Source organism: Homarus americanus, unplaced genomic scaffold, assembly GCF_018991925.1.
Source record: "Homarus americanus isolate GMGI-L3 unplaced genomic scaffold, GMGI_Hamer_2.0 scaffold56241, whole genome shotgun sequence".
NCBI lineage: Eukaryota > Metazoa > Arthropoda > Malacostraca > Decapoda > Nephropidae > Homarus > Homarus americanus.
In genome coordinates, this window is record NW_024740202.1 from 1,971,629 (window position 1) to 2,093,524 (window position 121,896).

A 121,896-nucleotide genomic window follows, 5' to 3' on the forward strand; every position below is an offset into this window, starting at 1 on the left:
CATACACACACATACACAAACCTAACATCAATTGGAAAGAAATAAAAACAGAAAATTTCCTCAAAACATCCAACAGAAAGAAAAAAACCCAATGGTAAAACCCACGAGAAAGACACCACAGTCAAATTCCAAACTGACTTACAACTGAACAAAAACACAATTAAAACAAACTCAGAACAAACACTCAGCTGAGAGGTCATCACAAGGACAAGAAAACACACACACACACACAAGAACAAAAAAAAATCAGACCAAACCAAATAATCACATTAAGAGACATTTCTACACGACAAAACAAAATAAAATAAAAAATAAAATAAAACAAATCCCACCTCAAAAAAAATCAGTCACTCAGTCAGCCATCAGAGTGACTTAACACACACCAATTGACTCATAAGACGGAAGCCTCAGACAACCCAACGCGGTATTAGAGCAGAGCAGCCAGGCCACACAACCACTCCTCGGGAACAGAAGGAGGGTGGAAGGCGTATGAGTACTTGGGGTAACTTCCGGCCACTGTTCTCTTCCACCTTCCCCCTCCTTCCCCTCCCCTCCTAACTCAAGTCATTAAATCCAGATCTAACGCACGCAAAAAATAAAGCCACCAGAAAGAGACTAGGACTTTGGCTTAATTAAATGTCACTCTAATCCCCCTAACGAAAAAAATATTACCTTATATATGTTTGACAAGCTGGATAATGACCATAGTTTAAAAATGTTTCCTACTCTCCCGCCAAGTCCTCGTCTCGACCCTGTATTTCCATAGGTTCGTAAGATAATTTCCCCCTAATTGGTAATAAGAGAATGAAGCAAATTGGTTCACTTAAGCAATAACATGACCTTGAGTTTTAATCCACTAATATACGAGTAATTTGGTGGGGGTTTTATTCCTAGTCATGCAGAAAGTCACTTATGTTGGAATCGCCATGAATCGAGACAGTGGTCGACCCAGCAACACCTAACTCAATCACTGTTCCGGAAAATTACTCGTAGTCTCTGAGCCGACCAGCCCCGACCACCACTAACCGTATCTATTTTCATGACCAACACAAGTTTTGTTTTGTTTGCGTAATTTCAGCACTTAAAGACGCCGCGCCAGCCCAAATGAGCCACGATATTACCTCTGCAAATCTTCCGCTCTTGCCATGTTTAAGTGGTATTTCTGTGTAACCTAACCTAACCTAACACTGAAACAATTACCATAAACTCGACCTGCCGACTCACACGTCACGTCATTCAAACCAGTCATTTACATTGTTACAGCTCTGGTTGTCATCTTATTTTTCACGAAGATAAAAATAATTTACTGCACGCACACACACACACACACACGGACAAACCCAGGTAGGAACGACAGAAACCAAATAGATAATTTTTTATAGCAAAGAACACACAAGCACTGTACATGACTTTGGTAGTTACTGGGGAGGAGAATGAGTTGGCTCACCGTCCGATACGATTGGTGAAGGTTAAGATAACAAGAGAGAAAAATCCCCAGGAAGAGATACAGGGATATGATGTAGATAAACTGAAGGCTGATAAAAAAAATAATCAGAGAGAAAAAAACTCTGAAGAATTGCGAACTATAAAGAGGAGAAAAAGTTTGAGGTAACTGATAAATTAAAGGAGAATAAGCAGAGTGAGAGAAGCTGAGAGTGACCTCACTGTACCTGGTGACCTGACAACTGTAACCTCGCAACATTTGACGGTTTAGGATGAGCTCATCACAAGATCTGAGGTTGACAACTCCCACAACAATTTAAATAATGAGTTGCTTAATGCAAACAAATGCAGAACATACTATACACAAAACTCAGATCAAATAACAATAACCCCAAATGGATAAATAATTATTTAAATATTATTGGACACAGGAAGGCTATAGGTAGACCGTAGAAGAATAAATAGTGGTGACGTTTACCTCCGAGATTATTATAAACGGGTGTAGTACCAGAATCCTGGAGGATAGCGAATATAATACCGGTTTTCAAGAAGGGAGATAGATCACTATCCTCTAACTACCATCCAATCAGTCTAACATCAATTGGAGGCCAGTTGCTGGACGCAATAATTTCAAACTCGATTCGAAATCACCTGGAGAAGCACAAGTTGATGAATGATTCCCAACATGGCTTCACAAGTGAGCGTTCAACTGTTCATGTCTTACAATTCTTATAACATTCTTTTCAACTGTTTTCGAATCAGTGGACGACGGGCACAAATACAATACGGTATATCTCGACTTTAGCAAAGCCTTCGACAGAATCCCTCACAAAAGACTAATAAGAAAAGTGGAGGCTCATGGAATTGGAGGAGATAATCTAGAATGGGTTAGGGCGTGGTTACAGGACAGGAAACAGCGGTTTCAATACTGACTCGTTGGGAAGGAGATGCAGACTTTTGGAGGTGATGTACTTACATGAAGTAACGACAATTACTGCCACCTAATAAGAAAGCAGCCGCACACACACACACACACACACACACACACACAACAGGAGCCTCAACCATCAGCACAAGGATAACAACAACACCGCTGTTGGCTGAGGTACCACGTCACAAGAACCCAACAAAATCGTAGTTCAGTTTCCCGCGCACGAGGACAACTTGTCTCGTTTTCTGTAAGATTCAGCAGTGCACATTCTTCCTATAATGACTTACTGGCCTGACTAAAACTTATGGTGAAAGACGTCTTATAATATAAATATTTTACCCCCACCAGAAAAGAAAATCCGCCTTTGAAAACTTTCTGTTCACTTTACAATACTGACACCCTGTAATGCTTTTAGAACTGCATACTGAAGGGGAGATTAAGATTTACACACACACACACACACACACACACACACACACACATCTTCCGTGCACAAACACAGGCGTGTACTTTTCAATCACGTGGTAACAAATTGAATTGAATTGAAACAGTTTATTTAGCCATAAAAACACAGATACAGAGTGGATAATAATAACAACATTAACATGGCTGAGCCAGTTGAGAACCTGAGCTCCTCCCAAACACATGCCAAGTGTTTCCCAGCCAGGTCCCCAAAATATGCCTAAGACTTTCAGTTGATTGAAAATATCCAAAGGTGGACCACTAGACTGGTGCCTGCAGTACGGCGTCTGTTACCCAGCTTGGAACGCCTACAGTTGTCCAGCTTATACATTATTATAGGCGACCAAGGGGTGACTTAATATAAATCTATAAATACCTCATAGGACATTACTCAATCGAGTGTTAGGGCAAATTTTTTGGGGGGAGTGAAAATTGAGAACTCTTGATACAAACTGAGTGTTGTGACGTCACCGAGTGTGAGTTCATTCAATAACAAGACCAGGGATCCTACACAGGCCAGTGGCATCCTTCCCTCACCATAGTTACCTCCAGTGGGTAGCTATTAGGTAAATAAGGTAGATAAAGAAACACTGGCACAGGTACAGATACATTCAGGAGCCAGTACATGCCCAGTACTCGCCAACAGTGAGTAACAGTGACGAGGAGGAGTAACAGTGACGAGGAGGATAAAGTTAAGAAAAAACTCCCGGACACAAACACACACAAGCAGATCCACACTTTACCTCCTCTCCCCCAGGCCATTAACTCCCCCCCCCACCTATAACTCAATTCCCTCCTCCCCTGTAACCCACCTCCCTCCCCTCCCCTACTAACATCGCTCCACACCTCTCATCATCACCACCAACACCTCTCATCATCACCACCAATCTTTCCTCATCACCACCAACACCTCTCCTCATCACCACCAACCTCTCCTCATCACCACCAACACCTCTCCTCATCACCACCAACCTCTCCTCATCACCACCAACACCTCTCCTCATCACCACCAACCTCTCCTCTCCTCATCATCACCACCAACACCTCTCATCATCCACCAACACCTCTCCTCATCACCACCAACCTCTCATCATCACCACCAACCTCTCATCACCACCAACCTCTCCTATCACCACCAACCTCTCCTCATCACCACCAGCCTCTACTCATCACCACCAACCTCTCATCATCCACCACCTTTTACCCCCACCACCGGATATCACCATGCCCCCCCACCAGGAGCCCAAATACAGGGTAAAGAAGCTGATCTGCAGCCCTGAAGCGTCTCACCTCCAAGTGTCGTGTTACCTGGCCAACTCACCTCACACCTGGCCAACTCACCTCATACCTGGCCAACTCACCTCACACCTACCTCACACCTGGCCAACCCACCTCACCTGGCCAACTGACCTTCACCTCATACCTGGCCAACTCACCTCATACCTGGCCTACTCACCTCACACCTGGCCTACTCACCTACCCTCCTACGCACACCTACCCCTATCTCTCTCTTACACCCCCCCCACACACACCATGTTTACAGTGGATTGCCTGGTGAATCATAGTCATTACCGTAAATACAAACTACAAGATAAGAAAATAACCAGAAGCTTTGTAGCACCTTTTATCGTGACGGTGAATACAGGTATAACTGATAACTAGTAAAGGTAAGTTGAAGTGTAATTATGATGTCATTTGGGATTCAATTTTGTGATTTAGCTTAAGTTAGTCATTTAGGTGCGCTCTTCTACGGCCTAGAAAACAGTGCGTTAATGTTCGAAATAAGGCAAACAGAGTATTGGGTTTTATATCTAGAAGTGTAAGTAACAAGAGTGCAGAGGTCTTATCGCAACTATATCTTGGGCTAGTCAGGCCGCACCTCGATTATGCGGTTCAGTTCTGGTGCCCTTATTATAGAATGGATATCAATTCACTGGAGTCGGTGCAGTGAAGAATGACGAAAATGATTCCGGGACTTAGAAACCTTCCATATCAGGATAGGTTAAAGAAACTTAACTTGCATTCCCTAGAAAGACGAAGAGTGGGGGGAGATATGATAGAAGTATTTAAGTGGGTGAAAGGAATCAATAAAGGGGATATAGATAAAGTTCTTATAATATCCGAGCAGGATAGGACTCGGAGCAACGGATTTAAGTTGGATAAGTTTAGGTTTAGGAGGGAGATAGGAAGGAACTGGTTCACAAATAGGGTGGTGGACGAGTGGAACAAGCTTAGCAACTTTGTAGTAAGTGCGGGAACTCTCGAAAGTTTCAAAAGGAGGCTTGATAGATTCATGGATGATAGAGAGTGGTAGTAACTCTCGACAGGAGCTGCCATGCACAGGCCAACCGGCCTATTGCAGACTCCTTATTTTCTTATGTTCTTGCGTCCCCAACTACGACGGATATTAACGTATAATCTCCAACTACGACGGATATTAACGTGTAGAGAACCGTAATGTCATTCTCCCTAAAGTAATTGAATATTTTACTATATGATCTTTCTCCATAAACCACCTACACAGTATTACACAATAAACATTCACACAAAATTAACCGCAGAATTAAGCCATAATCACCTTGTATAAATTATTTATTATTATTTGAATTGATCTTACCTAATTATACACGATTACACTCAGATCCAAAAACCTGCCGGAGTTAAATGACACCCATTCAAATGAACCCTCGTCTTAATGTTTTCCTCACCTGACCCAACCTAACCCAACTAGGGGGGGGGGGCTTAATTAGAACTGGGGCCCAAATGACAAGCCTCCAATCATGACGAGAAACTTCCATAATCACAGTGGCGCGGTCCTCAGCGTATACCTGAACTGCCTTAACTAACACGTGGGGGCCTCAGATGCACTCCACGTCACTAAGAGCGAGCCGACACAAAGTAACATTGTACCCCAGCCCCAGGGTTACTGCTTACTGGTGTTGGGGGGGGGGGGATACTCACTGAAGGTCATGTTACTGGACCACACCCTATAGCTGGGTCAACATACTGGTATAAATCTTGCAATACACAAAGACGAGAAAATTGACGATAAAACAGTGTATATTTCTGACCTTACACGAACAGACTGACCAGAGATAAGAATATAAGAATAGAGGAAATTGTTATAAATCTCACAGTGGATGGAAATGGTTAACAAGGTGATTATAACCAGACCTAAGAGAATTGGGAGTATTTGGGTGAAGCTTTAATTTTATTGGTTACGACACACAACGAGGCTAATTCAAAGACTATAGGCATGGCTGATTTAATATTGCGGGACTGTTAGTATATTACACCCTGCTGTCTATACACGATGAAGGAATAAAGCAAAAACAAATCCGGCAGTCAGCTAGTTAAAGGTAAACACAAACAAAAAGTAATTAAAATAGGACACTACAACTTTATGTGAAAATAGTAAGACTTTTATTCTATTTTTGACGGTCAGTGAGGAGAGAAAAACAACAACAACAGCGGGAGGGTAACACAAGGCAGCAAGACCCAAGTTGGACTTCAATGACACGAGGGAAAAGAGTCATGTTGCAGGCGGTGGCTACAGGGTAAGACCATCACCAACAGGACATGACTCTCCGCCGGCGTCTCTACTTGCCACGTCTGCAACACCATTCTTCCTCCATCACCCCCTCTACCACCATCACCACTCTGTCTCCACCACCTCCTCTACCACCATCACCACCACCACTCTGTCTCCATCACCTCCTCTACCACCACCACCACTCTGTCTCCACCACCTCCTATACCACCACCACCATTCTGTCTCCACCACCTCCTATACCACCAACACCACTCTGTCTCCATCACCTCCTATACCACCACCACCACCACTCTGTCTCCATCACCTCCTATACCACCAACACCATTCTTCCTCCATCACCTCCTATACCACCACCACCACCACTCTGTCTCCATCACCTCCCTATACCACCAACACCACTCTGTCTCCCACCTATCTGTCTCCATCACCTCCTATACCACCACCACCACTCTGTCTCCATCACCTCCTATACCACCACCACCACTCTGTCTCCATCACCTCCCATACCACCACCACCACTCTGTCTCCATCACCTCTATCCCACCACCATCACTCTGTCTCCACCACCTCCTATACCACCACCACCATTCTTCCTCCATCACCTCCTCTACCACCACCACCACTCTGTCTCCATCACCTCCTATACCACCACCACCATTCTTCCTCCATCACCTCCTATACCACCACCACCATTCTGTCTCCATCACCTCCTCTACCACCGCCACCACCACTAGATTAACATAATATGAGGCCGTCACAAACTTTAAATAATTCTCGTAAGGCATCCATTTATTTTTCTTAGAGGGAAATAAGGTGTTTTTTGATGTCCTGCATAGTATCTAATAAATCTACAATTACTGCAACATATGGACACCGTTTACAGTAACTAGATACCAAAATAATTCCTGCTAATTCTTGGTTTAGTCTCCAAAAATCAAAACTAAGATATAATACGTTATCTCACCTTACTTAATCATTTGGCAGACAACGAAACATGCAGTTCCAAAGTCTTTCTAAGAACGTTTACACAGATTACTCTCGCAAATTCAGTTCTCACTCACTACCCAAACATTATACTCACACAACATTAATGGCTATTCTAATCGTAATAATCACAACAAGTTCCCCAAGGATGCCATAACTCGAGCCACACTGCCGTAGATATTCTGTATTCAACAAAGATACTAAACATTACCCACACAACACAGTAGGTAATGCTTAACACCTCCCAAAACAATGCATAAACAAAACAAGGTTATCACAAAGTTTTCTTCAGGAATCGGATGCTTAGCTGATCAAAGTGCCTGCCAAGCTTACAAGTTTCTTTACCAGTATTTTTTTTTTCAACAACAAGATTCTAACTTATCTGAGTGATATACAATTAATCTTTATCTCGACTATATACTTAAACTCTCAACATGTCACCATTTATTTCATCACACCCCCACTGCAGTTTGTCCTATTTTTTTTTTTACATATTCTTTTTTATGTTTTACAGTACACCAAAGACCAGTTAATCCCCAGCATCTTCAAATAGAGTCTCTGGGCTCTTACCTACACATTAGTGCCCGCCACCTTCAATACACAAAATATACCACAAATTACAGCACATTAAAAACACTCTTGTATACTTCACCGCCTTTAACACCATTAAAATAAACCAAACTTATCATAAATAAACATCGTGACGACATAGCTTCTGTACGCCCGAGCTTGATATAAACACAAGCGTAATCATCCATAAAACATTTTTTTTAGTGTTCTTATGTGATACAAATTTAACTATACTCCCGCGAACACAGTCACTTTATTTAGAGGATTATATGCCATCGTACTCGTGGGATAAGTTAATGTTTACGTACTCATGGGGTTTAAGTCCCTGTACTCATGGGGTTTAAGTCCCTGTACTCATGGGGTTTAAGTCCCTGTACTCATGGGGTTAAAAATATATTCCCAAACGGATTAAATCACCGTAAACTGGGTGTCGACACAGTTGAAAAAGGCCAAGTTAAAATGTCCCGTCTGCCACACAAAAGTAATAACACGTTATCGCCACAAAACAATAAAATGATAAAGATTAAATCATTACGAGGCATTAAATGACTCGAGCAGTAAACAGTGAAGGCTCGGGTATAGATTCTCAAACATTAGTAATACAACTTATGCATCTTCTTCAAAACCACAGATTAATACACACAATTCATACATTACCCCCAGATAATAATATATACTTTAGTCTCATCCTCAGGGAGTTGTATATTTTAACACGGGAGGATATACAAAAAAACACGGTAATACACCTCCACCTCATCCCCCGGGGTTAGAAAAAAAAACACTGCGAGAGGGAGGGGAGAGGGAGGGGAGAGGGAGGGGAGAGGGTGTGCACATCCAGAAACGTTCACACTGTAAATAGCTCTCGTAATAAAAAAAAATATATATCTATATACTGTATATACGGTAATAAATGACCTCTCTTCTGGACACAACACTAAAAATAACATCATCTGATATACAAGTGATTCATCCCAGGTGGGGTATTATAATCAAATCTATATATATCAAGGCTGTTCCATATATAAAGGTTTGTGCCACGCATACATGTACTTGGCCTTACCTGCAAGCAAAGTCCATGCACACACAAGCCGGAGTTTCCTGACGCAGTGATAGTAGGGAGGAAAGACCTGGTAATAATCACAAGACTATACTGCACTAGACGCGAACCTCCAAACTTTCCTTAAAAGATCGTTGTTACCGATCCGAATTCAGCTCGGAATTTATGCCTCTATCAGAACGGGTTATTATGACCTAATTATGACCACACACGAATCATCCACGTCTAACTTAATCAACCTCACCTAACATACTCTAAATTAGTGTAATCTATAAGCAAGAGTAACGTAACCTGACCAAAAGCAAACATAACCTAACCTAACCTAACCCTGCTCCCCATAAAAACAATATATTGAAAGCCGGATCCGACCCTGATGCTACTATAAGCGCGTTTTTTCTCAGCTGTGTTTCTAAATGAGTTTATTCATAATCGGTGGGATGACCGTTTCTGACGAGAAAGATATTTAGCTAAATTATATAAAGGGACATACATTCATTATTTCAAACATAAGCACGTAGGAAGTTTATCAGAAGTATTATACATGAACTGTGAAACAAGGGCACGTTTTTGGATGATACATTTAATATATACTTATTTTTACTCACAATAAGGCTTACTAAGACAAATTAAGAATCAGTAATACTACATTATGCAAAAACAACATTTTAAAAGATCAGAATCACATTGAAATATTACACGACCGCCAGCAGAGGCGGGAAATATGACTGCGAACAACTTTATATTTTTCCCGCCTCTGATAAACTTCCTACGTGCTTATGTTTGAAATAATGAATGTATGGATCTTGATATAATTTAGCTAAATATCTTTCTCGTCAGAAACGGTCATCCCACCGATTATGAATAAACTCATTTAGAAACACATCATTACTTCAGGACAAAATCGGACAGGTTTGCAACAGCCAATCAGCTGTATCTTTTGAGGGGGGGGGGCGGGCATCTTTTCTCAGCTGAGGAAAAACGCGCTATACCTTCTTTAACCCCTTCAGTGAGATGCCAACCCCAAGTACATGAATTAACCCCTTAAGCAGTGACTGTACTCATGGGGTTAAGTTACGGTAATCAAAAAGTTAAGAATGTGCTTAAGGGATTAAGATATTGTATTCAAAGTACACTAGGGGTTAAGTCACTGTACTTACGGTGTTAAATCACAGTACTCAAGGGGTTAAGTCCCAGTGTTTAAGAGGTTAAATAATTTGCTTAGACGGGTAAATAATAATAATCAAGGGATTAAGTCATCACAACCTACCTACAGTATAGTTTAGGTTAGGATGGTGTCACTACCATACTGTATATTTCTTTCTACGTACTAAAAAATATATCTGATTGGGAAAAATATCGTTTCTCGGAAGGTTTTGTTTTGGGTAGTAGGTTCCATGATAGAATAGGTGATAAGGAAAATCAATTAGTCAGCTGATTAGATAAAAGGTGATTAAGCGAGATTAGAATTGCAAACCGTTCCTTCCCTGGGGAAAACTCTTGGAAACAAATGAAATTAAGTTTAGTTTCCGCGTATCCCAAAAGAATTTAAGGTCAAATTTCCAGAGAAAAGTTTCCTCTTCAAACATTATTTTCCCTGCTGCTATCTCAGTTTGGTTATTTTCCTGATTTCCGTAATACCTGATGTACTGTAAACAATTTCAACCACTTTCTCAGATGGAGAGCAAACACCTATTTCAACCCGGCTAGTGTCAGGGCAGACCATGAAAACTAGAGATCGTTCAGCCCAAAACCATAAGTGTCTTTCATAATATGACAGACGCAATTCTAATCCCGAGATCACAAACAGCAATTGGATTCTTAAGCTTCAACCAAAACCAAATTGAGATAAATTGGTAGAGGCTTCATCACGCCGGTGTGGACTGATGAACGAGTCTGATCAAGGACCGCCAAATTATACTTTATAGTAGTAGTTCTCAACCTCTCTTCATCTTATTATCCAATTGTTACCTAATATTAGCCGCGCCAGTTCAGCCGCTATCAAGTGGGTTTGGCAGCACACCATTAGGTTAGTCCAGTAGACCTTGTACAGTGTAACCATTGACATGATTTCCACGATCACCTGTAAGTCAGTGTGTTTACATTTATCTGAAACACCCTTATATACGCCATGCTAGACGATTATGCTTTAAAAAACAACTGACGGTTTTGCCAAATAAGTATAACTTTTGTTTTTTATTGCCACAATTTAATAACAGTTAATTCTTATAAACAATAGTAAAATTTGCTATGTCATTTAAGACGTCGTTTACCATCATTAGATTACCAAATTATATGTAAAGTAGGGTAGGTTAGGGTAAAGTAGGGTAGGTTAGGGTAGGTTAGGTTAGGTTAGGTTATATAAAGTACGAAGCTACTCATTCACAGTATATTTATTATAATTACCTACACGATAGTTTATAGCTAATCAACAACTTGCTTTCACTTTAATAGAACTGTGACTTACTACACCCTGGACTACAACTTCAACTCATGCCATTTAATTTACTCTGAACAATTTCACTTACCAAATACTTCATTCAGTCATCTAATAAACCCTCACATTTACTGTATATCTATAGTTTATTACAGCTACCAGATAGTTGACAAAATTAAAACTTATAAGCCCTTGGTATGTTGTGTAAAATACATTAAGCTTCCCAAGATAGTTTACTCGACTTCAAATTGCTAAACCTTCACACTGATTTAAAATTAAACCCAGAATACCTAACCTACATTTACAAATTATAAACCCACATTCAATTGATTTTAAATTTTTAAATAAACCACACAGATAAATTCCAAAATATAAAGTTCAGAATTCCTCAACTTAATGACAATGTGAAAAGTTTACCCGGTCCTCAGTTAACTACTGTAGTAAGATTTAAATTATTTATAACACACGAGGTAAACATATAACATCCTTCATTTTATTATTGATTTCAAAGTTTATAAAATACCTTAGTTTACTTCTCGATTTATATACCTATGGAATTTATATAAAAACCTGTTCAGTTCTAAAATCGAAATTCATAAAAATCAGTTAATGTATAAATTTAAATAATGATCCCCTCAGTTAATGTCTAAATTTAAATAATGATCCCCTCAGTTAATGTATAAAATAAAATAATGATCCCCTCAGTTAGGGAATGGGACAACTGGCCGCCGCCATCTGGCCGCCGCGGACTGGGGGTAAACTGCAAACGCCTAATTTTGCGCTCTCAAGGCAGGTTAGGTTAGGTTAGGTTAGGTTAGGTACTTCATGGGCTGCGGCCAGATGGCGGTGGCCAGTTGTCCTAGACCCCCTCAGTTAATATCTAAAATTAAATAATGATCATTCAGTTAATGTATAAATTTAAATAATGATCCCCTCAGTTAATGTCTATATTTAAATAATGATCCTCTCAGTTAATGTCTAAAATTCAATGTTAAACCTCAAAGTTAATTACTACTTTCAATTCAATTAAATCCCTCAATTAAGTACAGTACTGTACTTGTTAATTGGTCTTCTACCTTCCTTGCTTTATTCCAAGTCTTTGTTGCGTGTAATAAGACTTGTCATATTGCTTAAAATCTGTAACATATGTATAGAGAGGCTACGTGTGATTGCCCAATACAGTGTAACAATCCCGGTATACATGAGTGAGCAGTATTCAGATAATTCACATGAGCTATTATATACCGGTGTGTGTGTGTATCACTAATCACCAGCGACTGCCTCAAGTTCTCTACTGTACAACTCCAAAGAAAGTAACTTCTTTATTGAGGTCTCGCATTAAAACGAATCCGTTATACGGCTCTCAACAAATTATATAATCAATATTCCCAGAAGCTTGGCGAAATATTTCCTGTGACGTCAACTTTTTTTTTCACTTTACCAGTTCTGTATGAAACACCTGCTGTCTCCGTGCGATGAAAATCCATAATCATTAACCAAGATTTGGTAAAACGCAATCCTCTTTCTATTTCAATTACCCCACACCCTTAACTTTACTCTCCTTAATTCAATTTATTTGTTGCCATCGTAAATTATTATATAATTTTAATATATAATTGGAGGAACTAAATATAGATATTAAAAAACTCCGTATCGTTGTTTCATCCGACCATTAACAGATTAATAAAAAAGAGGAGTTCTTGGGTTCCTCTCTTATGTTTGACAGCCTTTACAAAAAAAGAGGCTGCCTGCTAACTAAATAAATTTATCTAGTACAGTAGTTATTAGTTATGACTGGCTGCATGTCGTCGGACCAGTTTACCATCCTTTAGGCGTAATAATTTTATACACAAAAAATGACAAGCGTAATGTCACATGAAGAACGTGTCCGCATTAAGGCCTCTTATTTAAAACTAATATACTTGTAATTTAGTAGCGAGCCACGAGCACGGCTGTAACACACATATGCTACCTAGTCCAGGAGCATATTCTACAGCTCGTCGCACAGGTCATTATTTTTTAACGAGTCGATAACTTGCATGAACATACAATAAAACACGGCACCTACATAAATATTTCTGTATTCAATGTCACGACGATCAAACACAATGAAGAAAGTTGTATTATAATTTAATAGTAAAATATAATTATTTTTCTTTCCCTTCGCTTCGTATTTTTCCATACCCAAGAGAAGCTCACAATGAATAAAAACCAAATGTGACTTGGAGCGTTAAATCAGGTGGTAACAAACTTGGCCTGGCTAGTGTCAAGGAGGGTGTCATCCTAGCTTAAGTTTCAAGAGGGCCAAGCATACCACGGCGTTTCTTCCCATTTTACTATGAACGATATTGGAGGACTTTTCGGTACGTCTGGCACCCGTCTCCATAACACCGAAAGCAGTAGCAACAAAAATCATTTACATCAAACGTATAAAAATATAAAATGATATTGTAATTATCTTGGAACACATCTCCCGACTTCCCGCTTTAAATACACTCATTTTCAACCTGTAGAAGCAGACAGTCTCTGAAAAATCAATCATATCCGTGAGGCAGAGACGTGTGCACCTCTCTGCTGTGGAAGTCACTCTCGAATTGTTCACTTACCGTAAATACAACGTCTATTTTTAGAACAGAGGAGCCGAGTCCCACCAACCATTACCACAACAACAAGAACAGCTGGCTCATGACGTCATGTATTAATGCGCCAAGGTCTTTTCAAGTGGAGAGGAAACATGAATTACTCAGTTTTTAGGCTTGATATGTTACCAGAGTGAAGGTTCAAATACATTATATCCCATAACAAATAAAATACACTAATAATGGAGCTCTTTATTAGATTAATTGACATTTAACAGAGGACTTGATCTCGGCAAGGATTATTGTGGGCGGAGCTTTTGTTATGACGTCATAGTGTTGGAAGCTCAGAGCCAACAGGTGGTCGGCGGTGTGTGAAGTAAGGGCGGGACACGTCTCTCCCGCTGAATTTTAAGACATTGACGGGCAGGTGGATTGAGTAAATAAATCCCCAAATGACATTATGCATTCTTAATATCCATGTTAAATTTTCGCTATATCAGGAGATTGGATGCTGCTGAACTGTATTTTAATTGAATTGTACCATTATGATCGTCTTCTAAAAGTTGAGATATTCTCATTTTGTAATGAACTTTATTGAAGGCAAGTGTTAAGTATTTTGATTACCAACCGAGTATTCATAAATCAATATAAAATAATCGGAACAAAATATTTCATAACTTATGAGCCGATTTGTATTATATGGAAGTTGAACGGTTATGGAGCGAGCTGAAAGTTTTACTAAATCTTAAACTTGACTTGGGCACAATGGATGGGTCGTTTATCTAAATTCTAAAGGCCCGCAGGTTGAATTTTCCTCACAAATGAAGATGTTGCAACGTATCTAATATACTGAAGATGAAGCTCAAAAATAACATCTAATATGGAGGATGCAGGCCTAACTAATGCAACGTCTAGGAAGTTACTAACTGCCGTAAAGCTTGATGGCTGTTGCTGGTATTGCCCTGGCTGCATAGTCAAGGTGAATGAAGCGATTGCAATCCATAAGGGAACGAGTTCTCTAGGGACGAAAATAGATGAAGCAGGAGCCCTGCTGGTTGACAAACTGGAGCAAGTTGAGAAAGAGATCCTTGCTAAGACTGAGGAAGTAGCTAATAGAATGGAGGTGGTTGCTAAGAGGAGCTATGCGGACGTATTAGGAGGGCCACGGGTGGGGGGGGCGGAGAGTAATGCAGAATCAGTACAGGTTCTACAGCAGATTGGGACTCTGAAAAAGTGTGTCGAAGAAATGAAAATTAACGGACCTACTGTTAGGGGAGAGGAGGAACACCAGGAACGGCTCCAGCGCAGGAACAATGTAATAGTTTTTGGAGTCCCAGAGAGCCAGGCAGAGGGAACTGTGAGTAAGGAAACACACGACAAGGTGCTGTTTCAAAATATTTGCACAGAGGTTCTGAAGATTCCAGCAACCCCTCAGGATGTGAGGAGACTGGGACAAAAGCAGGGGGCTAAGCCTCGCCCCCTCAGGATCACACTAGGGAGTGAGGAGGAAAAATGGCAAGTTATCCGGCAGGCAAAAAACTTAGCAAGGAGCGAGGCATTTCGAGATGTATTTATTCACCCAGACCGCACGGTAATGCAGAGGGAACAGCACAAGAAGCTCCTGCTGGACTTGAAGCAGAGGAGGGAGGAGTCGAGAAGGAACGGGGACAGGTGCACATGGGTTATACTCAGGGGGAGGGTAGTGGAAACAAGTGTGCCGACACAGGGCCAGGGGGCAGCAGTGCACCCTCCACCCACTCAACCCCCCACCCGGGAGGCGGCACCAGCTCAGCCTACCGGACAGGAGGGAACGAGCGCCGTGTAAACAATGAAATTTTTAACCACACCCTGCAAAATACAGTGTACTTAGCAAATGCTGCAGCTTCTGAGAATGTGGGTGGAGCGGGTTTATTACTAAGAGCAGAGACGTTACCGAGAACAAATTCTGGCTTGAATGTCATGTACACTAATACCGACACGTTCCTGGATAAGAGGGAGGAGTTTGAAACACTACTAAGAGTACACCAACCAGATATTGTAGGAGTTGTAGAACTGTTGTACAAGAACAGGAGAATCGACCCAGAGGAATGTGAGTTCAGTATTGCTGGATATGACTCATTTACGAACCTAACTCAAGAATCCTGCAGGAGGGGTGTGGTTATCTACGCTAGGCAAGACCTTAGAGCCAGCCAGGCGAGGGTACAGGGAGAGGATGTCTTTGAAGAGTCCAAGTGGTGTAAAATTAAATTAAAGGGAGGGGACTTACTTATCGTCGGGTGTATCTACAGATCCCCGAACTGTGGCCCACTAAATCAAAGGAACTTAAGAACCTTAATAAACAATGCGGCGATGCTCAACCCCAGCCACCTCCTTATCATGGGGGACTTTAACTATGGCGACATCGACTGGAGAAACGAGTCAACCCCGAATGACTTGAATAATCCTGCTACTCTTTTTGTAGAAACTCTGAGAGATAATTTTCTGTTCCAACATGTGAGAGACCCGACACATTACAGAGGGGAACAAACACCCAAGCCACTTGACCTCATCATAACAAACGAGGAGGGTATGGTGGCCAAACTGGAACACCTTGCCCCAGTTGGCACCAGTCACCATACAGTGTTGTCATTCAGATTTAACTGTTACCTAGTTCAAGATAAGGCCAGGCCAAGGTGCAAATATTACAAGGGAAATTACAATGGGATGAGGGAAGAGATGAGGGGTATCAACTGGCCTGACTTATTAAGGTACAAGAACGCAGACACTACGCTGAATATCATAACTAGTAAAATGACCCATTTGATCGATAAATATATACCCAAGACCAAACCCAGTGCTTCTAGGAATACGAGGGGATCCCTACACATGAACCATGCGGCGGTCGACAAAATTAAGAAGAAAACCCAGAAATTCAAGACGTGGGTTGGGTCAAACGATGAGCAAGACAGGAGGATGTATGCAAGAGCCAGAAACCAAGCAAAGATAGAGTGTAGGAGGGCTGAAAAGGAGTTCCAAAGGCTGGTTGCACGCGAGGTCAAGTCAAACCCAAAGGCGTTTTACCGCTATGCAAAGTCGAAATTGAAAACGCGAGTAGGAGTATCAGACCTGAGGCTTGAAGATGGTAGTTACGCAGATTCTGACCAGGATAAAGCTGAGGCATTGAACAGCTTCTTTTCCTCAGTGTTCACAAGAGAGGATGCAACTAACCTTCCTGCGTTTGAGGACAGACGGTTCGACACAGCACTGACCCACATTGTGTTCACAGAAGAGGGTATTAGAAATAAACTGTCCAGGCTAAAGGTCCATAAGAGTCCTGGACCTGACATGGTGCATCCTAGAGTGCTAAGGGAGCTGTGCAACGAGCTTGCAGAGCCCCTGAAGATTCTGTTTTGTAAATGCCTGGATGAACAAATGGTCCCCAGTGAATGGAAAGTGGCTTATGTGAGTCCTATCTTCAAGAAGGGCGATAGGCACTCCACGAACAACTATAGACCGGTGAGCCTGACCAGCATAATATGTAAAGTACTTGAGAGTATTATCAGAGATGCAGCGATGGAACATCTACTACGAAACAACCTTGTAAAAGATTGCCAACACGGTTTTATGCCGGGGCGCTCTTGCTTGACACAATTGCTCAAGGTATTGGATATTTGGACCCATATTCTAGAACGGGGTGGTAATATCGACAATATTTACCTAGATTTTGCCAAGGCTTTCGACAGTGTACCCCACGAAAGGCTGAAAATCAAACTGGAAGGGTACGGAATTCGGGGAAATGTCCTAGCGTGGATAGAAGACTTTCTACATGACCGCAAGCAATGTGTGGTGATTAATGGCACGAAATCGTCATCTGTACCTGTAACAAGTGGGGTACCGCAGGGTAGTGTATTGGGCCCGCTGTTGTTTGTTTGTTTCATAAATGATATGCCTGACGTTGTACACTCCTCCATACAAATGTTTGCCGATGACGCCAAGTTATTTCGGGAAATTAAGAACCAAGCGGACTGTGAAGAGCTGCAGAAGGACCTCTGTGGGCTCCAGGAATGGTCGAAGGAATGGCTGCTGAGATTCAATGTCACGAAGTGTAAGAGGATGCACCTGGGGCGTACCAACGGTAAGGAGGCGTACCATATGTCCCAACGGGATGAAGAAAATGTACTAGTTGAGACTGTGTGTGAGAAGGACCTAGGTGTGTATGTTGACAATGAGCTGAAGTTCTCGGGCCATTGTGAGAAGAAGGTAAATCAGGCAAATAAATTATTGGGTCTTATAAGAAGGTCGTTCAGATATCTAGACGGTCCGTCCCTCGTGACGATCTTCAGGAGTGAAGTGCTTCCCCATCTGGAGTACTGTCACCCCATCTGGTCCCCGAGATATGCTAGGGACTGTCAGTTGGTTGAAAATGTTCAAAGGAGGGCCACCAAGCTGGTGCCTGCACTTCGGCATCTCAGCTACCCTGCGAGATTGGAGCGCCTGAACTTGCCTAGCTTATACTACAGACGGGCAAGGGGGGACCTAGTTGAGGTTTATAAGCATCTCAGGGGGCACTACTCAGTTGAGTGTCCTTACTTGGAGCTGGCGGACGCTCGCCCCACAAGGGGTCACAGCTCAAGATTGAAGAAGCCGCAAGTCCGGAAAACCGTGAGGGCAAACTTTTTCGGAGTGAGGGTTGTAAACTCTTGGAACAATCTACCAGAAAGTGTTGTGACGGCACCGAGTGTGAGCTCTTTCAAGAGAAGACTTGACCAACACTGGAGCGGGTTCAGGTACATTCAGGAGCCGGTGCATGCCCAGTATTTGCCAACAGTGCGTGACAGAGACGTGACCGATCGCCCGGGCGGCTAGCGAGCCGACCTTTTGGTGAAGAATATAAAGGAAAAGAGTCGTGACCGATCGCCCAAGCGGCTAACAAGCCGATCAGTGGCGAAGAGGATAAAAGTAAAAGGTAAAAGGTATTATAATCATTGAACGGAATCTTGCGAATCCGAACTATTTTTTGGTGTAAATTTTACAATACATCTTTTAATGAAGCTGTATATTTAAAATAGTAATCTCTCCAAACAGCTTGAAATATTCTGTACCGTCTTTTTTTTTTTTTTGTAAGAGAACAAGTGTACTATAGTGGACAAAAGTTCGCTCCCTGTAGTGAAACTGTGACCCGGGAATGAGTCTCCCAACTGACTTACCTTGGTGGTTATCTGGTGCGGGTCGATACTGCTTCAGTTTGGGAAGGAGCAAACTTTAGTCCACGATAGTACCTCTAACTGGCGCAAGAGTAGATTAAATCATGTAGAAGTACAAGGTTAAACTTTTATTGTCAAAGTATGTGAAGCACCGTATTAAAAGGTAATAAGCAGGATTAGGGACGTCACTAATTGTAATGTTTATCTGCGCTTTTCCAATGTATCAATTTCAAACACATTCATATTTGTTTTTATCTTTTCCTTGTTAAATGGTTATTTCCCGAGAATCACTTCTTGTTTGTAGCTAAAATCATTTCAGCCTCCTCGCGTTTTGTGATATTTGTATTATCTACGTCTGTTACAGCTGTCAGGGTGAATGAATGACCATGAGTATATTGTCACTTGATTCTGGTCACCCAGCGACATGCAGGAAAGACCTTCAGGATCAACTATTTTTATTCTTCATTCTGCTGTAATTCGCCCTTAGCTCCTTGTCGTGGCACACAACTTGACTAAAATGACAATGGTAGTCCAGTATACAGTCCAAATCTCAGAACTTATGAGGCATATTTAAGAGAATAGCCTCAAGCTAGCCGGTGAACGGTAATAAAGTCACAGGAAAAAAGTCACAGTTTTGGCTAGGAAAAAAAGTCATATTTAAGGTAATAAAACTAAAAATATTTTAAAACAGTTATTAACTGACAATACATGACTTTTACATATTGACAACACAATTTATATATGATGCACGTAGGTTAGGTTAAGTTAGGTTAGGTGACTTTTTTCTGTGACTTTTACCTGTGACTTTTTTACCTGGATTCAAGCTAGCCTACTCCTGCATGAGACGCAGCTGGGACTCCTGAAGCGAAATACGAAGCTAGTGTGTAATTAGGTTGTGAGGGTTAGCTAAGGGCGTACTGTTAGGCTGCGTTTCCTGGGATAAGAGGCAGCTAGGATCCCTCTGGTAAGTTAATGCTTGTTCATACCACGATTTTTTATTATTAGCCTGAGGCATGCCTGTTATATCGTCAACCTTGGTCCTGGTCCTGGTACGGGCTGGACTATTTGAGTGCGTTGTTGAAATGTCTGCCTCTGTGTCATAACTTATTGCTCTGTGGTCATTTACAGAAAATTGGTGATATTTCTAAAAAGTAACTCAAACATCATGAGTGGAGTACTAACGTCATGTGTCTATACCTTATTTAAAATACTCTTCCTTAATGCATGTTCATGAGTGTTAACTGTTGTACTGTATGCTGATACCTGCTCTTTTAGTGTTAGGCAAAGATCCAAATGACATAACGAACAAGTTATCATCTGAACTGGAATCATGCAAACAATTACTTAAGACAAATTATCCTTACATCTCGAAAATATTGAAGCAATAGTATATAAGGATCAAAAAGAAAACTCAAATGATTAATCTAATCCGAGGTACTATGTGGAAATGAAGTCATCTCACCTGTAACCTCAGTGAAATATTTACTGTAGGCTAACTCTTGACTCTTTCTATCTGGTGAATTAATCGTAGATAATAGAGTAAATAAAAGTAATGCCAGGATAAAATTCCTCTATGAAAATGCATTGGACAAGCCAAGGTCACGGTCAACATTTTCTTTATTACATGCCTCTTTGGCCAGTCTATCAGCACGGTCATGATACCTAATTCCAACATGGAACGGAATCCACATAAATTCGATATGAGAGTTGTTCTCATTGGCAGTTATCACATTTCTTATAATATCACATACAATTTTAGACATAGAACCTGACGGGCTGCTTATTAATTGTTCAGCCTTTGCTTGACTCTATCATCTCTGAGATGGTTGGGCCAATATATTTTCGTGGTACCCTATTTTATTTGGTTTTATCGACTCTGAAGATTCCTTAAATAATTAATTAAAATATTTGAATAATTAAAATGATGACTTCAGCTTTGAATATGATAATTATAACATAAATAAAAAAAAATAAATGACCCGCATCCTCTACTTCATCACGCGGCTGGAGCTGGACTCAACCGGGGTCAGACTCAAGGGTTTTACCTTTTTACTTTTATCCTTTTCACCACCGATCGGCTCGTTAGCTGCTTGGGCGATCTGTCACGTCTCTGTTACTTTTCTTTTTAATTTATTTTACAGACAGTTTCATCATGTGTCCCCTGAAGCCGGTGACACATGTTATATTTGATATGGATGGCCTCTTATTAGGTAAGGTAGTAGTTTTAGGTATACATTTCTATCCCAGGTAATATAAGGTTTAATTAACGTGGTCACTGATGTTTCATTTTCAGGTTGACCTACATAGTTAAATGTAAAACTTCTTTAATACTTTACATTTCCTCTCTTTAAAAGGCATTGGTTTGCATCACTGATATAAAAGTACATAGATAATACGGTAAATTTGCATAAGCGCACCCAACTCTGTTAGAAAGTCAAAAATATATTTTTCAAATGTATTTATGTGTTTAGACCGATTAGGAAATTAGCAGGTTTTTTTATCGATTTTTTTCGTGGGACGTTTTCCGAAAAAAAATAATGGCTAAGCGAATAAAAAATACACCAAAAAACACTAGAAAAAGAAAAACCTAACCTAACCTAACGTAACCTAACTTAACCTAACCTAATTGACTCTCACCATATGATGAAATCACCTATTTCTTACCTTATTGCCGTCTCTTCTTTGTCTTTGGGATAAGGGACGAGTTAGGACAACGCCACATATGTTGGTCTTTGCGATATTTACATTCAGTCTTGCACTTATGACACATTACTGAGGTCGGGAGAACACCAAGCAATCAAAAAAATGCTACAGTTTCTTTGTTTTTTTTCCCCAAAACTCGCAATCCAGTTCCATATACTGTAATTTAAGTGACACCCATCACAGACGTCCATGGTCATAAATGAATATAAATTTGGAAATATGAGAGACCCAAAATAAAAATCGATTTTGATTGGGCCAAAAATACAGCGAATTAAACCAAAAATCATTTTAATTGGTTGCAAAAAAAAAAACGCTTTTGATTGGCCGTGACATGTACGGGAACGCATGCGCGTGATAATTTATGAAGGAGACACTCAGTGTGGGAGGTGAGGTAGGCGATAATGGTGGAAGATTAATGGAAGAAAATAGAGAAAATATGATACGCTATCTCCGTTATTATACATTTGCGACGTTAATGTAATAGAAGAAAATTATCTTATAATTAGACGTCTTATTTTAATATGATAATAGATTAGGGGTAGGAATGTGTGGTGCAAAAATGCAATAATACCAATAATACAGTTAATAAATCATATTGCTGCAAAACAAATGAATAATAAAGTTGGTAGGGTAAATCATGGGTACTGTATTTGTCATCACCAGCCGAATCTCATGAATTTTATCTTTGCAATCAGTAGTTTAGACAATTCTAAGTCACTTTTCATCTATGAAGTTTTCCTTGCCAACGGTCTTACATAACCTCCTAACCGGCTGGATCGTCTCGCATATTATAAGTCATTTGTGAGGGAAACGTCACAAAAGAAAAGTATCATAAAATTTTGCGATTCGTTTTGTCTTTTTCACCTTTACAACTAACATGTACGTTGTCACGGTCTATCTCATCCCACAGTCCAAAACATCCACGCCGCTCTTATGTGCATGTGCGGAAAACAGGGGACGATCTATAGACTGAAGTATGTCACATTTTGAGTACTCCCCTCCCAAAATAATACTGTTTTGATGAAATCTACGACATAATTTTTTTATCTATAGATACAAGGTGAAAATCAACTGTGATTTGATCTAGAGGAGAGCATATATCAGGAGGAGAAACTAAACTGGTTTACATGATCCTACTGAGAGCCACATGCCAAGTTAATATTTCTTTATCAGAAATAACTTTTATTCAAATAAGTTGTATACAATATGAGTTGCTTGGAGTCATTCTTGATGAAAGTGCACAAATGGGGAGCATATAGACAGGGCGGATGTTTATATTGAATCTGTTGGAAATGTAGTGGTCAAGAGAATGTTTTGGAATGGGGGAGCAGATAGACATGCTAGTTGTAAAGGTGAAAAAGACAGATTGGTAAATATTCCGTCGTGACCATTCACCAAAGATACTGTACTTTGGTTAATATACCATAGTTGCCATGCATAGATATCTATATTGATTTTTATACTGTACTGTATATATATATATATATATATATATATATATATATATATATATATATATATATATATATATATATATATATATATATATATATATATATATATATATATATATATATACATACATACATACATACATACATATATATATATATATATACTGTATATATAACTGGAAAACTTTTGGATCAAAGTACCACAAGATTTTGATCAGAGATCTCAGCCAGTGTAGATGTCCCATCTGTCTGACCTTGGTTGTTGGTGTTGTAAGTAATACACAGTACAGTACAGTATATCCACTGCTACCTCCTCATGCGGATGGCTTGGTTGGCAACAATCACCAGGAATTAATTCAGTTTTCTGTTGTATCTGTCAGACCATACAACAGGTGTGTGCCAGTGTGCCTCTCTTTCTCTTCTCCGTGGATATACAGGTGGATTAAGCAGACTTTGGTGATCATTAGTTGTCATTAGTTTTTAAGAAAGCATTATTCCCTCTTAGACACAGAAACACTCTACACTGCTGCCACAGAAAGTGTAATTGAGCCATTTGGGAAAATTTTCACTTGGGAGCTTAAAGTGGCCCAAATGGGACAGACAGCTGAAAACTGTGCTAGAATAATCATCAATACCTTGCAAATTTCCCTCTCTGTGGAGGACTACATCAAGCAGGTGACGCAGATTCACCACAAGATCATGCCATCTGCACAGCTCATGCCAGGTATCTCACGATGGTTGAGTTATTATTGTTGGCAAATCGTTTATTTTTTGGAGGTTATATGTAGAATTATTGCTGTGTACCTCACATAACTTTACATTTTTTTTCTCTAAGTTGTTTCTTATAATATTGTCAGAACCAAATGATGTCAGTTCGTAAAAGTGTTTAAAGTTGGAAAAAAAATGCTGTACAGGATAGGTGAATTTGATGTCATTATGACTCTATGACTCAGTGGTAGAGCAATTGACTTACAAGTGAATATCTTCAAGTTTGATTCCCAGAAGTGTGAAATACAGGGTTTCCATCTTGCACACCATACAGTAAAATGAGTGTTTGATTGGGTGGGGATGACAGTGTTGGAGTACTCCTGTAGTTGCTGAAAGCTAAGAATCATTGGGTTACCTGTAGTACTTTCTTGGCCATCATGCAAGAGTAAAAATTTTTATTTTTTATTATTTCAGTATTAAATATTTGTTTTGTTATTATTTCTTCCATTTTAATTTTAATTTGGATGCTTTGATAAATATGTGGAGAGAGAATTGTGTCAAATTAAGCAAAGATCAGGATATACTGTACAGGGAACCATTGAACCATCATTACTGTATAGATGAGAAGTATGAACTCTAGATGCAAGAGTAATGAGCATAACACAAGCAAAGAAAAGATATGCTGGAAAGTAATATAAGGGTGATTTGGATAACAAGAAATAAAGGAATACGGAAACAGAGGTGTGGAAGCAAATGAATTGTTAGACAGATAACTGACCAGGGTTGATAGGATGGCCTGGATATAATGACAGAATAGTAAGTGAAAGATTGGTAAAGAGAGGAGAATGATAGAAGAGAGCGAAGAGGATGGGCGGCTGGCATGAGGAACATTTTAAAAGTGAGGGAGATGGATATTCAGGACGCATAGGTGTGTGTGTGTGAATGAGTGGAGAGCAAGACATGGGGGTGGTGATGGTGGGTGGTGCTGTTGTGCATGAAGTGATAATGACAAAACCAGATGGATATAGGAGATTATATAGTGTAACTATATTATAGCATTAAGAATGAATCAATGAAAGCATATAAAAGAGATTGTGTGTTTAGTTCTTAATTCCAGTCACTCAGCTTTGTAGTTGGAAAGGGTGAATCTAAAATACAGTACGTATATTAACTTTTATTTTATTATTGTTAGTTTAAATATATTTATTTTGTTGATTTTTTTTACATTATACAAGTTTATTGATGCTATTACAAGTTTGATCATATAACATGAGTTAGATTTAAATTTATTTTCTTGATTACTGTATCTCATACAGTTGGATCATACAGTGGATTACTCAATACTGTACTGTATTATAGCTGTATAGGAACTACAGTACATAAAGAATTTGCCATCTGTACTAGTACAATATTTAAAGTTTGTTAGAACTGTTAATAACTGTAATGGTTGGGATGGAAAATACTATGCAATATAAATTTTGTTTAATATACCTTTATGCAGTACTTGTACTGTATTATATATACAGTAGTGTACTGTATGTATATTTTTTGTTGTAATTTTTAAGAGGAATTGCTGCAAGAATTGGTTTTTGTTATTGTAACAAATTAAATTACTAAACTACCCAGTACTTGTTTTATAATTGAGGTAAAGTGATCTTATGTTAGCAACATTTACTGGTTTCATGCACACTTCTCTCATGCCTTATAGATCCCAGTCTAGTATTTTCACTACAGACACAGAGTGCCTGTACACACGGGCCGCAGAAATAGTGGCCTCTGAATATGGAAAGACGTTCACTTGGGAGATGCAGGTGGCATGTATGGGTCTGAAGGCTCGGGCTGATGCCAAGTACAATATAGACACACTTGACCTGCCCCTCACTGTTGACCAGTACTTGGATAAAGTCAGTAGAGTGTATAAGACAGTGTTTCCAAGTGCCCAGTTTATGCCAGGTATAGCTGTAGTTATTTATTGATGATAATGTAGTGTATAGTTATTCTGTACTGTGCTTGGTGTTTAATGCATGAGGTAATATTAAAGACTCATCAATGCTTCTTTCTTTGGTTACTTGCTGCCATGATCCATCATTTGCCCCTCACAGTATAACACACAGACATTTATCATAGTCTACCAACTCTCAGTATTTTATGAGTCATCACCAAAAACAAGGGAAAACCATAGGGGTGTACATAAGAGAAGTATAGTATTGTATCAGTAAAGTTATGAGCAAGAACCCTTTTTTACTCTCTATCTCTTTCTCAGTTTGGGACACCTGAAAAGATGATTGTTGTTGGTCTTTTGTTAAACATAACTATATACAGGTAATTGTTTATATTGTTTGCCAGGAAAAAATAGGGTAATGTAAGTTAGAGGTTGAACTTTCCTCATTGAACACTAGTTTTATTATTCCCCCTGAATGGAAATTTTGTCAAAGCTACTTTAATTGAATAAAACAAATATTTAATGACTTAAAATTATGATAGCTATAATTTTAAGCATTACCAATTTGATCATTATAGTTTGTTTCTATCTCTAACTTTCTTTGATTCTCATTTACATTTTATTATTTTTGTGAATGTAATACTATACTGTACAGTACTGTACTAATGAATTCAGGTCAAGGTAGAGTTTTAAATTAAAAACATTAATTATGCTCCATGAAGTTACCTGGAATTAAAAGTGTTATAATTTTCTTTTTGCTTTCCTTCAGTTACATGTTAATTTGTTCACGACTATTAAGGTTTTTTTATATTAATTTACAATAAAAACTCAAAGGCAAAGTTGGAGATAATACTGTACTGTATAGTGGAGTAGTTGAGCTGTCAATGCTGTACTGGATCAAGGTTCAAGAGGAAAAAGGAGGTTACAGGTAATGGAAATGATGTGTGTTAGAGCATTATGTGAGCTGAATAGGATGCAAAGAATAAAAGACACCGACACCATCTGACTTGGAAGTGGAAGGATTGTCAGAGACACGGAGGGAGAAATGACTAGGGTTTGGTAAGGTGGTATGGATGTTTTGAGAAAGTAGAAGTTAAAGGATGGTTAAAAGACTGAAGTTGAAAAAGGTGGATGATAAGAGGGACACTGCAAGGCCAGGATGGAGATTTAAGGGTGAGATGAGATGAAAGATGCACGACAAGTGAGAGGGATGGAAATATTGCTCACAGTAGTACAGTATATGGATTACCATGTCCCTGTACAGTACTGGGGGGACCATAGAACACTGAGAGGTGTATGTGAATGATAAGAGAACATGGTTTTGAGTGTTGCTACAGCAGATGATGAGAGCGTCCATCTTTGTTTTTACCGGTAATTCTCGTCACCAATCAACTCTACTCGATCAATTGTTTATTAATCTCAGAATCATAGCAAGCTTTGATGGTACCCCGGGCAGAATCGGAATTTAAAAGAACGCGAACAATATGCCCATATCCTCAAAGAATAAACAAAATCTGCAGAACTTACGACGGAGCTCACCTCAGCGATCACAAGGATGGATGGGAGTCAGGTGACTACCAGGGACTGACACCAAACTACGAAGACTCATACTTCACAGATTCAGTATAGAGTCGAACAAGAATCGAACCACTGTTTCTAGGAGACGAGACTCTGATACCACTTAAACAAATTAACCAGCAATCATTCACAGAGATACATGCATATTATTGCTATGCCTCCAATACCCCATTTTTATATATTTTTTTAAAGCTGTGATTTATAACCTTAATTTGGCGTCACATATCTTATACAATGTGCAGTCTTAATGAATCATAAAGTTGTGTAGCTGCTGGAGTCACAATATGGTACTGTACTAATATTAATTATTCCAATAGCTTTGACAGTGTGTACAAGATAGAATCTCCTAGGCAAAACATGTTCAACCTTTTATGGTATTGACATCTTTTGAAACTATAAATGATTTTTTATAAATACTGTACAGTGGTAGTTTTTAATTTCTTATAAATTGCTAATAATGTACAGTAAACATATGTTCTTTATCATAATTCTTTTTTTTTTTACTTTTATTTCTTTAGATTTAGCAAGACCATACTGGATTGTATTTGTCCATTTGTTCATTAATTCATTTATTATACTTTTGTAGCCAAATTACAGCTGTTGAACCACTTAAAGTGAGTTTATACAACTTCACATGTGATCTGCCATGACCAAGAGTGAGTTCTGTGTATCCTGAGTCAGTTTCATTAATAAATGGAGGGGTCATCTGTGCCCTGTGGATACTTTTGTATTTTGAAAGAATATGTGTAAATAAATTACTTCAATTTAATTTTAAATGTCATGTAATACACTGATTAAGGGAGGCGAATGCAAAGATTTTGGACCATTAACTTGCATTCCAAGGCTACACTTTCTACAGCCAGCATCAGGAGGTATTCTGATAATATATAATAATTTTTCTTGTTACAGCCTCATATTTTGCTGCCACAACTTTTTTATATGATTCTTGATATGGTGCGTCATTATTGCTATGTTGAGTCATATAAGAAATTGGTAGCCGTGGATTCCAGAAATGATAAGAAATATATACAATACTGCACCTATACAGTATAAGTAATGTTTTGTATCCATGACAGACACAGAGAGGCTGTACACAGAAGCCACTCAGATAATTGCCTCGGAGTACAACAAGGTGTACACTTGGGAGATTAAGGTACAATGTATGGGTATGAAGGGAGCCATGGCTGCTCAACTCATCATTGACTCCCTTGAACTGCCACTTACCGTTGACCAGTACCTTAAGAAAATCATCAGCCAGTATGATTCTCTTTTCCCTAATGCCAATATCTTACCAGGTATATTAAGAAGAGTGTAAATTATGGTGTTAGTGTCAGTATTTTTTGGATTTTCCAAATTGCATGTGTTTTATCTGAGTCAGAGAGAATGCCTCACAGTGTTTGTATACTTTTAGATTAATGGCTCAATAAATTTATGTTTGTGTTTGACAGATGTTGCTTCTGGGTATCTGTCTACCTACTGTGCTTTTTTCAAAACATTACAAGTAACAACATATAGAATGACCTCCACACAGTACATTCATAACAGTTATCACTTTCATATTTACTTCCTGACCTGAATACTGTTAAGCCTTTTCTCTGTACTGTACTGTATTATTCCTACTAGGAATTTGGGTTAAATTTGATAAGTGGATGTAACCCCCAAAAAATCAGACAAATTCAATATTCAGTACAGTATTTTCCAACCATATTTAGGGGATTTATAGCCTGGTCTGTCTTCTTGGGCCACTAGTCATAGTGGCAGAGACCTGAACTTGCGAGATCTTATATAATGTGTTGTCTTATATCTATTCTTAAGTAGTTTTAACCAGGCTTTGAAGTGATAATGGAGGCAAAGGATTTCCTGAGAATAGACTACAGGTATTTGGTTGAGAAAATATTTCTTTGTTCAGTACAGCTTCTACTCCAGAGGAAAAAATTATGCTTTATAATTTTTTCTTGTCCTTCATATACACTCTTTGAGTATTCTGAATATAGTATACAGATTTTTTCTATCTACCTGTATTTTGACAACATATTTTGAACTGAATCACACAACTATGAGTCATATCATAGTTTTTGCCAGAAATAAATAATTTGAAGGTTTTGCTTTGTTGGAGCTGGAATGGTCGGTAGACTGTGCAGTACAGATATTGCTTAGTCTTCAGTTGAGACTCTTTCAGAGACAGAAAGATTGTACTCGGCAGCAACACAGATTGTGATTGGTCCCTACGGGAAGGAGTACACTTGGGAGATAAAGTGGCCATTGATGGGTCGGGTGGGCATTGAACTGGCTAAGGGCATAGTGGGAGCTCTCCAAGTATCCCTGTCACCTGAGGAATATCTCACCCAGGTGGAGGAACAATATAAGCACCTCTTTCCTTTGGCTCAGCTTATGCCAGGTAGGCTGCCTGGGTGCTGAGATGTGGCTCATTGTTTTGAAGAAATTAACTTTGTTTAACAGGTTCATGGTAGTGATTATAATGTGTGGTGTAATGGCAATAAGTTCAGTGACAGACTAGAGAAGATAGGGCAGTGCATTTTGGGTTTTATTATTTGACACAGTTTTTAAAAGATTAAGATAATTTGTAAATACACAACATTGAAATATTCCAACACCATTACCGCTGAAGAGTCCACCTTACAGTCTTTTTCCCAGTTCAACAGGACAAGTTTTGTTAAATTCTTAATATAAATCAGAATTATTTCATATCTGAATTTTTTTGGAAATCTTCAGACATGACCAAAATCTCTTCAGTGTTTCCTTCTGTTAAATGTGTGGCCTCATAATATTCTTGCTATCATTATTTCACTTACTCTTGTTTTGTTATTTGTAGTGTCCATCATCACCAGACATGCTCACTGTATGAAAATACTGTACAGTCATGAGCAGTAGTCGCTGCATTTTATAGTTCCATTGCCGGTGTGAGGGGGAACCTCTCCTCCACCATATTCACCAACCATTTTTAGGGGTAACTAAAGCAGTGTAAACACCTCCCTGCATATTGTAGATTCCACGGTTTTAGTCAGAGTGAATACTCGGGGAGATAGTGTCATGACTATTGTTCGTGACTGTACATACCATAACAAACATTCCTCTTTGGCTTTCTTTTGGTACGTATTTCATTTTTTAATCCTCCAGCCTCCTTTAGTCTTACATTGTTAACCTTTGGTGACTATATGAGCATTGTGTATTGCCCATTAAATCACAATACTTTTCTTTTGTCCGACTAAAATTAATCTTCAGATAATGTAATTACAGTCACATTGTATTATTCATTTACATAATAGACCTTGTCTGTTTGAATAATTAGTGACTGAGTTAACGTGGCAGAGTTCTCCGTTGTATAGAGTATGGCAGGGGTTAGCTCGATAGCCATGCACATATTGTGCCTACGGGAGCTTTCAGTTTTGAGCAAGGGGAACTATTGTTGACTTCCCAACGGTCCATTTATAAATATAGAATTGAAGACCGAGTTTCTTTATTTTCACGGGAATCGACTTTCGTTGGCTAAGTACAATAGCGTGAATGCCTTACACCTTTGCACACACACACACACACACACACACACACACACATACACATACACACACACACACACACATACACACACACACACATATATATATATATATATATATATATATATATATATATATATATATATATATATATATATATATATATATATATATATATATATATATATATATATATATATATATATATATATGTACAGTATATAAAGCAAGATAAAAGACTGTATACAGTATGAGGATAACAGTTGTATGGCAGTCCATTAGAAAATAAGTTCAAAAACTTTCTGGGCAACACATCCTCCACTCATGTCCCCATGTATAGGAGATCCACTTTTTTACACATGTTGAAACTGATGTTTATCAAAACTCTACAATCCTTGCTATGTTACTGCTGGTGTCTGCTCTTGATTCCTCTGCATTTCACTTCTTTTGAACAATCAAGGCTGATTTTATCAGACTCGGTGTGGGTGTTCTGTTTGACAGGTTTTAATAAGTAATATTTTGATGACTGTAGCAACCAGCTAAAAAATTTTATTCAATTTTTTTGTCTAGAACCACAGAATTCACACTAGTGAAAGTTGGATTTCATGAGCATTGGTGTGTGGCAGTTCAGATCTGTTCATGTGATGATGTTGGGTTAAAAAGGAAGAAGCCATTGGCAATCATTGGGCTTATATTGGAATTAAGTTTAGAAACATTTCATGTTATTCTTCAGAACCCCAGAAATTGTACATGTCCAGTAGAATGTTGCAGGCAGCAAGGGATCTTTTTCATCACAAACAATGTGGTAGCCTCGACCTGTACCATTCAGAAAGAAGCATTTTTAACCATCTATTAATTACTGAAATTCAGCAGGACATCTATGGTGATGATTTCAATTGTTGCACTTATGAATGTAGAGTATTCCAAAGTCTGCCCATGGAACAGTTTCTGCACCACACATGTTGTTTAGTGTTGTGTGCTTTATTATCAAGGGGATCAATATTGATTCCCACAATTAGGTATACCATCAGTAGTCTTTGTATACAGACCAGAGTGTCTTTTGGTGAAGTTTTTGCCTTTATCTTTGGTTCAGAGACATTGTGGGTGTATTTCACACCATTTACTGACACAGTTCTGTTCAGTACTCCATTATTGTGGTCATATAAGAGCTTTTGTGCCTGATTTCATGCTACTTTAACTCTAGAAAACCTTTTGTTTTCTTTCTTAGGTTGTACAGTATGTTGTTTATTACAGACAATGTGGACTTGTACAGAATTATCCACAATCAAGTCCTTGCACCTTATGGACACTCAGTTACTTGGGAACACATAATGGCAGAAATGGGACACACAGGATTGGAAGTTGCACAAAAATTTTGTGGAATGTTTAATTTGAATATTTCACCTGAAGAATATATACAAAAAGTGAAATCCCATTATCCAGAAGTGTTTCCAGGTGTGAAGTTAATGAGAGGTATTTTTTAACTGCAAATATCCTGTACTAATTAGTTAATAATGCTAGAATTTAGTGAGTACAGTATCAGAAAAAGGAAAAAATCTTAGTAGAGCACTGTATTGTAGCTACATTAGCCCACTCAGTTTGGCATTGTCATCTATTTCTCTAATGCTGTAATAGCTTAAATTCTGCTGCTAAAGTCAATGAAGAATGACCTAGACATACACTGAGGTGGTGGGGGAATATTTCTTACTACTGAATCTGAAATATTGCCCATTTTTCTCAGCACTGGTTATTTTTCACCAATTTAACACAATTAAACATAAAAATTGGTGTTACCCGGTATACGGTCCACTTGAATGAAGATCTGGACATGGGCGTAGAACTTTTGTTGTGAGTACAGCCTGTACTTCCAAGCATCCTAAATAGGTTTGTTCCTGCCATGACTCAAGAATAGGTCAGCCACATGAAAGATCGCTGCTTAAATCTTAGCCACTGATGTTCTTTATGAAATTAAGTGTTTAGGTCACAGAAACAACACCTGAAGCATTTGTTGAATCATACGAGTTGAATTGGCATCATGTAAGTGAATCATATACTGCTCAATTAGTATACAGTAATTCGAAACAAGAATGTGTGGACAGAATAAGGGTAACTACAGTTAACATCCACTTTTTATACCCAGTGACTGCCACATGTGGTGTTGGATTATTCATGGGGAGGGAGCCTGTGGCTTGTCAAGGATGTCTTCAGTTTTCCTGATTATATTTTATCAGCTTATTTTAAAAGATAGCTGTTTTTGCTGTCACCTCTTTAGTAGGTAGCCTTCCATAGGTACTGTATTTTATTCTCTGGGTGAAAAAGGGCATTTTTGTATCTGTATCAGGTATGATGAGGGGATGGAGGAGAATAATTGAGTGAAGAGATGCATGAGTTTGAATGTGGAGGGAAGAGAACTAAGCATAGGGTAAACTGTGCAGCTTGGAGAGCTGCTATCAGATAATCACAGCTAACACACAAATGTGGAAAATGGCTGTAAAATGGTGATGATGATGAACCAGTGTGGCATAATGCCCAGAGGTGGATTTTATTGCATCAGACACTTGGCTGCTATTTAGGAGATCTTTCAAGTACTGAAGTCCCTTTTTACCACTTCCTGACATCATTTGGTTCATTGAAGAATTGTCTTTGCCTATTTGTCTATTTTTTTCTAGTACATTGCAATATTGAGTGTAAGAATGGCACTACACTTGTATTCTTCTTTACATAATCAGCTTCATTTCCACCATTCATATAATCTTTTATACAATTGTGGATCACATTTTCTTGACACTTGTGGCAGTACAGTACTGTATCCACACCTACTTGAGGCCATATAGGTAATGGCATTAGAACACCTGTACAGTACTATTGATATTGTATCTATTTGCTGTACAATATTCAGATTTTTATTTGTTTAATAGTGTTTACATATAATGATGTAGTTAACATTCACCAGTTATAAACCAATCGCATACAGGATCCACAAGTACTGTAGCTGCCACTTATAACAATGTACTGTACTTAATTTACTTGCCATGTGTGTGTGAAGGAATTTGATATGCATCTGTACCTAACCTAAAATACTGTTGGCTTGTTTCATCAGCTCCTCTTCATGGCTCTCTGCAAGAAATTACATTGTTGGTGTGTTGTAACCCATGATCCTGTCTTCTCCACCACCACCTGTCATCATTGTTGGTGTTGTTACCCATGATCCTGTCTTCTCCACCACCACCTGTCATCATTGTTGGTGTGTTGTAACCCATGATCCTGTCTTCTCCACCACCACCTGTCATCATTGTTGGTGTGTTGTAACCCATGATCCTGTCTTCTCCACCACCACCTGTCATCATTGTTGGTGTGTTGTCACCCATGATCCTGTCTTCTCCACCACCACCACCTGTCATCATTGTTGGTGTGTTGTAACCCATGATCTGTCTTCCACCACCACCTGTCATCATTGTTGGTGTGTTGTTACCCATGATCCTGTCTTCTCCACCACCACCACCTGTCATCATTGTTGGTGTGTTGTAACCCATGATCCTGTCTTCTCCACCACATCATTGTGTTGTTACCCATGATCCTGTCTTCTCCACCACCACCTGTCATCATTGTTGGTGTTGTTACCCATGATCCTGTCTTCTCCACCACCACCTGTCATCATTGTTGGTGTGTTGTACCCATGATCCTGTCTTCTCCACCACCACCTGTCATCATTGTTGGTGTGTTGTTACCCATTGTTCATCCCATGATCCTGTCTTCTCCACCACCACCTGTCATCATTGTTGGTGTGTTGTTACCCATGATCCTGTCTTCTCCACCACCACCTGTCATCATTGTTGGTGTGTTGTTACCCATGATCCTGTCTTCTCCACCACCACCTGTCATCATTGTTGGTGTGTTGTTACCCATGATCCTGTCTTCTCCACCACCACCTGTCATCTCATTCTGCTGCTGTCCTTTAAAATTATTCTTTATTTAATTTTCTTTTCTTCTCCATTTCATTTTTTCACTGTTATTTATTTATTTATTTTTTTTAGATATACTTAAAACTTAAACTCTCTATATATTCTTACTTGATCTTTTAACATTATCACATAGCATTGATTACAAGCTTCACGGTGGCCAGTATAAAAGATTACTCCTCATACTTGGTCCTGAATTTTCATATTAAAACTGTAGTGTTGGTTATATTAAATAGGTTTTGCTTGGGGAAGGTCAGTTGGAGGTTTGATTTGATTAAGTTAGGGTTAGGTTAGTATAGGTCAGGTAAGGCTACTTTAGATTAGGTTAGGGATGGATTAGATCAGGTTTGCTGGAATTAAGTTAGTTTGGTTTAGATTAGATCAGGTAAATGTTAACACCCTCACTATCAAACAAGACAGTACTGTATTTGTGTACCGTCTCCCCACCGTTCTAGGTATATACTGTACTGCCAGTAATGTTCATCCTCATTCTTTTCTCTCTTGTTCTTTCACAAATAAATACAGGTAATAGGTATACTACAATCTAATCTCTCTCTCTCTCTCTCTCTCTTTGTTCTTCTCGTGATATTCCTTTGTGTTTTTTTTTTATCTCTTATTCTCTCCCACATGTTAGTGATCAGTGCTATGGTATGAATCAACCACCAGCCAAACACTCGGGACCCAATGAAACTGATGCTAGAACAGTAATTTCATGTGTATTTGATAGAAATTTAATTTAACCTTATAAAGATTAACCTTATTTTATCTCTCAGTATGAAGTGTGTGCTGTACCTGTATCTCTTAATAATTAACGGTTGATGACGTTTATTATAATAACAACTAAATTATCTTTGTTCACTTCAGAGTTATTGTTCACTTCAGAGTACAGTTGGTGTTTGTTTAATTATTTTAATAGCCTTGATCCCTAACATATAGTCAAAACCTCTTTGATACTTCTATTTACACAGTTAACAAAAACCTTACTTGTGCTGTTTTATTACGACACTGATTTTGAACCAGGCATGATCTTACTGTTGCTTGTACTGGACTGTATAAAGGTAATGTTTGCTTGGCTTGTATTAATGCTGCCCATGCTGACTGTAATCATGACTAAATGCTGTTATTGTATTATGAGGCTTTACATGTTTTTGATTGCTTAGATGTTTGGAATTTGTATTTTATTTGAATTTTTGGGAATATGAAAATATGTAAATGATTCAAGTTTTAATTATTGATCAGTATATAGTACGGCATAACATTATCCCTAGATAAGTCTCGTTAAGATTATATGACTACTGTACTGTATATTCATGACCATATTCTGACGTTTGTTTACCAATTGATTTATAAAACAGTAGATCATATTGGTTAATGTTAAAAGTCATTCCAGTTTAGCATCAATATTTGAACCAACTGTATTTTGAGAATTGGTGGAATTAACATAAAGCTTTAATCTCCCCAGGTGCTGAGAAGCTAGTTCGCCATCTTCACAAGCACAACATTCCCATAGCCATTGCTTCAGGTGGGGCTCAAGATAGTTTTGAACTGAAAACAACAAATCACAAGGAATTTGTGTCACTGTTCAGTCATGTGGTATTAGCTTCCACAGACCCAGAAGTTGAAAATGGGAAGCCAGCTCCTGATGTGTTTCTCATATGTGCCAAGAGGTTCCCTGACAGCCCAAACCCAGATCAGGTAGGTACAGTACAGTGCCTGAATTAAAATTTTAAAGATTAGTTTTGTTATGCTGTAAGGTAGTCCCTCTCCTTCATGTATGTTAGAAATATTGCTTTGGTAGAAAATAAATCAATAAATTACCTACACTCTTCTTACCCATGTACTCTTTACTCATCTCCTCTCACTCATGTTGTTTATTGCTACTCCAAAATTAAGGAGAACAATCAAAACCGAATAGGTACCCAAGGTAAACACCATGCAGACACTGAGAATACTCAAAGTGTGTGTTTAAAATACTATACTGCTGCCATATATTTATTTTTCATACTTACTCCCTCTGGTCTTACAGTTCTGGCATGATATTGGGGAAAAACATGTATTTCTGTGACCTAAAGGAGTTAAGGTTAACTGCAGGATTACATGTACTAGTGCCAAATTGTGAATGAATAATCAGGGAAAGGATGCTACAATGGGACCATATTGTTCTGTATACTGTACATATACAGTTTAATCATCAAGAGAGATATGCTTACATTTTACAGTGAATGGTAACAACAGAAGTGATCTTTCTCCTCCAGTGTCTGGTGTTTGAGGATGCTCCAAATGGTGTGGAAGCAGGAGTTAAAGCTGGTATGCAGGTGGTGATGGTTCCTGATCCTCGCTTGGCTCAAGAAAAGACAAAAGGTTCTTCACAAGTCTTGAAATCTCTTGAAGACTTCAAGCCAGAATTATTTGGTCTACCCACTTATGATGACTAACTTTCAGTTGTTGGTATGACATGTCTCAAGTTTCTGTGTTCAGATAGGTTCTGTGTGTGTTTCGTTTACTTCCATTGTATAATAAAGTGGTCCATTCGAAAGTTGAGAATTAACAAATTACAGGTAAGTGGGTAATATTTGATTACCTCAATGAATAGCAACCCTGCTAAGAGGGCAGTGGTGTATAAAGGGGGGAGGCATTGACTCCCCTCTCCAGAGACTCATATACAGTACACCACTGTAAGAGGGCATTTGGAAGTCCTACACATATTGTCCAGTTCCCACTCTGAAAAAGTGGCTTTGCAATAGGAATGCCATCCAGTTGTATTAATCAATCAGAGTACTGTACCTTCCTCAGGCTGTTTTTACCATCCTCTGAGGTTTTGTATCTCTCGTGGGACCCAGTTTATAATTTAATTTATCCATTTGTACAAGTTCCCCTAAATTTATGTTTGTAGTTGTACTGTACATATTTGTTTATGGGAAATTAATATTTGCATCCTCTCATTACAGAGATGAACTGAGGAAACTCCTTAAGCAAGAAAGTACTAAGTTTTTACAGAAGTCATCTTCATATACAGACAGGAAATCCTTCATCAAAACTACAAAGAAATTTTTGCAGTGTGTAGCTGTATTACCTCCTTCCTCCATGTGTCGTATTACCTCCTTCCTCCCTGTGTCTCCTTTAAAGATACAGTACATCCATCCTGTTTACCTTTTAGATTTATGCCTGGAAAAGTAGGTGAGATTTGACCACCATTTGTTTGCTGGTAGAAGTATGTTAACAGTGCCATTAATTATTAAAGAACAGTACCCTATATACTAAAAATTATGCAGCAACTATGGACAAGTAAAATTATGTTGCTAATGAAAGACAAATCCTTTTACCAAGTTGAAGAGAGGAGGACTGAACTGCCTTTAGGTTGTTATTTTTGTTACAGGTAATATATTTTGAGAGGTTGTCTTAATTATATAAAATAGAATTGTAAATGGTTACTGTATTGTGAAATTAACTTAAAAAATTTGTAGAAAATATCAGTACAGTAAATGCAATTCTCAGATATAGAGAGGGATGGTGTCACATTGTAAATGAGAAACAGAAGAGATAACAGTCTTGACCACATAAGTTTATTATAAAAAATTTCAAGTTGTGTTCATTTTCTTCATATCAGAGGACAAGCATTTTCAGGATAGTGTTTGTACAATAATCTTAAATAATAACAATCAGTTTTATAACTCATCAAGTTATGGCAGCTAATGTGCTATGCATTCTCTAAAAGGAAATTACAGGGTATTTCTTTGTTCTAAATAATTTGTGTTTATTCTGTTACCCAGTGCTATATGTGCAATTGTCTGAATTCAATGAGCTAATTATTTTCCTCTTGAAAAGTAGGGTGGCATTTGCAAACTCTTATCTGGAAACTTTCGATATGGTACCTCTGCTTGCTAGTACAGTACAGGTTGACAATCCCTTATCCAAAATCCTTGGGACTAGAGGCATTTCGGATTTCGGAATTTTTCGGTTTTCAGAATGGTTATTTTTTTTTTAGCCCACCTGGGCACAAGTCACTGACCACATTGGGGCCTGGGGGGGGGGAGAATATAATAAAAATTAAAATAATAATAATAATAATTCATAGGTTTAGGTCGTGTTTCTCACTTTTTATCTTTTTTCATTCTTGTATATTTCTTTATTATTATTATTATTATTTTATTGTTACAGTATTATTGTTATTATTATTATTATTATTATAAATTTTAATATTATTATTATTGTTACCATTATTATTTTATTTTGGTGTATTTTTTAATTAAAAATTCTATTTACTATGAATAATTAGTATTATTATAATTATTATAATTAGTATTACTATTACATTTTCGCCCCCCAGGCCCTGATGTGGGTCAGTGATCTATGCCTGGGTGGGCTAATCCCTGTTTAAAAAAAAAAAAAAATTGCTCCACAAAAAACTTTCGGTTTTCGGAATTTCGGATAAAGGGTTGTCAACCTATAGTAGAGATCCAGCAGTATTTCTGCTTACTGTAGGGTGGAGACCCAGTGTAATTTTGCTCCCTGTACAGTAGAGGCTCAGTAGTACTTTTACTTATTTTAAAGTTGAGGCCATGTAGTTCCTATTTTTATTGTACAGTAGAGGCCCTGCATTATCTCTGCTTATCCCTGGTGTTCAATAGGGTGTGTATGGAAGTTACACCTATGCCCAACCCTCCTTCCTCTCTGTGAGAGGAGATATCCATGGATATGTGCCATTGTCCATTGCTCTCACTCTCATATTTGGTAATAGAGTGGCTTCTCCAGTACCTTCTCCTCTATGATGGGAACATGGATAGAGAAGGTGCCCACTAGTAATTAAAATTGTGAATGTTGAAATGCTGTATTTATGGGTCTCCTGTTTATATGTATACAGTACATTGTACTGATAGAAATTGAGGAAAATAAAAATGTTTTATTGCACATCTAACCAAGAATAGTTCAGAGACAGCTGTTGATAACTGTATTATAAAAAAAATTCAGGTTGTTTAAATGCACTTTATTTTGTGTTTAGTGAAGTATTGGAGGTTGACAAGTTTTATTAATAATCACCCCCCCCTATTTTTTAACCCTAGAAATTCTGGAAGACTTTATTAATATGAATTTTTCTTTCATAACTCCAAACTTGTTCCATACTTCTGTTTTCAGAATTTATTAATGGGAATTTCCATAACTTAAGGGATACCTGTACCCAAGCATTCTCAAGGACAGATAACAAAGCTTTGGATCACCATGTTGAAGGAATGGCTTCACAACATAACTGAACTTCACCTAAAAACCCAACAAAGAATTATTCTTTTAGAAGATTACCATATCATGTGACTTTAGCACCGATTGATTCTTGGCTCTGTGTGGAGGACAGCTGGTGGGATAGACTTTTTCGGAGTGAGAGTTGTGAACTTTTGGAACAACCTGCCAGAGTGTTGTGACGGCACCGAGTGTGAGCTCTTTCAAGACCAGACTGGATATGCACTGGATCAGGTTCAGATACATTCAGGAGCCAGTGCATGCCCAGTACTTGCCAACAGTGCGTAACAGATACGTAACCGTTCGCCCAAGCGGCTAATGAGTCGATCAGTGGTGAAGAGGATAAAGGTAAAAGTAAAAGTAAGACAGGTTCACTCAGGCTATTAGGTGATGGTTACACCTCTTCTACAACCTGTCAGCTCCCTTCCTTCATGCTTCGTAGCTGGATGGGTACCTGCCCCTCTTCCCTATCCATGTCCCTCCCCTTCCCCCTCTCCCTCTGGTTCACCTGTGTTTCCCTCTTCTCTGATTACAATCCCTGGTTCTGTTGTTTGAAGTATCTTGATTAAATTTTGATTATTTTTCGTGGGTGAAAATCTCTTGTGGTGTTTGTGCCAATTGAAGGTCAAATAAATTCCAACCTGACCTGACCTACTCTAACCTAACTTGAACTAACCTGACCTGACCTATTCTAACCTGACCTGACCTATTCTAACCTGACCTGACCTGACCTACTCTAACCTGGGAATGACATTACAGTCATTGGTGATGATGTCACAGCAGTTGGTGATGACATTGTGACAGTGCCATGATTTTAGAGTAAAAGTCCAGCCAAAAAGCCGCATGTTCCCACTCAAACTGACCAATGGCTGTGTGAAGGCCTAAAGCCTAAACCAATAGAGACAGCCTGTGAGACGTGACATCATGAACAGGTGGCATCCTGTAGGCCGCCTTTGTTTTAAGACAGAGTCTGTGTTTTGGAGGTGTTGAGTGTGGACGTGTGTGTGGGGGTCGGCAGGTTGTCAGCATAGCGATGTCTCAGGAAGTGCACTTAAGGTTTTATTTATTTAATGAAATGTATTGCAAATTCATGTGAACCCTGTTTAACTAGCTAGGAAAATAGGTTTATTGTATTGAAGTGTAATGGTCAATCTTTATAGAAAGTGTTCAGTAAATACAGTGACCGTAAAGAAGTGTCATAATTCATCCCTTCCCTTATTGAGAAAAGTAGATTTATTGGAAGTGTCTTGGTGGTCAACAGTAATACAGGGAGTCCTGAGTTATAACACGCCTATATTACAAATAGTGACAAGCAGTGTATATATTTATTAAAAATATCTGTTCCAACATGCCTAACCACTCACCACGCCTACCAAATGTAGCTTTAACGAATATTGATTTTGTGTTTGATAAATAATAAGTGTTAGAAAGTGATAAAAAATTCTTCTTTTGAGTTTACTGAGAGAACCTTGAGGTTGAATTTGATGTTAATGTGTTTTGTTGCTTATCATACTGGTTGAGGAATATACTTTGAGATGAAATAATTTAAGTGACCAACGATGTGGGGGACAGGGTATAACATAGGTTGTGTTCTTGCTTTATTCAGCTGTATGCAGGCACTGGAGTTAATTAAATGTGGTTCACTTGATTCTTTACTTCCTTGTACCCATCCATCTGTCACTGGAGGGACCCCTTTAAGGTTAATGTATTAGTTAAGGAGGGAATGGAAAGAGATATTTTCCAAGTTAAATTTATTCAACAAAGACGTGATGTGAACTTATGTGTGTTCATCCTATTTCTAACTAGAGATACTGTGGGGGAAGGGAAATCACTATAAACCTGTACGACTACAGTTAGAAACATTAAATCCACATTACCGTGCCCAGTATGATCGTCGTCGGCCCACAAAGAAACCTTCCACACTATATCACACCCAATGTTAAACTGAGTCCGTACATCTAACATTGTTCATTAGCTGCCGGGAGCACATTATTAGTGTCCAATCAGTGCCCGTTTTTCAAAGATTTTTTGGCCCCCTTTTTTTTCACCGATTGGCTAATTAATTATTAATATGGGCGTAGTTACGTCAGTTACTGGGCAGAGCTATCTTCATGGCACTTGATATAGGGCGGCCTCTGGTTTCCCTTTATAGGGTGATGAATTTGGATCATTTGGTCTGACAGGCACTACCTGTATAAACTTCCCGGTCAGTTCTCACGTTCCCCTTACAACAGTCGGCTGGCCGGCTTTCGTGGGCGTCCCCTTTATTACGGTGGCAGGCAACCCTCTTCTCAACCTTGCCACCCAGTATCTCCCCCCTCCCCCCACCAAAAAAAAGGGGGGGGGGTGGAAGTGTTTTGGTTGTGTTATCTATCCATTAAGTGTTTCGGAATATTTGGTTGAGAGAAGGAAGAGAAAGTTAGAGGCGAGATTTTTTTGTCTTCGTTTGGATTCAGTTAAATGGTAATTTTTTTAAGCTTACACTTGTTCAGCATGTAAACAGGCAGAGCCAGGTATACAAACATAGGTAAATATTAAGCTGATTCAGCAAAGGATAGACCAAGAAAGCAGTTGAGAAGCTTATTTCCCAAGGGTCGTCAACAGGTATTGTCGTAAAGGCTAATTTATAAACTTTATTCATATGTATTTGTATTAGTAAAGAAATAACATTTACTCAAGGCACCGTATCCACACACACACACACACACACACACAGTAAAGCAACAATAGGATGGCATCACATTACGAGTTGTCGCAACTTTATACTGAGCTCAGTGGCAGCGCTCACACTCTTGCCTAGAAATCACAAATTTTGCCAAATGACTAACACACACACACACACACACATGACTGGAGCATAGTACCTCAGTTCTTTAGCCTCAAGAATTACATGAAAGTTTGGTGGTCTTTATGGTTTTGTTTATTTTGAGCAAAATTGAGGAGTCTCTTTGGATGAATTAATTTATGAAGGATTGAAGGTGCAGGTAAGTTGCAGTGATGGTGTGCGACTGGAAGGAATGTTAATAAATCTTTGAAGGAACTAAACAGTATTGTTCTTGGAGGAGAAACTCGGCTCACGAGACAGGTTCATTTTGTCTTTGAGTTAGTGACATTATTTACACAGGAAGAGCAAGAGGAAACATTCACTTTTTTCATCTACACTGCAACACAGAAGTAATCCTTACGAAGATAATATAAAAACTGGATTAGTGGTGAAAATCGCATTAGTGGTCATATTACGAGAATAGCTTATTTGTATGGAATTATCAAGTCCAGCCTAGTACAAAAATGGACTGAGAAAATATCAAACATTAATTGCCATATTTCAATGTTATAATAAAAAGAATATACAAAACACAACTTTCATAACTCAATACAGGTTGACAATCCCTTATCCGAAATCCTTGGGGCCAGAGGCACTTCGGATTTTGGAATTTTTCGGTTTTTAGAATGGTTAGTTTTTTTTTTTTTTAGCCCACCCGGGCACAAGTCACTGATCCACATGGGGCCTTGGGGGCGAAAATATAATAATAATAATAATAATTCATAGGTCTAGGTCATGTTTCTCACTTTTTATCTTTTTTCATTCTTGTATTTCTTTATTATTTTATTAATGCAGTATTATTGTTATTATTATTATAAATTTTATTATTATTATTATTATCATTATTATTTTATTTTGGTGTATTTTTTAATTAAAAATTGTATTTACTATAATTATTATTATTATAATTAGTATTACTATTACATTTTCGCCCCCCAGGCCCCGACGTGGGTCAGTGATCTATGCCTGGGTGGGCTAATCCCTGTTAAAAAAAAAAAAAAAAAAAAAAAAAAATTGCTCCACAAAAAAACTTTACGTTTTCAGAGCTTTTCGGTTTTCGGAATTTCGGATAAAGGGTTGTCAACCTGTAATAATTTTAAGCTGCACCACCGAAAGCTGTGGCCTGTCGCACCCACCATCACCCAACACTTCCTCAACAGCCTCCCTCCCCCACTTCTTGGCTTCAGGGTGTTTATGAAGTCCCTTGCTGTGTGTGTTTACAAAGTTCTTTGAGGAAGTGACACACATCCAAAAGACCACTATGTATTTATCATCTATGAACAAAACTGTATTCCTACATGATAATGATGCGTTTTTTTTTACAATTGTCACCTGTAAGCCACAGCGCCTATAGGTGCATACAATTATAAAATTAATGGTATACTGATATGTGAGGGTGTAAATTCCTTAAGGAATTCTAAACACAATCATCAAGGGACTTTGTAAACGCCTTGTACCGTGGCTCGCTCTGGAATATTGTATATTTCTGTTGAGGGAGTGTGTAGATTATAATCCAGATTGCGAATTATCTCCACGTGTGTGTGTGCGTTCTTTGCAATATATATACGCCAGTGACTACGAGTATAATCTAAGTACTGTGTAGTGGATTTCTCCCCTACAAACGCTGTTTGTCGCTGATTAGCCGACCCCACCAATTCCCCAGTGTATGCCTCGTGGTCGAGGTCAACCAGCGCCGCCATACATCACAGAGCGGGGGTCAGCTACTAAGCCACGCCTACCCCCGCTATTTAAGACCTGACCTCGTGGTGACCTGTCCTCTTTCTACCTACAGCCGCAGCCAGCAACACCTCCTCCTCCGCCGCTGCCTGGCGGTCCTCTCTCCAGCCGGCGAGCATGGCGACCCACAGGCTGGTCCTCCTCTGGGCACCCTCACCAACCAGCTCTCTCTACATCACGCTTGTAACCATGCTGCCTTCCCAGCACCAAGCTGCATTGTACATCCAATACAACATGTATATAGAGAGCACATTGTGAGTTTCCTTGCTCCATTCCTTCCTGAGTGTGAACCAAACATCTCATACCCCACAACTGTATTAATGTACCATAATGGCTCATTAAAACTCCGGTATAAAAATGGTATCTAAATTACACTGTGACTGCCGTAACTAGACGATATCTATTAATACCAGTAACGAAGAAATTTTAGCGGATGCATTCCTGAGTATCACGGCACAGGTCGTTGATTAACACGGACGACTGAGCCTCCACTTGCTGGAGCGTGAAGGTGGAACACGAGTATGATCCGCCGGAACCCCCACCACTACCATCACCTATACCTCCACCAACTTCCATGCAGTATAAACTTTAAAGTATGAGACCAGTGAATATTTTGTATTTTATTTTGGAATACCTCTTCTATGTAATTCCTCACTGAATCGTTTTTTATTACTGTGTTCCATCATTTTCCTGACTTGCTGCTACAGTAGTATATATATATATATATATATATATATATATATATATATATATATATATATATATATATATATATATATATATATCAGCGGTGATAGTCGGTGACGCAACAGAGAGAGTGAGAAGGCCGCAATACAGCTCACCACACCAAGCTACACGTGTCAGTTCTCACATATAGAAAGAAATTCCGAAATTCTAAAGTTAGTGACAAATAAACTGGGCATTTTCGCAAGGTTTTCGTGTATATTTAGATAACCCCCACTTCATATTATATTAATATTTATTAAACGTGTGTACTTGTGTACATGTTTTCATTAGTATTATGTCCATCTTTGCTGAGCATGCAAAAAACAGGAAAATGTACAGCTTGAATCAGTTTAGCAAGCAAATAAGAAAAGGTGTTATAAATATATACCCTTAAAATATTAAAGTTTGTAAATGTTTCTCTTGATAGTCCGTATTATATTAAATTTGGCGCTGAGACACGAGAGCTAAATCATATAGTTGTTTCAAATTAGAACATAATATTAAAACAATAGACATTTATTTCATAATAATAATAAGTATTTTTCGAAATTAATAATTGATAAGAGTAATATTTTAATAAATTTATATTTTAATGTTACCATTAAGATTTTACAATAGTGCTAGTTTGAAAACTTAGTCGCCACGTACTTCCGAGTGATATTGGATGCTGGTTTTACTTTGGTAAACTTTTACCACGTATATCATCAAATTTCAAATACTGTAATGAAATGTTAAAAAATTATATAAGACTATATATAAAATATAGATATTAATTTGTTATATAGTAATATAAGGAATAGTTGTGCTATATGAAAAGAATGTTTTAAGATAAGAAATAATCCCGAGTAAAAGTTAGTGTCTCGTGTAGCAGCAGACCTCAGTGAAAGGTGACAGTCGCGGCACAACAACCAGGCGGCGAGCAGTCATGGCGCTCAAAGGTGTGCGCAAGTCTACCAAGAACCCTCCCATCCTGAGCCATGAATTTGTTATCCAGAATCATGCGGACATCGTATCATGTGTGGCCATGATATTTGTTCTGGGGTTAATGTTCCAGGTAAAGTGTAATGCGTCTCTATTCTCGCCTGGGAGGCTACGAGGACCACTAGTCCTATGTACAAAATTTTGTTAGTCTTCTGAGTAATTGTGGATCTTGAGTATGTTAATATAGGTAAAGCACCCTGGTGAATAAATTAGGTGTGTGTTAGGTCATGAGCATTAGTTGTAGTGAATGTGTGCATATTGACTTGACAGCTCCTAGTGACAGGTCTTCACCCTGGTAGAAGCTGTCAACATATGTGAGGCACTGCCTGTTAGAGTATATCTTGAGGTGGCACTAAAACATGCCAGAATTATCCACATGACCGCTGGAATTCTTGTAGGTGGCCAGAACTGTAAAGATTAACTTGTCGGGCTGTCAGTGAATGAATAGACTTAACAGCTAGGCAGTGGATATTTTGCCGTGACCTGCCAAGTTCCTACTAATGCTATTTTACCGTGAGTGCTCACTAGTTGGTTAATTGTCCATTACCGGTAAACAACGCGAGAAATATAATTAACCTTTTCTGGTGGTTTTGGCATTTTTGCCGTGTGTAGGTATAAGCATACCTAACCTTATTTCTGTTGTGCATAGAAATTTATTATAAAAGAGACGACATTTACTAGAACCTAATTGAACTTGACCTAACCAACCAAAGAAACCTACCTAACCTTGCCTAACTTCCAAGCCGGGGGGCGAACCCCCCCCTGTCATATTTAACAAAGTACTGTTCTTGGACAATCAGAGCGCACTCACGGTAAAATAGCGGTAATAGAAACTTAGCCAATCACGGCAAAATATCCACTGCGTAATAGCAAATGTTTTTTCTTTGGCACTCTGACGGGAACATATTAATGCATAGAATGCAAGCTAACAGTTTATGATACCGACTCATAAGAAGCAACTTTAGGAAAATTTTCTATAAAGTAAACTTCTGTATTACCTTTTGAATATCAATAAAATCCTTGAGGAATTGACTCTTTCCTATTTTCTTTTACCGTTTTTTTTAATAGTGCGTACTGTCTGTGAGTGTCATATACCTCTTCCTGTTGTTGACATCGTAACTTAACCTAGAGTAATTCACTTCCCTCCAAGAATAGGCAAGTTACAATAAATCATCTCCATCACTGCGGAGAGAAGCAGCGCCGCTGATAAGGCAAAATTGGCAAACTAATAATATAAAAATTTCTGGAATCATTGTTATTTGTTGGTACAGTATAACACTATTATAAAAATTGTTGGTCAATTCGTAGTTTTGACCAACCGTTGCTGTTGAGTTGGGCAATGTCTTCAAAGATTGAGACAATTTTTAAGACCCTTTCCTTCTCAGATGTTTCCCCTTTAATTGACCAAAAGTTACCTAACTTAACCTCCTAACCGGAGGCTTGGATCCCCTGGTATATTTAAGTCATTTGCAAGGGAAATGTCATAGAAGAAAAGTGTCAAAATTATCTTGAAGACATTGCTCAACTCAACCCATGATTGGTTGAAGCTACAGATTAACCAAAGTGTTAAAATTTTACATAAGTTTGCGGTTAGTTTTTTGCATTTAACCAAAGCGTTTAGTGTCCATGAAGTGTCTCGTATTATTAGCATAAACAAGTGTTGGGGGGGGGGGGTCCAGGTAGCTCCTCGCATTGACTTTGATTCATATTCAGGATGAAAACATTGGATAAATTAATGTAGGAAAGTTTCAATACCTTTTGTTATATTACTGATATTCAAGAAGTTGTTCGGGAAATGGTACTTAAAGGAATGAAAACGGCAGAACTTCACTTGATGTCTGTATCTGGGAAAACCAGAGTCCATGAACTGCAGATCAGCAAATAAATATTTAAAAATATTCCTAACCTAACCTGTGAAAATCCTAAAACCATAAAGCACTTACCTTATTCTTATTTTTGGTATGGTAAGAACTTTAAAGGTTTTTTTGCTGATTTGCAGTCCATGGCCTCTGCTTTTCCCTGCTGCATCTATCAAGTCAAGTATTGCCATGAAAACAAACCACCACTGAACTATGATTTTAGGAGGAAGGAGCCACTGGGTGATGAATAAATCTTAAGTTTGGCTTTACACATTGGTTCTTTCCTGTAGAAATAACAGTTCTGTGATGACTTTTGTCAAGTTGCCAAGGGCATATACAGTAGGTACAGTAATCATTAGCTAATAAATTCAAATAAATCTTTTCATTGTCATTCCACTGTACTTGTTTTAGCTTATGTTTCAGGTTTTGTGGCAGTGTATATACTAGTTTAGAAACACAAACCTTTATCCTAAGAAGCGATTTCTTTCAGGCTACAGCACCTATGGCATCAGTGTTCATTGCAGTACAGCACAATGCTTCAGATATGGAAACTGCAGAGGCCCCCATGACCTACACATATGGTAGTAGGGATACAGCAGCAGTCTTCTTTTACTGCCTCATATCAATAGTGATGCATGCCATCATCCAGGAGTATGTCCTTGATGTAAGTACACTTTTATGTACACAATGGTTTTAAAGTAAATTTATATCCTTGCGTCGTTACTTTCATGAATTATCTCGGCACAAATAGTGCCTGTTCATATCCAGCAGACCTCTGTTAACCTTAAGTTATGTGGATGTAATTTTTTCCCCATAATTTGGTGAGTAGTCACATTTAATGACTTGATGTGATACAAACTGATGAAGTTTCCTTATCACTGACATTGTCGTAATAAGCTATAAGAAATGACCTCTAGGCAAGTAATTAACCACCACGAGTATATATAAAAAAAGGTAAACAAACCATTTTTATTGATTATGATCCATTAACAAATGTAGTTGATCCACTGGAAGATCTGCCCCTAATGCCATTTCATAATTTGAAGTTGAAGAGCTGTAAGTTGACTGACTGACTGACTAGCTTCAAAATAAGCTAGTTTCCTCACTTCAGGTAACAAAGTGAAAAGTTGATTCAGATATCATCAATAATTTTGAATTTATGGACTGGTAAGTTAAGAGAACCAAATATTTGTTTGTATCATTAGTTTCTAGTTGATTTTTTTTTTATTTAGCTCAGGAGTCTTTTAAAATATTTGAGGGCACAATCAGGGTACAAATTGTTTTAATCATACTGTTGGGAAGTAGGGTCAATGTTGTGTTCTATGTTAACACTATTACAGTACAGGTTATCATTGTCATCACCATTTTACAACCATTTCCACATTTGCTTGGGGTAGCTGTGATTACTTAATGGCATGGTGTTCCAGGTTTTATGGCAGGAGGCTCTTCATATCCCCAACCTACTTCTCCAGAGTGATAATTGGGCATTATATGTAGGACTTACAAGTACAGTAGCCTCTTAGCTGGTTTGGTAGGGATCCAAGAAAACAAATAGAAAATGTGCTTGTGTTTACAGTGAGTATGGTTACTTGAGAGCTAAAGTGTATTTTAGGATTAGTAAATTTAGTCATCTGTAACTAATTTTTTACTCGGGTTGTTAGCCAGATGTCACTTTTTAAGGCGGCGAACCGTCAACAAAAATTTAGGGTTTTTAACCCCTTGTGTATGGACTCTGCTCTTGAACTGAATAAATCATCTGGCATTAGCCAAATAAAATATTAAGAGGTATCCCCATAGCGAAGGAGTTGAGCAAAGTAGACACACTGGCATCAGTATTCTGAAGAGTTGAGAGATCAGCAGGATGTGTAGTGGAGCAAGTTTTTTTGTATCTACCTGTAGTTGTGCTTCTTGGTGTCATTAAACTCTTTTTGCCAGTTTAGCAAAGTTTTAATACTTGTCATTCATTTTTTCAGCAAATATCAAATTGTCATGGTTTATTTAGCCAGTTAAATGTAGTGTAAAATGATGGAAGATTACTAATGAAAATAGGAATCTGATGCATTATCTTGTGGGGTAGTGAGCTGCAGTTGTCTGTAATTTTCCAAAGCGTTTGTTAAATATTGAACTCGTGCTTACCCTATGTAATATTTTTTTCTTACCATAATTTTTCTTCATCATATATTTATACTAATGAAATTTATCAAATTTTTTTGCAGAAAGTTAATCGTAAACTACACTTGAGCAAAACCAAACACAGCAAGTTTAATGAATCTGGACAACTCTTGATATTTACTGCTGTTTCTGCTGCTTGGGGCATGAACATACTAGTGAAGTAAGTGTCCACATGCTCTAGGAAGTTTGATTGTTTTTTGTAACTAAAGAAAAATTTGGATTATACTCCAGTCTTGTATTAATACAGTTGCATATTTTGGTATACAAGAAACTTATTTTTTTATATATTACGAAGAGAGAGATTCAATATTGCTGTAATTCTCTGATGGGAAATAGCGTGACTGTCCAAAACATAGTTTCAACATTCTTAAATGATGTTGACAATATTTTATAAAAAATAAGTTGTTGTAAATATCTGATATGTGTATTAGACTTTTCAGTGTTGAATTCTGGGCATCTTAGTGTGCTATTATATGGGTGGAGTTAATGAAATAGAAATGAATACAAGTCAGTGTTGATGTACAGGTACACGACCGATTTTCCGGCACCCTTGGTTCCAAAGCCTTGCCGGATTATCCGTTTTTCCGGACCAGCCGAAGTCATGTAATAATAATTCAACAGTACACCTCTGACCCACTAATTATACACCTCTTGTGTCTCTAAAGCACCATGGACTGATAGAAACTCAAGTTAAACAAATGTTAAATGTAAATTGAATGTGAAAAAGCCATAATAGTGAGCAACATATTACTGAACACACTTTTTACTCAAATGTACTACACTGAAGGACTAAAATTTTTACCTCTTGTGCAAACTATATGATATTTATACTCAAATTATTCGGTATCTGGCAAGGATTCCAGCAATGCAAGTTATATGTGGCAAAGTTTAGTCTGTGATATTTTATAAGATAAAAACTTTAAGCCTAGAACTACCTTCACCCAGGCTGGGAGAGAGGGAGGGAAGTTAAGTGCCCTTTCGTTATTTTGCCCGGACTAAAGGAGGTGCCGGACCATCAGCTCCCGTAAAATCGTTGGTGTACCTGTAGCACATATGGGATGCATGTAAGATTTTGGGGGGTTGAGGAAACCATAACATTTAAAAAGTATTGACTCTGATTGTCTACATACTTACCAAATAATTTTTTTGCAATTGTAATGTTTTGTCATCTTGATTTTAATCAAAGCTATTTTATTTTAGAGATAATCTAATGGTGGACATCACTTCACTCTGGGCCAACTACCCCAATGGTCATGCCCAAATGTCCTTCATGCTGAAATTTTTCTTCATCATCCAGATGTCTTATTGGCTGCACTGTTATCCAGAACTTTACTTCCAGAAGGTGAACATTTTTATTGATTTATTCTTTGTCACTTGTCATTTATTTCTTCCTTTAAACTTTATTCAATAAATAAAAAAAATACTTCATCATTTATTGAAAACCCACATTAGCCAAAGGCTGAAAATATACAATGGGCAGAAAGGATATACTGTATCACATTTTTCAAGTGGGCTGAATAACAAAAGCTTGTTTTTGTATAGTACAATAGTTTTATTAATGAATAGCTTGTTGAGGTGCATAATGGAACAGGTGACCTCCCATCACCAGAATAGTGGTATAAAGAATTAGATGATTGGGTTGACCTAATGTCTGGATGTTAAATGTGCTTCACCATGATTCTCTTCATATCATTCTGGGGTTAACTTCTAGGAGATAAGAAGATATTGAAGGTACAATTTAGTATCTTTGGAGTTTATTTGATGACATGGAGGACTTACAGATTGGCTGACCTAGGGGTTCAATCTAGCTACATTTAATTTCATATATTCTTTAACATAATACATGCATTTTACCTCGATACCTTGCTCTTTATCCCACTTACTTATAGTCCATCCTTCTATCTTTTTAGTTATTCTCCTCCCCCTCTTCTTCTTCCTCCTATTTTTTTTTAAATATTCAATATTAATACTGTCCCATTCTTTTACTTCTCATCCTCTCTCATGTCCATGTCTTCTGAGGGGACTGTTTCTGTAACTACCACATATCTTCTTTTGTATGTTTTATTCTCACCATCCAATATTGCTTGCATATTGCCCTCAGGCATGTTATGTCTGGTGCATTTAATGTGTTCCTTACCTCTTGCATTCAGAGTTCATGTTTCACACCCGTTTCATGACACAGGCTTAACAGTTACTCTATATGCCAGTATAGTATCGGAGTGTAGAGGGATGTTCAGTTACGGGAAGGCGTAAGAGATGGAATATATCACTGTTGAATATTGGGAAATGCTTTGATTATAATCAGCCTGAAATGTGCCATCTATGAATTGGTACAGTACTATAATGGTATTTTTGGCAGACACAAATGATGGTGTAAGCAGTTTGGGAGCCTGTACAATTATATTCATGGTAATTGTAGTAGGAGTTGTAGATCACTGTTTGTGAAGTAAGAGGTAACAGCTTAATAGAGGGAACATGAAACTGGACAGAATGTGTTTCTTTGCAATATTTCCTCACACAGGTAATTCTTTTTTCAGACTAAACGTGAGGAAATGTCGGCAAAAATTCAGCATGCTTCACTTTATCTGATCTTTTGTGTTGCTGCTTATGTATTAAAGTAAGTTTTAACACTTCAATTATTTGAGAAGTTTCTGCAGTAATATATGAGAAATTAAAGAAAAATTTAGATTTTTTTAGTTCAACAATGTGTTACGTCATATCAGTAAAAAAATGTTTCTGGATTGCAGCTTCAGTCGTGTGGCACTGGTTTTGTTAACTTTGAGGTTTGTGGAGGAGGGACTCCTTCATGTGTGCCGGCTCCTTTACTTTGCTGAGAGAAATGCTGCTGCCAACACTGGTAGGTTTTTCCCCTTTTCATTGATTTTTGTACACATACAGTAGTATGTTAATAAAAAGTTTGAATTTCCTATCTAGGGTAATCTTGGACAGGTTTTACAAAGATTTGGAATTATTCTCAACCTCAGTGGTTAAGATCCAACCTGACGTGGTCAAGTGGGGTCAGCCCATGAACACCCTTTGCTACAATGACCATGGGTCCTTGAAATGTTGTTTAGTAATGTATCATTGGAATAGGAAGAAGGCAAAGACTCAAAATATAAAGCTGTCAACATGTCAGATGTTGATAGGCTTATGTTATATCTCACCATCTTGGAAAATAGAAAGACTTACCAGAAGCTGACAATTTAAATTTATAGTTAGTATCCTAGAAATTTTTGATTGAATTCTTTTTTGGATGCTTTGTGTTTTACAGGTTTTCGTGTGTGGAATGTGCTGTTTGTGGCATGCCGACTGGCCAGCATCATTGTTGCTATATTAACTTTCCACTATGGCCTAGCCACAAATGATGACCAGTCACTTGATACCCTGACAGGAAATTTCAACACACCATTTATAAGGTATGAACACAAAGTAGTTTTAAGATTTAAATGTATTTCAGCCTGTATAATTGGCAAATGTCATCAATGTTTTATGGCCATTTTTCACCTTTGCACGGGTTCATATGAGTGCAGAAATTAGAAATTAAATAACAGGACATGTTTAGCCCTCATTCAGTCTACACACACACACACACACACACACATGATAATTTGGCACACTTAGGGCTCTAGCTTTACAGAAATACTGAATTAGTCCTAATTTCTGCATTTTTGCACGGAACCCTTTTGTAAAACGGAATGAATGTAATATAATTCTATTTTATACATTTTTCCCTGTATTAATTTGTGTACTTTTTGTGTTTGGATTTTTACCTTAATTTGTGTGATACAGCCTGAAACTCGGAACTTTTGATCATGCAAAAGACCCATAAAAATTTAACGTTTGAATGTATTGAAAAACTTTATTTTGAGCTAAACCAGCCCAGTCTAAACTGGCCCAGCCTAACCTAACTTAAACTAAACTAAGGTTGCTTTCACACTGAGGCCAGAATGGACGTATTCTTACACAAATTAACCGACCAAGTGAGTCACGTTAACAACACATATCTCGCACTATATTAGAATCTTTCAAATTTTTATCCTAGAGAAGATAGTTTCCCTGTCCCTAGAAAGACAGCTAGTCATGTAACAGGTATTAGCATCAGAATATTAGATTCCGTCCTTAGTGTGAAAGCACCCTAACCCAAACTAACCTAACCAAACTAATCCAACTTAAACTAACTCAACCTAACCTAAATTAACCCAACCTATTACAGGAATACCTAAACTAATCCAACCCAAACTAACCTCACCCAACCCAACCTCGCCCAATTAAAGTAGAGTACAGACTATTTTTTTGGGTGGTAGGAGAGAGAAATCCTTCCTGACATATATGCACAATTAGGGCTGGGGAGTGGCAGCCAGCATCCATGTTGGGCTTCCTGTACAATAACTTTCCCCCCATCATTTTTAGAGTCCAGTACAAGTATTTGGGTTATCTGTTCTCTTCTTTTTTCTTCTTGTCTCTTTCAAAATAGTGGATGAAATGAGCTCTGATTTGATCTTTAATAATCCTGTGTAAAACATACTATTGGTCTATATTACTTTAATATGTAAATTGTCGATTATTCCTCAGATTGATAGACAAATTTGTGTTTTCTTGGTGCACCTGATGTTTATTGTTGTCTTTTGCAGGTTAAATGCTCTGGTGGCAGTTTGTCTGATACAGGCCTGGATGATGTGGAATTTCATCCATTTCCATCTGAGGAGAATGAGGGAACGGCAGGCAGAAGCCATGGCAATACGCAAAAAGGCTGCTGAGAAGAAGACCAAGAGAGGCAGGAAAGATGACTGTAAGTTGACAAAATTACTCCTTAAATCATATGCTTTTCATGTGTGTAAATTTTAGTAATTGCATGAATGGATCACTAATCCTTGCAGCCTTTGATATAAAGTATGTGCTGGATGAATTGAGAACTAGCACGATATACAGTTGTATATTGACATTATCTACTGTAGGTACTAGAGGTACGTTGCTAATGTAAGTAGGACGTGTTGGTGTTTCAGCAAAACGCAACTCGGAGGAGGATGTGAGTGAGCTGCCAGAAGTGGACCAGCAGACACGCAGACGCAAGTGAGACCATTAAGAAAATGGCAGCAATGGAGGAAACTTAATTATAGATAACAGGATGTTCTGTTGTTGACAAGTGATAAAGGATGGGGAACTTGTTATTTCCTATGTTTAGACTAACATCAGTATTAGGCTGTTACATAATAAAAAAGATAGTTTTCTTTTATAATGTCATAATTTTGTTCTAGCTCTCTGATGATACCTAAGATAAAACTTTTGATCTACTTTTTAGTTACATTTGATTAATTAATTAAAAGGCCATTACAAGATTTTTTAGGAGAGTCACAGTAGTCTTGCCTGCAACTATATTAATGAGCAACATGAAATAGATGTGCATTCTTGCTACCATGATAACAATTGTTAGATTGATTACTTGCTTAGCTGTAGATGGAACTTGAAGTGCAAGAGATGTAGTTAAGGAAAGGTATGTATATTTTTTATAGCTGTTTGAATAGTGGTTATTGGCAGCAGCAAGACAGGTTGTGAAAATAATTAAAAAATTTCCCTCCACTGTATAAAGTATACTTGCCCATAAGTTGGACCTTGCTTCATTCGCACAATTCATAATACTCTGTACATTTTAGCGTTTCCTGTTATAAGTGTGTAAGTGGTGAAAACTATAAAAAGTTGGCTACCACTTTGAATCTCTCCGTTCCGAGTATAGTCAAAAGGATTAATTCCTGACCTAATGAAGGTAGTTGAGCATTCCATATATGTTATGAACTAGTTTATACTGATAGACAACTTCTGTACTGGAGTAATTGACACAAATTTGATGGGTACTGTCAGTCCAGTGTGCACAAAGATTTTATATAATCACTGGTCAAGTAGTCATTAAGGAACTACTCTATTCCATTTGTAAACTGTACACTTGTGCAGATTGGTGTTTTGAATGATTGCACATGGAGTCTTTGTAAATAAGAGCCACAGGTTGGTGACTATGGACAAGTTTTGCAAGATGCTAAAATAGCATTTGTAAATACATCAGTAGCTTTTATTATACAGTACTGTACTTTTTTCCCCACATTTCATAATGTCTTGCCAAGACATGAGCTGCAAGCACAATAATGTATATTTCCTTTTTGTCCATTCGTTCTGTACTCGAGATATGTTTGTATGTTTTACACAACTTGCTTAAGGATTTCTGATGTGTAGTGTGTGTGTAGTGTTATAACTTGTAAAATTGGTCTGGTAATACTAGTTTTTATATCGACATTTGAGTAGTGATAGGTACTGGTGTTGCAGCTCGTCTTGTCTCATTGAGGTGTTAGTAGCTTGACCTAGGTTTACATTCTGCTTTTTTATTTTTTTATTTATCTTTTGACATGGTAAATGGAATGGTGTTCTCTGACCAAACTATTTCCTAGTTTATCTGATAATAGATTATGTTGAATATTAGGATAATATGTACAGTATATGGAACTACTGTACAATATCTGAATTTCAGGTATACGGTACATTTTGTAAAAAAAAATTATAATTTCCTTTAGACGTCCACCACATACAAAGGAATCGGGTGTAACAGCTTGCAGATGTTTTAAGAGTTTTATGCTAATATTATGATGGTTTATCACGGTCTGGGTGTTCATGTGTGTGACTTCCACAAGAGAATTACTATGAAAACCTTTTTGCCCAATAAATGGTTGATTACTGTATGACTTTCCTTTACCACCAAGATTTTGAATATCCTTAAGCTATATTAATTCTAGTCTTTTAGTTTTTACAAAATTTCTTGTAATGAAAAGGGAAAAAGCATTGTTACAAGCAACCATCATTGTTAAATTGACAGTGAGATGGGGATTATCAATTAGTGTGTGGAAAATGCTTTGTGAATCCATAGCTCATTGGCAGTTTTAAATTGTTCAGTGAAGGCTCTGAGTTTGTCATGGCAGGAGTGCAGGTCTGGGTTTCCTGTTTGTAAACTAAGGCCAATAAACTTTTGGTACTAAAATGAGGACTTGGGTGTTCTTGCCAATGGTGTGACTATATTAACTAGTAAGTATCAAACTAATGGAGAACTGTAATGGGGTTTAATAATATGAATTTCAGTACGAAGTATATTTTTGCAGTAACTTATAACTACAGGGCTGTACAGTAGTTGATTTTTTTTTAAATATAAGTACAGTACATGTACTGACGAGTATCATTAATGTTTAACAATACTGTATTGGCAAAAATTACTTTTCACTGATGGATGTTTAACTCCTAAAACAGTAGTAACAAGGAACCCCCTGACTAGTTGGCAGAAGGAATTAACCTCTTCTTTACCTTTTTAGGGAACCTAACTAGTGAGAAAACAAGCAAAGGGTAAAAGAATTAATGAACCATTATCATGGTCGGAAGTCCCACGCCATACCCTCTGTCATCACGGATTTCCCCAGTCGAGTTGCTTGTAGCAGGTTGGGTAAGAATGAGGTGTAGAAGGGGGGACTGAAAGCGGATTATTACTTGATGGGCTCAATGCTTAGAGAAGATGCCAGACACTGAAAGTTTACTCCAAAAGCGTGAATTTATTGTGACTTCGACGGTAAATATTCTTAATTTTCAATTTTTTTTTCACTCTTGAAAGTTAATGTTTTCAAGCAGTTATATCTTTACAGACATTAAATCCCGCATTAGAGTGAGCCAGAACTTCGTAGCCTTAAGTTATGTATGGATCTACTTACGATATATCCTTATTAACCGTACATTATAATTTATATGAGCCAATGAGCTGTAAAGGGGGCGGGAGGCGTCTTAGCTTATTTACAGCCAGTTAAAAAAAACGACTGTACAGTCGCATTCCTATAAAAAAGATAACATTATATATACAGTATAAGTTGAAGGGTAATGGAACTTATTAAGCACCCTGTAAATTTGCTTTACAAGTGACCTAATCACCTGAAAAGTGTCACTTACCCCCCCTCACCAACTCATTTACTTTCCCTTTGGTCACTTGGCCATTTATCTGTTGCCCACGAGCTGTCATGAATTGTTCCAAGACACTGGATCCATAGGGCTCGTTAACTTAGGTGTGATTGTTGCGTTGGTAGCAGCTTCTGCACCTGCAACAAATTCACGTTTAAGTGAATTTAATGGTCAGCCAGCTTCAAAGACGAGGGGCAACTATTATTTAAAGTCTGGTTGTTATTAACTACGCCCACTCGTGGTGTCGTAGGAAGTTCATGTTAATGCCACTAAAACACGTCAAATATTTTACGCATTACGGCATGTAATTATGATAAGTATTTCATGTGCATGGTGCAACCGAATTATTGGGAAAATGGATTATCGATGTAAGCGAACACGAGTTGTGGTTCATTTGATACTTCTAGATGATAAAGTCTTTTAACTGTGTATGCCAGGAAAGTTTTCCAGTCATTTTTTGGTAGTTAGGAAATCAAATTTTCGCTTAAATTCAAGGAAACAGTGAGTAAGTCAGACAACATTGAACGCAAGGATGTAATTATTCCATTACTGTACAGTTATTGCCAACAACTTTTACAGCTGCATTTCCTTTTAGATTATTTAAGTTAATAACAAGGTATTTACGACTAAAGTCTGTTATCATCAGACTAATGTACCCAGTCACAAGGGTATAACCACAGTGTGGAGACAGATCAGCTGTAATCAGTAAGCGTAATGCCTCAGTCCGGAAGAGAAATTAGAGAATCTATGGCATCCAGTACCAGTGTAGTCTGCTGTCAATAGATATTAAAAAGAAAACGAGAACTCAATTCAACACCACTAAAATATTGCTTAAAGTGTCCAAGTCTATTAAAATCTTTTATTATAAGTAGTTGACACCGTGTTGGCCGTCACTATTGATCGACCGGTGTGTATGGTTTAGCCGTTTATTGTGAGAATCGAAGCAGCGCCAGCCGCAGGAGCCGAGGAGGGTCAGTCCTTGTCGCAATGGTTTGGGGATTTGTGACGTGTGGGCCAAACGAGGCCCTCGTTATATCAGGTAAGAATGTAATCAAAACCACGAGCAATTTTCCATGAGTATTTAGTGTATGGATTCTGAACATTACTGAGGAAGACCGACAAGTGAACAGTGTTATTAATAAAGGGAGTGTAAACACACCTTGGCTCCGCCCAGTCTCGGGATATAACTTTCATTATCTTCAGGCTCTTATGTCTTAACAACCTTATCTCTCATATTCACTATTACTAGGATATGACACAAGGTTTAGGTGGTTAGTTTAACTTTGCCAGTTTATAATAAGGCTGTTCTATATTGAATGGATATCTGCCAAGATTTTGTCTGTTGGTGAAGGGTAGTTAACATTATGGTTGATTAATCATTTGCTGCATAATTATGTAATGTATTTTATTTATATTAACGTGGTTTATTAAAATGTCATAATATTGAAGGGAGGTATTAAGTGAACTCGTGCGAGTGTCCTTGTACGCTTAAATCAGCTCTATTTAAGGCTCACTCTAGGCAAGGTAATTATGAACTCCAATACTGTAATCAATTTAAATATATTAGTTAATGTTTTTCCAGCAATAATAGAATAAATGGAAACTCAAAACACATGACAGTATTTTTGTCGGTAACAATGGACGAAATGATTATCACCGGCAGGAACCTACGGAATTTGCATGAAACTAAATAAGAAAATGAAAATAACTGTGAGAAAGATTTAGGAGTAATGATAAGTAGGAATCTTAAACCAAGTCAACAGTGTGTATTTGCTCGAAACAAGGCTAACAAAGTACTTGGGTTCATACAAAGGAGTGTTAGTTACAAGACTAGCGAGGTTATACTAAAACTATATCTTGCGCTTGTGAGACCTTACTTGGATTACGCAGTTCAGTTCTGGTCACCGTACTGCTAAAGAATGGGTATAGAATCCCTAGAAAGAATTCAGAGGAGAATGACAAGACTAATCCCGAACATTAGGAACTTGAAATCAGAGGGTGCTGGACAACTCGTACCCAACCAAATTGTACCCATCAGAACATGCCAACTCGTACGTCACACAGGGAAAAGGGAAACAATATGGTATAGATATATAGATGATGTTCTTTGTCTTTGGCCTAGAAACAGTGACCCACTGGAATTTTTAGACAGGCTTAATGATCTTGTCCCTAGTATTACATTCAAAATTGAAAGATAAATAAATGGATCCCTTCCATTTCTTAATATGCTTATCATTAGAAATGGTCATAACTATAAATTTAAGGTGTACAGAAAGCCTACACAGGTAGACAGTTTCATACATTTTGTATCGAGTCACCTAGAGTCTTCCAAAATGTCAGTTTTTTCTGCTATGTTTTTTGAGATGTTTGCGTATTTGTGACGCTGAATTTATTGATGAAGAACTGAAACACATTCGTTCCATTGCACAATAACTTGGGTACCCTTCATTGTTTGTTGATCATTGTTTTAAAAGGGCTAAAAAAATCCTTTCATTCTACTCAAACCAGGCAAATTCCTACACTTAAGAATATTTTGACTGCCTTATCGCAATGAATTTGTCCTGTTAGTTCAGTCCCTTAAATTATTAAATATTAATGTTGTTTTTAAGTATGACTCAACCATTACAGTACCAATATATTAATCAAGAACAGCCCAACCTTGAATGTAAATGGAAGTGTTTACTGCATTCCATATAGCAACTGTAATGGAAATTATGCAGGACAGACTGGGAAAGCATTACAACTCAGAATTTAACAGCACAAATACAATATCAGAACAGCATCTGAAAGCAGTGCACTGTTCGTTCATGTTAGGAATAATAATCATCCCATGGATTGGGAAAACAGCTTAGAAGTGTACAAATCATAATGTGTCACAGAAAGTATATGCTGATAACCACAAGGAAACAAGAAAACATGAAGTTCCCAAGCGCTTTCGTGTAATTCACATCTTCAGGGGTGAGTACAAACTAAGGAGTAATACTTGACAAGGCTAATATATACAGTAGAGGAGAATGAGATCAGGTCCCTAGGGGACAGCAGGTGTCCACAATGTTCCGGTCATAAGGCAGTGACCCAACCCTTACTAATCTTCTTAATAAAAAAATTGACCATGCCATCTCTAAGCACAGTTCTTGAGCCTCTCTTTGCCCCAGTATGGGCCAATAGGCTCGCAGTTTCCTCCATTCTTATCTTCTTATGTAAATCCTGACCTTACCTAACCTACCTAACCAACCTTACCTAACCTACCTAACCAACCTTACCTCACCTTACCTAATCAACCTGACCTAATCAACCTGACCTTACCTAACCAACCTAACCTTAACTAACCATACCTAACCAACCTAACCTAACCCAACCCAGCTAACCTAACCTTACCTAACCAACCCATCCTTACCAATCAACCTAACCTTACATAACCAACTTAACTGTACCTAACCATCCTAACCTAACCTAACTTACAGTAACTTTCTAACTAGGAAGCTCTGCCCCCTGGACACCCCTCCACTTCAAGTTAACCAGGGGGCATAGTGCCCTGGACCCCTGTAGTATTACCTTAATATTAAGGTGGGTCGAGTACAGCGATGGCATTCAACTGTTTAATTTAAACAAATCTTTTTCCTTTAACATGTGTTCCATGCTGCAGTATGGATACTTTCATGTCCATGATCATATATTAAGGCCCTTACACGGTCTTGATATATATTTATATATATCTGTATTGTACTGTATACAGTATATTTAAAAAAAAAAATATTATATTTTCAAATATTAATTTTTGACAATGGTTTCATAATACAGTACTGTATTGAGGATGTGAAAAAAACCCAGCTTTTGTTCTTTTACATAAATTCCTGATACAGTACTCTAGACCATAATTAAGGAGTGCAAGCAAAGTTCTCTATTATCAACCGTTGTTTAGAGCTTTCACAGTACAGTATTACTCAACTTGGACAATAAATACTGTACTGTACAGTACCTGTATATAAAAAAATATTGGACTCGTCTAACCGAAATGGACCACATATCGTTGTCAAACTTAGGCCATTCTTGCTAAATGCAGACATGACTCGATATTTTTTGTTTGCTGTAGCTTTCAGCTTAATTTTGTTTTGGACTGACTGACTTTGAGATTGGTTGTTTTGTTTTCTTACAGAATGTTTGATTGTATCTCTCCATAAATATACTGTAGAGTACATGGATTAATTAGTCAGACAGTGAACCAGTGTTGTGTATTATTGATCATACTACTGAATTACAGTATGTTACTGTTAACAAACATTGGTGAATTACTGGTAATGTTGTCTACTAAGTCACATTGTTTAGTGTAGGCAGGAAATGACTTTCCATTCTCACGGCTGTAATTTGATGACTATGGTATGTTGATTGTGTCTTTCTTTGCTTTGTCTTTATGGTTTGACGATGAAATTTTCTTATTTCTGTGTTTGAGGGTCATTGTGGCTCAGGTGACAATATGGAATACCTACTGGTATTTCATTATGTACAGAAGATTGGTACATACAGTATCCTCAAAAAAGAATCTTAATACGTAGTTGCTGTCTAGTGTATGACCTTAATATACCTTTACAGTACATGATTAAACATATTCACTTTTGTTTTGCATGAATACACATAATATCTGCTGATTCTTATCTTTATGGAGAGATGCACTTTTCAACAAAGAGTAGTAGATCATGAAGCTTAACTCCTATGGATGTGGATCCCGGGAGATAGAGATGAACCCAAGGAGTCTAGTGAATTTACTGTGTAATGAGTGTTGGAGATCAGCCTCCCATGAACAGTGAATTACATTTATTGAGTACAGTAGACCCTCAGTGTATGGGATAATAGGACCAAGAATAGCTACGAAATAACTAATCACTATACTGTACATTGGTCTATGGACAGTATAACAAGTTACTGATTTACTTCATAGACGCGTTCCAAAAAAGTGCAACATCATTCAGAAATTCATTATTCAGACACTATTCCCATGGAACATTTTTGGTCACCCTAACTAACCTTTTCAGTGAACTTCAAACAGTGAAGCCTCTCATTATCATGAACCAGAGCAAACTACTGTACTAAGTTAAAGAGTTATATGGTACTGAATGTTAAAGTGGTACAGTATATGACATATTACTGTACTGTATTGTGAAGGTATAAAATAAATGAAGTTTTCAGTCATCCTAACCTAACTTTTTTGCATGACTTCATACAGTAGAGCTTGTCATTATGCATGAACCAAAGCAGACGACTAACTTTGTGTTTTAATACCATACTAAAGTTCTGTACAGGTTAAAGGTAAATGTCATCTGTGAGTAAACACTTATTAAACAAATAATAAAAGAGAAAATACAGTATATCACCGAGTTGTTAGTCTTATTGAGGAGTTGTGGACTAAGGTTAGAAGTCTTAGGGGAAGTGTTACATGTGGGACAATTACTCTAGGTAAATACAGTACAATATAGTATAGGAGTTCTTTGATTACCTAAATGTGGAAACGAGTGTCATCATATTCAGTTGGAAAAATCTTAATCCTTTTGTAGTTCTCAAGATTACTACATTAAATTTTTCTATGATCGGTAGTTGTCATTTTTAGTCTTTATTTTTACAGTAGTACATAATTGTCTCTTTATGATCTTGTGAAGTGCGACTAGAAATTGGTGATCATTAAGTATGCTAATTGTCTCTGCATTAAAAATTTAACTTTCCATGGATTTTCATTACCAGGTACTTGTACCTGTACTGTATTGAGTACAGTTCTGTAGGCAGTTTTTATTTAGTATTGCTCATTTATGTCACTGGGAAGACTATTTAAAAATAAAGTTAAGCAGTACAGTACAGCAAAGCTGGCAAGACTCCTGTACTACAAGAGCTGTGGTTTATTAATTCTAAAATTGATTTTAACAGCATTTTCTTATTTTAGGTAATTCTGATTGACTTGAAAGAATATCTCTCGATTACTCGATCATTTTTGTTAACTAACCAGTATTATCTTAGGATATTCTTACTTAACTACAGTACTGTATTTTTATTATCGATAATATGTAATTTCTCAGCATACAGGTATGTTCAGATGGAAATGTGGAAAGTTTAATAATGTATAAGTTTCTTCCATTCCCATTGAGGTAACAAACATATATTGTACTGTACAGTACAGTACAGTACAGTACAGTACAGTACAGTACAGTACCATTCATCCACAAAGATTATTGTATTAACCATAATATACTTCTCATTTGCAGTATCAAACACCAGAGTAGAAGACTTGTAAAACTTGCCGAGTGTGTAGTTATGGATGGAACTTATTTACACCCAATTATTTGCTGTCAGTCATTATGTACACACACACACACACACACTTGGGCCACTCACGTATTGGCAGCACCATGTTCTACTTATTGGATTATAGAGTATCTATACTTAGCTCACCCTTATACCTGTGTTGTTAAAATGTGAAGTGTAGATCCAACCTAACCTGAAGCTGTCTGACCAGCCATGCCTAAGCTTTTACTATAGACCTAGACAATACAATACATTACTACAGTATTTGTGTGCCAGGTGTAGATTAAATAGGTGTGTGATGCATTCTCAAGTACAGTACAGCATCATGGATCCTTAAATTTTGTCTTTCTTTTTCATGTAAAGTTTTGTGTATCTAATGAACAATCATCTTTTTTGTTCTGTTATTCTTATTATGTTTAATTTCAAGTTGATAAAAACACCCACATGAAAAAGTTAACTTCTTGATTTTATTAGTACCGTACAGTTTGAATACTATTGAAATTTGCTTCTCAGTTTCAAAGTTTTTGGTGCCATAAATGTTTAGAGAAAAGAATTGGTGACATAATGTGATTTGTGTGAGTGATCCATATTATCCTGACTGGTATATTAGTGTCTAACTAGTAACTGTGCCTCATCTCTTGATTTTTGGGAGCACGGGCAAGAAAGTGGATACAGGTGGTCCCCGGGTTACAAATGGGTTCCGTTCCAGGGGAAGTTCTTAAGTCAGAAATGTACGTAAGTCGGAACACATGCTCTGTGCATACCGTATTTAGGGCAATGTTTAAAATCCCACTATATCATAGCTTAAGTCCTTATGTACATCTAAAATCACTTAATTTATGAAAAAAGAAGAAATGCAATGACAAAATACAGTAAATGAAAGTAAAAGATAAGTCATCAGGTAAATAAAATACAGTATTACCCCGCTTTACACGGTTTCACTTTCCGCGATTTCTCATTTACGCGGTGCCTTGCCAGAACCAGACTTTCACTTTCCGCGGTGCATCTACTCATATACGCGGTGAAGTATAATTATTATTATTTTTTTTATTTAGCTCATAAAATTCATACAAGTTACCTGGCCAGAATATAATTTACATTGCTGGAATTCTTACAATATGATGATCATTTTGAATATAAACATCATGGATTTTGCATTAGACATACAAATTTTAGATCTAAAGTAATAATTTGGTTTACACAAAGCAAATATTTTATCTTTTGTGCAAAATATATGAAGTTTACATTCAAAATATTCCCTGACCTGCAAGGAATCCAGAAATGTCAATTATATTATCCTAACTTTAGTCTGAGGTATTATTTATTACTAAACGTTAAAATCTAGAGTTTTCACCCAAACATTAATCAGAGAGGTAGGAGCTAGTGAGCTGGGAAGAGGGGGGAGGGGGGATTTGAGTCCATTATTTGAATGGACATTAACCTGGCGACTGTATTTCTCTTAAATATTAATTGTGTGAGCATACCATCATAAAATTTAGATGTTATTTTTACTACAACATAGGTATTGTGTCGGAAAAAGTGGAGTTTGGGGGTCGGGCCAGTCTCTATTGGAATTAATCCCATATGTTCTGTTGTTCACTTTACGCGGTTTTCACTTTCCGCGGTACCCTGTGGGTTCAATTGACCGCGTAAATCGGGGTACTACTGTACTGTAAATTTAAAGTTTAACCCCATTCGTTTCGGCGGGCGTTCGTAAGTTGGGGACCCCCTGTACTGTAGTCACTTTTGTTTAAGTTGACTAAACAAGCCTAGCTCCCCCTTGCAGCTCATTGGATCATACATATACATTATTCGATTATTAATGATATATATAAAATAAATCCATATAATACTGTTAAGGCTACCCAGTTCTGGCTCACTTTAATGCTGATTTTAATGTCTGTAAAGATATAACTGCCTGAAAACATTAACTTTTAAGATGAGTGAAAAAAGTTTGAAATAAGGAATATTTACCGTCGAAGTCACAAAGAAATTAACGCTTTTGGACAACACATTTGCCACTTCTTCTCTTTTCACTAATTATTATGTACAGTATATCAAGACAGACGACACCAAATATATAAATAGAATCAAGTGTAAACTTCACATAGTCACGGAAAGGTGTCGTTTAAGACGGCAGCCAATCAGTCACTACCTGTTACATAGAATATAGATAATAGACATTTCAGTTATCAAGAAATTATAAATAATCTAGCTTGGCTCATTAATCAATTATCTTATTATTTATGATAAGCTAAACATTATGTCAGTGACTGATAATATACTGTACTGTTTAGAAAGGTGGTAGTATTGAACAGTATGTAAATTAGGTATCCACTAAATGAAGAAATCTAAATAAAAAAGTCAGGAAATAGCCTGGGCCTACTGTATGCTTCCACAAAAGTCATGAATAATTGCCCTGGACAAAGTTTGTGGTTTAAGGATTTGGAAGAAGCTGATGTTATAGAGAAGCTCGAGTCTCATGATGGTAATTGATACCCGGGGATGTTAGGAGGCTGACTTATTACCTCGTGGTTGTTGACCTAGTGATCCAGGGAAGGATTAATATGGATATTGCTAGTAATATACAGTGCACACACAAAAGTTTTATACAGGGCTGTACAATATTTGTGACAAAGGGAATCTTCGGTTGTGGCTAGGAATGTAAACCTCATTTACTATGGGAGCTTATCTTTGTGTACAGTATTGACCTTTTCTAGGAACATAGCCCCTGGTAAAAATGACAGCATCCTCTACCTCGGGGTTATTTTATTCAGACAATTTCTTGTCCAAGGTGTTTGGATACTGTGTTGTTTACTGTGTGTAAAGTGTACAGGGGGTTCCCGGGTTATGAACGGGTTTCGTTCCTGAGGATGTTCTTAAGTCGGAGCATATGCCACGTGTATACCATACTTACAGAACAATGTTTAAAATCCCACTATATCGTAGCCTGTACATCTAAAATCATTTAAGATGAAAGAAGAAATAGAATGGCAAAATACAGTAAATGAAAGTAAAAAATAAGTCATCAGGTTAATAAAATACTGTACTGTACTGTAAATTTCAAGTTTAACCCCGTGCGTATCTGCAGGTGTTTGTAAGTCGGGGACCCCCTGTATACTGTATATCTTAAGTATACCACTCGTCAAAGCAGTATAGTACTGTACTACCATTTTTTAATTGTCACTTCATTTGTGCAATCACTTGTTATATAGTATGGTGACAAAGCTTGATAATGAGGTAAGTGTGCATGCTTTAATTTTTTTGGCTTTTGTTCACGGAATTTAAGAGCCGCTCAGTAACTGAGTTATACAGTGCTCCAGGTATTTAGCACCATGAGATACAGGTACATGAAAGGAGAGCATAGACTAGTATGGATGATGATAGGAGTGGAATTGGAAGATTGATAATACAGTGCCTACATGTATATAAGATTTGGTTATGGTCTTATGGAGTAGAGATTGGACAAAGTGAGGATTGAGGATATTACAGTGAGATGTCTACATACACAGAGAAATGATAGAAAAGGTAAGGTTGGAGTTCTTTTGGTCAAAGTGTGAAAAGGATGGATGTTTCCAAGGGTGACGGTGGAGGGTAGGCTGAGGGAAAGATGTGGTGAGTGAGGTGGTGTCAGGAGGAGTGAATAGATTTGCATTACAGTTTTTATGCCTGGAATAGTGGGATGTTGTTAATTTTATTACAGTACCTCTCCCTGAAAAAAAAAAGGTGACAAGCTGAAAGACTAAGACATCTGATAGTATAAAGATGTCTTGGTAACATTTAGAGAGATGAGCTGTGGAAAATGTTCATTGTTTTAAATTTTTTGCCTTTGAAATTTCCTTAATTGCTCCTTTTTTTCTTTTCTATTTTAATTGGAGGGTTTACTGTTCTGTACTTTGTGGTATGATTAGCCTAATTTTCAAAGAAGCAGATGATTTACATTATCCCAGGAAGTCAAGATATTTTTTCCTTACTGCTCAGGTTGTGTAGAACTAATTGTGTTTTTGTCAATAAAGGACTTTCAAGACTAATGCTTTATGAAGGTTCTTAATGAACTGTACAACGCCTGCTTTCAGGATGTTGTTACCAAGGAAAGCCACTGACGGTAGTAGGAGGACGCGCATTTGTTTGGCCATGTATTCAGATGCTTCAAAGGTATTGATGGTACACCAATTCCTAGCAAGGGACAATGGGAGAGTCTGTGATCAAGGTGTAAAATGGACTCCTGGCACAAATTAGTTGAATGGGAGTTTGAAAAATATTTATAAAGTAGTATTAAGTTATGTTCATGTTTTGTCTGCTTCATGTTTTTTATCCTGTGAAGTTACTGTCACCGTTAGTTCAAGTAGATGAGCGGAATTTTGAGAGAAACCCTTGTACAGATTCTCCAAGGAGTTTCACCTGGTTTAGCACACCAAGTAACTGTCTGTAGTGCTTTGCCTACTTAATATTTATTCTTTTTCTGCAGTTCTGTTCTTCCCTTTCTTTGTCCTGGAATGTTCTTGCTGGCTTTTTTGGTTGTAGCTGCACTAGACTAACATGCATCCCGTCCACAAGGCACAAACTAGATGGCAAATAGTAGGTGTCGGTTCACTCTTGTAAAAAAAAAAAAATAACATCTCCATGAAGGGAAGCATCCAAACTATTCATGTCGGCATCTGCAACACAATTACTAACGCACACACACATGCCTGTCATTGTCTCTCTTAGGCCTAGTCTAGGAAGTGGCACATGTGTGTGTGTGTGTGTGTGTGAGATACAGGAAGTTGCCATATGCATATCTCTTTAGAAAGTTGACAAACTCTATTGGTTATCATGGGCTGAAAATGAGTGTTCTCTTTCATAGCCAAATTTGACCTATATTATTTACAGTCTAGTGAGGTTAGAGCCAATAGCCATTATTGAATGTTGCATTCTTCATTTAATATTACGTGTACAAGGACTCCCACAGTCGTGTTCCATGATGAGTATTGATAGTATCTCAACATGTAGTAGGACAGCTATGTACTGTTGTGTGGAATATTTCTTCTATATCTAACCTAATCTCAAATTATTTGATTATTGAGACTTCAAGCAGGGTTACAGTACACTTTTAATATTGTTTTTGTAAACGTTCATTATGTTTTTGTCCCAACAAATACCATAATCATGGTGTTTCATGTTTACAAACAATTCCAGAACCCTTCCCATAATACATCCTGTTCATATTTTTTATAATTTATCTTTTATATATTTTTTGTACTAATTAGTTGCTGATAGATTTTAAAATTATATTTTATTTCATAGTTCAGTTCATATGTTATATGTGCTCAAAGTTTGTTATGCTATGTATATGCATATAGTGCAAGTACAGCTCCTCCCTGACTTACGAGCTACTCGACTTACGACTGCCCGGACATACGACCGCGTCAGTCGTACCAAAATTTTGTCAAACTACGTATTTTCGAGTCCCAGTGTCAGTGATTGCGCTGTGTGCTGACAAAATTTTCGTTTGTAATTCACTTTAAAATGGCTGGCAAGCTTAAAAATTAGAGTTTTGTGGTGCTGAGAAGAAAAAGAGACACCCATTTTAGATTTCCATGTATTATTTAAGCATTTTTGACTTACGACCATTTCGACTTACGACCTGGATTTGGGTCCCTAACCCCGTCGTAAGTCGGGTAGGAGCTGTATACAGTACAGTATATATACTGTACCATACTGTATATACAATACTGTAGTATTTTTTGTTTATAATCCCCAAAACTTGGCTTTTATTTACTGTCTAATCCCACTTTGTGGAATGTATGTAATCTTTTTCATTATACCTGCCTAACCTTTCCTTAATCCAGTGGCCCTTCCCATCCTGCAATGAAACACCATGTGTGCGTACAGTGCATTGGTGTGCTACCGTGAAGGGGAACTTCCTTACCATTGTATGGGAACCTGCAGCAGCATTGCTTGACACACACACACACACTTGTTGTCATCCATGTTATGTGTTGTGTTGAGGAGTGACAGCTGTGTGTTTGTGTTACAGGATGTTGCCACAGAAAGCCTCTTTTGGTCCCTGGTGGACGAGCATTCGTTTGGCCCACTGTGCAGCAAGTACAGAGGTATATCATGAATGTCCAGTTATTTATTTATTTATTTTTTTATTTTATTACTAACCTTGCCTCCTAGTGTTTTTACAGAGTTGCATAGTTATACAGTACTGTAGTTTGTTTGTATCTACAGTAGTACTGTACAGTATTTAAACCTCATGCTGTAACACTGATTTAAGGTTTCAGTAAAGATGAGCGCTGGAATCTCACAGTATACATATTAAATGTTGTTAATTACTCTTTCACTTGTGCATCTGTACAGTGAGTTCTGCTATAACGCGTGTTTTGATAACGCGAATTTGCTCTAACGCGATTTATGAATTCGGAACAATATTTGTATAACGCGAACGCTTGTTTGCTATAACGCGATTTTTGCTTACTATTTCTCCAATTTTGTGGTATTAACTGTGAATATGGTAAAGAAGAATATCTCCAAAAGGCGTTCTGATGATAGAATTCCCGGTGATTATCGTAAAAGAAAGGATATAACACTTGAAGAGAAGCTCGATGTTATCAACCTCAAAATCACCCTTCTCCCCCATCAAGTTACATTCATATTTTTTCAAGGTAAAGTGTTAAATTTACTGTATGATTTCATTATTAGATATGAATGTAACATTTATTTAGACTGTGCTATCCTTTGTGTTAGGCTAACTACTAAATTTTTTCGATTTCGAGTAATCTGCACCTAACCCTATTTTCTCCATAAGCCCTGTTATTTCTATTACGCGATTTTCTATAACACGATATTTTACAAGAACACAATTATCGCGTTATAGCAGAACTACCTGTACTAACTTTCTTGACTTAGTAGTGTGACCAGGCAAGTTACTGATTGTTTTGACTAGTTTCTCAAGTGTTAATTATAGTCATTTCCATCTTTTATTATATGCCTTTAGAAACCCATCTCTATTTAGGAGCATTTATCTAAATAGATGATGAGTGTGCATAGCAGTTGATTATTGTTTTGTGAGCATTATTTTTAGAAGTTTAAATCTAGCTTTTTCTCCAGTAGAATTATTGACTATGGTCCATCCACCCCTGGCATTCATAACAATCTTAACTGTACCTAGAAGTTTGCTGGTTGCTAAGTCATTCCTGCTACCTCAATAGCAAATTCACAGCCATTTTGTTCTTATCAATGTCTGATACAATTTTGTTTTTGAAATTTTTTTACAAGGAAAAAGTAACATTGTTTAAAAAAAGAAAGAAAAAAGAAGTCCATGAATTTGCTCATTTCACAGTGAGACTCCCTTAGTAACGAGGAGCCAATCAACTGTTACAAATTCTAACAGTTGCTGAGCTTACTAGAAGTGGATGGAGCTTAGTTGCTAGGTCCCTGTGTGAGACTGAAAGGCAAAGTGGCCAGCAACTCCAAAGACATTGTGATGAGCCTCTTGCTGGGAGAGGTACAGTTTAAATTGTGAAATATAAAGTTTATAGTTTTTTCAGTGAAGATTTTTTGAATACCGAATAGAGTAAACAAGTACTGTACATTACAGGTACAGTACAGTATTTTAAATTTGATGAAATAAAATTGCAAACTTTAAAAAAATCTGGAAAATTTTATTTGAACTTTACTGTATTTTTATATACGAACTGTACATTAATTTTTAAGTACTGTACAGTACAGTACCCTAGTCTGTACAGGTATTCAGAACAAACAAAATTTTTGGTATTATTTTTTGCTTCAAGTTTTATTCCACTGGCAACATTCTCACTTCCTATAATACACCGGGTAGTACAGTACAAAAATGTGTTGCAAATTGTAACTTTTTTGTTTAGCATAAGTTGCATTGAGTTATGTTAACATTAACAAGATCTCACAAATTATTATTATTTGTGTCTTCTGGCATATTCAGGATTTGGATACTTCTTTTGAGAGTACTGTATAGCACAGCTCAGTACTGTGCACCAAAAATTTTGACAAGGAGTCAATTAAATAATTTGAAGGAAAATATCTGTAGAAAGGAGATGACGGTACACTTGTACGACAGAGTTGCCTTTCAACCATTCAACGTCATTTCTGGTATAAACAATATTACAGTATTAGAAAATTAGAGCATTTTCTCACATTTTGACTCGAAGGAAAAGCTGTAAACTTTTATGATTACACTGTATGAAAGGAAAAAGTCCACAATACTTCAGTTGATTATCTTCAAATATACAGTATTGGAGATGAAAGTTGGGTACAGTACTGCACAACATAGGATATTTAACTTTTGTATATATGCACTGGATATTGATTTTACTTAGTGTTTTACATTACTCAACTAGCTTTTGACAGTAAAACCTCTTTTAATTCAATATAATTGTTTACGAAGATGATGCTGAAGTAACTCAAATTATTATGTTTGGCCTATTGTACAGTATAGTATAGTATCTGTAAATTAAACAGTATGTTTAACTGTGTCCTCGGCAGAGCCTCTGCATCATTCATTAATATAGTTTATACTGTATTGACAATATAAAATGAAACCATTTTCTTTTATCTTCTTGAAATAATCTAAAAGGATCCATTTTATTGATACTGATATTGAAAAAGTTTATTTAGCAAGAAAAATACAGATACAGAGTGGACAATAATAACAGTACAGTATTGATATTATTTTTAAATATTGTTTTCTAGATTTTGGAATCTAGAAAATTGTCCAGATTTTTGTTTTAATAAAATAATTGGAATTATTGAGGCATTACTGTAAAGTGTTGCCCAGAAGACAAGGTCAAGCACATGCCAGATCAGTGTTCAGTTTGTTAGCATGATGATGGTTATTGAATGGTGTTTACTCTTTGTCACTTAACTTATCTTTGTTCAGGAAGGGCCTGGATGTTATGTGCAAAGAAAACAAAAACAAACATACTAATTGATGTCCGAGTTGTTTCAACTATGTTAACAACTTGTGGTCATTGCATTTCTCATTTATTTGATGAAGCTCATTGGGAGTGATGGTATGCTACACTAATTGCAATAATGTGTGCATTTGAAGCTCTGTGAAAACTTTACATTCAGAGTGGTATTTTTTTGTTAGGTTGAAGATGGCTGTGTGAAAAGTAAAATGGAATGATTGTAATGGTAGAGAATTTTTGTAATACTGTAGTGTAGAGTGGGTAGCCTGTTGCTCTGTAAATGTCATAACACGTTGTTTAGTTTGTTTTCACTTTTCTCTTATACTGTAGTAAATTGACAGTAATTCCTTTTAAGACATTGGCCTTAAATATGCCTTATTATCCATGATCTTCACGAGGAAGAGAAAGCAAAAAAGTGAGAAGGTTGTGTAGAGGTTATGTGTGATTGCCAGTGGATTGAGAAGGTTATGCAGACCATCCTGGGGTACTGTAGTTACAGTGCTTTAATTTTATTTTTTGTTTGATAAACATGTACACAGGGTACCTTTATCAAGTAAATGTTGTATTCCTGAATGGAAGGAGATGGGAATAGGTGTGAATAAGTGCTTGTTAAAGGAGAGAAATGAGCAGAGGCATCTTGTGGGTAGTATGAAGACACCCACCCAGAGAGAGAGAGGGGATGGGGTGGTCGGTTTAAGCTTCCACCTCTACTGGTTCAGGACGGAATGTCACTTAACTAACTTTGAGTGAGTACTTATAACAAAACATGGAGGAGTACTGGTATATATTTGGTGAATATGCAGATATGCACCTCACTCTAGGAGTAGCAAGTGGAAATGCAGCAGAAACTTTAGCAATTGGCCTTACTTTCAAATATAATGACATAATTTCCACTCATATACTGTATATACAGTAGTACACTGAAAGTACTGGCAGATTTTTCAGCTTGCAATTTATCTATTTTATTTATCCAACTAAATAACACATTTTATTTATTCTTGTGGAAATCTAATTTATCCACTCTACTTTCATTTTTAGTCTGAAAAATGAAAGTTTGACATGAATGACCACTGGTGTCATTACATCAATTTGGTTATCTACCCAACTGTGGTATGTAAAGAGTTTTGATTGAAGTTTTTTCTTGCATTTTTTCAAGGGAGTTAAATACAGTGGCTGGAGTCAAACTACCTGTACTGTAATATACTGGTATTGCTGATAATATTCTATTTTATAAACTCCTCCATGTTGCTTTATCACTTCAATATAGCTTTTTGCTAAATTCACTCTCACTGTTGTGGATGTCCAGATGGTGTTAATACAGTTTTGGTCTTGAGTTTGAGGTCCTAGGATTGATCTTCAGCTTTAGGTTGTATTATTATTTGCTAGTGGCTGTGACTGTCACTCTTAGGCACAGGATGTCAGTGTGAATGAATACTATTGTACTGGTATTCTTCCAAAATGAACTGGATATCTTGAGTTACCTATACTGGTATACCTTTTCCAGAGGGCAGTTGGATTGGTTCATTGAAGACTGCAGGAAACAACTGCCGCACTGATATGCTGCAACAGTTATATTTAGTCACTACATTATATACAGTACTGCTCTATATATACTGTACAGTATATATATGTGTGTGTGTGTGTGTACAATGATACAAAACACAGTATTAGAACTGTCAAAATGAATAATGGGGAAATGAAAGGAAGTACAGTACACTGTACTGTATTTGTTCATAGTTCTGGCCATGTGCACTATACGGTAATGTTAAAAGGTTAGAAGAGTTAAAAAACAAAAATATATTGGAAATGTTATAATTTGCAAGTCTTTAAGGCTTCCTTGATATGAGAGAAAATACAGTATGCATAAAATTTATGTACTGAAGCTCAAAAATGTAAAATTAACAGAAGGCCACTTACTGTATTTCTATTTAACTCAAATAAAAGTCAGTTAATCAATTTACTAGTTATCTAAATATTATTGTGTGATACATACAGTAAGGTACTCTAATTCTGTACCATAATAATAGTTTTTGTTTGGAGATGAAAAGCTACAGGTACAATATTTGTTGCTCACTGTTAGTCTTATTCTTTAGTACTGTACAGTATTAGAACAGTAATGATTAATCCTTTGTTACTTAAACATTATCTTATACTGTATAGTAATTCCTGAAAAGTTTTCTGAGGTGTAAACTTTTATGCTGATGAAATATTTGATTAGAAGTAATTACATAGCAAACATTGTGTTGACTAGTACTGTATTTATACTTTTATATTCTGTGACACAGTACATTTGTATGATTTGTACTTATGCTATCAATCAGTAGAATATCTGATGTTTGATTACAGTATTACTTTTGCAATGCTGTAGCTTTTTTGAATGAAAATAACTTTGCTTTGATATTTTATACTGATGTGATTACACATGTAGGATCACTGATTTGTGGTAAATGGATTTAATTTGTGATTATGGCATACAGTACGGTATATATTCTTTAAAGCATGATAAAATGTTATATCTACATCTGTTTGTGTTATAGTGTGTTTAATTGGGCTGATTCTATGCATCCAGCTCGGGTGCCTTAATGAGTTGTTAACTGGCTGTGGCAAATACTGTATTTTACTTACTGTTTTCCTTATGCCTGTTGTGTGTTCATAATTGTTGGGATGCTCTATTATTTTTGCCTCATTCTTTTTTATTTTCTTCACCTCCGCTTTACTTTGGTGCTTGTGCATGTTTCTCTCCATTTGCTTAATTCAGTAATAGACTCATTTTTGTCTTTGGTATGCCATGTACAGTTCCCCCAAAAGTATTGTTAGTCATTGGGTTGATGTGATTTGAAACTTTCCAAGTAATGTTACTCAACCTATTTCTGAATGGTATTTACATCCACGACCTTTGAGCATGAATGGATTTCTTATTATATTAAAGTATCTAGTATGTCATACAAGGACGACTCCCTCCCCTAATCCTGCCTGTCTCTAGCTGTTGTTAATATGGCAAGGAAGCATACCAACTTACGTTGATGCACTGGGGATCATATCAAACACGTTCAGCATTTCAAATTATAGCGATGGAAAATCCAACGATACTCTTTTTGGGGGGACTGTATATAGTGTACGTGAAATTATATGACGATTCGTCATGAAATATTTGCTTTATGCTGTATTAAGCATGTTAGGGATATTTTCCAGGTTTATTTTTATCCTTATTGAGATGTCGTCAAGGGGTTTATCTTAATTTTCTTGCTTTCTGTTTAAGTTTTGTTGTCTTTAATAATATTGTTTACATTCCTAGATTTAATGTAGTTTATTATATGCATATTTTTTGTGAGAGGCAAGTTTCTTATGATTACAGTACAATAATTGATTGTAAAAGTGGACAAAGTAATATTGTATACAATTCTTTCATGAATATTTTAATGAAATGGTATTTTGTTATGGTTTTGACTGATGCAACAAAAGACTGAGCTACTACTCTTAGCCACTCAGGTATAGTACTGTACTACACTGTAATGGAGGTAAGATGTCTTCATTTGAAAAACTTGCCCCTCACAGTTCATTCTCTCCCATGTTCCCATCTTATGGTACAGTATGTACAGATTAATATTTGAGTTAGTTTACAAAATGTAAACATTTAAAAATGCTCAACTGAGAATTTTTTCAGGCACCAGTACAGTATACATGAATTTGAATTTTAATTCTGTATGGGAAAACCCTATTACTGCACTGTACTGTGTTTAGCATGCTAAGAATATTTTCAGAGAATGTTGCCATGGTATGATATCCATAATTGATGGTGTCAGTGACTTGAAAGTATGTACAGTAAAGTATATAGTATTTTCTCTTAAGATTTTAGTTGATTTGAGGTTTTTGTTGATGTTTGGGAATACATTTAAGGACCAAGGCTCAGTATTGACTCAAAAATATGAAAGAGGTTACTGTTAAAACTACTTCTTTTAAATCATGTATCATAGAGATTACAGTACAGTATTGGGATCCCCGCATACAGTGCAGTTATAGCATATAATTAAGTAAGGTTAGGCATTCATTCAAGGCAGGTATTGTCCGAGTACAAATAGTGGAAATAAAGAATTATTTTATATTTACAGAAGTTTACATAAGATGTGGTCTTCAGTACTTGTAATATTTTATAATGTGAATGTGCCAGATTATATATTTGTCATCACATAAACAGTAGATTCATGCCTTTATTTCTTACACTGGATAATAAGGTATTTCATGTGTTGTTAGGATATCGCTGAACGTGATGACTCTTAATGTTGAGTCTCCACGGGTCTACACAGCACAAGGTGTCCCCATCTCTGTCACAGGAATTGCACAGGTCAGTAAGCCCCAATACTCATTGTAAATGGGTAAAACACATATACAGTACTCATGTATTGTACTGTACCCCATCAGTACAGTGCCAACCCCTTGAGGACAGTTAATTTGTGGGTATAATGACTGAACACTTAGAGAATGATGATTTAATCCATTGAGTACAGTATGATGCCATTATACTGAGGATTTCCATTGTACTTTAGGTGTTGAATATATATATGGGTATTGAATTAACTTCTCCTATAAATGTTATTCTCCCACTTGGCCATGACCTTCAATAAATCCTCTGCTACTCAGGTTCTTGTGAGGTATGCCTAACTCATCTTTTGTACAGTGTATTTGTTATCATTATCTGTGCCTCTTCCTTCCAGTCTTCATCAAGCCCTATGGTAATATTCTCACCCTTGCTACTCATACTGTACACTGTCTGCATTAAAACACTTATTATAATGCTTCTAATTCCCTCTACAGCAAGACCTACCATACTGTGGTCAAATGGCTTTACCAACTCATAGTTTAAACAGTGAATTATTTAAATTATTAATACAGTGATATCTCCGTTAGCCAGAACAATTGGTGCAAAGCACTTCTGGGAATGAGAAATTTCTGGGTACCGAGATGACTCTCTCACAGCTGAAAAAAATCCCTCATCCCCAGAATTTTCCGGATAACGGAAAAATGTTCTCGGAAGTTCCAGAATGATGCATTATTTCATCACTCAAAGCCAGAAAAAATCCTCTTCCCTGGAATTTTCTGGGTATTGGGAAAATGTTCTCAGAATTTTCCAGAAAATGTGCCCATTGGAAAATCGTTCCAAAGCCGTAATTTTCCGGAAAATTCCAACTTTGGGAATGATTTTCTGAGCAAATTTCAGTTCTGGCTATCGGAGAGTTCCGGGTTTGAGGGAGTCCGGCTAACTTATCTGTATCTTTTTAGGTAAAAAAAATTAAGTAAAACAGACCAGATATGAATTAGGCTTTATTTGTTTGTTCTGTTGTACAGTCGCCAACAAAATTATGTCTCTGTCGCCTCTTTCTGCTGTTCCACGAACCCTGAGATTCAGACTTGTGAACCAGAAGCAGTAGACAGTGATTCATTATTCAGTCCATGGCTGCTTCAGATTCATGAGTCTGACTCTCGGGGTTCCTGAAACAGTATCAGAGGCGACAGGAAATTTTGGGGACTACAAAGTACGTATGCAAAAAGAGACGAAATTTTAATTTGTATACTGTACTTCATATCAATTAAATTTTTCAATTTCAATTGTTTATTCCTTGATAGAGAAAGCGGGATCCTAGTGCTGTCACTAGGTACCCATGTAATACTTCATATCGATTTACTTTTGTCTATACAGATACTGTACGTATATTGATTCATCAATACTTGTCTCCATCTCCTCTTTCATACTCAATCTGACTTTCCTGTGTAGTCTTTCCTCCATAGTGTTTAAAATAAATCTCTAACCAACCATATCCATGAAATGAATATTGTTTCAACTATGCTCTTGAATTTATTATTTACCATTTTATAATCTCGTGTGGGTCTTACTAATATCAATTGAGTACGTTTCCTATAAAACTCCTCGGCATCTCTGCCATATCATCAGTCTGTACTATATGGGCTCTCATATGTTTATAAAATTTCTCTATAAAACTCATTAGCCACGGAGAAGATTTTGAACAAGTAAACCTTCACCCAGTATAAAACTCTCCTCACCTAACTTCACATTACTCTCTGGACACCTACCCTCTTCTCCCCTGTATTAAATTTTTCTTAGCTTCAACATCTTCATGATATACTGTACAGTAGTTATTAGATGTTACCAAAATTTAAATTATGTGCAATTTTGTTTCTATATCATTCAAAGCTAATATTGTGTTAAGTTTATTTCTTCCTTTCAGATAAGATAATTACTGTACTTTATTACTGTATTTAAATCCAAACACCTTTTTCCTTCATACCTTTTAAGAACAGTGTTCCAGTTTACTTATTATGTTAATATTCTATGCATTAATAAAATCTTTGTTTACACCAGGTGAAGGTGCAAGGTCAGTATGAAGAGATGTTGCTGGCAGCGTGCGAGCAGTTCCTGGGAAAGACCGAGTTAGAAGTTCAACAAGTGGCCCTGGAGACACTCGAGGGACACCAGCGTGCCATCATGGGGTCCATGTCTGTTGAGGTTGGTGTCTTTTTTGTGTAGATATAAAAAATTGTAGTTACGTACTCCGTTTATCTACATACTTCAATTTTTTAAATCCACGCAGAAAAGAAATTAACCTACCAGCCAATGAGCCTTATATACGTACAAGAAATATTAAATTAATTTCAGTTTGATGCACATACGCTGTAGTAAAGAACATGTGAAAGTTACTGTTCATAACACAACTACCCATCATCATCATCATGTACCTAATACAGTACAGTACTGGATCACCCCAAGACTCTCCACTAAATACTCAGTTTATTTTTCCATCATGTAATTATTAATGTAGCACTTAAGTAATGCTTGATCATCAGTTACAGTATACACTCCATGTTAATGACATAATTGTGATTGCTAGCAACAGTTATATGTTTGCAATGCATATTTTTCTGTCAGTGGACATGAAGTTACTCTCATTGAAAGCAATGAACAGATTGACATAGCTGGGGGAGTTTGTCAAGGGTGTAAAGTCTGCTTGGCTGCTATTAAAACATATAAGGCTGGAACAACAGGAGAACTAAATGAAAGAGAGTGACTGGAATAGTGAGACATGGTAACATTGAGTGAGAGTTGTGCTGTTGGCTGAGTCTGAGGAAGAGATAGATGGAAGCATTTGTAGGAGAGCAGTGTCAAAAAATGATTGGGTAAATTTTGATGTTTGAAAAGAAGGGTTGGGCATACAAGCTTAGATATTTTAAAGCAGTTTTTAACAAGACAAAAATAGAAAGTAGAAATGAATACATATAACACAATGTAGAAGAACAGTAGGTGTTAAAAGAGCATTAATAAACAGAGTATTTTTAAGAGTATATGAATGTGAAACTGGTGTAGCGTTCAGAGGATTTAGAGGGGAAGAAAAGATTAATTAAGAAAAATGAGTACAAGACTATGGAGAACCAAATGAATGAGAATCCTTTATAGTGCAGTGGATGTATGGACTGTTTTTGAGATGAGAGATTGTTAAGGAAGACTCATGTGATCAAAGAGAGTGAGGAAGACAGACATGGATGTGGATGAACTGTATAGGTGAATTGATAAAGTCATGAGCTGTCAGATAATGGTTGAAGAGTGATTATGGGTCATGGATGGTGGAATAGTTTTTTATGTGATACTGTACTTTGAATTACATTGGCATAGGCATGGTGTGTATTGAGTTGATATGAGGCAATATAACCAGTGTGTAGATTAAATTTGGTTTTGTTTATTTAGAATATTTGTATGAAGAATTGTGTGTGTGTGTGTAGTTTCCCTAATTGTTGTTTCAGCCAGTCTTGTTGCTTTCTATACCTTTTTTGCATTATTCTTCCCCTACCATGTTTTACCTTTCTTTGGATTACTGTTTTCCTTAATTCCCCTTATTTGTGCTGGAACAGAGGAAAGATAATACAGTGGTCCCTCGGTTAACGAGCACAATCCGTTCCAGCAGGTTGCTCGTTAACCGAAAAACTTGTTAACCGAAACCATTGTTTCAATGGGTTTTTGGGTAATTGGCTCACCGAAAATTGCCTAAATTCAACAAAAAAGGTAGAAAAGTACACTTACTTTGAGGTGTGTATGTAGAAGGCTCCTGGATGATGATGATGGGAATTAGAATGGGGGTGGAGAAGGAAGAAGAGAAGGCATTGGGGTGGAAGAGAAGTCACCCCATGGCACCTTCACCCATAAAATTTTAGTTCTCTTGGTGTATTTCAAGATTATTTTCTTTAAATCAACACTGCACTGCATTATATATTGTCAATATGTAAAATATATTTCAAAATGACCAATAATTTGCTTGGAAACACACAAAAAAAGCGTTTAGTTGAAGAGAGTCTCAAGCAAGATGTTACCTCCACTGAAAACAGAGAGAGACTAACGCCTGTCTGGTGTGTTAACAGGCTGGATGGCACGCCAGAAACTAGTTTCTTTACCTTCAATTATGTTCAATAATTGTTAAAATGACTAAAAAAGTTAATATTAAACTTTTAAAATTATTGAATAGTATAAACTTCTTGATATTTACTAAAATAGTAGGAATTTAAGCCCTAAAACCGATTACTGTATTGGCGGACTAATACTACAGCTGGTGGACCGCCAAATGCAAGCGAAAACATGTTGAAGTCGGCTCGTAAAAAACTCCTTAATCGAGGGATTGCTTGTTAACCGAAGTTAAGAATCTTATGGAAGGTAAATCGTTAACCGAAATCTCGTTAACCGAGGCGCTCGTTAACCGAGGGACCACTGTATAATATAAATTTTCAGCATGACCGATATATCTTTTCATGGTTACTAAGCAGAACTTGGGTAAAATGCATTTCTCCTGTGCTCTTGTTTTTAAATGGTACCCACAACAAAAAATCACAGCCATAGATACAGTCAAAGAAAAAAGTTGTCTTGCACTTACCGTGCCTCATGTTCTGAAACCCATGACGAAGAATTTTGGTAAAGTTCCCCTTTCAGACTCGAACCTTGAAGCTCTGCTGTCACTTTACTCAAATTCTTTGTCATCAGTTTCAAAACACAACACTAGGGGGTGTAACACGACTATTTTCTTTGACTGTGCTTGTTTCAGTGATAAGTACGTACATATTAGATCAAACTTTTTAAAAATTGAAACATTTATTGATTTTCAACAGAAATGTTCGTTTGATAATATCGATCCTTTTTAAGTATTTGTAGTACAATATTAAATTTCCCACTCATTCCCTTTAATATATAAAATAAAAATGTACCCAACATATAAGATATGTGATGATTTTTTCTGTAGTCACTGCTTTTAATATTACAGAAATCTTCAGAAAAGATATAGTATTTGGCTACCAAATGAATCCCATATGGCATGATCATCATTATATTATGTACAGAACTTGCACAGGTTTAAATTGGCTTCACAACTGGAAAGAGTTAAATCAGTAGACCCTAACTTGTAGTATTAGTACAAGTACAGTAGTACCTAACAATACATTTTTTGGTGATCAAGTTTTCTTGTTTGTAGAGTGCATGGGTGTTATTGGCATGTAGGTTACTTGATTGGGCTCTCCTAAGACTGTTTTTAGTGGTGTTTCATTACTGCCTGCAATAAAGTATCTGTCAACCAAAAATCTACTTTGTGAAATAATCTATTTTATGGAAGATTTGAGCATTCTGGATATGGAATTCAAGAATATACATCAATTTTCTTTTACTTAATTATCCATATATTACATGAAAGTAAATGAGGAGAAATTGGATAATCAGGCAACTAGCTAAGTGACTGTGCATGGTGGTGTGAGCGATGAGTGTATTTGTCTTCCTTTGAGGAGTAAGTTATATGGTGATTATAGGAGAATTATGACCTGGTGAAAACTTATTTGTAAACTTAAAACACTTATAGTGTTAGAGAATAAATGACTACATTACAGTGGTCCCTGGGTTAACGAACACAATTCGTTCCACAGAGTCGTTTGTTAACCGAAAATTTCGTTAACCAAATCAATTGTTTCAATGGGATATTGGGTAATTGGTTCCAGTTCACCGAAAAGTACATACAAAGTAAAAAAAAATGCAGTAAAGTACACTTACTTTGAAGTGTGTATGTAGAAGGTTGCTGGTTGATGATGATGATGGGAATTAGAAGTGGGGGTGGAGGAGACGGGATAAGAGAAGGAAGTGGGGATGGAGGAGAAATTGCCTTTCTTTGGACCCATGCTTGATGCAGTATTTTCACCAATAAAATTTGAAGTTCACTAGGTGTAATTCAAGATTATTTTATTTAAATCAACACTGCACTGCACTATATATTATCAATGTGTTAAATAAATTTCAGAATGACCAATAATTTTAATGTAAAAATGCAAAAATATTCAAGACACTAACAAAATCGATGTTCACTCCACTGTAAACAAAGCCAAACTGACGCCTGGTGGGTGACTCAAGCGGCTGATGGGCGCACAGAAAACTTGTTCCCTGTACTGCATATATTATCAATATGTTAACTAAATTTTGAAATGACATAATTTTAATATAAAAAATGCAAAAAATATTAAAGAGCACAACTTTCTTGATATTTACTCTACTGGAAACGAATGTAAACATAGAACAGATTACTGAATTGGTAGACTAGCCCATCAGCTGATCAGCTGATGCTCACAACAAAACGTGTTTGTCGTAAGGGTTTCGTTAATCGAAGTTTTGTTCGTTAACTGAATTGAAGATCCTTATGGGAGGTAATTCGTTAACCAAAATTTCGTTAATCGAAACGTTCGTTAACCGAGGGACCACTGTAGTTAAATTAGTGTACAGGTATTTACAGACTAACAATACGTGTACAGTATAACCAAGCTGACGCGAGTACTATGGCTTCTAACATGCTTTCCCTGGACACTTACCGGTATACATGAGTGTCCACTATGTAAAAATCCATTTTTTCCGGAATGTCCCGGGTTCTAAGCGATTTGGTTGACATATTTTACTGTACCAAGACTTTCGGGTTTATTTGTCAGTTTTTCCTGTTAAATTTCTGCACTGTCACCTTCTTGTTAAATGAGTTTTGATTACTCACTACAGTCTGTTGTTTAAATGTCACAATAACTTTTAGGATGAGCACAAACAAAGGGTCTAATGGGTTTTTAAAAGTACTGTACACTCGCAACAAAAAGTATCGGTGCATACTGTAGTGTGAACAATTTGAGACCAGTGACGATATGTATTGGGAAAGGCGAGTTGTTCCAGCCGTATGTTGGCAGCCCTGATTGTCAGCCATATGGCAACACCTAGTGGAAGGAGGGGGGGGTTATGAGGATACACATACCAACCTTCCCGACATATCACAGTGTATACGTATCGTTTCGGAACTCGTCGATCTCGCCCTGCACCGATACTTTTTGGTGCGAGTGTACATTGTTGTTCTTGTGTTATTTTTGGTAATATACTGTACAAGTAAACTGTACACAGTAGTGTAAATACAGGTCCCATTAATTAATGTCTTTTTTTCTCAGAAAATGACATATTTTCCACACTGGTATAAATTATGCTTTGTTCTTTTCCTCGTGAATTTTGTCTCACAAATATTTGTGGTTGTCTTTGTAAAGTTTAAGTAAAAAAAAGGCAATATTTTTTAGTGTGGAAAAGATAACTTGCAGTACTTTTGGGTGATATTTGTATTTCCAGGCATCTCTTGACCTAAATTCTTTCAATGTTTGAAACAGATGCTTCACCAAACTAGGAGATGTTTAGCACCTTTGCACCCTTGAAGTAAATGTAAAGGATGTAGTTTTATATTAAGTTCTTAAAATTAAATTTTTGAATAGGGATCATTATTGACTGCAGGTTTTTCAGCTCATGTTAATTGATGGATTTCAGCGGCCAAAATTTAGGTGTCTTCATATGAGCAGCAGCAGCCATGAGGGTCTCTTGTTTTATTGTGTATGTTTATTGAACACTTATTCAACTTTTCTGCAACTCACAGGAGATCTACAAGGACCGTAAAAAATTCAACCAGAATGTTTTTGAAGTTGCATCCAGCGACTTGATAAATATGGGCATCACTGTGCTGTCATACACCCTCAAAGACATCCATGACGATGAGGTATGTAAGCAGACAACAAATGGGGCAACCTTTTACATGTTAAAGTGTTTAAAAAATTTAGGAGTTTTTGTCTTTGTCAATATTGAGTATCTTTGAGGATACATTACAGTATATTCCTTTGATCCTTTGATATTTTCCTTTGGAAGAACAGGCACTCTAGATGTGATTTTATTTATAATATTTTTTTTATTTTAATTTTAAGCAGATTTTGTAGTTTGAGGCACTAATAATTATAATGTTATGAGTTAAATCACCAGAATATAATAACGTGTAAAATAAATTTGATTTGTTCAAAAGAATCTTGAGTGGATCTGATGAGGATGAGGCCAAAGAAAGGTTAATAAGTTTGAACAGTATTGACCAGAAGAAGCACTGATTACTGTTACCTGTGTTAATGTGTCAGTGAGCACACCTTAGTGAAAAGTGGCTGAAAATGTTACTCTTGATATCTTATTTATAGTAATGCTTCATTTATGTGGATGGCTAGTAGAATTGTTGAAATTCATTACATTACTGTACAGTATACAATGTATATTTGTTATTCAGGGTTCCAGTAATGAGTTTTAGGGTTGCACATTCACTTGTGATGACATAGATGAATGGATTAGATAGAGTACAGTACTGTAGTCTATGCACTTTACTACTGCACAGAAATAATGAACAAAAGGTATAATGCACTGGCTTCTAAGTGTGGAATTGCATAATAGAAAATGAACAAAGTAAATAGTTAAACCATATTGAGTTGATATGAACTCATGGAAAGAGTAAAATTAAGAAAGAAGAAAAAAAATATATGGGTGTGATATACCCAGTGTAGTATATGGTCTCCAGAGTAAGGTTCTGAAAAATAAAAGATATTTCTGCCTTTAAATGGTAAAACACCACACACACACACAAAAACCCACAGTAGCTTCTGAAGTTTTTTTGAATGAGAGAATTCCCAGTGAGTCATAATAGTGAGGTGCAGGGGGTGTTGATAGCTTGACACACTGATTATACCATATTTTCTACTGTTCGTGATTTTTATGTCATTCAAATCACAGCATGTTATTCATATGACTGTATACCGGGTATTTCACTCTTGGCTAATAACTACACAAAGGCTGCAGTGAGGGAGCAAGTGTGTGACCTTAAGCTTTTACAGTGTGAATTGTATTGAACTTTGGTTTGTAAATTATTTTAGTCAGGATGTAATTATGTCACTGGAAGCCCAAAGCATCTACAGATCAGGAGTTCTCAAATATGTGAATTAAATATAGTGGAATATGGGGATAGAGGAGGTGACTAAACATTTGAATATGAGACAATATGAACACTGAAATGTTTGGAGAAGATATCTCTATGACAGACATAAATAAGGAGTTGCAGTAGTGAAGAACATGGAGATGCTCTGGAACAAGTTGTCATATAAGTGAGGCATTTGTAAATGTTTATTTTTAATTCAAGAGTAACTACTGTCAGCAAATGTAGAGCTATGGGTGATATATAGGTCAAACTTTTCTCCATTGTATAGGTAGAGAACACTTACTTAACAGCTTATTATCTAGGTATGCAGTACTCATCACACATCCATTTTGTCCATCTCACAACATTCTCACCTGTTCTTTCCCTAATATCATGTACTCTTTAAACTGTTCTGTTTTTTATATTCTAGATAACTGTAGTAGTCAATCTTTCCCAAACCTAAAACACAGATGCTTATTGATATCTTTTTTATCCATTTGCATTATTATTTCTGACGCTCTCCTTCAATATGGCTGCCTCAGTCTTGTCTCATGCATTTAGGGAATATATATGAGAGGTTATAAACTCCATCAGGTTTGCCTTTAACTTTATTGTTGTCCTTGACCATAATATTCTTTATAATAAAACTTCGTAAATGGCTCAAAGAATTAATTTAGCACAGTTAACATAGTTGATTATTGTATTCTGGAAGTAACTCATAACGTACATAATTCTACAGTAACATTTTGAAAATGTGATACAGTACAGTATGTGATGTTTTTATTGAGTATGACCTCAATGACCTTTTCTTTTATATTTATATATTTTTTTAATTTTAATATTTTATAGTGTGACATCTTGTGATGAGGTTACCGTAATATTTGCATTAGTAACTTTTATGAAGTAGATTATTGGCAGGTAACATTTGCTTGACCATCTCACATCCACACTTGTAAATGTCAGTGTTTGTCTTGCACGATTATAAGTTAATTTTTACTGTGTTACAAGGGAAGCTGTGTGCATAGATAAGGCTCTTATTTTTGTAACAAATTTACATTTTCATTTAATAAGTAAGATGAAATTAGTGGGTATGATAATAATTTAGGGAGATGATTTTAGTATATACTAATATTTTACACATATATGTATATATATATGTTACGCTAAATAGGGATAATTGCCGATTAGCGATAACTTCTACGTATTTATCTCTTTGGGAAACTTCTGACTGGCCCTAAATGATCATGAAGATCATAAAAATACATACTGTACAGTATAAAGGAAAAGCTTCATACAAAACTTAACCTAACATAGTATAACCATACCTAACCTAACCATACCTAACATATTTTAGGTATAATATTGCTATATTATGATAGTAAACGACACTTTAAATGAAACAGAGCAAGTTTTACTGTATATGAATTAATTCCCATTGAGTTCGAACCATAAAAACAAAATTATCCCTATTCGGCAAAACCATGTTGCTTTTTAAGGCTTAGTCGCCAATTGTCCCTATTAAGTGTAATCTACAGTATATATATATATATATATATATATATATATATATATATATATATATATATATATATATATATATATATATATATATATATATATATATATATATATATATATATATATATATATATATATATATATATATATATATATATATATATATATATATATATATATATATATATATATATATATATATATATATATATATATATATATATATATATATATATATATATATATATATATATATATATATACACTGTATATATATATATATATTATAATATATATACTATATATATAGAATTTACACAAAAATTAAGATATCTAATCTTGCCCTTTCCTCCACCACTGTCATTGTTATTACTGTGCTCAGACCTACTATGCAAAGGTTAGTTTAGCCGAGGTCTCTTAAGCCTGTCGTGTTGTCCGTTCATGTGGTACACGATAGCTGGTCGCCCAGTAGGTGTGCACGTGCATTATCGTCTTTGCTTGCTACGGGGGTTGCAGTTCTTTGCACTGACAGAACCAATGTCCAGATGTTGGCCCTCATTAGCCACGCCTCTCAGTTATCATCAGGTTATGTGTGAGCACCACAATATATCTGTACAGTATTTCATAGTGTACTTGGAGATACTTCTTCATTTTCATTACTGATAATGTTTCATTGTTTATTTTTTCACCTCTTTGTTTTGCCTATCCTCTTAGTCTCCTCTTGTTATCTTCGTTTTATTTTTTCTCTGTTTATTGAGTTCCTGGAGTTTTTGTATTAATTGTATTATAGTACTTGTGCTCCTCTTGTACTTTTCACATTAGTTAAGCGAGACATTTTTTTTTATCTTTAATGATGTTGATTTGAAATAGAAAGAAAATTATTTGCAAGGTATTTGGTGAATATTATTAAAGAGGTTGTTGAGTGGATTGCTTAGTACAGTATACCCATGAAGCCACAGCTTAACCAAAGAACCTAGATGAACCCCAAGATTAAACTCTACCCACAGAAGTGAACTAAGGTTAAACCCCCTTGCCCTTAGTTGGTTTATGTTGTTGCATGAATAATAAAGAGGTCCCCAATGCCTTTATTTATGCACATGCTTCCCGCTATTATGTTAATGTTTATATGACAAAATTCCTGTACGATATACAGTATGCTTTTTTTTTATTGTGCTCTTCGTTAATTAAGTATTCTCTTTAACTTCCAGTATAAATTCCACCCCACCCCTCCATTTCAGCCCTCATTGGTGTAGAAATATGTTACATTGTTTTTGGATTCCCAGTACAGAATTAATTTTATAGATATTTTTAGATATTATAGTTTTTTATTATTATTCTATGAATAGTTTTGTATTTGCTCGTTTCTGGCCAACTTGCATTAAGCAGGAAAAGGCTCGAAAGAGGTAAAAGTATAGTTTAGTTGCTACTTTAGAGAGAGAGTTGTATGCCTGTATATGTGTTTCTTAATAAGGTTTCTCAATACCCTACTTCAGATTGTTATAAGATGGGTTGCCAAGGTTGTGTAAACATTTCTGCCATTTTTTCTTACCGATGACTTCACCTTTTATAATATGAAGTTAAAGGTGCAGTAAAGTAATGTTAAGTACTTGACAATACTTCATATAACAAAATGTGTGAAATTTTATAATCAGTATAGATTTAATTTATATTTTAGATTTTAATTTAAATGTTTTTTTTACATAGTTTTAGTTATGGTTATTTTTGTTGCTGTTGTACTGTTCTGCCTTTAAAGTCGTTGTTAGGAATACATTTTGAAAAATTGCCATAAAACAGTTTTAAGAAGTAAGTGTAGATTAAAAGAGATGCGAAGAGGAGTACAGTATTTTCATATTTATAATTTTTCTTTATATTTTTTGTATGTTCCTGAATTTTTTTATGGGTTTGTCCATTGTAGTGCATGTTGAAGAGCAGTCAAATAGTTATGTGCACTGCTTATGGTTGTTAGAAATAATTTCTGTACTGTACTGTGTTACATAGTTAGAGCTTTGTATATGGTAACTACATTTTAAGTTTAATGCTATGGATGGTAGATTGTAGCTTTGTTTTAAGTATGCATTATTACTCCGACATCCTTATGTTTATGGTGTACATATGATGCAGAGTCTGGATATAGAGAGCCTCCTGTGTGAAGGGCAAGATACTGTATAGGACAGTACAGGATATTTATTGTTTGCAGTTTCAACAGTGTTGTATCAAGTGCTTGTTGCTGGCTATTAGGTTTATAATTGTCAAGCTTGTTTGCTCCGTTTACTTCATCTTGCTGGATGTTTGAGGTTTCCTTATATTTATTTTTTACCTCTGTAGTTATAGCATTGGAATAAGCAGTGTTTATAATAAAATGGCTTCCTTTGTAGTGCCAGTCAAGAATTTTTAAAAGTTTAATATTTATGCAAGCTTTATTAGATTATTGAATACAATAATTACAATGCTGAATGGTCACATAATAAAATGAACTGCAGTCCATGAAGAGAAGGAAAGTGTCAACCTGCACTCATTAGTCTTTTATAATCCAGTTTTTTGATGCGTTAATTTTATTACTAGTACGATGAAGTGCGTTGTGTTTGTGACTGTGTTGGTAGGGAGTGTGTCTTATTTATTTAGGCAGTGTGCATGTTCATGTAGTACTGTATATGTATACTTTAGTTATTTTTGTTTTTAATTCATTTAACTCCAATTTATGTGTGTTACCATGAAGCGTATACAGTACTTAACAAGTGCACAAATACAGAGCACAGTAGATGGGATGCTTGAGGAAATTTAGGTGCTTTAAGCTGTAGGGATTTAAATTTAAAAAATTTTCCCTATACAGTACAGGGTAAGATTTTTTTTATAGAAACTAACAATACTGTAGTTTTTACATTTAACTTTTGGCAGCTGTAGTATTGTTCTTAGATTTACAAATGTTGCTTGTCTCCTGTCTGCAGTTGTCATGGATAACCTTTATTTTTTTTTTTATTTTACATTGAAAACTGTTGCCACGTTCAGCACTCGTTTAACTAATTGGTAGCCAGTTAGATGGTATTTTTAAGCCTGCTGCACATGGTGATGAACTATTACTCCTCAGTTATATATGATGAAGAACTGACTTCAGATGTAGTGTGTTGAGACATAATTCATTGAAGTGATTTTTGTCAAGAGTTGAGGACCAAAATGTATAAGGCCTTTGTTTTTATTGAGATTAATTAATTACACTCATTAGCTAATCCTCAGCTTTTCCAGTAATTTTTGTTTTAACATAAGTAGGAACTGGCTGCTTGTTGTTAGTTTTAAATGAATAAATAACTTTGTAGTGGTATTTGGGTTTATGTAGAGTGCTGAGGTATATTTCCTTGATGACTGAATGATTGACCTGTAGGGAGTAATGTTGATGGAAATTTTGAAAAGGAATAAATGATTTTTTGGAAGTGAACTACTATACTGTAAAGTTAAAACTGTTAATGTGTAAAATTTTGGAGCGTGATGAACAATGTTTTGATGATCGAGTGTTATTGGGAAAAATCACTTGACCTAACGTGACGGGACAAAGAATGAATCCAGTAGTGTACCAGACTCTCTTGTTATAAATAGACTCAGCATAGTCATAATTCAGTGCTGTAGCCATATGAACTGCTAAACAACAAAGCATACAATATTTCCTGGAGGGTAAAATTATGGTACTACAGTGGTCCCTCGGTTAACGAGCACAATTCGTTCCAGAAGGTTGCTCGTTAACCGAAAAATTCGTTAACCGAAACCATTGTTTCAATGGGTTTTTGGGTAATTGGTTCCAGCTCACCGAAAATTGTCTAAAGTCAACAAAAAAGGTAGTTAAGTACACTTACTTTGAGGTGTGTATGTAGAAGGCTCCTGGATGATGATGCTGATGTGAATTTGAAGTGGGAGGTGGAGGAGAAGGGAGAAGAGAAGGCATTGGGGTGGAAGAGAAGTCACCCCATGCCACCATTTCACCCATAAAATTTTAGTTCACTTGGTGTAATTCAAGATTATTTTCTTTAAATCAACACTGCACTGCATTATATATTGTCAATTTGTAAATTAAACTTCAGAATGACCAATAATTTGTCTGGAAACACAGAAAAAAAGTGTTTATATTGGAGAGTCTGAAGCTAAATATTACCTCCACTAAAAAGACAGAGACTGATGCCTGTATGGTGTGTTGACAGGCTGTTTGGTGTGCTTAAAACTAGTTTCCCTGTATTCAATTATGTTAAATTAAAAAATTTAATATAATACTTTTAAAATTATTGAATAGTACAAACTTCTTGATATTTACTAAAATAGTAAGGAATTTAAGCCCTAGAACCGATTACTGTATTGGCGGATTAATACGACAGCTAGTGTACAAGCGAAAACATGTTGAGGGGCGCTCGTAAAGAATTCGTTAATTGAGGGAATGCTCGTGAACTGAAGTTAAGAATCTTATGGAAGGTAATTCGTTAACCGAAATTTCGTTAACCGAGGGATCACTGTATTCATACCAGGCAGCTTCTCAGCCATCAGGGTTGCAGACATTCTTCACACCCAAATTATCTTCACTTCCAAATCCCACACATTCTTTTACAACTCTTCACCTTTATTGAGTATCTACGTTTTAGATTTTGTGTGCTATTTTACCAAACATGGTATCCCGGTTCGAGGTTGTGAAATTACTGGACTACCAAAGAAGTGTAAGCAAAAATGTTCAATGAAAATTCAGCTCGTTTTATCTTGGCCTGATTATAGTCGGTAAACTGTCTGTTTTGTTTATTATTATGGTAGTACTGTACTGGCAGTTTTGTTTTGGTAGTACTGTACTGGCAGTTTTGTTTTGGTAGTACTGTACTGGCAGTTTTGTTTTGGTAGTACTGTACTGGCAGTTTTGTTTTGGTAGTACTGTACTGGCAGTTTTGTTTTGGTAGTACTGTACTGGCAGTTTTGTTCGAATTCTTTGTTAGTGTATGTGGTGTTACGAGTGAAGAGAATGGTTGATGAAATGATAGAGGGAGTTTTCATGAGGTTTGGGCATATGTGTAGAAAATTTTTAAAATAGAAGAGCCTCATGTATATTTGAGTAAGGTGAATGGGCACTCGAGAAGACCAAAGATTGTTAGAGTATGGTAGTTGTGTAAATGAAATTATGAATGATATAGACCATGGTGCTTCATGTATATAAATAAAACTTCCAAAATATATAGACTAGAAATTTAATGCTTCATCTGAGTATGGGCCCAAAATAATATACTGTATTGTACTTGAGGTGGTTGCTATCTCTCTTTCTTTCTCTCACTAAATGTTTTGTTTCATTGTGTCATCTGTAACTTTCCATGTTTGTGAAGAGATTATTGGTCAGGAAGGTTGATATTGTTTAAGATCTCAGTTCAGCCAATGACTTGCCATATGAACACCATAACAAGAAAGGATTGAGGACAGTAGTGGAGTAATGTAGATCTCTTACCTGTAGGGTTCTGCCTGTGGTGATGGACAGTGGCTGAACTTCCCACTTTAAATATGTTTTGTACCGTCAGGAATTTATCACTTCTCATGACCAGTATTTTGACAGTAAAGCATTAAAGTATATTTAGCACATTTGTCTTTGTTATTTATCAGGACATTGAATAGATATGTATTTATTGTAAAATTTATTTTATCTTTAGTCTCGAACACGAGCCACCACCACAGTGCTGCACATAATTACCAGTACAGTAAATTTGGTGTAGGCAGAACCCTCTGTGGTACAGTATATGTTTAATATTAATGTGTCACTGTGCATCAGAAATCAATGTCATTATCTCACTTATAGTTAATGGCACCAATATATTGTAGTTAACATCATTAATTACTACTATTTTAACTTATTTTATTTTTAGTTTGGTAGAGTTTTGTGTATGTGTGCATAGCATTGAAATATGTTTGGTGACACACTGGATCTGATACCAATCCTTTGTTCCCAAGCTTCTGCACATCTCACAAATAACAGCATTCATTAGCCTCTTGCCCTAGAATATATTGTAAATATTTATAGAGTAAAATACCTGTTAACTTGAAGAAAGAAAACATATTTCTTATAATTATATATATATATATATATATATATATATATATATATATATATATATATATATATATATATATATATATATATATATATATATATATATATATATATATATATATATATATATATATATTTTAAAAGGATACCTATTCATGTTTTTTCTAGAATGATATAATATGACCCATCTACAGGATGATGAGTTATTCCTTGGATGTTTTAAACTGGTCGTAGGACAACCTAGTTTTTCAATAGTGAAGTCATTATGCAGTGCTGTATTGCCATTCATTTTCCCATAGCTTTTTGAGTCCTTCTGTCTCAAGATTGTGAAGTAATGCTGATCTTAGTAGCTTTTACTGGAATACGTATATTGTCTTTTACTGAGAAAATGCTTCCACCTTGAATATTGTTTTTGGGATATTTCATGATTGATGAGCCTTGTGCTTAGCCTCGCCTCTTTCGATGTAAACTTAAGAGTGATTCTGATTCTGTGTTTTAAGTGGAAGTTGCAGATGTAGACACATTATTATCTCACAAAAAATATTATGTTTTGAATAAAGTTTTGATCTTTTCAGTAATAAATTTAATTCTGTGTGTTAAATGGAGAATATTAGTTTGCAGACTAATTATTGATGAGGTTTTACTGGAGAAATAAATTTGTTGATTTTATATTATTTTGATTTATCAGTACACATTATTATATAAAAAAGTAGTTAATGAGAAATAGTGTCTCAGAAGCATGAATGTTGAATGGTGAAATTGTTTTGTCAATGATATACGGTACTGTATGGGTTTTCATCAATAGGGCTACCTAGATGCTCTGGGTATGGCCCGAACTGCTGAGGTGAAGAGAGATGCCCGTATTGGCGAAGCTGAAGCAACCAAAGACTCCCAGATCAAGGAAGCACTTGCTGAGGAACAGCGTATGGCTGCTAAGTACATTAACGATACCGAGATTGCTAAAGCTCAACGAGATTTTGAATTAAAGAAGGCCACATATGACATGGAAGTTCAAGCCAAGGTAAATAATTTCAGATATGTTTGAAGAGTTATTTTGTAACATCTTCACAAGTGGTCTCATAGTGAACACCTCTGATATTGCTGAAATTTTTTGATAAATACTGTACCTTTGGTTGTATTGTGTGGTTTTGCCAAATTTTAGCTGCTAGATCTTTGTAAAGTAGTTTTGGAAAAGTGAGCTCTCCTCTTCCCAAGGTTTATTATAGAAGTTCTTTTTGGAGATCCATGTATTATAATCACTGAAACTTTGTTCGTGTATAGATATTTATCCCTACTATCAGTACTGTATAACCTCATCTGTTGCCCATTTTCATTGTTAGATTCTATAAATGTAGGATATTTATTTTTATCCAAGGGGAGGTCAACCAAAGGCCTTCATGCATAGTAAGACTTGCAAGTATGTAAGCAGTCAGCATTTCCTTAAAGTGCATGATACATACCTGAAAATCTGAATAGTAACTGGGTGTATGTTAACTGGCATTAATTTCCTATAGAAACCTGTTATAAACTGAGATCTTTCCAGAAGTTCGCCCAACAATTTTTTAACTCTGAATTGTCCCAGTAATGGATGAATAGTGAAATACAAGCAAATAAACTAAGAACAGTGAACAAGTACAATACAGTATACAATAATGAATTTAATGTTTTTTTCCCTAGAAAGCAGAAGCTGAACTTGCATACGAACTTCAGGCTGCCAAGACACGTCAAAAGATTAAGGAGGAACAAATGCAGATTAAGGTAAAGTGTTTTGAAAACTCCCCCAAGCATTTTTGGTTTGCATCAGCAATTAATATTGACCATAAAAGTTGGACTGGTGTTAATTGAAAATTTATGTAAAAATATAAAAGTAATTTTCCCAGAAAAAGTAAATTGGGTTTAGCTGAATGTTAAGAATTTTTTTTTTTTTTTTAGAAATTTTGTAAAGGATGAATGGTGTAAGGGAAGAAATTTTTTTAATGGTAAAATTAAAGTAAGGAAGGAAGGAAAGAGAGAGAGACTGCAAAATGTAGATCAGTCATGAGTTAAATTTTTGTGAAGGTTGAGCAGTGATTCAATGGATTATCTAAGGGGAACATTATCCCATGATCAGTTCAGACAAAGTAAATGCAGTACAGTACTTCACTAGACCTGGTGAAGCTACAAGTTACATGTAAAAATTTAACAACATAAGTGAATATTTTTAAGAATCCCCCCAAACGTCTTGTGATACACTCTCTTATACGATGGTTTGTGTGTCGCCTTTGTTTGTTCTGTATTAACCTATTTTCTGTTTGTTATTTCTTGGAAGATTAACTTACATGTTCCTCTACATAAAATAGGAGTGGAGAAAGTCAGGTGAAATTGGATAGAACTTTTATAACATCGTCTTGATGTAACTATTACTCTGCCTGTCTAGTGTCTTCTCACGGCAGTTTATACCAGTATTTGATTGATCTTTGTCAAATTATCGGCTTAATTGTGACTTGAACTAAGAAAGTAAATAGTTTGTGTTAGAGCGGTAGGTGTTTGTGAGAGAGAGAGAGAGAGAGAGAGAGAGAGAGAGAGAGAGGCAGTAACATCAGGTGTCGTGTGTTACAGGTAGTAGAGAGAACTCAGGAGATTCTTATCCAGGACCAGGAAATTCAGCGGCGTGAAAAGGAGCTGGAAGCCACAATAAAGCAGCCGGCAGACTCTGAGAAGTTCAAGTATGTACGAGTGATATTTTTAAGTACAGTAATAATGTTGACTTATTTAATGATATTTCAAGAATTCAAGTTTGTCTGTTAGTTATTTTGCTTTGTGGATTTAAAGCAGTGTGCTCTACTTGTTCAGTGTGTTTGTTTATCCTTTTGTCTTAATGTTTCCATACCTTTGGCCCTCTTGTTGTCAAATGTTGCAGTAGGTGATGGTTCCCCATGGGTGATGATGATAAGGGGTGACATTAATGGAGGGTTTTATTTAAGGGAATAAAAAATATGTTGTATATGCCTGTAAGGGTGCCATCATCTCAGGGTTGTGCAAGGGAAGGAGGAAGGCCTCCAAGAAATTGCCAGTCATTTCCAAGGTATTGTATGGCATTGACACCACATCAGAATTGACAATAATATTGTCTGAATTTAAGAGGTTAAAAAGTATCTTGAGTGGAGAATGGATAACAGTGAAGTATAAATTATTGATGTGTTGTTAAAGTGGGTTGGTGATTGGAAGGCACTGTTAAACTTGATTCTAATTTGTGTGAGGATGACTTTGACACCATGAATTCAAGTAATCACATCTAACCCATGTAATTGTGTATAATGTCTGTGATGATGATGAATCTAGAAGATACACTTGGGAGAGAACAGGGCAGTGGACAAAGGACCATTGAGTGCAAAGTTGGTCTGTAGTAATACAGGGGAAGCTCTCTAGGGGGAGGGAGGCATCATAGATAAGGATGTAACTAATTTATTTTTTTCAATCTATCAATCTTTTATACCTTTACCAGGTTAGAGAAATTGGCTGAAGCTTCTCGTAACAGGTCCCTGCTAGAAGCTGAGGCTGAAGCCGAATCCATCCGAGTCAAGGGTGAAGCAGAAGCTTATTCTGTGGAAGCGAAGGCCAGGGCTGAAGCTCTCATTATGCAGCAGAAGGCTGAAGCCCAGAAAGAATACAAGGAAGCTGCTATGTTGGAAATGTTCCTGGAGATCCTGCCAAAGGTACACCATCATGTCTCACACTTCTCATGCAGGTTATGCTTTCACTATTTACATTGAGCCTCTTAAAGACATTTCCCTAATACTGTATGTAGTTTGTAGGTGGATTTAGGATTGAGAAAATGAAGAGAATTTTCTGTTAACTGATATCTTGCTGTATTTTAATGCTCCATCATGTCTTTGGCTTTCATCAGCAACTCTTGCATCATAATCAAATACAGAATATATACTTATTTATAGAGATCAACTTAGGTTTTGTTTAAGATGGGTCAGAGGACCCCTGGTGCTAAAAAATATGGGGCCTTCTCATCTAAATAGTAGAAATTTAATAAATATGTTTTAATTATTTATCAGGAAACAAAATATAGTGTGAAAAACATAATGTTGATGCTTACTTTTGGACTGATAAAAGATTTTTCTCAAGACTGCATACGCTGTTGTAATATTGTTTTTTTTTTAAATACTGTATAATAGGGAATTCCAGCTGGAATGCAGCCTAGAATTTATCTTGGCATATAATCTTATTCCCTTACCCGGTCTTGTGATTGTTTATAATGTACCCCCACAACATATTATCTGCTTTTTTGAGCTATGTGCTTTCTGCTAGGTGCCATAGCTCTCATTACTGAGTTAGCTAATTTTGAGGGACTTGACAGTGGACCATCACAATATGTCTCCCTTGCCCAACCCTCTCATTATACTCATCAGCATCAACAGAAACTTTTCAGAGGTGAAGGTTGTCTTCTGGAAGCAGGAAGTCTAATTCAAGCCAATCTATATTGTCAGTACCTCACTATTTCTGCTGACCTCCATCTTAGAATACAGAGGGTATAGGCCAATCCACAATTTTGCTTCTTCCAACAACTGCTGAGAGACAGGTCACATGTGCTTTGCAATCTTTGGTTTAACAATTGATATATTCTGCTGCCTCCAGATGGCAATCATTGCTTCTAAACTCCCTCTTTGAGAATGATGGTCAAATGGATTATTGTAAGATTAGCCTCAGGTGTTAAGGCAGTAAAGTCTGATAACCAAGTCCCTCAAATTGGCTTGCAGAGTAATGAGACCTGCCTTACTGGGGTCTGAGCTAGAACATGGGATTTCAGATTCAAATTTGCATTTTTGCGCTCAAGAAAATTTTGGTGATTATTGTTATAATTAGTGCTATTTACTTATTTGGGAAGGTGTGTGAAAGATAACTTCATACCTGAAGTTATTTATTCGTATATTTATTGTGGGCTTTGTGATGAGCTCCTGGAGGTCTTTTTTTTTTTTTTAAGATTTTATTCTTTGTTTTCCTGTTCTCTTTTAATTTCTGTGAATGTTGCTAGGTTGCTGCTGAAGTTGCTGCTCCACTTTCACAAGCAAAAAAGTTAACAATGGTGAGCAGCGGCAATTCTGAGATCGGTGCTGCCAAGCTCACAGGAGAGGTTATGGAGATCATCGCTCATGTACCACTGATGGTGAAGAAAATGACTGGTGTGGATGTCACCAAGGTAAGCCCTAGTATCTATCCTCCAGTAGCTTGCTGCTGCTCTGCTCTAATACTTATTGTTATTGTTCATGAAATCAGTGGTTAGTTTGTTATGGAAAGCTCCAGAGGGGTTTTCTTGTACAGATTTTTCTGAAATTAGTTACTTTGTATTTGAAGTTCAATAGAATATCCATATCATAACATGAGATTTTTTAAATTAAATAAATGCATCAGCCTCATCATTATTTTGTTCATTCTACTTCCTTTTTTATATACAGATTTACTATTTAATACATTGTATTAAAACATATCTGCACTGATTCAGTTTGTGTTTTTCTTATATTTGTTTTAACTGATACTTATTTCTGTTGTTCCAGAGTTTATAATATAGGGTGTTAAGTGATTTAGATGATAGGATTTCTTAGTCTTTTAATTTTGTGTTTCCTGTACTGTATAAGACAGTATTGAGGTGTTTTTATTGATGAAACCGTTGCTCTGCAGACAATACCATAATCTGGTGGTGGTAGTAATTTTAATAGGCATTAATATCTGAGTGTACAGATATATGAGGTAAACGTGTGAAATGATAAATAACAAGATGAAATACTGTATGTCTTTGGAGGAGGTGAGAAAGTTTGGGTTGTGATAAATAACTAATTGGAAGGATAATGTATGAAATGAATCATTAATTAAGGAAAGGATGAGCTTTTTACCCATAGTATTACCTTCATAAGTACACTAACAGAAGACAATTTTTTATGCTACTAGGATTTACTATTTTTTATAATTTAAAAAAACTTTTACATCCTTTTCCCACTATGCTGTGGGATGGCTTGTACCAAGAGAAATCACAGTGTCCCTCTTAATTTGTTATCATACTGCGGGAACATCCCCATTAATCGTTGGTGTATGCTGCTTCCTGGTTGCCGATCCTCCTCATTCCTAGTACATTTTTCACGCCTTCTTCCTCATGATCTTCCTTAGTTGTACCTTTGATCTACCTGAGTTATACCATTACAGTATTATTATTATTATTATTCAGTAAGGTTCTGCTTATTGAATGATGTTCATTCCTGAAGAAGTGCTTGTTAACTGAATTCTTATTCAGTGGGTCCCATTTTCCTATGGGATCCCTGTTAAAAACTGAGATGTGTTTCAGCCCAAATAATATTGACCCAAAACCCCCATGATAGAAACTTAAATGCACTTCGGCCAAAAAATCTTTGACACCGTAAGCAATCACTGGTGCGGTACAGGCACGAACACCACAACGAATGTTATATTTCATCTGTGGTGCTGGGAACATCTTGAAGTAGTGGCCACATTGACAGTAAACTATCATATACCATATTCAGGGGTCCCTCGATTAACGAACACAATTGGTTCCACAGAGTCGTTCGTTAACCAAAAATTTTGTTAAACTGAATCTATTATTTCAATGGGATATTGGGTAATTGGTTCCAACTCACAGAAAAAGTACATACAAAGTACTGTATACCGATAATAGAATTAACAAAACATTAAATATAAACTAGATACAGTGCTGTACGGTACAGTATACTGTAGTAATAAATAAAAAACAATAGAATACTATATTTTAACTTACTTTGAGATGTGTATGTCATATTCCCGGCAGCTTTGTTTACATATCAAACGGTTACCGGTAAATGTAGAGGCAGTCAATGATGACATGCCATATTCTTTACAGAGTGCATTGGTTCTAATGCCTTCTTCATGTTTCATAATAATTTCTGCACTATATTATCAATATGTGAACTAAATTTCAGAATGACCAATAATTTTAATGTAAAAATGTACAAATACTCAAGAGACCAACAAACTAGATGTTCACTCCACTGTAAACAAAGTTAAACTGAGAAGCATTGGTGGGTGATTCGATCAGCTGATTGGCACACAAAAACTGTTCCCTGTACTGTATACAGTGAACCCTCACTTTACGCGGTCAATTGAACCCACGGTGGCCCGCGTAAAGCGAGAAACGCGTAAAGTGAACAACATAACATATGGGATTAAATGAAATAGAGACCAGCTGACCCCCAAACTCCACTTTTTCCGACACAATACCTATGTTCTAGTAAAAATAACATCTTAATTTTATGATGGTACATGCACACAATTAATACTTAAGAGAAATAGAGAAATACAGTCGCCAAGTTAATGTCCATTCAAATAATGGACTCCACTCCCTCCCCCTCTTCTCACACTACACTCGCTGGCTCTTCCCTCTCTGAGAAATTTTTAGGGGAAACCACTAGATTTTAAGGTATAGTAATAAATAATACCTCAAACTAAAGTTAGGATAATATAATTGACATTGCTGGATTCCTTGTAAGACGGAATATTTTGAATATAAATGTCATATATTTTGCACAAAAGATAACATATTTACTCAGAGTAAACAAAATACTTACATTAGATCTAAAATTTTTATGTCTAATGCAAAATCTATGATGTTTATATTCAAAATGATCATCAAATTGTAAGAATTCCAGCAATGTAAATTATATTCCGGCCGGATAATTTGTGTGAACTTTATGAGTTAAATAAAAAAATTATACTTCACCGGGGTACACGCACCGTGGAATGTGAGCATCCCGGGTTCTGGCAGGGTACCCGTAAACGTGGAAACGCGGAATGTGGGACCGCGTAAAGTGAGGGTTTACTGTATATTATCAATATGTTCACGAAATTTGAATGACCAATAACTTTAATGTAAAAAATGCAAAAATATTCAAGAGCACAACGTTCTTGATATTTACTCCACTAGAAATGAATGTAAACATAGAACCAATTACTGATTGGCGGACTAGCCGATCAGCTGATGCGCACAACAAAGCGTGTTTCTCGTAAGGCTTTCGTTAATCGAAGTTTTGTTCGTTAATGGAATTGAAAATCCTTATGGGAGCTATTTCGTTAACCAAAATTTCGTTAATTGGACCGTTCGTTAATCGAGGGACCTTTGTACAGTACTTGTTGAAGAAATTTGTGTTTATCATCTCATTCCTTAAATTTGTTAAAAAATATATATTGGTGAAGAAGCAGCATCAGTGATCGTTGTCTCACAGGAGTGTCTGCTTAGCTCATAGTACATGGTGGGTGTAATGTCAACTCACAGGATGTTAATATGGAGATGGTAACTTGAAAATGTATGATTATTACAGAACAGCAATTTATTGCATATTGTATTGTGAAGACAATAGATGTTTAAGGGTACTGTAATTAAATAAGATTTATTTTTAATATTGTATTTCATACATATTGTTCACCAAATGCTGTAATAGCAATCATCCTGTGAGCATTGCGTAATTGTAAATAATGTCAGTCAAGCACTCTACCATACACTGCCAGTCAGGCCACTAAGCTCCCAGATAGTCCAATTTTTCTATACTATATTTACTTGTAAGTTTTATATGGAAACAGAATGCAATGGTATTATGCATCTTTTTATTTATTATTTGTATATACTGTACTCATTAACTTAGAAGCTGAAATGTTGAAGGGTGAACAGGTTGGTTGAAGAAGTGGAGGTTTGAGTCAGCTGGCAGGCATAGGCAGCTACAATCAATAATTTTGGGAGCAAAGTGACCTGTGATACAGAGCACATGTTTTCTTTTTGCACAGCTGCACTCTGTACCACCTCTTTTGAATTTAGTTAGTCATTCTAAGCACAGCATTTCCGGTTAGAATCCACAATGCTCTCTAACTGACAAAAGAATGTTGTAGACACCACACGTGCATAGGTGTTACTGGTCTGCAGTGTGCCCAGTAAACAAATACTTTCACCTCAGATTATAGAAAATCAGGTTATGGGTGCACTTGCCTGTTGCCTGGTGTGCCACTCAGGCAATGACAGAACATAACTACCCTGACCCCACGGATGGTAATGTGAGGCGGTTCACTCATTTTTTCCGCTAAATCAAATATACAAGTTTATACATTTTTATATTCTAAAACCAAATTCTCATTTCCTGGGTATTGTACTTGTTCAGCAGGACCTTACTGTAATATTATTATTAAAATTTTATTCATTCATATCTTTTCTCAATAAAATATGAGGTGCCCAGTATCAAATAAATGCACTCTTACCTTCATTAGCTGCCTTTCATACACTCTTACTCCCTTAAAATATAAGTTCTGCTATAGTGTTCCCTTTCCACAACAAGGCCCCATGGTATTTATTGTATAGTTATATGGCTATTAAAATAAATGTTACATAAGAGAATTCATCTACATTGGAAAGGAAAACGATTTTGACTTGATATTCAACATTTATATCTAATTAGTTTACTGTATTTGATTTGTTTGGGGATTTCTTTTCTTTTTTTATTGTTACTGTTGTTCCTCCTCTCCTTGTGCTGTACGTGGCTGGCAGGCCTGAGTGTAGTTATTGTGTACATATCAGATTAATTGATAGTTTGTATTTTAAATATATTTTGATTTGCATCTGCACATGAACTGCAAAATGGATAGGGTACGAGATTATTGGATATCATAAAAAAACTTGAATATCGCCTACAGAGTTTAGCACCAAAGGATCTGCCACGTACTCTTATGATGAAGCGAATCGATATAGACATTGGTAGTGCTTCTAGTACATCATCGGGGCTGTGATCTATACGGTATAGAAAGGTAATAAAGAACATAAAGCAAATAGAGAAACACCAAACTCTTACTTTTAATGCACTGATGCATTAATTTAACAATGCCTGCAGTGCTCACCGTGCACATTAAGTCAATCGATATAAAGACTACCGAGTGGACACAAATACTGTACTCAACTTCTTTTTGCTGTTGTTTCACTTATAAATGTTGTCTGTACTTGTACTTTGTACTGTTCATGTGTGTGCTTTTCTTAAAATGGATAATCAGTAATGAGACGTGAGCATTGTGTATACTACTGCTCATTTATTTGTTGTATTTGTTGTAGTACAGTGTGTGGTAAAACTACTTTGTAGTGCATCCCGGTTTTCTTTTGGTTACTTTAATGTACCATCCCTGCTGAGGGTGTTAACTGCTTGTGTTTTGTAAACATGCATACCTAAAAACAGTGATTAGCTTTCATCATTTTGGCTGGATTTAGCAGGGTGACTGAACTTGAGGAAAAATTTTGGGGATGATGAGGTACTCTAGTGTCTCTGTCATAGGTCAGGGTCACAGGAAAGTCATATGTCATTACCTTGTTAGGAGCACAATTTCTGTCTTAATTTAGATCTTTTTATGGATTTTCCATAGATATGTATAACAAGATAAGATACAAAGCATTAAAGTCAAAATCTCGTGTAGAACGTCACTTCCTTCTTAAGGTTGGGGGGAGAATTTTTTATATTTTTTTCAAATGTTAATTTACCAGTCCTGCTGTGAATGTCTTGCCTGTAAGATTAGTGGCTGCGATTTATATGTTTGGCACAAATTTTAATTACCACACAATGGAGGCATGATGCATATCAAACTTTTGTTTAAGTCTCTCCCAACTGAAGATTGTTGGGAGAAGACCTTCTCTTCTACTGTGAAGATTATCTGAAGCATATCTATGAAGCCCTGTGACTGAGATGTGCAAACTACCAAATTGTAGTCTGTGTAAATGTCAAAATCACAGATAAAGGTTGAAATTTGGTCCATAGAAAAGCTTAATTTGCACCTCTTATACAGTAGGTAGTATGAAACTTGGGTATTTTTAAAATCTTTCAAGCCTTTTCCTGCTGTAATCTAGGGTGTGCACACCCACACTTACTAATTCAACCAGGCACCATCGCCATTTATTCCTTCACTCTTACTGCTACAATAAATGTATTCTGCTCAGGTACTTAACCTTCAACAACAACTCCACTGATATCAGTCTGGTTTATCTGTCATTTCACACAATTCAGCATGACCCCAAAAAATCACATGAAGCCATACTCCTGTCTTTTGCACATCTGTTAATTTTGGTATATCTATCCTCCTTCACCCCATCCTTCTTGGTCTTCACTGCTCCCTCCGATCATCCACCTCAGACTTACATACCTTTTTTACCATCCCTTCATTTCTCATTGTCTTAAGTGTATGCATACTATCAGAGAAAGTCCTGATCTAATTTTTGGCCTGCACTTCCTTCACCTCAACATCTCTGTCTAACATGCACCATATTTTATTGCGTGTTCTTATTTAAAATAGAAAATAATAACCTTGATTTATAAAACTGCTCTTGCCACTTCTGTAAGTTTTTTGTACTCACAGGCCCCTGTCCATTGCAAGGAAGCCACCCATCTTCTCATGCAATGCCAGTCAGCAGTCCACAACCACTCATGTGTATGAGTGGTGGGGAGCATAGTTTTCTCAATAATTCTACCACCATAATAATATGCAGCATAATCTGCTTTTTAGTGAAAGTATTGGTAATAACACACAAAACATTGTAAAAGCTGTAAACACAAATGTGACGAAGAGATGTAAACAATAAGTGTGGGAGATGTCTCTGGTTTGCTGTCTTTTTATAAAAGAATTGTGAGTGTGCTAATTGGTTGTGAAAGACTAGATGTACTGTGATTATACATGACATCATAGCAGTCTTACAGCAAGAGCACATAAGGATCAGAGCTCTTTATTGTGTCTGTCTACCTAAGCCACCTTCACTACTGGTGTTCATGAGTCAAAGTACTGTCCATACAAAATGCCTATGTATCCACACCAGTCTTATTGGAGAAGTAAATTCAAGTTAAAATTCTATACCGAGCATATGTTTCTGCCTTCCAACCCACCTTTCTATGTGGTAATGATCACAAACTTGTGGTTAAAGTCAAGAACATTGTTGATTACTTGCACCTTCCAATCATAACTGAGTCCCCAAAAGTGATCTTTAGAAGCAACTGTCACCATGTATGGTAGAAGGCAGTTAGTCATTAAACCACATCAGTGCTAAGAGTAAAGCACTATTTTTAGTGATCTTGCATTTTTAAGGGAAATCTATAACTCTCAGTGTTTATTACTGTATTTGTAAAGCAAGTTTTTTCATTGCTTATTGTATGTTACAAGTGCTAGTGTTTTGATAACGACCCACTTCAATTTACTAACACAGATTTTATGGGGCCAGTGATACTGCCCTCTTTGGCTTAATGAAGAAAACCTGGTTATGTGGTGTGTAACTCAGTGTTCTTAGTTTATTAGGCAGTGTTTTGTGCATTAGATGGGGTATTCAGTCCAAGGGAAGCTCATATTCATGTCCTGATATGAAGTAGGATTTAGAGCTAAATTTTAGGTTGACGTGAGATCATTTACATGAGAACCACATCAAGATGGTTTATCTTACTGGAGTCATGATGACTTACCAGAGCTTAGTCAAGATTTCTTGATAAGTGATGCTTGTTTTTTGTCTCCTTTAATTCATTTATTTACCCATAAATCTAAGTTACCCATCCAATAATATTCAACCAGTGAGAGATATACTCTTAAGGATATACTCAATTGGTAATATGTTGATGCCATCCATGTGATTGTGTTCATTCTCGAGCTGTGATCATAACCTCATTTTACATGCATCATGCACACATACTGATGTGATGTCATGTTTCATTGCCTGATACTTTAAATAGTGATTGATAGTGAATGTTGTTCTGAAACTCTCTTTTAAAGGAGGAGTATGACCTCAGGTCGTAATTATATACCGTATTGAATTAGTCACAGCCAGTTTTCAACTCCTGAAGTTCAGTTCTACAGTATGCAAGTCACATATTGGTAGTCCTGGCCTGGTCATGAAATTGGATTTCATGATTGATCCTTCATTTCTATGTAAGAGTTTGGTCTAGGGTTACAGCTTTTTGTAACAAAGTTTATGTGGTAGGAAGTTTCATGCTACTGTACTATTATTAGTGGAGCTTGGCTGTACTGGGGGATTACTTTCAGTAACTACTTTATTGTATGATGGTGTTGTTTTGTGTTGATATGACAGGCATAATCCCTCAAGTCCGAGATCCTTGGGATCAAGACTAAACTGGTTTTGAGGACTTTCAGGTTTCTTGGGTCTTAGGTCATATATCTGTTATCCTAGATCTACCAGTAGGCTATGTAAATATTTGCTTCCACACTCACACAAACCTTTGTTTTACTTCTTAATTAAACATTTTCAGAAAACATTGTGATATGCACACTTAATATAAAATATCATTAAACAAAATTGTTTTATTTGGTAAAAGTTCCTTCAGAAAACATTGTGATATGCACACTTAATATAAAATATCATTAAACAAAATTGTTTTATTTGGTAAAAGTTCCCAAGACAGGCTTGTGTAAATGCACTTTATATTTGCAAAAGTATTCATAAACACATTTAACCTTTGATTATCTTTATTTACTATATGCATTTGTATAAATAAAATATTAATAATGTGTTCAAATATAGTAGCTTCTGAAATTAATATTGGTAATTTTAGACCAAAGATTTAGGGTAACTTGTGCCAGATGCTACCTGTACAGGTATATTATTTTCTCCTTATAAGCTTTTATACAGTACTGTGTTCTGTTATTTACTTTACAAAACATCTGGTTACCACATGCATTATTAATAATACTGACAAGGAACCATCAAGTCTTCAGAATCCAACCAGAACTGTGACATGATGGTAGCATACTGTAGGATCCCTGTGAGAACAGGTAGCATCTGGCACGAGTTACCCCAAATCTTTGGTCCAAAATTACCAATATTAATTTCAGAAGCTACTATATTTGAACACATTATTAATATTTTATTTATACAAATGAATATAAATAAAGATAATCAAGGTTTTAGGATATTTATTAAATGACACAATAATTGCTTATGAACTTTTGTACTTTGTGCAAATATCTAGCGACACAAGAAGCTGCTGGGAGTCGGGCATAAAAGATCCCAAGATACACTACTGCACTGTACTGTGTAGGCCTACTTAGGGAACTTCCAACTTATAAAAAGACGATGTTTTATGATTATTTTATTTAAAGTGTGTATACAACAATGTTTTCTTTGCATTGTTATTTAAGAAGTAAAACATAGGTTCAGCTGTGTTTGGGGAAGCAAAACTTGACGTAGCCAGGGAAGAAAATGCCCAGCTCTCGGGAATCTCTAGTTTTCTGAGATCTAGTTTTGAGGGTCTGTACCTGTAATACACTACTGTATATATACACTACATAATTTTAGATGGAAATTATTTACTTTTATGTGATTAGGCAAAATTTGAATATCACCAACAGGGGATAATGGATCTTGAATCCGCTAGACCCCCAAGTACCCTAGTAAAGAAGAGAGTTGACGACGACATGCGTGACTCTCTTGACTTGAATTTTTCACTGGACAGTCGCAAGTCAGAAGACACTTGGGTGGATTGAAGGTAAAACTGATACACAGATAATGCACCAATTTTTTTATACCTCACAAGCTTTAGAGTAGGACAGATAGTGGCACCTAAAGCTTGTTTTATTTTTTTTGGCCAAAATTTTGCTTGGCTTATGTTTTAAGTTGATACTGTAAGGTTTCCATTATGTCGGAATAATAACTTTACGATGTTAAATTGCACGCAAGGGAGCTTATGAGGCACGTTCGTGACCGTTAACATTTAGCTTCTTCTCTTTTATTACCAGACTTGGTATAAATTTTCCGTAAAAAAGTTTTATAAAAATATTTTTATTAGTTTCCTTAGCAGCCATTTCCTTTCTATGGCAGCCAGGTACTGTACAAATCCTGTTCTTTTTATATCCAGAACCACCAAAAAAAAAACAAAAAAAAAAACATAATTTTTGGTTAGTCTGATAGTAGTTTTTATAAGAGGGATACATTGTATTTTTCATTCCAGTATATTAGTCATAGCAGTAATTTATTTTCCAGAGTAACGATGCTCAAAGCTGTTTTCACCATCTAGAACCAAACACTTAACATATAGGAAGTACAATAAACATCGATATAATGCGAGATACCTTCCAAGAGAGGTCGCTTTAAGCCGAATTCACACTAAATCAAAGTGTTGTTTCAATGGAATAATTTAGCTTGGTACTTGAGAGAAACACAAAATACTAAAAAGACTGAGAGTCTACCCAGATGCACCTCAGCCCATCTCCTAGAATAAACAAAACATTGTTTTTTGTAGTATGTTAAAACAAACACTCATAAATCAACACAGCTAAAATTATGGGGCGTGAAATGGTCTGTTTACTAGTGATCAGCTGATGGGAAGATGGGGGGGGGGGGGATGAGGTGATATGTTTGACAGTTGATGCCAAAGTTTAGTCCTTATTTAGTTATCTGTCTTTAAGAGTGACTAAGTTTTTCTCTTATAAAATGTCACTGAACTGACATGTTCTAATTTATTTTATTAAAAATGGCTAAAATTTTTATCTCTTGTGCAAAATATATGACGTTTATATTCAAATTATTCGTTGTCTTGCAAGGATTCTAGCAATGCAAATTATATTCTAACTTTAGTCTGTGATATTATATAAGATAAAAACTGTAAGCCTATAACTACTCAACCCTGGCTGGGGGGGCGGGGGGTGACAGTGACATGTTTGACAGTTGGCACCAAAGGTCTAGTGAAGTATTTATTTGTTTATTTATGTCCTTTAGATTGAATTTTTGTTTTTTGTTTATAAAATGTCACAAGTGCCAGGGAGAATATAATTTACATTGCTGGAATTCTTATAAGATAGTGATTAATTTGAATATAAAAATGCTATAGTTTGCACAAGACAAAAGTTTTAGTAATCATTTAGTACATTATTTTGAGTACATGTACATTACAGCTTTGCCCTTAGGACAGTGTAGCGTGCCCAGAGAAACATTCGCTTTAAATTAAAACATTGTTCTTAATTGTGGGTGTCGCTTTAAATCAATAATCTTAAATTGAATCGCTTTAATTCGACGTTCTACTGTTGTCAAACCTGATCTTTGTGATAGGGGTATTCAAGGCTTTGCAAGGGATCTTGTTTCATAATGTAATGACACCCATGGTAGCTGTTCCAAGAAATTAAGTAACATAATTTTTTGGGTTATGGTGATCTCACTTTTTAAGGGATGTTCTCCTTCTATGAAATAAAGGCAGCAAAGAGCCAATCATAATTTAGCAGGTTTCAGCATATGTTAATGGTACTGTATAACTAGGAATTTTGGGATGGCAGAGTGAATGAGTTTTGCAAAAGAAAATTTACAAGGTTTTCAACCCTTACATATTTGGTTACCAGTCATCATTCATCCACTAACCACCCTTTTGTTTTCTGTATCTTCAGAACCACCAGAGAAAAATTTGCCAAATTTGGGACAGTCACTTCTATTGACCAGTAGTATAGTACAGTGCCAGAAGTTTGTCATCCAGGCATAGAATCTGATGATTTTCTGCTTCTCCAGAACCAGTGGATTAAATTTGATCAAAGTTGATTCTTCAAAAAATTTAGATGGGACAATTTTTTTTCATACATTTAGTGGGTTTTAAAAAAAATGTCGTTTTGAGAAAGAATTTTTATTATCTAAAAAATATTTTCTTGAATTCCAACAAAAAATGGTATTCACAGGTTTTTTCCTATTGCCAATTGGAATTGTTGCACCAGTAAGTGTATGGGGTGGAGTAACTCCTCCAGTACTACTGTAAACCCTTTCCTAACTCATGAAGTGCAAGTTGAGCCTCATTAGTAGGCAGAGTTATTGGCTGTTAATGTGTGGTAGGTGATGACTGTGTGAGCTTCAGTGACTGTTGTCCTACAGCTTTGTGGGAAGTGGCATGAAGGACATTTGTCCTTGCCATAGAATATTGGGGGGGGGGAGGGCATATATTAATGTAACCCTGTCTGTGTGTTTGCCAAAAATGCTTTTCTTCTTAAATTCAAGAAAGATTTCATTGAATAAAATACAATTTTATAAGCTACTTTGTATGATAACTATCTTAGGCGAGTTTGATAATTAATTATTTTTTAAGTTACCCGGTATTTACCAGAGGTGCCATAGATTTTGTGAAAATTCTGTATTTGACATACAGCTTTAAATGTGTAAAGACATACATGTGTGTGTGTTTGGAAATGATGAGTTTTTCCTCAGAGGTTAACTTCACACCTATTATAAACACACATGTGAGAAACAATCACAGTTTCAACTTTTCTTTATGTATACATTATCAGTAACATGAGTAGAGCACAGTACTGTAGTATGTTTAAAGTTAGTAGGGAAATACTGTAAAGGATCAAGTGAATTATGAAAAAATTATGGGAAAATATACTTGATCTGACATGGAAACTGTGCAGGACGGGGATTAAGAGGAAGTGCAGGTGTTTGATGAACTGATGCTGATTATTACAATTTATTTTCTATAGAAAAATTGACTGATGAAAATGGAAAGCTGTATTAGACCAAGTTCTGTTAGACATAATGGGGGTAGAGTTGTCCTGTGCTGATATTGAGGGATGTGGGTGATGTTTTAATAACCAACTTCATTCAGTGTTGAAGGTAAAAAAGATTGTTCATGAAATAAAGATTTTGAAATTAGTTAAAGGAATATAATACAGGTACAGTATTAAAGAAATGAAATATTGTAAAGTATCAGGCACAAACACTGTTAACTGACTGGTGAGTGGATATTTTGTGCGAACTGTCACATTAAGTGGAGTAGGTACTGTATAATTGTATAGTTGCATTAACGAAAATTTGTTTTTATACGCGCAAGACTTATGTTTAGTGGAGATAACAAACATGTAGTGAGAGTGAGTGTGTGGATGATGAGTGAGGAAGGGCTCAGTCATGTAACTCAAACTTTAAACTTAAAATAACTTACTCACGATAATTTACCAGTGGATAAAAATTACTGTATCTTCTAATTTCCGTAATCAGAATAAATAAATAAATAAATAAATATATATATATATATATATATATATATATATATATATATATATATATATATATATATATATATATATATATATATATATATATATATATATATATATATATATATATACGTGTATATACAGTGGCCCCTCGGTTAACGAACTCAATCCGTTCCAGAAGGTCGTTCGTTAACCGAAACGTTCGTTAACCGAAACCATTGTTTCAATGGGTTTTTGGGTAATTGGTTCCAGCTCACCGAAAATTTCCTAACTTCAACAAAAATGGCGGAAAAATTTACTTACTTTGAGGTGTGTATGTAGAAGGCTCCTGGATGATGGTGATGATGTGCATTTGAAGTGGGAGGTGCAGGAGGAGAAGGGAGAAGAGAAGGAAGTGGAGGTGGAGGAGAAGCATTTTACTGCTTCTTGGAAGGTGAGTCACCTTCCATGAAAATGTCAGGAACCTCTGGACTGACAGATTCTCCACCATGAACATCCTCTCTCCTTCTTGAAGTGGAAGGCTGAGGGCTAGCATCTTGTTCCCTCTGCCTTTTACTGAAGAAAGTGTCAATTGTGGTCTGTGGGGCATCTGTCCTCCTCACCATTAACTTATGTTTAAAGAAGGAGACCACTGAGTCCTCAACATGACACAAAGTTAGTTCAGTTTTTTCCACTTCTGGGTGCTTTGAAGCCAGTTCCCTGAACTTCTCCCAGTGGTAAATCACATCTTTCAACTGTTTAGCTGACATATGGTCATCACTTTCAATTTCCTCCTCACCACTGTCAGCCTCTACCCGTAACATCTCATCCAGTTCCTTCAAGTCATTAGGAGTAAGTTCCTCCTCATGAGACATCACAAGCTCTTCCACATCCTTCTCCTCCACTTCAAGACCCAATGACTGACCAATGGACACAATCTCCTGGTCCAACTCTGTGTCATCCTCAAATCCCTCAAAATCATGGACTACTGATGGCCACAGTGCTTTCCATGAAGAATTGAGGGTTCTATTGGAGACTTCTTGCCATGATGACACAATCAATTTTACAGCCTCCAGGACGTTGAATTGTGTCTTCCAGAACTGTTTCAGTGTTAGTTCAGGATCAATGGAAGTTGCCTGATGACACCTCCTAAACATTTTCTTCATGTACAACTTCTTGAAGTTGCTGATCACATTCTGGTCCATTGGCTGTATGAGTGATGTAGTGTTTGGAGGCAAAAACAACACTTTCACAAAGTCAAATTTATACTCCAAATTTCTGGCAAGGTCAGGGTCATGACCAGGAGCATTATCCATGAGGAGAAGAGCCTTTAAAGGAAGTTTATTGGTGGTTAGGTAGCTCTTGACAGAGGGGCAAAACACATCAATAGCCCATTCATTAAAGAACTGTCTTGTCACCCATGCCTTACGGTTGGACTTCCAATAAACTCCAAGCATTGTTCTTACCACTTTCTGTTGCTTGAACACCCTGGGGTTTTCAGAGTGGTAGACAAGCATAGGCTTCAGTCGGAAATCCCCTGAAGCATTGGCACCAAGCAATAGAGTGAGACGGTCTTTCATGGGTTTATGCCCAGGTAAAGAGGCTTCATCCTTGGTGATGAATGTTCTTTTGGGCATCTTTTTCCAGAACAGCCCAGTTTCGTCAACATTGAACACTTGCTGTGGAAGATAATTTTCTTCTTCCATCAGTTTTTTAAATTCAATTAAAAACTTTGCTGCCCCTTCTTTATCAGCACTAGCAGCTTCACCATGCCTAACAACACTTAAAATGTCACTTCTTTTCTTAAATTTTTCGAACCAGCCTTTGCTAGCCCGAAAATCTTCAAATTCTGTTCCTGAAGAACTAGGTTGATCTGTCTTTAAATGTTCATAAATCTCCCTGGCTCTTTCACAAATGAAATCACCAGAAACTGAATCACCTTTCATCTGTTTTTCCCTAATCCAGATGATAAGTAACCTCTCAGTTTCTACGATTAGGGATCTACTTTTAAACACTCTTGTAGATTTGTCTCTCACGTTCACTTCCTTAAATTTGTCTTTTTGTGCAAGAATTGTCGACACAGTTGATGCCGACATGCCATATTCTTTGCATAGCGCATTTGATTTAATACCTTGTTCGTGTTTTTTTATTATTTCCTGCTTCATTTGGATTGAAATCACTTTTCTTGATCTCTTAGGCCCCATGCTGGATTCAAACAATGGCAACACGTATTTTTCAAAGTTAAACTAGCTGTAAATAAAGAATATTTTCTTTAAAATAACACTGCACTGCACTATATATTGTCAATATGTAAAATAATTTTCAAAATGACCAATAATTTGCTTGGAAACACAGAAAAAAAGCGTTTAGTTGAAGAGAGTCTCAAGCAAGATGTTACCTCCAGTGAAAACAGAGAGAGACTGACGCCTGTTTGCTGTGTTAAGAGGCTGGATGCCGCGCATTAAACTAGTCACTTTACCTTCAATTTTGTTCAATAATTGTTAAAATGACTAAAAAATTGAATATTAAACTTTTAAAATAATTGAATAGTATAAACTTCTTGATATTTACAAAAATAGTAAGGAATTTAAGCCCTAGAACCGATTAATGTATTGGCGGACTGATACTAAAGCTGGTTGCCCGGTCAGTGCAAGCGAAAACATGTTGAGGTCGGTTCGTAAGAAGTTCGTTAAGCGAAATTTTTTTCGTTAAACGAATTGAAGATCCTTATGGAAGGCAGTTCGTTAATCGAAATTACGTTAACCGAGGTGTTCGTTAAACGAGGGGTCACTGTATATATATATATATATATATATATATATATATATATTAATTATTTATTTATTTATTTATTTATTTTTAAGCTTGGGCTGTGTTTGTATAAGATTCTTTTGAGTTTTCCCTCTGGGATTACCTAGAATCTGTCATCTACTGAGATCGCCCGAGTACCATTAGGTGAAATCAGGTGGTGTGAGACCAGGAGACCTCAGTGGCCATTCATTTGGTCCTTGTCTCTCCCCCCTCCCCCATTTTTTGTTTTGTAATCATTGTTGGATCATCAATTACCATATCATACGGGGAGGTGTGGACACATACTGGATTGGCTTTAAGTTGTATTATTGACACTAATTCAGTACAATCACCTACTGTATTTAATTTCACTAGATTTTTACATTTAAAGATAAAAAGATAAAAAAAAAGGACTATCATACTGTATATACAGCATTTGAGTAAGATAAATATTTCCCCATTCAGAGTTCTGTTTTTTGTGGATAATGGAAGGGGAGGTTGGAAGAGGGTGGCATGAAGGGGGCATAGAAGGAAGGTATGATAGATGTGAAGGGTGATCGTAAATCCTCCATCTTCTGCCTTTAATATTTCTCTTACCTCCCCTCACCATCTGGTCTCCCAGCCCTTGTACCCTCTCTAGTGGAAGTGAAAGAAGTATATAATAGGAGAGGAATGGGAAGAACTATGAATCTTCTCTCCCTTTCGCTTCATCTGTTTCTTTTCTTACTTTCATTCTCACCTCTGCCTTTGTCCAACTCTCCCACCTTTTCTTCAACTCTCTCTCTCTCTCTCTCTCTCTGTGTGTGTGTGTGTGTGCTCTTCCTCATATTTAAATTTCATTCTGCTTCCTTTTCTGTTTTCACATGATGTTTTTTATGGACAAAGTGAAGGAATTATTTTTTTCCCCACGGTGAAATGGCCACTAGATTGTGCTTTTTGTTTTATGTTAATTAATCAAACATTTATGTCTACTTTTTGTATATGGAATGCATTAAATTATGACCCACATATTCCTCACATCTCCCACAAGGCCATATGGGATAACCGGTCATCTAAACCTGCTTGGGCAAGTCCTACAACCGATCGATAATCTTCATTACCTAATTTGGATGTGTGGAAGATGTTTTGGAGAAGTAAGATGTAGAACTCCACTTGTGCAATGTGAATCATGCTCCAGTTATTGTTGTTGCATTTTTTGGAGGTGTATAATGCATCGTACACATTGTTGGCTTTTCACTTTTTTTTTCCATGAATCTAGTTTTTAGTGTACACCCTCACAATGCATGTTTGTACCATGCACTTGTGGAAAAAATTCTCTGGACACTTCTGATAGTATCTAACATCTACTTGAGGGTCAGATTGATGAGAGGGATTGGGTGCATATCTTATTTTCACTCGGGTATTTCTTTTTAATATACTGTAATAGGTTTTTCATGTTGCCATTCTAACATAATTTATAATGACAAGTAACTATTAACCAATTACATATATGACCTTTATGTGGAGGCCAGATACTGCTGTGTTAAGAGGGAATTTTGGCTGCAGCTGTATATCAGATATATACAGTACAGTATATCAGTCACAGCATTGTTGAGCACACAAGTCTTCTTTACTGTTGAACATAACTTGGTTAAACTTGCTATGTTTCAAATTTATCTTGTTGCCTGACCAGTCAGTCTGAATGAATAATGTCAACATAAGATAATTTTTTCCTTTTTTTTTCAGGATTATTTTCATCATAAGCTTTTTCACTTAACTGGTAATTCTTTTTTCAGGTGTTAGATTTAACAGTAATTTTTTAATGCAATGATTAAACTTTTTTGTAGGATATATACTTGTACAGAATGTTTACATGCTGACTTACCTTCTCTGAACACAAATGTGATGTATTTGTTTGTTTGGTCAGCAATGTTTGTCTTTTTACCTTGTGAATTGTTTGTTTCTTGTACTGTATTGAACATACTAAGATTGTAGTGTTGATTAGGTTATTATGGATGTGTGTATGTTCACTTGCCTGTGGCCAGCCAGGTAACCTTATAATGGATAAAAACAAAACCTTTATTTGCATCAAGTATATAGGGGTACTGTACTGTACATTGTAGATACTAACTGCTGCATTCACAGCATGGGTAGCAGATGCAACTTTCTAGAAATAACATGAAGTTTTCTCCACACCCATTAAGTGTCAGTATCATTCAGTACTTGAATCTCTATGTAATAAGTTCTTCTGTGTAATAAGAGTGAGGATTTTTTAGTTAATGAGATGTGGTACATGTTTAGAAATTTGAGCTTTTATAATGTACAGTATTGTATTCTGCTACGATGTCTGTGTCTTACTTGTACGCACATCCTTCACCTGTCTCGTATGCCACAGCCAATTCTTCTCCTGTGATTTGGATGATGTCATATTCTTTTATTTCTCTACACTCACCTCTCATTTTTTAAAATATGTCATGAAGGAGTTCTACTTCACAGACCATCCTGTTAACCAGGTTGCATGTAGCAACTGAACACAAGTTTTGGGTATTCAGTCATCACTGCAATCCTTGTCCACCAGTCGTCTGTTTTATTATAGGAGCACAAAATATTCTTAGCACAAGAAGCGAATGTCCTACATTAGGCAATTAGTTATTTTTCTCCTACCCTGTAATTGGCTACAATAGTTTGTCAAGAAAAGTGGGTAAAAAGGTACAGTAAAAGGAAGAATAAATTACAGTATTGTACGTACCATAAAAGAGGACCACCGGTAACTTCCAGATAATAAAAAAAAAAAAAAAATATGGTTCATATATCACTGGTTGTGTTGAGTTACAGCTTTAAGAAGCATCATCAGAGTTAAAGATATATAGAGCAAAGGATACCGTTGTGGCCATTGGTAATGAAAGTAGAATGTGTGAAGCAGGAAACTGTGCTGATCCTTTTTTGTCCAGCATTTACAGAGAGATGATGAGCTGTTACTCTCTTCTCACTCTATGACTCATAAATAGTAGATACAGTACTGTATCTGGGACTGTTTTAAGTGATTCTTTTATACATACATACATACATACACACATACACACACACAGAGAGGCAGTCGCCAATTTATGGATGGGTTACATTCCTGGACCCTGTTAGTAAGTCGGAACAGTGTTAATTACATAGTTGAGGTTAGGTTAAAGTACGACACTGCCCATACAAAACAACAATAGTATCCCATTCACAACAAATACTGTATTGTAAATACTGTACTGTACTGTAAATAAAGTGATAAGAAATATACAGTAAACTATTGAAAGTACAGTAATGTAAAAAATGGGATTTTGTTTATAAAATATATTGGGATCCCGTTCATAAGTCCGGGTGTTTGTAAGTCGGGCATTTGTAACTAGGGGACTGTCTACATATTTATAAATTTCTTTGTGAAAAGGGAAAAAATAGAGGGGATGAGATATGTTGTTACTCTTACAATATTGTTGGCACACATAACTGAGCCCAACCTGTGACTTAAGCCTGTATCACACGGGCTTCCTATGCCTGAGCGTAATACTCTAACAGCTCTGTTTTCCCTGAGCAAGAAAAAACACTATGATTGGAGCCAGAGGTCCAGTCCTTGTGCAAACTCGGAGTACACGTGAAATCTATTTTACTGTCTGCTTTAAAATGAATAATACATAAGCTCTTTTGAAACAATGATGTGCTCTAATTTGTTACTGGATCATGAAGACAATATTGAAATAACTTGATATTTTGTACTAAAAATAACATCAGATTTAACTTCTCAATTTGTTTACAACTTTACCTTTGTGCTCCAAAGTAGAAGAATGATGTGTCTTTAATTTATTATGTGGTCTAGGGAGGCTGATGCTGCACTCATAATAAAGTGAGACCAATGCCAGCCCTGCTGTAGATCATGTTTCTTTTATAGTTCAGCCAAGCATTTTCAGCTGGATACAGGAAAGCTGACTATGCTCTACCAAAATAGGTCAGTGTTATATCACTTATGGGATACTCCGAGAAGCTCCACCAATGGCACTTTGCTCAGTCATACATGGACCTATGTGATATGGCCTTTAGGGAACACCAGAGAATGACTTAAAACATGTAAACCACTAAACACACTCAGGTAGAGATTACTTTTTGAAGGAGGGCTTTGACATTAACCAGGTGAGTAAGATCTTCACCAGTATCTTACTCGTGTTGTGGTGAATTAGTAATAAATAAACTACTAATGATCAACTTTAGTTAAAAAGTGAGCTGTAGTTTAGTTTTAGATTTCCTGCTACCTCACAGGTAAATGACCTTTGTAAATTACAGTATTAGGAAAAAAAAAGTCCTCAAAGTTGTAGAACACTATATAATTGTCATGCTGTAACAAAAACAGTGATCAGAAGAAATTAAAATGCTGGAGCTAAAAGCAGCATCATGGTTACAAGAGAGAGAAAGTGCAAGCTCCTCTTCCTTGAAATACACTAAGGACATTGGTGATGTGATGTCTGAGAGATTTTTCCAAGGCCAAGATATTGTAGAGAGAGGCTGTAGACATCCATTGAAGCTAAAGCGTTCACTAATTTCTTTAAGTTGTATTAGAACAATTGAACTTTATATTAAATATCTACTGTTATGGCCCATAAGGCCCGGTACTGGTATGTGATATTACCTGTGTAATTTGAAGTATTGGTGATGGGTTTTACCAAGGCCCTGGCAAAAGGCACATTCTGCTTGACTGTGTTTAGTGGTTTGGTTCTCATAGGCAGCTTGCAATATTCTTCCCACTCTTAAAATGGGATTTCCTTTGTCAATACAGCATAGTGTCTCTCATTTATGTTTTGTGTATTGTATTTCTATTTTTTATGTAATATGGGTTGTCAATTATATTTGTGTACCTTCATTAATTTGTTAATTTAAATGTTTTGTGTGTGTATTGCTTACTGAGGGAGACCATATTAAAAAATCATAAATCTATGCTTTTAGGAGGATAAATACTGTACCTGTATAGTACAGTATTGTATACTGTAGGACTTACTTAACCATTTATCTGTAAGTTCTGTGACACCGAATACCGGTAGCATTTTTATGGAATTTGTATTGATCTTTTATGAACAGTATTGTAATGTTTGTTACCTACGTAATTTTAATTTCTTTGCAGAGTATCCGTGCTGTGTAAAGGTTGGGACTGGTACATCGTAAACAAGGATTTTTCTACCATTCCGGTTAACCACAAAAGATATGAATTTTTAAATTAAAATCAAGATATATTTTATTGTTTTACTGGTACAGCATGAAAATATGAAGAAAAAACAAAGTACCTGCAGATCATGCTGATTAGTAATTTTAGAAGTCTTATAACTTTGAATCTAATTAGATGCTGTTTGTAGAATTACCTTACCAGTTTTTGTTAGTTTGACTAATTTGATAATTTGGCACTGCAAGCATAAAGTACAAGAGCCAAATTCTTTCAAAGTTAATACTGTTGTAGAAATAAGGTGTCATTTTAGTGTGTCACTTGGTAGTACAGTAAATATGCATGACAACAGTCATTATAGGTAACTATTACCGAGGCCTTATCAAAACCTTAACAACTTCCTGTGTAACCCTTCAAGTTAGCATGGTTGGAAGCTACCAACTTGCATCCTACTTTCTATGTCACATTAAAAAATGATGCCTTGTAAAATAGTTTAAAGCTCTGGCATAAATTTGAAATGGATGCTTATTTAGCCATCCTTATTTTGGATATATACATATATATAAATATCTATATATTTCATGATTGGTGGACTTACTACTGAATGACTCTTTTTGAAAGTTATATAATCTCTTAGTCTTTAATATTGTTACTTATTCTATTAATGTAGTGGTCTCCTGTGATGCGGGCTCAGAGGACACAGGGCTTGTTCTGGTGTCACTAAACAGGACGACCCTTGTAAGCACTTCCTGGGACCCAGTATCAATGGTCACAGCATTTAATGTCCTATTGCAATTGTTTTAAACAAATTTCTTAGTTATGTGCATACACTTTTTTTTTAACTTCATCTTTTTACCTCAGGATTTTAATATTAAGTGTTCTAGGTATTACATACTTAAAAGTAGTAATATTCACAAATTTTCACTGCCACACTTTTGTTTGCTTATTGACTTAAAACTTTTTGTAGATTTTCAGTTAACTGAGGTTGTTAGGAATTTTGTACTGTTAGTATATGACTAAAAGGTAGCAGTGTATGTGTAGGTTGGAAAGAACATGGTGTGACTTATGTTTATTCTTCTTAAAAAGAAAGACAGTTTTTTATTTCCAAGTCATTTGCAGTTGCCACTCACTTCTTATAATGTTTATTGCCACTCATGACAAACATTCTGCAACATGTACAAAATAATGTGATGGTGACAAACATTCTGCAACATGTACAAAATAATGTGATGGTGGTCGATAATTTCCTTTAAGAGTTTAATTACACATAATGAAGATAATGCGAGCAGGTAGGATATA

The 121,896-nt window shown here is 36.4% G+C and overlaps 3 protein-coding genes and 1 long non-coding RNA gene across 15 annotated transcripts in view; 3 read left to right on the top strand and 1 right to left on the bottom strand.

The window, feature by feature from the left end:
* Positions 1-14,113, bottom strand: part of LOC121875384 — a 67,608-nt gene extending 53,495 nt beyond the window's left edge. The window contains exon 1 of the long non-coding RNA XR_006090594.1: positions 14,041-14,113. This is a non-coding gene — a long non-coding RNA (uncharacterized LOC121875384). The remainder of the gene's footprint in view (positions 1-14,040) is intronic.
* A 7,069-nt stretch (positions 14,114-21,182) lies between these two features.
* On the top strand, positions 21,183-39,042 carry LOC121875305 (pseudouridine-5'-phosphatase-like). 5 transcript variants are annotated; one of them, XM_042379785.1, is made up of 5 exons: positions 21,183-21,406; positions 23,859-24,077; positions 36,521-36,753; positions 37,314-37,506; positions 38,007-39,042. In XM_042379785.1, exons 1-4 carry the CDS (start codon positions 21,349-21,351, stop codon positions 37,491-37,493), a joined length of 690 nt encoding a protein of 229 aa, XP_042235719.1. In that variant the 5' UTR covers positions 21,183-21,348; the 3' UTR covers positions 37,494-37,506; positions 38,007-39,042. The 5 variants fall into 5 exon arrangements, with proteins under 5 accessions (XP_042235719.1, XP_042235720.1, XP_042235718.1 ...); XM_042379786.1 differs by lacking the exon at positions 23,859-24,077 and adding an exon at positions 25,796-26,014; XM_042379784.1 differs by lacking the exon at positions 23,859-24,077 and adding an exon at positions 28,658-28,876.
* Positions 39,043-46,446: 7,404 nt separating this feature from the next.
* Positions 46,447-57,308, top strand: LOC121875307 (translocating chain-associated membrane protein 1-like). 2 transcript variants are annotated; one of them, XM_042379790.1, is made up of 9 exons: positions 46,447-46,631; positions 48,908-49,081; positions 50,634-50,749; positions 51,790-51,931; positions 53,127-53,206; positions 53,337-53,446; positions 53,861-54,005; positions 55,221-55,378; positions 55,575-57,308. In XM_042379790.1, coding segments are annotated over exons 1-9 (1,056 nt in total). In that variant the 5' UTR covers positions 46,447-46,502; the 3' UTR covers positions 55,577-57,308. The 2 variants fall into 2 exon arrangements, with proteins under 2 accessions (XP_042235724.1, XP_042235723.1); XM_042379789.1 differs by having other exon boundaries at positions 55,593-57,308.
* Positions 57,309-59,445: 2,137 nt separating this feature from the next.
* LOC121875308 (flotillin-1-like) lies at positions 59,446-121,439 on the top strand. Of its 7 annotated transcripts, none has more exons than XM_042379793.1 (13): positions 59,446-59,602; positions 70,871-70,946; positions 78,033-78,123; positions 80,158-80,301; positions 85,751-85,870; positions 88,995-89,009; positions 95,470-95,685; positions 96,342-96,422; positions 97,263-97,369; positions 98,149-98,359; positions 99,688-99,852; positions 104,370-104,480; positions 120,562-121,439. In XM_042379793.1, the coding sequence occupies exons 1-12, from the start codon at positions 59,551-59,553 to the stop codon at positions 104,460-104,462; spliced, it is 1,371 nt and encodes a 456-aa protein (XP_042235727.1). In that variant the 5' UTR covers positions 59,446-59,550; the 3' UTR covers positions 104,463-104,480; positions 120,562-121,439. The 7 variants fall into 7 exon arrangements, with proteins under 7 accessions (XP_042235727.1, XP_042235729.1, XP_042235726.1 ...); XM_042379792.1 differs by lacking the exon at positions 70,871-70,946 and adding an exon at positions 68,928-69,006 and having other exon boundaries at positions 59,469-59,602; XM_042379796.1 differs by lacking the exons at positions 70,871-70,946; positions 104,370-104,480 and adding exons at positions 68,928-69,006; positions 116,464-116,566 and having other exon boundaries at positions 59,469-59,602.
* Positions 121,440-121,896: the final 457 nt, after the last annotated feature.

Bases quoted from the DNA above. Each gene is read 5' to 3' on its own strand.
- LOC121875305 (XM_042379785.1), top strand. From the start codon at position 21,349: ATGTGTCCCCTGAAGCCGGTGACACATGTTATATTTGATATGGATGGC. The intron at 21,407-23,858 runs GTAAGGTAGTAG...ATTCCCTCTTAG, and splicing joins TATGGATGGCCTCTTATTAG to ACACAGAAACACTCTACACT. The intron at 36,754-37,313 runs GTAGGTACAGTA...TTTCTCCTCCAG, and splicing joins ACAGCCCAAACCCAGATCAG to TGTCTGGTGTTTGAGGATGC.
- LOC121875308 (XM_042379792.1), top strand. From the start codon at position 59,551: ATGGTTTGGGGATTTGTGACGTGTGGGCCAAACGAGGCCCTCGTTATA. The intron at 96,423-97,262 runs GTAAAGTGTTTT...CGTGTGTTACAG, and splicing joins AGGAACAAATGCAGATTAAG to GTAGTAGAGAGAACTCAGGA. The intron at 99,853-104,369 runs GTAAGCCCTAGT...TATCGCCTACAG, and splicing joins CTGGTGTGGATGTCACCAAG to AGTTTAGCACCAAAGGATCT.
- LOC121875307 (XM_042379789.1), top strand. From the start codon at position 46,503: ATGGCGCTCAAAGGTGTGCGCAAGTCTACCAAGAACCCTCCCATCCTG. The intron at 53,207-53,336 runs GTAAGTTTTAAC...TCTGGATTGCAG, and splicing joins GTTGCTGCTTATGTATTAAA to CTTCAGTCGTGTGGCACTGG. The intron at 53,447-53,860 runs GTAGGTTTTTCC...TGTGTTTTACAG, and splicing joins AAATGCTGCTGCCAACACTG to GTTTTCGTGTGTGGAATGTG.